The following is a 144,179-nucleotide window of genomic DNA, read 5'->3' as shown; positions in this document are numbered from 1 at the left end:
GTGTCAGAAGCTAACTTTATAGGCAAAAATATAGTGTGTGTAGGGGTCCCTTCAGCTTCTTGGCCTCATCAACAGCCTTAGTATACTGAGTGAATCAACAACTTTTCTGTCCAATATGTAGAAGCTATTGTATACTGTTGGTATATTAGGCAAGACCATCACCAGAAAGGAATGCAGTTATGATGCTTTAGCTTCGTCTTGTTGTCTTGATGGGTTGTTATTACCCATAGTATCTCAGCCCACCACAGTGATCAGTGCTAAGGCTCCCAAATAACTACTGATTCAGGATTACCATGGTGAGAATCACCAACAGAGATATTATTAGGTTTGGAGACTCTAGGAGCACATGATGAACTGTGACCACAAGAAATAAACTCACAAGTTATCAACTGTCCTTTTAACAACAATTTTATTATGCAGATGAACAATGTCACAACTATTGAAACATACACAGAGAGAGAGATAAACCATAAGGGGTCCAGCATCAGTGCTTTCATACTCACATCCCCTGGGGAAACATCAAGATGAGTAAGATGATTATCAGGTGGCTGTCCTGTTGGATGTTTCCCGATATGGTTCCTTGCTTAGACTAGGCAACAGCTTTAAACTGAGTTTCTTTTACACCCTCTGCGCTCATACGAAAGCATCGACCCCTTTTTCTTATTTGCACTTCCACACCCCATGAATTTTAGGGTGCCGCATTTCTCATAGGCTACTCCCTTCATTGCCCTTATTCTCATTAACATCTATGTCAATGAGTTCCCATAGCAACTTCAGGTTATTACAAAATTCCCCAAAATGTTACTATTAGGCATCTTGCAGTATTAACTGGCACAGTGCTGCATATTTTCCAGTATATTGCTGCATAATTTCCAGAACATCAGCGCTTAAATCTTTTACTGTAATCTTGTTATTTACTGGTACACAGTTATCCCTCGGTCAACTAGTCACATCAACCTGTTTCAGTCCTGAGGTCTTCTACGGCCATGCTAAATTGCTCACAGGCCTAAAGCCTGTACGCTTACATTGCAGCCTTACTTTACTTATCCTTAACCCACAACTTAAACCTATTAAGCACACATTGATTACACAAATGCATAATCCAATCACATAATTATATAATCACATCAAATGATTAATTACAGTCTTATGATTTATGCAACTTATCTTTATTAATGGTATGGCTACAATGTGTAACTCAGACTTTGAAAAAATTCATATTCTTTTTTGTTTACTCTGAGCCCATACCTTAGGCAGCTTCACAAATGACTTTTGAAGGTTCGTAGGTGCTCTTCCTCACTAGCTCAAGTGAGCACTAGATTGTCCAAGTAACAGTGTGAGGCATATCCTGTAATACCTTGGCCCTGGCTCATTGCCAAATAGCAGGTGTGGATGCTATTCAAAACACTTGCCATTTATATTGAAATAAGCCCTTCTGTGTGATAATTATGAGGTACTTCCTGTCTGTCATCAACCTCCATGTATATGTAGGCTTAAGATAGGTTACTCTTGGAGAAATGCGTACACCAGTGAATGAAGTAAGTATATCCTATATCTACATCCAAAACTTGGTTAATGGTAACCTTCAAGTCACCACAGCTATGGCCATTCTTTTTCATTACAGACTGTATAGGCATGTTCCCTGTGCTCCAGTTAAACTTGGATAAAATTCCAGAGTCCGGTAAGTGCTGAAATTCTGCCTCTGCCTTTGGCCATATCGCAAGAGGTACTGCACAAACTTGCAATATTTAGGAATTTATCCCTCTTAAATCACAGTCTTCGCTTTCACATGCTTTAAGGTTCCAATATCATCATGACATCAGCTGCCTTGTCCAAAAGTTCAGCTAATTTTTATGTTGGGGTTGATTCCTAGTTGTTTTTTAAACCTGCAGGCATTTTATACTTTGCTAATCCCCCCGAATCTCTCTCAGCCACTCTCTATCAAACAATGGCAGGTTTAGTATATGTCTTTACAGTTATAAGTTACCTTCACTATAATAATGCCCCAGAGAGCAACACTCTCCCCCAGTATGCTTTTAGTAATACTGAGGTTCTCTGCAACTTCACCCCTTTTAAATGATCTTGATAATCCTGCTGTGAAATTACAGGAACAGCAGACTCTGTATCAAGCTCCATTTTAAATCTTACTCCTTCTACTTGTAAAGTAACCAACAACATTTCATTTGTCTTCTAATTAAAAAACAGTTGTAGAATTTCTGTCACTTTCTCATGTTCCACATTCCAGGTTGTCATCTACAAGCTGATGACTCTGAAATCTTCTAATAATGAGGTGGTGATTGTGCTGATCTGCATGTCTACAGGGTTTGTCCTTGAGCCAACAATCCTTTGCATTGAGAGACCATTTTCCACAAGGAAAGCAGACAGTCATTGAAGTGTTGTCCATGTGTTACTTTCAAATGTTCATTAAAATGCAGTAAGTGCTAAGTCATTAAGCCTAACCCATTCAAACATTGTGCGGTCTTTTGCACAGGCCCTGAAGTTTAACCTTTTTGTAGGAAGCCTCGTCTCAGATATTTCAGTAAAAATATATTGATATCATGCTTTTACCATTTCTGCTACAATACTATAGAGAACACTCTTACAAGGGCAGGGGGGTGAACAAGAAAGCCTAATGTGTGCTTTCCATTTGTTATTTCTATAATTCTCCATCTCTATGAAATACAAGCTGAAAACTAATCACTCTCTAAAAATGCATCAGGAAACTCACTTTAAAATTAGCTTTTGTCAGGTCATTTTTTCCTTTAAGGAAAAAAATAAAACAAAACTGTAAAGGCCAACAGTTAAACTGGCTGCACAGTGCAGAACCTGCAATTCATTCTTCCCCTTTTTGGGAGAAGGATGTGGTGATAAGAAGAAGCAGAAGTTGAGAGTTTACACCTACAAGGAGCCTGAGTCTCCTGAGAGGAATCCCAATCCAAACCTCTCAGATCTTGGGACATCTGTGTAGTAGGTCTGTCTTCCACATGCAGTCCTGTTCCCCTCCCTCGCATTTCTAGAAGCATGACTGACACAGTAGTCAAGCTGATGTGGGCTCCCTAATCACATCTCTACCGTGCTCCCCTTTCAAAAAAGGAAGAGACTATAAAAGGGGCATTCATGCCGCAATGAACAGCATTAATTTATGTTGCAAACACAAGGATTGTTGCTATGGGAACATGGCATCCACTTTCTGGCTGGCCACTTCCTGCAACAACGTAAATTAATATTATGTTGCTACCTTGCAGGGCCGGCTCTGGCTTTTTTGCCGCCCCAGGCAAAAAAGCCTCCGGCCACCCCCCTCTCCCCCCCAGTGCAGCAGGGGAGGGCGCGAGGCGGGGGGGAGGGTGGCTGGAGCCCCGGGGGGAGGGCGGCAAGCCCCGACCGGGGCTCCGCTCTCCCGGGCGGCCGGGGGGAGGGCGGCCGGCCGGAGCCCTGGGAGGAGGGCAGAGTGCCGGCCGGGGCTCCGCTGTCCCTGGCGGCCGGGGGGAGGGCGGCCGGAGCCCTGGGAGGAGGGCAGAGTGCCCGGCCAGGGCTCCGCTCTCCCCGGCAGCCAGAGCTTGGTGGGCTGGAGCCTTGCCTGGAGCCGGCCCTGCTACCTTGGCAGGGCTGCTTGTGACTACGTGGCAGGGGGTAGCATGGCACATAGCTGTTGTTCCTTGGGACTGTATTGCTGGGAATAGTGTGTGTACTTGCCCCCCGTGCTGTGCAGAAAAGGTGAGCATATCATCCATTATTTTTAAGTTTCACATTAAGAAAAGTAAAGCCTACAGAAATAATTCAAGGCTCATGCTCACTACGGTTGCAGACACAGTGAAAGAATTAGTTTTTCCTAAATAGAAATATAGGTACAGTCTATTTTAAAATGGGCTTTGAGTGGTGACTTTCCAGCATGGCTCATAGGGGCAGGTATGTGGAACTATAGCTGTTGTGTCTCTAAGTCTTTGCACTGATCATTTACCCCCACAGCCTTTAATAGGAAATAAGGGTACACATAAGGATTCCCTTGACAGCAGGTGTATTGTGCCAACCCCTCCTTTGCTGGACACAGGGGCTAGTAGATGTCCTGTGGTGGAGACTGCACCTATTCCTCTTTTGGCTGGGCATTGGTCCCCTTTGCTTAAATGGATCTGGAAACCCCTGCCTCTAAGACCCTTTACACACAGAAGAGTTCTAAACCCATTTATATAAAAAAAAATAGTAGGCAAGGGAAGGGATACAGACCAAAAGGCTGAAATGGGGATAGGGAACAGCAACAGCGAAATAGTGAAACAATAGCACAATCCCTTTTTCCACCTCAAGAGGACCAAAACTTCTCCCTCCCCCAAGGACTCTAATCCTACAAGTGGCACACAGAGAGGTGAGATGCACTAGCAGGTGAGGTAGCTGCTCCATATGGGCCCCTGGCCTGTTGAGGCGCTGCTCCTCGGCCACCTGGCCTTCACCTGCCCTCAGGTCACCCACGAGTCTGAGTCCAAAGTGCTCACAAATCCTCAGTCTCAGGCCCGCTCCTCCCCTCAGAGAGCAACACTGTTCTCCTTCCTTCCACAGAGCCCCACCCATCTGCACACACTACAGCCAAGATGGCTGGACTCCTGCAACTTCTTGGCCATCTAGGCTGTTGATCCTCCAGGAATGGGCTGCTCACACTTATGCTCCATCTGCTGGTTTATTACAATATGCTTGTTGCAGAGAAGTAGCTAGGAGGTTTTTCAGATCCATCTTTAAGAAAGATTTTCAACTCCAAGCAGAGTTCTTTGGTAGGTAAAAATACAGCTGCAGCATTTAGCATGCATCTTGTATAAACTCTCAGTGATGAGAAAGTTTGGTATTGAATAGTGAATTCTGGCCAAGCCACAAACTCTCAGTCTTTTCCCTAAACATTGCTGATAAATACAGTACTAAACAAATAGACTTAGAAACTGACAGCTTCTCCTCACAGTGCTGACCTCATTTTTCAGATGCTAAGAATCACAAACTATCCATATATTCTTACTATTTTCATTAGGGACAAACATTGTTTTATGTCTCATTACTACTTATTGGCTTTTCAAGGACCTGCTTGGATTCTAACTCCAAATAAAACCATTTCCCCTAAGGTGCAGTGGTGATTTCTCACCTCAAGAAGGGATAAAAAAGTGGAGGAGAATATGGTATCAGTTAATTTATTTACAAGTTCCTGCCTCTAGTGATTAATATCTTTCTGAACCACAAGGAATCTGCTTTCAAGCTTTTTTTCCATTAAAAATGTGGCAACATTTCTTTCAACACAAACTCTTGACAGACATTCACAGTAATTCTCCAGTCTACAGAAAGTTTGAAAGCCAATTTTTCTCGGTCCCTAAAATTATATGGCTCTCTCATATCACATTGAAATTGGCTTTGGGCCAAAAACTTTGGTCTTGCTGTTCCAACCTTAAGATCCAATAGTGTGGTTTACTCCCTTAGTTTAACAGAGCAAAATCAGGGCCCAATGTCCCTAGTTCAGGCACAAGCAATTGTGCTCAATAGTGTTCATGTATATAGTAGGGAAGAATAATTTTCTCCACTTCAGAAATCACTGAGTGAAATTCTATGGCCTATGTCATGCAGAGGGTCAGACTAAAATGATCACAGTAGTCCTTTTTGTCATTAGAATCTATATGCCAGATCCTCGGGTGGTGCATAGCCCTGTTAGAGTCATGGGAATACACCAGTTTACACAAGCTGAGGCTTCCGCCCTATGGATTTATGTATTGTACAGGTTTTATGATGAGCAGTCAAGGCCTGACCTAAAAGACCACTGAAGCCAGTAGAAGGATTTCTAGTGACTCTGTTGGGCTCTTGATCAGGACCTAAATGAGAGATCTACCCACTGAACAGAAAGCTTAAAATGAATTACTGAAAAGAGTATCCTTATCCCCTTTTGACCCAATAGCCAAAGTTAAGGGTCCTGAGGGTTGTTTCCATTAGGAGGAGAAATTGATGATGGAGTCAGGTATTTTCTTTGATGCAATCTTGTTTATGTACAAAATATGCATAAAGTTTGTTTCCCTGAACATAGTAGGGATTGATCAGCAGCAGACGGTTTCTTTGTTCGTTGTTCCAAGCCTGCATTTCCAGCCAGCACTCTGTGCCCTAAAAAACCAAAACAAAAAACACACACCTTGTGGTCTTGCAGGACCACATTACCACTACTCCTGTTACTGTCTGCTTGGTTTTCTCACCTCTTCAGTCTCTGTCCAGCCACCCCTTTGCCCTCTCTCACCCCCTCCCTCACCCCCCCACACACACTGAGCCCCAGCCCACAGAGTTCAAATTCATGAGTGGTCCTGGTTGAGACCTTTGTTTTGACCAGAATCATGGGCTTGTGTTTGGGGTGGAGGCCTCTTAACTATTTCCACCACCTTATTACATTTGGGATAAATGTAAAAAGCCATTGTAAGTTGGTGGATACATCTGACACATTAGAAGGTTTAACTCAATCCATAACAGTATATTAAAACTTATATTTATGTTTTAGATATGTTTAAAAATAAGTTTATGATAAAATGAGTATACATAGACAAAAATTTCTTTAATCATTTTGGATAGGCAGCAAGTGTTTGTGGTTGGGGAAGGGTTCTTTTTTTGGCAGCCTTCCTATTGATTTCAGTTCCTTATTCATTACGTCCTGTACTACCTGCACACTGAATGGGGTGAAGGGTAATGTGGAAATAATAGTATGCGATGATATTATTAGAGATAGTGGCCCACATTCTGTGCTGTGTGCATAGAAGGGGTGTAGAAGACTGCATTACACATGCAATCTGGAGACTCTCATTGTGCTAAACTACTTAGAGATTCTGCAGTGATCCGGATAAGATGAAATTAAGTATGTACCCAGGATTCCAGGCAGGCTGGTACAGCCCATGCAGAAACTCACACCACCACCTCTTCACTTCTATTTTTAGGGAGCTAGCTAGATGAAAGCTAGCATGGGTATGCATACATGAACTGCAAGTCACATCTTCAATTGCAGTGAAGACATAACCATAGCTTCACGCCCTCCTTCTGGTTGCCTTGTCCCTCACACTAATGGTTGCCATAGCAGTGTGTGCGAATAGGCAGAGGAGCTGTGCACTGATGTTGATTTTGTGGTAAAGATGGTCCGCTAGAGACCATAAATGTGTATTAATTACATTTCCATTGTGACAGCAGCATCCAGCCATCAGTAATATGTTAAGGAGAGTGATTTGGAGGATAAATGCATAGAATGGCTTTTAGTGTCAGTAATGGTAGTAGCACATATCAGACATCTGTAAAACTTTCACACTTCTTAAGCTTTCTGATCTACATATGCATTTCTCACAGAAACCAACAAACATGACTGTGTTGATTAAGTAGGATAATATAAAGCACAACAACATTTAAAGAAGGACAAAATATGCAGAACTAGAGCTAAAAAATGTAAATGAAAACAAAAACGTTTTTGTCAGAAAGTGTCTCAAAAGGTTTTTGGGGTTTTGTTGAAAAATTGAACAATTAAACCCCCCAAATTTTCATTTTTCAGATCAAAAGCTGAAAATGGTGTCAAAAATGGCAATTCCTGCCGAAAGCCATTTTTTGACAAAAAAGTTCCAAAGAAAAATTTCAGCCAGCTCTAGCCCAAAGTGAAAATAATCTCCTTTTTTTGGTAAAGGGAAGCAGACTATAAATAATCAGTAACTGTCAGAATATGAACAGAGTATAGTGGATAAATACCTGTATCAAATTATTGCTGACCATGGACACTGAAAGATGTTAGTTATTGAACTGTAGAGCAAAATTATTAGTAGAAATCTCTTCCTGGTTAAGTCAACAATGCATTGTTACTCAGATGTATGCTGATCAACAATAATCAAATGAAAATGACTGTTCCTAATAACAATGTAAACAGTACTAAATATAGTACTCACGTTGCCTACATTACCATAATATTTAAGTGTCTTTAATGCATTTTCCCTTACAACACCTTTCTGAGGTAAGGAAATACTATTATCTCTATTTTTACTGGGGAACAGAGGCACAGAGAGACAAAGCAACTTACCAAAGTCACACAGGAAGTGTGTTGTCCCAGGAAGTCCCAGTTTCAGGCTAGCACGCTTATCACCATACTTTCCCCCTCATAATGAAACCACCTCCCTTAATTTATTAATAGTTCCTTAAATGTGACAGTATCTTAATATTTTGTGAAGTATTGATAAATACCTGTATATAGAATTTTATGTGTGAGCTGATGTCAGTGGCTTCATATCATTCATACCTACACGTAAACCATTGTGCATGCCCCCAGAACATTGTCGGCCACACACTTTGATCTGTATATGCAGAGGTGATAAAGCATACGTGTAGCTTCCATTAAATTTGTAGAATTGTTTTGTCAGAGTACCACTATCACAGGTATTGCCAGAAAACAATGAAGTAACAACCACAACCAATGCCTTTACCTTAACTAGTGACATAGCACCATATCCCAAAGATTATTGCCATGTATAGTATTTTTCAAGAACAGAATCCATGCAAGCTGCTTTCCCTGGTGCTTAACCCACAATACATACAAGAAAATATTTGTAATTATTTCATTTACATGGCACTGTAATAGGTTGTGCTTTGCTGCAGTAGTTACATCTTACAAGTGTATATATATCCAGGGTGTAAAATAGCTGTGTAGCTGTCTTCAAGCTATTGTGTTGTACAATCCTCAATGTCAAATGACTAACCTAACAGCTCAAGAAAATGATAGCAGGCCAATGCTATATATGTAACATCTATGTGCCCACACACACACTTGTCCTTTAAAGGTGAGGAGCATGTTTGCAAGAATGTATTCCATTGACATATGGGCTAAAGTTCCAAAAGAAATCCTTGCTGTGATATCATCCAGCAGCATTCAGAGAGAGACATCAGTTTTAGTTATCTAGAGGTGGGGGACAGTCTTTAAATCTGCTCATCCATTGTCAGGAACTCAGCTGGCTCTGGGTGTGGTTGCCTAGCAACCCAATGAACTTGGCTGGGCCCCAATAAGCCCTCACTAAGTGACTTGTGTTCCCTGATTGGGACAGAAGGGCCGACTGATCCCTATTTAAGCCTGGTAGCAACAGCAGCCCAGTGACTGCTCAATGTGGTCCATGCCACAGCTGCTCCAGACCTGCGTCTCATCCAGCCATTGCTCCACTCCAGCCCTAGTCCCTGCCTACTTTTGAACCCCCAATTCCTAACTCCTGGCATTGACCACTGACTTGTCTCCTGTCTCCACAACTCCAGCTCTGCCCTTTGGCCAGAATCAGGAGCCAGAACAGTACCATTGGCTTGCCTCCTGACTGCACCCCAGTTCTGCCCTCGGATTCTGCTCTGACCATTAGACCAGATTCCTGCTCCAACCACTAGGTCACCTCACCTTCATCTCAGTGTGTGACTGTCAGAGCAGCCCAGTAGAAGGTAAGAAGAGACTCTGCCCCATGGCATGGAGCTCCCCTCTGAAAAGACCCCAAGCAAGAGCCCAACCCACCTTCTCAGACATTGGGGATCTACAGGAACTGCAGGCTCATGTTGCCATGCTATGTGACCAGAAAGCAGCCCTTCAGACCCAGGTACAAGCTCAAGCAACTCTGGCATCCACTCTCTGCAAGCCTAAGCTGCCCATACCTGATAAGTTTGATGGGGATCATGCCAAGTTAAACAGTGTTGTCTCCAGTTCCTATTGTGGCCAGAGTCAGGACTGATCCATAGGGCATGAGTGAGATTAGTACCTATTCTGCTCAATGGAGAGACCTTGAAAGTGAGTGTTTCCTACCCCAGATGGGTCCTGTCCTGTCCATGAATAATTTAAGAACTTTGTACAGGCAATGGCAGGCATCTCTAATGTCCCCCTAACTGAGAACATACTGCAGAAGCTGCTCTCCTCAACCTTAGGCAGGGTGCCAGGTCCATTGCCAAATAAGTGGTGGCATTTCATTGTCTGGCTGCAGATGCTGCACAGCCTCAATCCAGTGGATGACACCACTTCAGGCAGAGACTCAGTGACCATATCAAAGATTAATTAGCACAGGTGGAACCTCTGCCTAGCCTGTGAGCCTTAGCCAATCATCAATCCTAATACAAAATCAACTAATGGAGAAAGCCCAAGAAAAAAATGACACCACCCAATCCCTGCTGGCCAGAATTCTTCCATCTCCTGAGGCCCCTAGTTGCCTTAGTGGGCCCCAAAGAAATGTAAGTTGACCAAGCCCAGCAAGGCCCCACCTGTCCACTGACAAAAAGAAAACTCTCATTGGGCATTGGGGTTGTGCCTGTATAGTAGCATGTTCAGGCACATTGCAGCAGGGTGCCCAGCCAAAGACTGGGCCACCTCCGGATCAAGAAATGCCAGAGCCTAGTAAGTGGGCTAAGGTTGGTTGGCACTCTACTCCTCATCACAGCATACCATGCTGCTGGCTATTTGCCAGAATCTTGGCAATCCCTATCCAGCACACTACCCTGTTCCAATGCTTCCAAGTGGAAGAGGGAGACAGAAGATTTGGGTGCCTCCAACAATTTCATCAACCAGGAGTTCATTAAGGGGCAAAGATTTCCCATCCTTTGCAAAGACCCCCCTGAATTTGTCAAGGCTATTGATTGGTCACTTCTGTCTTCAAGCCCCATCACACATCAGACAGTCCCCCTGGAGGTTGTTACTCTTGGCGGCCACCAAGAGATCTAGCAATTTGGAGTCATCCACACTCGCTGGTTATCATTGGTGTCCCCTGGCTCAGCATTCAGGACCCCCAAATCATCTGGCACTCACTATCTATACTCATTTCCCACAGTGCCAACAAGCATGCCTCCCCAGCCCCTGATGAATCCAGAGTCACAAACCGAAGATTCATCAGCAATGCCTTGAAGTCCTGCAAAGTACCTAGAACATGCCAAGATATTTGACAAACAGAAGGTGGATGCTCTACCTCCTCAAGTTAATATAGCCCAATTGACCTTCAACCAGAAATAGGAGGTCCCTTTTGGATGCATTTATGCCCTATCTGAAACCAAGCTGCAGGCCCTCTGATAGTACCTTGAGGGAAATCTGCAGAAGAGGTTCATATGCCCTTTAGCTGCCCCAGTGGGAATGTCTATCTTCTTTATGGCTTAGAAGGATGGCTCCTACCAACTTTATGTCAATTATCAAGCCCTAAACAAGATCACCCTCAGCAACTGATAGCTTCTACCTCTCATAAACAAACTCCTGGAAAGACTCCATTCAGCTTGGATCTTCACAAAACTAGATGTGAAACATACAACCTGGTCAAAATCCAACAGGGGGATGAATGGAAGACAGCATTTCAAACAAGATATAGCCATTTTGAATACTTGATCATGCCACTTAAACTATGTAATGCCCAGGGGTGGCTCCAGGCACCAGCGCAGTAAGCGCGTGCCTGGGGCGGCAAGCTGCAGGGGGCAGCGCGCCGGTCGCCGTGAGGGCGGCAGTCAGACAGCCTTCGGCGGCATGCCTGCGGGAGGTCCGCTGGTACCGCGGCTTTGGCGGCAATTCGGCGGCGGGTACCAGCAGATCACCCGCAGAAACGCCGCCGAATCCGCGTGACCAGCAGACTGCCCGCAGGCATGCCACTGCCATGCTTGGGGCAGCAAAAAACAGAGCCGTCCCTGGTAATGCCCCTTCTACTTTCCAGCATTTCATGAACAAAGTCTTCAGAGATATCCTCAATCAATTTCGAAATCTACTTAGAAAATATTCTTATTTGTTCAGAAAACCAAGAAGTCCATGACCACCATGTGCTCACCATTCTTGATCAGCTTTGCCAAAATTAACTTTGTGCAAATGCAGAGAAATGCAAATCTGACAAGAATACAATGGAGTTTCTGTGCTATGTCATCTCTCCGGCAAGACTTGCCATGGACCCCCACAAAATTACAGGCATCACTGAGTGGAAGGTACCCTCAAATATACATGGTGTGTAGTGGTTTCTCAGGTTTGCCAATTTTTACTGGTGATACATCTAAGGATTCTCTGACCTGGTACCTCCTATTGCGTCGCTCCTCAAGAAGGGGGCTAAGTTCACCTGGTCAATTGAAAAGCAGGTGGCTTTCAACCACCGGGGGGGAAATACATTTATTTCTGCTCCCATTTTGACCCATCTGGACCCCACAAAGGCCTTCATAGTCGAGACAGATGCCTCAGATTTCATGATAGTTGTGATCCTCTCACAATTTACAGGCCCCCCGCCAGTTGCTTCATCCCTCTGCTTTCTTCTCTCAGAAATTGACTCCTGCCAAGAGAAATTATGACATATGGGACAAGAAGCGCCTGACCATCAAGACTGTCTTTGAGGAGTGGTGTCACCTCCTTTAGGGGTCCACACCTAAAGTCTGGACAGATCAGAAGAATTTGGAGCATCTACAGAAAACAACTCAACCAACATCCAATTCTCTGGGCCCTTTTCCTCTTTTGATTTGACTTTAATGTCATGTACACCCTGGGACTAATAACAGAAAGGTGAACACCTTGTTCTGCAAGGACACGTACCATGAAGTGGAGCAGGAAGCCCTCACCACTGTCCTTAATTATTTCCACTTTGTCTGTGGGACCGTCACTTGTCGCCTGATGACCACTGTTCATTCTTTGCTTTCAACTGACCTGTTTGAGACCCCAATCTGCCAGTCACTAAGAACCACCCATGCTTCCCTGAATATAAGGTTTTATCTGCAACAAGACCTCCTTTATCACAGGGATCACCCCTACATTCTCAAGAGCAGCTTCTGGCTTCAGGTGCTAAGGCTGTGCCATGACTCGATCATGGCAGGACATTTCAGCCAATTTAAAATCTAGAACCTGATCACTAGATACTTCTAGTGGCTGACCCTATGAACTTATGTTAAAAACTATGTTTGGACCTGCAGCCTCTGAGCGCATAGAAAGAACCAGCGAGCTAAGCCTTTGGGCCTTCTTCATCCCCTCCCCACATCTCCGCATCCTTGGCCCACCCTCTTGATTGGCTTTATAGTGGAGTAACTGTGCTCCCAAACACAAGCTGTTATCCTGACTGTAGGGGACCTCCTGACCAAGATGGCCCATTATATTTCCACTCCCACTGCTGTGTTTGGCCAGGTTCTCATACAACAACTCAATCCGCACTTCAACCCAAAGAACCCCATTCTTTGCAAATTTTGGTTTTCACCCCTAATTCCATCCTGACAGGCACAGACGTGGTCCTCCACCTCCACAAAACACACCAGGAATTCAATGAGCATGTACTTGACAGACACTAGAGAAACTTATAAGCATTAGATGAACTGAAAGTGACAGGCTGTCTCATCTTGCAGTAGAGGATAAAGTTCAGCTCTTGACTCAGAACCTGAGAATGGACAATCCTTCAGCCAGGCTTGACCACCAAGCTTTGGTTCTTTTTATATCATTGAGCAAATAAACCCAGTGGCCTCCAAACTGCAGCTCCCAGAATCTCTCAAGTTTTACTCTGTTTTCCATGTTTCTTTCCTCCAAAATGTTCAACAACCCCTTCCCTGACTGGGTAGACCCTCCTCCACCCTAGTAATTGTTCACAGACAGGAGCAAAATAAAGTCCGTCAAGTCCTCAACTCCCAACAGGTCAGGGAAGTTCCAGTATCTGATTGACTAGAAGGGATACATTTAAAAGGAGTGATCCTGGGAACCAGAAGAAAATTTTCACATTCCTGATCTCCTGAGGAAATTTCACCAAAGATACCCTGACAAACCAGGGCTATTGGACCCCTAGGAAGATCCCTCAAGGGTGGTACTGTCAGAAACTCATCTGGCTCCGGGCATAGTAGCCTAGCAACCCAATGAGCTCAGCTGGGCCCAATAAATCCTCACTAAGTGGCTGTGCTCCCTGATTGAACAGAAGGGCCAGCAGATCCTTATTTAAGCCTGCTAGCAACAGCAGCTCAAAGCATTCCATACCCACAGCTGCACCTGACCTACTTCCTGTCCAGGCCTCGCTCCATCCCTTGCCTGATCTACTCCAGGCCTAGTCCCTATCTAACTCTGAAGCCCTTATTCCTAACTCCAGGATCTGATCACTGGTTTGTCTCCAGCTCTGCTCTTTGGTTCTGTTCTGACTCCTTGCTCCAACAATTGGCTTGCCTCATGATCATGCCTCCGGTTCTGCTCTGACCATTAGGTAGCACCACCTACACGTTGGTGTGTGATACCCATATAATAAAATGAATGATCATGTAATATTTCTGTAGTGGTTACTAAAAACAGCCACAGTGTGAACCTGCTGTAGATGTGGCCATGATGAGAGAAATAGTTCTTTCAGTAATGAAACACACAGCCATGCTACACTGCTGTGTGCACATGCACCATGTTATATAACCACCAAGGATAGCTGGGATAGAGTCAACAGCAATGTAGGTGTTATATGCCTCAGAAAACACTTTTGCTGTTTTCTGCATTTAGCATAAGAAAAACTGATGCTGTGAGGGACATTCCTGTGCATTGTGTCTTTGCCTTTTCGCTGTGTGATACTCTTGAGAGACAACTCACTGACTGAGACATAATCTATTCATGGGGGCATTTCTGGACAATTGCTTTTATAGGCTGATTTCCAACTCTACTTCAGCAGAGCCACTGAATAACTTAACCGGCATCCTGGAAAGCAACAGTGCTAATACATGGCCAGCTTGTAAGTAAGTGACCATATTAAGTAGGGTGACCAGACAGCAAGCGTGAAAAATCGGGACAGGTGGTGGGGGGTAATAGGAGCTTGTATAAGAAAAAGACCCAAAAATCAGGACTGTCCATATAAAATCGTGACATCTGGTCACCCTAATATTAAGGGACTCTGTGATGTTTAGTGCAACAACCTGTGAAGTAGTAGACAAAAAGTATAACCCTCATTGCTGCTGTCATGAATTTGCTGTCCTTTTAGGTGAATTTATTTTTTTCAGACAGGTGGTCCTTGCATAGGGTCAGAAGTCTCATGGGTATTCCAATTTCAGTCATGGGACTACTTATGCAAGTGCCAACCATTATTCAGTACACTCCTTACTATGGAATTTTAATGCAGGTGGAATGTATCACTGTGTTGCTACTTTGCAATGCTTTGCAGATCTATATGCACCATTTGCACAAAGGTTGAAATGTAAACAAATGTATACTGTACTCATCCTTTATTGTGGATTAGTGTTATTTAGTAATACCTTCCTCTGGCAAATTGACTCACTGCGCAAAATGCACAAGAGCATTTTAGAGCAGATCACATTATCACGCCTACTTCTGAAAAACAAAGTGCTATTCCTGCTTTTCATAAAGAATAACTGCCTGCAGCATTTTCCATTCTGCAGTGTGTCAAAAGTGGACTCCCACCATTAGGTTAGCAATTCAGAAGAGCTAATGAACGTTAATGCATGACTATCATATTACTCTATAATGAACACATTCAATCTAGTACATCAGTTTATGACCCTGAATTTTCAGGATATTGTTTCCTGGGACCTTTTCAATTGAATAGGCCATTGTACACATCCTGTACATTTTTGGTTGAAAATTTTAAATTCAGCATCACAAACATTTTGTGAATTCAGGTCAATTTTGCCAAATTATTTTGGTCAAAAATTCTGAAAAAAATCAATTTCTGTGACAGATATGGCAATTTCCTACAATATCCTTCAAGAACCTTAATGAATTAAGTTTAATTATCTTTGGTGTCCACTGTAATAAATGAATGGTTTATGTATTATTGTGGGCAGGGATTCCATGTAATCTCTCTGTAGAGGAGAGATGTGATGTGAACTCTGGGAAGTGTTGTGAACTTCATAAGACTATAAGGAACAATGTGCCAGACAAGAATGGACTTTCAGGACAAACGGTGTCAAGTCATTTGCCTGGGGAAACTCTATGGGGATATGAATACAAAATTTCCTACCTTTGGTTATGCACAAACCCTGGCTTTTGAAGTTACGTACTGAGGAGAGGACCATCGTCTGCTGATTACCTGTTCCCAGAATCTGAAGATCAAAGGCCCCACCTGAATAAAGGAAAGACTGAACTACTCATGGAGGTGTGAGTTCTGAGCATAGGTAGGGTTGCCAACTTTTTACTTGCACAAAACTAAACACCCTTGCCCCACCCCCTTCCTCACCCCTCCTGAGGCCCCACCCCCAACCAGCCCTTTCAGGCTGCCCGGGGCTCTCGTGTTGATTTAAGGGGCTCGGGGCTCCGGACGCTGCTGCTGCGCTCCTGCTGGGGGGGGGGGAAGAATGTTAAAGCGCTGCTACAGCAAAGGACTGTCTTTAAAGTGCTGCCACAGCAGTGCTTTAATGTCCCTGCCCCTTTTGCTCCCCTGTCATCGGCCCTGCTGATACGGACCCAACCAGCAGGGCCACTAACGGGGGAAAGGGGCAGCGATGTTAAAGTGCTGCCGTGGCCGTGGCAGCGCTTTAAGAATGGCCCTTTGCCGCAGCAGTGCTTTGAGGATCCTTAAAAGCGCTGCCGCAAAGGACTGTCCTTAAAGCGCTGCTGCGGGACCGCTATAACATTGCTGCCCATCTCCCCCTCACCCCGACGCTGGCAGCCCTGCCGGTATGAACCCTACCAGCAGGGCTGCCAACAGGGAAGACAAAAGGGGCAGGGACATTAATGTGGGCTAGGTGTGAGCCGGTGTGGGTTCTTACCGGTACGGAGTACTGGCCCGTAACCGGCTCACTTTCACCCCTGGATATACTTTACGCAATATGGCTCATGTAAGATATCATTGGAAAGGTTATGATTTACTGAATGTGATTATCCAATTTGTATGCATGTATCATTTCTGTATCTAAAGTTAGGAATATTGACTATGTAACAATTACAACTGTGCGTGTACTTGGGGGAATGCCCACCATACAGTAGGCAATCCTCCTGAATGACCACTTTAAGAAGGACAATAGAACTCTGAAGAGACATCCTGGAATGCAGCTGTGACACTACAAGGCCAGGTGATAATGTGACCTGATGCAAAATACCCCTTGGACACTGCTGGTACTTTTCCACTGTAGGGGGTTGGGGGCCAAACAAAGGATTCACACCTTAGGTAAATCCTTTTAAGGCTGGGGAGGGGGTTGATCTTGACTCTCCTCCATTGCCTACCCAAGAAGGACTGCTGAAAGAACCTGAAGGGACAAAGGAACTAACCTGAAGGGAAAGGCAGGGATGAGTCCAGACTAAGAAAAGGGTCCAGTCTGAAGGAAGAAATAACTAGAACTCTGAGCCACAGAAACTCTGCATCTGGCCTAATTCAACATTTAGGGTGAGAAATTACATTTTGCAACCTGTTTCTTTAGTGAATCAAGCTTAGTTTGTGTGTTTTGCTTTATTTGCTTAGTAATCTGCTTTGCTCCATTTACTATCACTTATAATCACTTAAAATCTGCCTTTTATAGTTAATAAATTTGTTTTTGTTTATTATTAAACCCAGTTTGTGCAATTTCTAACTGGGGGGGAGGGCAAGAAGTTGTGCATATCTCTCTTCACATTGAGGAAGAGGGCGAATTTTTATGAGCTTGCACTGTGCAGATTCTTCTATACAGCACAAGACAATGTACCTTTGGGCTTATCTCCCAAAAGGGGTGTGCATGTGAGTGCTGGGTGAGTCCTTGCACACAGAGCTGACTTCAGTCTGTGTCTGCAGCTGGGTGTGGTCCTACCTGTGTGGGTGTGCTGCAAGAGGCTGGAGAGCCTAATTCAGCAAAACAGGGAGAGGGAATCCAGGCTGGTGGAGCAAGAGAGGCTCAGTGAAATCCCAGTACATCGGGTGACATCCCGGTCGGGGGGCGGGGGCAGGGTCCAACCCTTCACAGGACCATTGGTCTGACCCAGTATGGCCATTCTTATGTTCTTATGATAGAGATGCAGGCCTCTACCCAAGGGCAGGGCTGGCTCCAGGCACCAGCCCACCAAGCATGTGCCTGGGGCGGCGCCTGGAGCGGGGCGGCGTGGCGGGGCACAGTGCTCTGGCCCGAGAGCGGGGCCACGACTGGGCTCGCCGCCCTCCCCGCGGTGCTCCGGCCAAAACAACTTAAGTTTGAAGTTTCTTTTAATTTTATTTTTTTTAATTAAATTTTCAAAATAAAAACAATGTTTAGTTTCAGTTTAACAAAAACATTTAATTCAACTGAAGCTTTTTGATTTGCCAAAACTTGCACATTTTTCCAAAAGTTTGACACCAACATTTTTCCAGAAATCCCAGGGAACTGAAAAATCCATTATTCACCCAGCTGTCCTCAGAACACCCTTTAGAGTCTCTCTAGAGCACTTCTGCTGGTCCCCTCTGCATTCCTAAGTGCATTAGCTGACTAGGGGTATGTCTACACTACCCGCCAGATAGGTGGGCAGCGATTGATCCAGTGGGGGTCTATTTATTGCATCTAGTCTAAATTGACCCCCCCAAGCGCTCTACTGTCAACTCCTGTACTCCACCGCCACAAGAGGCGCAGGCAGAGTCGACGGGGGAGTGGCAGCAGTCGACTCACCACAGTGAAGACACTGCGTGAGTAGGTCTAAGTACGTCGACTTCAGCTACGTTATTCACGTTGCTGAAGTTGCATAACTTAGATCGATCCCCCACCCCGCCCCCCAGGCCTAGAAGAACTGCCTCTCTCTGCCAGTCTCAGGATCAGCTACAAATTAAGAGATACTGCTAAGCACTGGCAGGGGTTTTCATTTGGTAACAATTTCTTTCTTTCTCTGAATGCTAGCTTTTCTACAAATTAGTGGAGGTGTATCAGAAAGCACAAAGGGACATTGGGTTCCCACCTCACAGCAACTTTCAGTAGTATTTAGGCACTTAGCTGCCCTTTGTGCCTTTGAAAATCTCCCTTTGATTGCTACATATAAACTCAATTTACTTCCACCCTTATTATTGTGTTTTAAAAGTGTGTGTTTTGTTTCTGTGTTCACTTCTTGCTCAATACCATTATATTTGAATTATGGCAAAATAAATGTGATTGTTTTCTTTAATTACAGATAAAATCTTTCCATTGCAGTGTGTTGTTCAAGATTTTTATTACTGCAACTGTGTAGAGATCATTATGAATTGCATTGTTCATTTGGTTCAGTGATGCAGCACCAAGGTTACTGGGTTTCTTTAAGCTAATGATGAGACCATAACTCTAGACAATGTGCATGGAAATCATAGGGTCACAGTGAGCATATTTTCATTGTCACAGAAGTTATTCTTCCAAAATCACTTAGGGGCATCCAATATAGATAAACCACAACTATGCAGGTAGAAGACCGTTTAAACAGTTAAATCAAGGCTTGTAAGTACAAAATCACCACTTATTATTGGCCATTGTTGGCTCTCCTTTCCTGCACAGCATTTCTAGCACGGTTTATCTAGCATCACTGGTGAGAACCTGTACATCACTAATGCTACAGAGATAACGGGAGCTCCTGTGAGCCTTCAGTTAGAAAGCAAGAAAGTGGGAGAAGTCAGCAGACCAGCAGTCATTTAGCATTAGAGTTATTTGAGATTATAGCTATTTGGAGTAGCAAACAGTTCTAGAATGTAGCAGTGTAACAAGGTTGCTACATACCGCTAATACATCTCCTTGTGTTTCAGGCTAGGAATGCAGCTAGCAGCTCACTCTGCAATTGTCTTTCTGGTAACTTAGCCCTCCAGCCAGGTTACCATGTAGTCCACCCCTTCTGTGATGGCAAAGGCCAACAGGACAACTACCCAAGTGCTGTTGCCAGACAGCATTCAGCCCCTCAGGCTGTGTGTTACTATACCAGTGCCTGGCAGGGGAACCCAGGCCTACCTGCTACACCAGGCATCAGCCCAGGGACCCTACAGCCAGCAATCCAGGTCCTCAGTCGCCATCCCTGTTGCTATTTCCCTGCGCTCCTTATTTCCATCCCTCCCTAGCTTCTCATTTCTGGCTCTAGGTTGACCATTGGAGCCTATGGTGCTCCCTGTGGCTACTTCATCTCTCCTAGTCTCTTGCCAGACTCCTTACTGCAGGGCAGGATCCCAGTGCTTACACTCCCCTGGGCTTGACAACCTCCCTCCTTCCAGGGACTCACTATAGCCTTCTTCCTCTATAGTCCTTTTCTACTGGAAGTTTCTTGGCTTTACAGTGCTGGCCCAGCTCTTCCCCCAGATGGGCAGCACTCTAAATTAACTCTAGCCCTTCTCTCAGGTGATGCTGGGTAACCTAATTGGCCTCTCATTACCCCTATCAGGGCTGGCCAGAGGGGTGCACAACCCATCACAGCTAAGCAAAGTATTTAACATATATTTAACACAGTATAGTAACTCCTCACTTAAAGTCATCCCGGTTAACATTGTTTCATTGTTATGTTGCTGATCAATTAGAAAACATGCTTGTTTAAAGTTGCACAATGCTCCCTTATAACATTGTTTGGCAGCCACCTGCCTTGTCCACTGCTTGCAGAAAGAGCAGCTCCTTGGAGCTGGCTGGTGGGGGCTTGGAACCAGGGTGGACCGGCAGCCCCCCTATCAGCTCCCTGCTCCCCTAAGTTCCCTGAGCGGCAGCTGCCCAGCAGGCTATCAATTGCCTGCAGTTCAGCTGTCCCTCCCCTCACTGCCATGTGCTGCTCCTGCCCTCAGCCTTGGAACTGCTCCAGGAATCCTCCTGCTTGCTGTGCAAGGGGGTGGGGAAAGGGGTGCTAATGTCAGGGTGTTCCCCCTCCTCCCCCTGCTCACCCCATATCCATAAGCAGAGGGGGACTCAGGAGGGAGCTTTCTGGCAGTAGCAGCTATCTCAACTTGCTAATCTACTTAAAAAGGCAATGAACTTAGAGTGGGATCAGCGTACTTAAAGGGGCAATGCACATCTCTCTCTGTCACACAGGCTGTGTCTCTCTGTCTGCCATGCTGTCTCCCCTCCCTCCATTTATGCTGCCTTGTAGAGTGTGAGGCTACATTAACAACAATATGTTAAGCCTTGAGGGCTCAGCCGAGTGCTAGTTCATCATTAGCCTGCAAGGCATTCCCTGGGAAATATCCCTCCCTCTTCCACCCTCTGACTTCACCACCTCAACCAAGCTTCACATTCATTACCATGTACAGTATTAAATGATTTGTTTAAAACTTATTGTGTGTATATATATGTCTTTTGTCTGGTGAAAAAATTTCCCTGGAACCTAACCCTCCCATTTACATTAATTCTTATGGGGAAATTGGATTTGCTTAAAGTCGCATTTTTCAGGAACATAACTACAACATTAAGCAAGGAGTTATTGTACAGTGGTGATCTGTGCTGGCTGCTTTCTGATGAGCATAAATGCTCTAGTTTTGCAATTACTTCAATAACAGATTAATATTTTTCATACATACTGCAAAGTTACACAGGCTGCTTGCTTTACAAACTCTATAATGAGAAAACAAATGCAGTTTTCTTGGAAGAGACAGGCAAGAGGTCAAATTAGCATGGAGTCAATGTGAAATTTGCAATGCACTTTGCCCTACTAGTTAATGTATGCTGATCCAGGACATTTAACAGGATACTTCATCCTTCGTAACCCTGATGCATGTAAGATGACTTGAGCGCCTGTATGTCGCACACGTATAGGGTGACCAGACAGCAAGTGTGAAAAATCGGGACGGGGGTGGGGGTAATAGGAGCCTATATAAGAAAAAGACTCAAAAATTGGGACTGTCCCTATAAAAATCAGGACATCTGGTAACCTTACATATTTATTACAATGACCATGGTACTACCACAGATTCCCACAGACCTGATTTCAGAGCATCATTCTTGCACCAACACTTCCTTTATGAGTGGCACAGCCACGTATGCCTAGCACAACACAATACAGTATTTCGGTCAGGATTGCTTTGAACAAGAGGGCAAAGCAAAGGGTGCCCACGCAAACTTAATTTTGGCATGTTTTGATTTTTGGGTTCTTAACTTTGCAACCTTAACATTTGCTTAATATAGTTTTTTTAATGTCTATTCAGGGCTTTTGCTAGCACCTTAAAACTTTTTTAAAGTGACCTTGGCTAGATAATTTGGCTAGGCAGCCCCCTGAAATCAAAATGGGAACTGGCTTTATTTGCCATCACATTGAAAATATTATCTGTCTTATGCTTGAAACTGACAGCAGTGCCAGGTTCCAATTACTTCATGTGCAAAACTTTGTGAGGGAAGCAAGGGCTCCTCCTTTAGAGAGTGTGCACCTAACTATACAGTGCAAGAGATAAAGGCCTGGATTTGCAAAGGTACTTATGCACCTAAGTCCCAGTTTTAGGTATCACTGACCTGCCAAACTCCCACTTGGCTGCCTCTTAAGATTGTAGGCACCTAAACTCACTCAGCACCTACATTTTTGCAGTAAAAGTTTCATTATCATCTTAGTTTCTTCCCCTGGGCACGTGCACTCTAGATATCCAGGCACCTATTTTCTGCCTAAGGCCCAGATCAATACACAAACCATGGGGAAGAGAGGTGTTCATCTGCATAACTCATGTGTGGGGCCCAACCCAGTAGGGGTTCTCAGAGGCCACCTAATTCCACACAAAATAGCCAGGGGCTGAAGCCCTCCCTTATAAACTTTAGTCAAGTGATTAGCACCCTCCCACAGGAGGTGGGAGACCCCTTAGTCCAATCCCTTCTACTCACTAGGAGGGGTCTCCCACCCTTCAGGCAAGTGTCCTAACCACTTGGCTATGGAATGCTCTGATATAGAGTTCCCCCAATCTCTCCTATTGAGGTTGTTCCATTGTAATAAAATAATCAAATAATTAAATCATAATTGGACCAGACAAAGACTGAGAATGACTTTATAGTCCTCTGGTTAGGGAGCTCACCTGAAAGGTAGCAGATTCCTGTTATAATCTCTTCTGATCATCAGGCAGAGGGAAGGCTTGGAAATTGGGGTCTCCCACATGCTGGGTAAGTGCCCTGACTGATGAGATAAAGATTGTAATTAAATCCTTGTCCTCCTCCAGCTGTTTTGCATGGAGTTAGATGGTCTTTAAGCACACCTACTGATTAGGCCTCAGGTCCTAGCACATGATATAGGTGGCAGAATGCCTATCTTCTCCCAGTTTGTGGGTTGCTAGCAAAGACAGGTGCCTCCCTGTAGCTTGGGCACAGGCACCTATATCTAGTGAGGGGGTGGAGCTTAGGACAAACCCCTCTCCTCTGCATCTCTCATTGGCTAGCGTGCTGACTTAAGATAATGGTTTAAGACTATACCTGGAGCCAAAGCACCTTACTCAGACTTTGTGGTTTGCAATGTTGTTCCTGTGGTTTTGCTAAGCACCTAAACATTAGGCACTGTAACACCTAAGCCCCTTTTGTGGATCTGGGCCAATGGCTACTGCAGAGCTCTTACCTCATTCATAGAGAGTGCACTTATTGTGTATTTAAAAGTCCTGGAAATATGTAATGAGTAGTATGGAGCAATCAGTGATCAACACCTGCACAGTAACCAAAAGTTGCACTTATCCAGATTTTTTTAATATGCAAAAAAGATTTGACATGCTCACTGCAACACTCTTCTGTTGGTATTGGCAGTTATTAAAAAGTGCTATTGTCTTTAATCTACTGCAGATGTGCCAGCTATGTTTTTCAAACCCTCCTAATTTGGCAAAGTCAAATGGGTTTTCATTACAAAATGAAAGGCATCTCTCTCCTTAAGGGTTATTATCTTCCACCTCATTTTAACCTTTCGTCCCCAACTGGTTCAAAGCTAGAAGTATTAAAAAGGTTGCAAAATTAGTTTTTGAGTGAGAAGAGTGTGCTTTTTTACTCTTGGTATGCTCCAAAAGAGCTGAACAGTTCTTCATCAAACTTGGAAAAAGTAAAATCATGCAACACCAAGGACCATTTTTTCCACTACCAGTCTGGTAGTATTTTACACTCACTTTTCTCTCATCACTTTACACAGGTGTAATTGACCACACAAGGTTCAAGCCAGTGGAGAAGCAGGCCCAAAACCTGGACAATTTCAGCACAATAGGTAAAGTTTCAGAAAATTATAAGCAACTGAAAAAGGGGTCTTAGAATGAAAATGCTTAGACAACCTTAGCTAAAGCTGCTGCTCCAACTGTTATTTTTATCTATCTATTTATACATTACACACACACCAATAAATAAACAGGTCAATAAGAAAGAAGGGCATGTTCTATTGGAGAAGCATTTAAAACACAGCAGCTTAGGACTTCAATTTAAGAGCTAATTACAGAGACGCAGTAAAACGTCTATATTATTTAAAAACTAATTATGCTATATGAGTTTGCAGAAGTTCAGGGAGAGTATGCAGACAAATTAACATTAACTATACAGTAAAATATTATGGGCCAGGTTTTGTGCTAGTATAAGCTGACAGATTCTTTGAAGTCAATGGTGTTTTCCCAATTTACAAAATCAGAAAATTTGACTCTATATACAGAGGCACTAGAAAACAATTCAGGTCACTATCAGCAGAGCTCGCTCTCTCTACTGTCAGCAAGTTGTCTGACTTTCATTAGCTTCTTGTTAATAAAACCGTAGTCACTGTGATCCTAAACAGGATGAGACAAACTTCTTCTTTCAGGGGCTTCCCTTATTCACCCTCTCAGAGCTGTTCTCTGGATTCTCTTTACACTCCATTCTGTTTTAGAGGAGTCTGACTCCTTTAGGGGAAAAGTAAAGCAACATGCACTTTTTGGAGCAGCAGGACACTCCAAAGCATTCTTGGGTAGCATCAGCTGTAACAAACCTTTCAGTTTCTGGCAACAGTATAATTCACTTAATAGTCTGGTTTGAAGCCTCACACTATGTGACAATTTCATCATACCTTCCACAGAATCTTCTGGAACCTTTCCTCCATATCCCTTTAATGTGACTGCCAATTTGCCTCTTGTACACAGTATGTGCCCTGTTGGAATCATTGTTTGAAATGAGAGAATAGAGGCTAAATAACCATGCTTTTTTGTGCAAGCAGTTTGTAAATATTCAAGGTTGAATTTTCACATTCATAGTGAGGGTAGCTCAGAAATCAGAAGATAGACCATAAAAATGATTTTTACTTCTTTTTAAAAGCTAATGCTTTTTAGGCTCATCTAATGATTGCCTGGGTTCTCACTCATGATTATTGAACTATTGGAGTTGGCAATGCTCAAAAAAACAGTTCAAAAGTTTTGTGTGTTTATGAGGAGAGGAGAAAACATGAATTAAAAATCACACAGTGATCAATTAGTATTTTATAATTCTCTCTTTAGCAAGTTGAAACTAAGGGCCTACCACACTTTTTAATCTTTTATGCAGGGATGTGGGAAAACGAAAAAGCATGGTACAAATAGTCCAGAGGGGGAAAAGCATAGTGTTGTTGGTTTGGTTTTGGGAGAAGCATGTCCAAAACAAAGCAATGTGATGGTGATATCCTGCCATCACACATGCATGTTTTGTAGTGATTTTATTTGAGGCCTGATCATTTTCAACCTATTGTCTCTTTACATTTCCATTCCACTGCTGTTATATATGGGAGAGTAGCACAGTGATGTTATTACTAACTAAAGGCCCTATAGAACACACCTTGGTAAAACTGACCAAAGAACCAAAAAAGATCAGAGAGACTAGAGGAATGCTGGCACCTTGGAATGCGTCTTTCAGGTGGAAAAGATCTGGGGTATCATGAGTAAATTAGGGGGGTGGTCACCAATTCATGTATTTCCAGTCCTAGCCTGTCTCAATCTGTAGGAACCACCAAATCCACGGACTAGTGGCAAAAAAGCTTTTGCAGGTTCAGAGGGAAGGGGAGGATTCTAGAGAGTCACTGCCCCTACAACACACATCCACTGGCTTCTGGTCACACTGCTAAAGAGGAATATAGACCTAAATCTGCAAAACTATGAAGCACACTGAGATGCGTAAGAATGACACACTGCGTTATAGGCACACTAACTCCTCTAACAACACACTCTACTTCATGTGCTTAGCCAACAGTGATAACAAACACAAGTGCAAGCAAATGCCAAGTTATTCTTTCCTCAGGTTCCCATTGTCATCTTCTGGACATTTTTCTTTTGGAATTAAGCTCTTTGGGGTATGTTTTGTCTTCATTTTGGCAAGTACGTGTTGGAGCTTAATAAGTAGAATCAAATAACAATAGTTGCATCACTTCATATCACACATTTTCTCTTCTCGTTTGCATTTGTTCTGTCAATGGCCCTTTGATGGCAAAGTTGCAAGGTGTCCATTATTTCCTTAAATTATACTTGTTGTTTATTAACACAAAAACATAATATAGAGGCCTTGATTCACTGCTGCCCTGTGCCTTCTGTAGTCATTTACCCTAATGCAGAGTGAGTGGAAAGTGGGTATAAAATGCTGCCAGATCAGAAGGGAAGCATTTTAAACCTGTTTTGCATTGGTGGAAATGGCTATACAATGTGCAGGACAACCTGTGAATCAGGCTTTGATTGTTTAATTTTTTTAAATTGAAAACATCTAAAACTCTCACAAAACATAAACGCAACCCTTAATTATTTATTTGAATTGTCTTCCTGTTGCTGTGTTATGGGAAGTAAGTGAAGCTCTGTATGTAGCTTTCCCTCTTGGTGAAGGTGGATGAATACAGAAAATATTTTTCCATAAATAATCAGTGGAGTTTTTAAAAGAATTTGGTCAGTTCATGCTTGTGCCCCTTTTGCGTTTGTTTCCTGCAACACTAGTGTGATCAAGTTGTGCTGAAGTTCAGCGAAATCAAATTTCAAAGTTGCCCTCACAAGTATTCACAACAATCAGCTATTAAATTTGCAAAGGCAAGTATATGCGCCATAAGTGCTTGTGGGGCTCCTTCAATAAGGAAGTAGAAACACATAGCATGTGGCTCATCTGAGCAATCACAACTAACCTGGGCCCTGATCCTGCAAAGACTTACAAAGGTTATTAGTTTTACACACTCTGAATAGTTTCATTGAGGTCAGTGGGACTACTCACACAGCACAGAGTTAAACATTTATATAACTTGTTGCAGGATCGGGGCCCTAGTCAGTTCAGATAGTGAATACTGAATACCTACACACAACTATTCACTATCAATCCACAGAGGTAAAATATTTAGCAGAAAATTCACTGAATAGTTTTGAATAATGAATACACTGGAGAAAATCAATGAATATTCTTCAAAGAGAAAAATGGGTAAAAACATTGATTACAATCTAGTTTATTATTATGTTTATTATTCAGTTCTGCCTTTACAGTGTTGTTTCTCAAGCCTTTTTATGACTACATTCTTCAGTTTCTTTCACTAATACAGGATTCTGCCTCTTAAAATGTTAAGCATACCTAGACATCTTTATTCCCGTCTGATGGCTTGATACTCCCAATAGTACTTTTTGAAATATTTTATGCATTCTGTGCTCCAGCGCTGTTACAAAAATGTTGGGTTGCTGTAATACTAACAACAGTGAAAAGATTTTTTTTTCTGTATACAAAATGGGTGAGATTTGTACTTTGCTTGCACAAATGCAGTTCTGCCTTTCAGGAGACATATTTAGTAGTTACCTTTGCTTTGTGCAGTGTTTTTTCTGCAGTGACAGCAGGCAGCGGTTTAGTGGCAATTTTAGACTCCAGCATTACTGTACATTATGTACAGTACAATGAGGCTTTGCAGAGCCACATTTCTTAAAAAAAACAAAACAGGATGACATTCCTAGTTTGCTTACTTTGTATTGTAACAACTTTGCTCTTGCTGTCCATCTTTGGCAATTCTTCAACATTATAAACAAAGGCCGTTCAACCTCTTTTTTTAAAAAAAAGGAAAGACTTCTTTTTAATATTCATGTAAAATGCCAAATTGAACATTACTTACATTAAAACAATTACTTTAAACTTTTCACTTGAGTTACTATGCCTATAAAATACTGCATTGTTATTGCCTTTCACTTACCCCTTCTGCAATAAATATTATCCCCATCAAAACGCTGCAAGTACACAACATCATTTTTTAAAATTGCATTTTATTTTGCATATTTCCTCCCTAAGATGTCTTATTTTTACTGAGCAAAATGTTTTTAAGGTTTGACACTTTTAGAATGTCATTATTAAAGTTATCGTCCTGTTTTTATTTCTTTATCCATCATCCATTAAGAAAATAAAAGGTAAAGCATAATCTATTTTTGTTAATGGAATTTAATATGAATCTAGAAAGACTAAAAGTAAAAACACCCACACAAATAGAATATAATCAGGCTGCTACAAAGTACATTTCAGAAAACAGTCAGAAGTGCAAAAAGTCCATAAAGTAGAGCACAGGGATAAGCCACGAGAAGCTGCTGTCCTTCCATGGCTAACGCAGAGATAAAAATTTTGGAAGCTGACAGACTGCACCATCCAATAATAATCAGAGCTAACAAAGTTCCAAGTATCCCCCTATAAAGGAAAAATAAAACAAAGAGAATCCACTGGTTAATATGTGCAGAATGAAGTCTTATCACAGTCTAGTTCATGTCTTCTAAGATCTTGTTGTTAATGAGGCAGTAGTCACTGGTAAAAACAAGGAATGACTTATGTAATGAAAGTCAAGGTTAAGCAGTGAATTAAAACAATAAAACATCAAACAAAATTGATTGCTTGATTGCTCCATTTCAGATGGAAACAACAACTCCATCAATGGTACTACTTGGAAGACTAGCAAGCTTCCAACTACTTTGTCCAGGGGTGTAAGCAAACCTGGGCTCTGAGCTTTTAAATTTCAAAGTGAACAGAAGTCCCCTAGCAGCTAAAATCAACATGCACAATATGTTATGATTTAAATGGAGCTATGCAGATTTGCTCTTTTTACCAAGGCAGCCTGATGGTCTAGAGGCCATGTCTGGTAAGGCATATGAGCTTGAGAAAAGACAATGTCTTGTATCACTCACTTGTGATCACTCACACTGGCTCTTACATCATTCCTTCTCTGCCCCATTGGCATAGAGCACACACTATAGGCGTGTCAGGAGAATCATAGAATATCAGGGTTGGAAGGGACCTCAGGAGGTCATCTAGTCCAATCCCCTACTCAAAGCAGGACCAATCCAACTAACTCATCCCAGCCAGGGCTTTGTCAAGCCTGACTTTAAAAACCTTTAAAGAAGGAGATTCCACCACCTCCCTAGGTAACCCATTCCAGTGCTTCACCACCCTCCAAGTGAAAAAGTTTTTCCTAATATCCAACCTAAACCTCCCCCACTGCAACCTGAGACCATTACTCCTTGTTCTGTCATCTGCTACCACTGAGAACAGTCTAGATCCATCCTCTTTGGAACCCCCTTTCAGGTAGTTGAAAGCAACTATCAAATCCCCCCTCACTCTTCTCTTCTGCAAACTAAATAATCCCAGTTCCCTCAGCCTCTCCTCATAAATCATGTGCTCCAGCCCCCTAATCATTTTTGTTGCCCTCCGCTGGACTCTTTCCAATTTTTTCACATCCTTCTTGTAGTGTGAGTCCCAAAACTGGACACAGTACTCCAGATGAGGCCTCACCAATGCCCAATAGAGGGGAATGATCACATCCCTTGATTTGCTGGCAATGCCCCTACTTATACAGCCCAAAATGCCGTTAGCCTTCTTGGCAACAGGGGCACAATGTTGACTTATATCCAGCTTCTCATCCACTGTAACCCCTAGGTCCTTTTCTATAGAACTGCTGCCTAGCCACTCAGTCCCTAGTCTGTAGCAGTGCATTGGATTCTTCCATCCTAAATGCAGGACTCTGTACTTGAACCTCATCATATTTCTTTTGGCCCAATCCTCTAATTTGTCTAGGTCCCTCTGAATCCTATCCCTAGCCTCCAGCGTATCTACCACTCCTCCCAGTTTAGTGTAATCTGCAAACTTGCTGAGGGTGCAGTCCAAACCATCCTCCAGATCATTAATGAAGATATTGAACAAAACTGGAAAGGATGTAGCAGTGCATACTGTGCAGTAGCAATTCCCATCTAGCATAATAGCACTTTGGAAGCATTGAGAAATTGGTGCAATTTAGAGTAGAACTGTGGCTGCTCTACTTTGCACTGGGGGCCAAATTGGCCACCCCAGGCTGGCTCCAGGATTGATAGTGTTGGAAAGATGGCATAAAGTCACCTTTGCCCCAGTCAGCCAAGAGCTGCTTAGGTGCACTTAGAGATTCAGCTCTCAGTCTAACAGCCAGTGGTGTCTTTGAAGGCCAATTCCTCAGGCACCTTCCAGGAGCACAAAAGTCTCAAAAGGCAAGAAAAATGCTGTGCTTATGACGCACTGAAGGACTGGACAAGAGAGCCTATTCAGGCAGGCTGCATTTGTGTGCCATGGAGTCAAGCTCCAAGGTACAATTTGCACAGGAACATGGAAGGGGATTTGTGGGACAGCTAGGTTAGTACCAGGTTTTCAGCTTTGGATCTGCACACAGCATGGACCTATTGACCAGAGCACAAAGTTGTCACATAGCCTGTAGATGTGCCCATATCTTTGCACCAGTTGCTGCAAACTGGGCCCCAGGATTCCATTCTTCAGCCCCATTCTCACTTGCCTAAGCATACAGCCCAAGTAAATGGGATATTCACTCTGTTTAAGGATTTTGTCTAAAGAAGGGTTTGGGGGGGTGGGGCGGGGAGATCAGCAAACTGCTTATTTAAATCTATTCTTATCAGACACTATTACCCCTAGAAAATGTAATCAGCTTGTGATTAGGCACAGTGCCATCTTAGATTGACATGAGTAGCCCTGTGAAAAATTGAATTTTGTTTCACACATTTTTCCTTGAAAATGTTGGCCATTTCTTTGGTGCCATTTTGCATCCTCCTTGTCCCAAATTTTGATTCATTCAAAGTTAAAATGAAATTGCTAATTTTGCATAAAAAAATGTGGAAAAAAAATATTTTTTTTCAATATGAAAAAATTCAAAAATTCATGACCTAACTGCTATCTTTGCTAAGAGAATGAGCTCAGTTTCAATTACAGAATTCTCTCTCTTTGTATCTTATCTGTCCATCATCTTAGGTAAATTTTCTGTGAAAAGAGACCAAACTTAAGCTATTTACAAAATTTAAAATAGGAAGTTGACAAAATGCTTCATCAAAATTTCAAACTTTGACCAAAGAACTCTGCTGATTTTGATCAGTTCTATTTAAAAAACAAATAAACGTTTCCTTGAAAACTGCCAGTTGCCTTTAATAGCTTGCAGTTAGATGACCTCAGTATTTGTAGTATTTAAGGCATTTCCTATTGTAGGTAAGGACGCACAAGGGAACATTGCAGATACGGATGTAATCTTAGCTATTTCTGATAAAATTGTCAAGTTTTAAGAGCTCCCACTGTAAATATTTTTGGATTTCTAAAGATAGACTCTTAGTAGGTTTACAGCATATTACAAATGTACTGTATGTACTTGGGGATTTTCTAAAGCAGACACCAGCACCCTGATCAACTGTAACAGCTGCTTTGGAGTTAGCCCCATCTGTCCTGTAAATAAATACACATGTGCACCTTTTATAAATCCAGATTACTAAACAGGTTACTCAAGTAAATATGCATATTATTGAGACAGCAGAGGGTTCCCTGAATGTCTATGTCAGGGAGAACAGAGAAACTCTTGAATACATGGATTATGGCCAGGATAGACCATAACAGCTCCATGGAAATGTGAGGCAAGGGCACTGTCAGTGTGCTAAAAATGCTTATGTCAACAAAACCGTTTGCTGAAAAACAATATTTATACTTAATTGCTGCTTTTCTAAATAAAGTAACTGAGGGCAGCTTTACATTTTCTAGCTACAGATTACTAACTATGCAAGACACATTCCATACCTTTTGGTGTTAAAAACAAAATAAAAAACAAAATAGACTGGCTTTAAGTTTAATAAGCAGGGAGATATTATTTATTATATATGCTGCTGGGGTGCCCAGAGGCTCCAATCAGGGCCCTGACCTCCTTGTTCTTGGCACTGTACAGAGGCAGATACAAACCCTGTCTCAAAGAGCTTACAGTCTAACAGGAAGACAGTCCGATATATACTATTTTTTTTTTTTAAAAAGACTTGCAATTACAGTTTAATTACAGTCACCTGCTCTATTGCACCTTAGGCTAGTCATTAAGGGTTGACTGATTCCTCATAGGTGTGACAATCTATCCTGAAGGACGATCTCTCACTCTCACAGACCTTGGGAGACAGGCCAGTCTTTGTTTACAGACAGCCCCCCAACCTGAAGCAAACACTCACCAGCAACTACACACCACATAACAAAAACAGCAACCCAGGAACCAAACCCTGCAACAAACCCCAGTGCCAAATCTGTCCACATATCTATTCAAGAGAAATCATCATAGGACCCAACTACATCAGCCACACCATCAGGGGCTCATTCACCTGCATATCTACCAATGTGATACTGTATATGCCATCATGTGCCACCAATCCCTCTCTGCCATGTACATTGGCCAAACCAGACAATCTCTACGCAAAAGAATAAATGGACAGTGTCTAAGGTGCCACAGGGACTCCTCGTTGTTTTTGCTGATACAGACTAACAAGCTACCACTTTGAAATCTTACCATGGAGTCACAGACAGTCCCCTGGGGCATTCCAATCTATCTTGCCACCCAGGAAAGATGGACTTAGTGATGGATGGTTGCTCTACACCAAAGATCACAAAATATCCAGGTTATTCCCAGTCCCAAATGACCAGTCACTTACCCCAGGTCAGGTTGTACCTTAGATCTCACACCAAAGACAACATTTGTTGCCAATCCTATAGTAAACTATCTAAGGATTTATTAACTAAGAAAAGAAATGAGAAGATTATTACAAGGTTAAAGCAGGCAAGCATAAATACACAAATGAGTTACAGTCTTATGGTTTTAAAAGGTGACAGAGTTATAGTAATCGGTCAGCTCTGAATGACTTTTAGGGCTAAGACTGACCCTAGGGATCTCTGCTTCAGTTTTGTAGCTCCATCCTTGTGAGAATCCAAACAGCAAAAAAGATGAAAAAAATTCTTGTCAGTTATTTTTATTTCCTTCTTCCAGAATTCAAGCTGATGGGATGAGCCCTTTTGATTGTAACCTCTTCATGGGTGTAAAGGGGCAATTAACGAAGTCTTTGTATTGTGATGGCCCATTTAGTTTTGATAGACCTCTTTGATGGGCAGGAGACAATCCCTCCTAACTGGGTTCACAGTTTCAGAGCAAACATTTTTTATAGTTACAAAGCAAAAACTTAAATATTACCTTATAGCAGGTGATAAAGAAGTTATAAGCGAGGTTAATGCATGCAGCAACTTAAAAGTATTAATAAAGTCTAAACATTAAACACATTGTTATAAGGCCAACAGCCATCTTAACCATACTAACACATGAATTTGTCAGTGCTTGGCTGAGGCCTATAGCCTTGGCAAGATTTGGCACCTGGTCTGCCAGCATCACAGAGGATAGTAGATTTATGCTACTGAAGGCAGCTGAAATTAGAGATGGGCCAGTACTAAAACCATTTATCCAAACCCACCCAAACACTGAGGGTTGGTACAAAAAAGTTGAAATCTGGATTTGAACTACTACTGCTGTGGTTTTACAAAACAAAAAACAGAGTAAAGGAGATCTGTCAAATCAAAGGCGACCTCAGTTTTGAGCACAACTTTATTTTAAATAAAGATACTGTAGTTCCAAACTAGAACTATTTATCCAAATTCACTAAACTTTGGGGCTTATATAGAGTGGGACAGATCTCTGAACCATTCTAGAACTAAAATTATACACAAACCCTCTCTCTCACACACACACTTTGTCCATTTCCACCTGAAAATACTAACATTCTTTTTAGTTCCTTCATGTACTGATATTTTCCTTCCAGTTTTTGGCAATATAAAGTGTCCTCTAGTCTTAGCATTAAAAATTTTGTATAACACTTATTACAGTAATCCTTATGGGTTCTGCCATAATACTCTGATACTTACTGTAGTGAGAAGAAGACTGCACAGCTGGACAGGACCACCATGGGTAGCAGGCAGTATCCCAGTACACTGGCAACACAGCCATATGAGACACCTGCTATGCTCATCAGATTCAGTAAAGCATGTATTCCTAGGCACCCAACAGCACTGATGCCATATACATAGCCAAAGTGAACTTTTCCTGCCTGAAATAAATATGAGTAAGTACAAAACAGCATACATGCACCATAAATCATGAAACACTGGGAGGAAACAGAATGAAAGCATGAGGTGTGATCCTCTTTCTGCTTATACAAGTTTTACACTGACTTCATTTATGCCATTTTATGTGTGATCAGAATCAAGGCCAGTATTTGGGGATTTTTTCTCCCCTCAAATAAAAATATCCCAAGATAAATGTTTCATTAATAATTTATATTTTAATTTGCATTGAATGGATAGAAATACAGGACCCAATTCTACATTTCCTTGTACTAATCAGGCTCCAAGGAAGGACAGGAACTGGTTAGGGAGACTCAGGAAGGTGTTTGGAGTCGTAAGATAAAAATAAGGAAATTAAACTTTAGGTTAAATATCAGGAAAATCTTTTGGACTAGGAGATGTGATGCTGTGGTTCTCCCAAGAAAAGTGGTGGGAGCCCCATCACTTGAGACATTTCATACTAGATTGGTTAGTGGGGATGCAGTACTATTTTTTTGTAATTATATATCATTGTTTTCTTAAAAATTACCAAGGCCACAATCTGTTTAGTAGATAGTAACACTTCTGTTTTCCTTTGTGCATTGGGGACATCATGTATCCTTTCGTTACAGCAGTTTAAATCTTTCATAACGAAACACCAAACCCGGCAAGACTTGGAGTCTCTTTCCGCTACAAACCCAAAACTCTGACCAGGCTTGATAAAAGTTTGTGAACCTTTGGGGAACGTATGTTGAATTTCAGGGTGAATTTATCCCTTCCTTCCCTTGGCTACCACGGGGAAGTCACAGTTTGTTCCTGAACTCAAACCTAGCATGTATAGCAAAAAGTATTATGACTCGCTGCTCCATGGTATATGTTCCCTGCCACATTAATCTTTCTAGTAACTATCAGCAAATCTTTTTTTTTTTGCTCCACTTAGTGAGTGATTCTCCAGCTCTTTTTCAGATTTTCTTTTTAGTGAATGTAATGCGTGTGAAAGGTACCCGGCCTGACAGCTCTGGAGACTTTTATCTTCTAATTTATCCACAAACCAAGTACAATATAGGCAGCAGCCACAGCACAAATTTACTCACGCCATTCCAACTCTAATTTAGATGAATCACCTCTAGATGTGAGAGAGTAGCTCAGTACCCATTCCCCATGAAATGTTTGGCCTCTCAGGCTGCTAACAAGTGGACTGAATGCTGACTGTTGGGGTAGTATTGAGATTTTGACAACTGTTTTTTTAGGAAATAATTAGAGTTCTGGGATGTAGCCTGAGGTCATCAACTTTGCGCCTCTGGTGCAATGGAACTTCTTACCATAAGGGTAAAGCTTGTCTATGCAGGAGACAGAACTTTCTCAGAGGCCAGCTCAAGATTGTAGAACTAACTCCTCAAGGAACTAAGTGCCATCACAAACCACACCACCTTCCACTTCAAGTGAAAGGCACATTTCTTTGACCTTGCTTTTTTTAACACAAACATACAGCAACATGAGTATACATTATATATAAAATACATTTGCATAGATAGTAAAAAAAATCACAAACAAGACATTCTATTGCACACACAATTCTCCCCTGGAGAGAGGATGGGAGAACAAACATATGAGAGATGTTAGTCATTTTGCTTAACACATTACTGGAATGTGCTCGGATACTATGGTGATGAGCATGGTATAAGTACCTATATGAATTAGACTAGAATAGAAATTGCACTGACCTCACCACCATCATTTCCAATAGGCCAATCTACAGTCTTTAGATTAGATAGCAACAAGCTGCAGGCACCACTGATCTGTGCCAGATTTGAAACAGTGACCAACAAGTAAAAGCTCTATATCTCATTACAGTTGGAGGTGACAGACAGCAGACTCAAACCCAGGGGCCTTGGGTTTCCACTGCTCTGCACCTTGCGTACTCACATTTGTGAAGAGTAGGTATAAAATGCCATCAAATCAAATTTTTGCATTCACTTACACAAGTGGTAGCATTTTCTACCCACTTTACACAGGTCTGAGAACACAGGATGAAAGGCAGTGGAGAATCCAGGCTCAATATTTTAATTTTATTTTAATTTTGTTCCTTCTGAAAGACTGAGTGCAGTAAATTTAACACATCCCAGTTCAAATTCTGCGAAACTAATAGGTCCTGATTCTGATCTCATGTACGCGGGGAGTATCCCCATTGAACTCAGTGGAGCTCCACTGGTGCAAAAATAGTCTGAGAAGAAAATCAGGGCCATCATCTTCAGTTATATCCTTTTTTCCCCCCTTCCTTTCTACTGCACCAGACATAAATTCTCTGTAAATCAAACATTGCTCGAAGTGGAATTTTCACGTAGCTGCTAACCTCCTTTCTTTTGTCTCTGTCACAGTAATTTGTTAATCTTAGATTAAACTTCTAAGTAGGGCTGTGTCAATTAAATACTCTGAAACAAACGATATAAAATATTAATTGATTATTGTTGTTGCATCTGTCTGCAATACAGCGTCTATCAGCTGATCTATAGAAACTATTGCCCCAAACGATTGAAAAAGTTAAACCTATTAAAAACCTGCAATGACTCCAGTGGTAGTTGTTAGTAATCTGATGTAGCAATTAGAGTTTTAAAAATATGCATATATTTTAGGTTAATATTAAAGGGCTCTAATAGAGGTTTGAGAAGAGGGAAGGTGCCCTAACCAATATCAGTATGATATCTATTAGGATGGAGAAAGACACAGTATTCTACACTGGAGCCAGAGGTGTAATTTCCAGCTGGTGTAGATGTCTCTGCGCTAATTCTGATCGAGCTATCACACTAAAAATAGCAGTGTAGCCACAGTGGTGAGTTGGGCTAGATCTTGGATAGGCTCATACTTTGGAAGGCTAGCTGTCTGTGACACTGCAGCTACACTTCTACTTTTAGTACAGTAGCTCGATGTGAGCTAGTATGGGTATGTCTAATTGATTTGGAAATAACAATAGTCACTATTTATATTGAAGTTTGCATGTTCAAGGCACTTATTCCTAGGATCTGTAAGATTCCTCGGATTCAGCAGTTTATCATAGAGATTAGAGTCCCCTCCCCCCCGAATTAGAGTGCTCCATTGCTAGGGAAGCACTCCATTCCTCAAAATGCATGTGTTTTCACTCCCTTTCAGATAAACAGTTGCCAACAACCAGTGCAATGCTTTAGTAACAATGGGGAGCCCCATTGTCTCTGATCAATAGTTGAACTAGGAGTCTTTGGAAGCTTCTGGTTCAGCTTTCCTGCTATCAAAAAGCTGTTAGTTAGTAGAGAGGGGTGAGGCAGGAGATGGGGGTGAGGGGGGGGGGAAAGAAGGAAGGGAAGAAGTTTAAATACAGCCCATTTTTTATGCTTGCAAGGAAATCTGAAAAAAAAAGTACTACCAACATTAATTGACAAGTATTGCAAGTTTTGAAAATGAAGATATTTTGAAGATTGTTCACATTTTCTTTTTGTACTGACTTCTAGTTGCACAAGGAGAGATTTTAAAGAATTATTTCCTTCCCTACAATAACATTGACAGAGGTCCAAAACTGAGGGTGTGTGTCATTCTGGAACATCTTCCTATTCCCATTCCAGTTTCAATATTGCCAACCCCTACAGATCAAAAATAATGAGTCAGATTCTCAAAAATCGTAAGACTAGCCCAAAAAGCATGCACTTTAAAAATAATAATCATAATCAAATCACATTTATTCATCTGTCTTTTGACTTTAACTCTCCTCTATTCCTCTGCCAATGTGTGTGTGATAATTGCAGGTTGAAAAGCCAACCTTTAATGCACACAAAATTGCATGCCTCTCTGGCTGCTCAGATATAGACTTCACTTACCCTCTCCTCACCCCTAAGATAAGGGAACTGCCATCCATTTCCTATTGCGGCCTCCTGCTGCCCCATGACTTCTCTACCTGGGACCCAGCAGCACCACTTCTCTGACTTCACCCTTCCCCTGCCCCCTGCTGCCTAAGAACCCTTTCTTTGCTATAAGCCCACATAGGAAGGCAGGACTCGGTGGCAGGACAGGTCTGTGTCCTTAGATCCAAGTCTTTTACACACAACTCTGCCCAGCTCTGAAAATCATGGGATCAGAGGAGCTTCTCACGTCATCGCTCCAAAATCCTGTGACTCACGAACAATTTACAAGAGTTGGCAATGCTGCCTTCCCCTGGCTGCTCAGAGGGGACTTCTCGTACCTACCACTGCTGCCTACTCTGGGGGAGCTACCATTCTATCCCCTCAGTCTCCCACTCCATCACTGTCCTCTGCACTTCCCCCAGCTCCCTCTTCCTCCCCAATCCCTGCTTTACCCCATTCCCTTGCAATTCCTAAACCTGCTTCCTGCATTCTGCAGTGCTCTGCTCCCCCTCACTGTCCCCATCCAACTTTCACAGTGTCTCTGCTGCTCCTCACAGTCCCTGTCTCTTATTTAGCCCCTTGAACCACAAAGTGGCAGCCATTTTGCTTGTGGGGATGGCTTCAATCTCACTAGAAACAGGGGGAGGTTGCAGCCAACCTTGTTAGGAGAAGTCTCACTTCCACATGCAGGAAGACTGTAGGGAAATGGTGGCCATATTGCTTTTTTCAGCACTTTGACAATAATAGGAAATTATGCCATTTTGAATAAGGGGGAAATTGTGACTTGGCACCTTTCATCATGTTTTCATGAGACAGGTAAAAACACCCCAATATGGCTAGAGTCACATTAAAATTGCTAGAGTTGGCAGTACTGTAACGTAGGTCTTGACCCTGCAAACTGCTCCATGTGGTGGACTCCTTGTGAGTGAGTGGAACCCCTTGACACATACATTGTATAAAATCTCTCTATATATAGGCATATATGCCCAGAAAATATGCCCTGCTCTTATACTTTTATTGAAAGCATTTTACCTGTGTTACATGAAGGTGTAATTTTATATTTAAATACTGTATGTATAAGCTGTACAGCAAAGAGATGTTCTTATATCCACTCTCAATAGACGCTGAAGCAAACATTTCATTTTGTACCTGCTCAGCATCTTCCAAAACTGCACACAGTTGTTATTTTACAGTTATGAACTTTACAATCTCATGACTTCTGCCTTACTGTACCAGTAGCAGTGTAGCTCCAAGGGCCAAACAGAAAACCATAGGCCCAGTCAGGTCTGTCTCATTCATAATGCTGCCATCCGCTGGTTTTATTGGGTTTAGAACTGTTAATGTTTTCTGCCATATGTGATCAAAATTAATTCCAAGTTCTGCAAAAGGAAAGTTCCATGATTATCCATGATTTTTAGAAGCCTTTATATACAAATCCACTAGATACCACAAGTCCAAAGTAACAAAATGAGCTGCTTTTTTTTTTCCCCCCACAAGGAAATAAGAATGCAGTAGAATGTACAGTAGCTGCTCATACAGTGTCTTTAGGATTGAATTCTGACTTCAAGCTGGGATGATTAATTTATTAAATTGAATCTTATGTGATGAACCAAAAATACTGACAATATTGTCCACATAATGTTTGGTTTTCCTATTTTTACAATATATATGTTTCTAAAATCTTATTAATTGAGACCTCAAATAATAAGCTGATCTGCAGTAACTGCAGAATTCAAGGCTTTTTAGAACATCGAGGACAGCAGAGATACATGCTTTAATTGTGAAAATCTGACAAGAGAAGTGTCTGAATGCTGTACTGCTAGAGGCATTTAAAAACATGACACACTTCCCTTCGAGGAAAAGCAAAAATAACGTACGTAGGATTTTATGGGCTTTTTGCACTTGCACGATTATTCCTGTGGATCACTCGATATTGGATGAAATCCTTCCCCATTGAAGTCGATGGGAGTTTTGTCATTGACTTCAGTGGGGCCAGGATTTCATCCTTAATCTCTGCAGAAATATTCAAACTCTCAGGAGTAACTTTTCCTGTGATGCTCCAGTACGGGTTAGGGCAATATTGGAATTGGATAGCCAGCATTTGTGGGACCAACACCCAATTCAAAAAGCAGATGTCCATGTTTTGCACTCTGCCAGGCCATTTTTTTGAGAGAGAACATTGAAGCCAGATATTTTGCATGCACTGTCTATACTATAATTTTGTTACTGTAAATACACATTTTAACTGGAAATGGGCCTGACCCACACCCCAGCTCTGAACACCTCTGGAACTTTGTGGATCAAAACAGCCTTGTTGTAGGGTGAACTGCGTGTGGTGCTTGCTGATTTGGGACTTCTACATTCTATTTACAATAGGCACACCAATATGGCTCTTATGGAAGTCAATGGTAAAAATCCCAGTGACCTCAATGGTGCAAGCTGAATGTGCCTAGAATTTACTTTGCTTCATTATGTTGAATCAGTGACAAATAAGTCCAATTTTACCCTTATCTATTTGTTATTTATAAAGCAGCAATATTTCTGTAAATAGACAGAAATCTTCACCTGTTTATTAGCTACAAGTATTAAGGCTTGAGCATACCTTGCTTATATTAAACAGTACCTTTTTTACAGTTTAATGGTCAACTAGGTGAAGATATGCAGGGTGCACAAACTTTCTCCAGTTTTCCACTGAAATAAGCTGCCTTAAATCTTTTTAACTAGTAAATTTATTACTAGGTATGCAAACTTTATTATAATACATGTTTATTAATTATAGGTACCCTCACATGATGTCTTATTGTGCGATATAAATACAGAAGGAAAAATTGCTATGAAGCCTGAATACAAAATTTATTGTTATGCTGTCACCTAGTGGTAGTAAAGTATATGATCTATGTGCCATAAAAATGAATTAATACTTTTATTTTCTATGCAAATTGTGGCACTGCCCTTCCAATCATAAACATGTGCCTATGTTAGAAATACAAGATAACAAATCAACAGTCATTTTTTCTGATTTGACAGTCTAGGATTGATGATTATTTCTTAAAATGCACAAATAAGGATTTTGATTGTGTGTTGTCAACTAACCAAGAGTTACAGTTCTTATACAAAAGCTTACCAAGTGAATTTTAAAAAAGTCTGGTTTTGAGACAAGGTATGTCAAAGCAAATGTAAATGAGGTGAAGTTTGGTTGTTTGTATTTATTTTGAAGAGGCTAGGCAATTTAATATTACTTCCAGTTTAGGACAATACCTAATACCTGTTAATATGTGACTTGGATCTGGGCACTGGTACAAAGATCTGCCTGCATATATGCAATGCAGGAACTTGGACACAGTCTCCTTTTTTTCTTCTCTAAACCTGATCCTGAAATCCCCACTAAAGGGTATTTGGAGTGTGCAAGAACTGCAGGATCCAGCTGCTGGCAGATATCCATCCTGGAGGATTCAGGGATCTTGATTGAAGTGATGGAGAGGTACAGGCCAATATCAAGTCTAACTATTGGGGGTGGTGGCTCTACTGGATATTAATGTTTCTCTAGTGACTTTCATGAGTTAGCAAAAAGAACCATATATACAGCTGGTAACCACACAAAGTTAATATTTTAATTCTTTACCTTCTAGCAAAGGAGGTTCTTCATCAAAACTGTCAGCATAACTAGACTGCGATAAAAACTCTGGATTGTATGTTGGCTGCAAAATCTGGCCTATGTAACTTTGAGAAGACGAAAGCATTTCTAGAGGAACAAAAGCACCAGGTTGAGGCGACTCCTGTGCCTGACACCTACAACAATAAGTACAGTTAGACAGCTGGGTAAGTAGTCAGTCAAACAGGCAACTTGTGACAATCAACCTCACAATAACCCAAAGCTGTCCACTGGTGTATTTCTTCTGTGATCAGACTACCAGCTCCCTCCCTACCTAAATACACTGCACTCCTTCCCCTTTCATTGTGTCCTTCACCCAGCACACTGAATAAGGAAGGGGTCCCCAGGATAAAATTATCTTTAATTTCATGATTACAAATGATCATAATACAGGCACACACTAGCATTTAAGGTTGCAAGGCCAACCTGAGTTTTTTTTACTTTGCAGCCTCAATGACACCCTCAAGTTATTAATCTATATTCTATATATATAATTATATTTGAATGTATGTTTTTCTTAAACACCTGTAAAAAGTTCTAGCAATGTGTGATTAAAAAATCTGTATTAATAACATGAGGCTCAATTATTTCCTAATTATTATTATATAGTGTATTTGTATTCCTGTAATGCCTAGAGGCCCCAGCCAAGACTAAGCCCTCATTGGACTTAGCACTGCACATATATATAGTAAAACAGCCCCAGAGACTTTATACACTAGATAGTGAAGACAGACAAAAGGTGGAGAAAAGCCATGTTGCTGATGTGGCATGAGGTACAGAAAGAATAAAGTGATTAGCTCAAGGTCACCCAAAGTTGGGAGCTGATTACAGATCCCCTGATCTCCGGTCTTAACCCACAAACCATTCTTATTCCCTGTGATTTTCAACATGGAGGGGGCCTGATTCTTGGATCACTTGTGCAGACTGGGAGAATTAATTGTTTCCCTGGCATCATTCCATTTAGCTGCAATGGTGTTGGGGATATGCAGCTGGGAAAATGATTGGCTGAAGGCAGCAGGGAAAGGGATTGTGGGGTGTGTGTCCCATAGGCAGTGGTGGCTAGGGGAATCCAAAGGAGTTGTGCTGTAAGGGAGCCCAAAGGGAATGGGGGAGAGTGATTAACCTGGCTTTTCATAGATCACCTTGCCTCTACAAACTCTCTGATTAAGGGCGGGGAGGCATGGGCAAAATCCCATCTGCTATGACAACATAGCCTCTGTCTTCACGAACAAGGTCAGCTTCCAGACTGCTGCACTGGGCAGCACAGCATGGGAGGAGGTGACCAGCCCTCTGTGGAGAAAGAAGTGGTTCGGGACTATTTAGAAAAGCTGGATGAGCACAAATCCAAGGGGCCGGATGTGCTGCATCCGAGGGTGCTAAAGGAATCGGCGGATGTGATTGCAGAGCCATTGGCCATTATCTTTGAAAACTCATGGCGATCGGGGGAGGTCCCGGATGACTGGAAAAAGGCTAATGTAGTGCCCATCTTTAAAAAAGGGAAGAAGGAGGATCCGGGGAACTACAGGCCAGTCAGCCTCACCTCAGTCCCTGGAAAAATCATGGAGCAGGTCCTCAAGGAATCAATTCTGAAGCACTTAGGGGAGAGGAAAGTGATCAGGAACAGTCAGCATGGATTCACCAAGGGCAAGTCATGCTTGACTAACCTAATTGCCTTCCATGAGGAGATAACTGGGTCTGTGGATGAGGGGAAAGCAGTGGATGTGTTATTCCTTGACTTTAGTAAAGCTTTTGATACTGTCTCCCACAGTTTTCTTGCTGGAAAATTAAAGAAGTATGGGCTGGATGAATGGACTATATGGTGATAGAAAGCTGGCTAGATCATTGGGCTCAACGGGTAGTGATCAATGTCTAGTTGGCAGCCGGTATCAAGCGGAGTGCCCCAAAGGTCGGTCCTGGGGCAGGTTTTGTTCAATATCTTCATTAATGATCTGGAGGATGGCGTGGACTGCACTGTCAGCAAGTTTGCAGATGACACTAAACTGGGAGGAGTGGTAGATACGCTGGAAGGTAGGGATAGGATACAGAGGGACCTAGACAAATTAGAGGATTGGGCCAAAAGAAACCTGATGAGGTTCAACAAGGACAAGTGCAGAGCCCTGCACTTAGGACGGAAGAATCCCATGCACTGCTACAGACTGGGGACCGAATGGCTAGGCAGCAGTTCTGCAGAAAAGGACCTAGGGGTTACAGTGGACGAGAAGCTGGATATGAGTCAACAGTGTGCCCCTGTTGCCAAGAAGGCTAATGGCATTTTGGGCTGTATAAGTAGGGGCATTGCCAGCAGATCGAGGGACGTGATCATTTCCCTCTATTCGACATTAGTGAGGCCTCATCTGGAGTACTGTGTCCAGTTTTGGGCCCCACACTACAAGAAGGATGTGGAAAAATTAGAGAGTCCAGCAGAGGGCAACAAAAATGATTAGGGGGCTGGAGCACATGACTTATGAGGATAGGCTGAGGGAACTGGGATTATTTAGTCTGCAGAAGAGAAGAATGAGGGGGGAATTTGCTAGCTGCTTTCAACTACCTGAAAGGGGGATCCAAAGAGGATGGATCTAGACTGTTCTCAGTGGTAGCAGATGACAGAACAAGGAGTAATGGTCTCAAGTTGCAGTGGGGGAGGTTTAGGTTGGATATTAGCAAAAAACTTCTTCACTAGAAGGGTGGTGAAGCACTGGAATGGCTTACCTAGGGAGGTGGTGGAATCTCCTTCCTTTGCGGTTTTTAAGGTCAGGCTTGACAAAGCCCTGGCTGATATGATTTAGTTGGGAATTGGTCCTTCTTTGAGCAGGGGGTTGGACTAGGTGACCTCCTGAGGTCCCTTCCAACCCTGATATTCTATAATTGTATGAACATCATTTTTGGAAAACTCGATGATGGGAACCTCTCAGAGTCTTCCTTCTATCAGAGCCTCTCTCTGTGTTTCTATTGCTACTGCATCCATTTAGCTAGCCACATAAAACCTTAAATGCCATTGAACATTTTGACATCATTTCTGGCAATTAGACATTGTACTTTGTTGCTGAATGAAAACCCCTTTTTTAAAAATAAATCAATATTTTCTTCTTACATGGGGTACTTACTTTTGGCTTCCATAAAGATTTTCATAGGCCCCTGAATCGCTATAACCTTGATCTTGAATATCAGTGGCATAGTTAGACTGGTAAAAGTCTGATTCAGATTGCTCAAAGTTTGACATTCTGGGGAAAAAAAGATTTATAATATTGATGAAATAATGTTCATTAAAGTAAATCTCTATTTTTTTTTAGAAGTACTAAATACAAATAATGAATGGTAAATTCTAGTGCCTCAAACTTAGAGGTGTAGTTTCTCTGGGTGAACTAACATTAATTTGAAGTGACAGAAATAAATTGAATTTGAGCTCATTTTTGGTATCACTGCAGAAATAATTTCTTACCTGCCAGCTCTCATGTGTGCTAGTGTGTATTACTTCAAAAACTTAAGGAGATGAAAAAAATTACTAACTCTGAAGAAATCTCACATGACTGCCTGCCTGGCAGTATTATCAAAAGTAACTCAGTAATTAGTCATCTTCATAGGCAACATCTCAGTCAACATTGGTTTAGAAAGATTCATTTTCCTATTTTAAAACAAAATGATGGCCATGTCTGAGACTTAGTGAGATGAGCTATTATCTGTGGCATAGTTAGACTGGTAAAAGTTTTTTAAAAACAAGTGGTTTGGGAATTGAAGACAATAACTCATTGACTTTAAGGCCAGAAGGGATCATCATGATAATCTAGTCTGACCTCTTGTATATCTCAGGCCATAGAACCTGACCCCCATACGCATTCCTGTAGTAGGCCCAGAACCTGTGGCTGAATTAGTGAAGTCCTCAAATCTTGATTTAAAGACTTCAAGTTACAGAGAATCCACCATTTACTCTAGTTCAAACCAGCAAGTGACCCACACCCCTTGCTGCTGAGGAAGGCAAAAACCCCCAGTGTCTTTTACAATCTGATCTGAGGGAGAATTCCTTCCTGTTCCCAAATATGGTGATCATTTAGACCCTGAGCATGTGGGCAAGACAGCTGGGAAAGAATTCTCTGTAATAACTCAGAGCCCTCCCCATCTACTGTCACATCTCCAGTCATTGGAGATATTTGCTAATAGTTCATGGATGGGCCATATGCCATTATAGACAATCTCATCATACCACCCCTTCCATAAACTTATCAAGCTCAGTCTTAAAACAAATTAGTTTTTTACCCCCACTGCTCCCTTTGGAAGGCCTTCGTCTAATTTCTAGCCTTAACTTATTGATGTTCAGTTTGTATAGTTATATATAACTATTTTCTAAGTATTGCTTGTTTTAATATACTGCATGAGTATCATAAAATAATGGTCTGCTTAAAACTAGGAAATGGAAATTTTACAGAACTTGGTTATATGATTTCTATATATCAATACTCCAATTGGAGTATTGAAATTGGAGGACATGTATTTATTTTAAGTGGTGATCTAAAAAGGGATGAAATATTGTATAATTTGGGTAATAAACTAGATATACAAAACCAATTCTCATTTACACTGGTTTTACACTAGTTCCCCTACCAGCCACTGCAGTTGTGGCACAGGCCAAGCAGAGGACAGCAGACTGCCTGGGATAGTTTGTCTGAGAAAGATTTTTTACATCACCCCAGGAAGGGAAATACGTGGGGTGACCCACCCGCAGGGCTGAGTCATGGAGGAGGCTGAAGTTCCTGGAGTGAGAGGGGCAGCAGGATGAGAGGATGATGAGAGAGACACTGCCAGAGGAGGATGCAGCAGCTGGAAGAGCTAATCCCAAGGATCGTCAGGAGGAGGCACAACTAGCAGTGAGCTGATCCCATGATAGGGGCCATGTTTTATTTGTTCTGTAAAGTGTCATGCATGTTTATGGCACTATAGAAATTAATAAAATATTCTACACACTGTATACATCTTGCATTAGTAAGTCAGTTGCACTCTCAAATTTGACTGAGGTGCCTCTCCCACTCTAATTACAAGTAACTATGGTCCAATATACTGGTTCCAAACCTGCACTCTTACTCACATATGTAATCCCGTTTTCTTGAATGGGCCCACTACAAGATTAAAGACTGAGTCTCTGATGTACAATTAGTACAAATATGCTGATATCCCATGACTGACAAAGATGTTGACCCTTGTACAGCCTCCCAAAATCGTGCAGTTCCTGCTCAGAAGAACTGCATTAGTTCATGTGCATGCAGGCAATGCAGAACCAATGGGTGAGCAGAGTTTGCCCCAAATGTGTAAATGAATGTACTCATTTGGCAAGCAGGCTAGAAAATGCCAGCATTTAAAAGGTTAAACTCTTAAAAATATTTATAGAAGTTAAGCAGCCTGACTCATAACCATGACCGTGTCCGATTTGTTTGACTTCTTACTGGATTTTAATATTTGATTTAGGATGTGTATTATTCCTGCGTTCCTCACCTTGCCCTGCTTTCTGCTGTCTCCCACATTCCTGATTCAAAATATGCTTTTCACCTAGATTACTGTACAATTGCTGCCTAGCCTGTCCATTTATCAAGCACATCCTGCTCACAGAAAAGCTCTTTGCCTAAACAACTTATTAAAGTAAAAGTTAAAAATATCAGTAATTCCTTGGGGTACATGTGAACTGTGTATTCAAAAGTTTCATATTGCATCCCATAATCAGACTAATCTGCTAGAACCTAATCCCTTCACTTATCAGAAACATTTAAAGTAACAATCACATCATCTATCAGTGTTTTCTTAACAATAAACAAATCATATAGGTTTCCCTAATTTAGGAAAAACTGATTTATGTTTGCTAAATTGAGTAACACGTTTTTTTTATTAGAAATCTGACACTAATTCTGAGTTATGTACAATCAAAATTAGGAACTCAAGTGTAATAAATCTTAGAATACAATCTAAATCTTTATAAATTTAATTTCTAGCACATCTTATGCAGAGTTGCTTTTCACATTGCTCTAAAGTACGAAATAACTTCACAAGTCATTATTTTTCAAAGTATACTAAAATCCATGTATTACAGAAGGTGTAAATTCAATTTCTTAAACAGTTTGGAACTAAATGTAGGTAACATACCTCTCAATATATTAAGTAAAAAATCCTCCTGTACATTGAACTTACATGTTGGAAAAACAACTATGATATCCTGTTGCATTAACAGAGATGAGCTTGTGCTATTTATAATGTTCTAAATTTGTCCTTTGAACAGATGCAAATGATTGAAAAGAACCTGTCAGTATCATGGACAACATTTAATACCATATGTAAGAGTTCACTAACAACAATACTAAGCAATCATCGGAAAAAAAAGTTCTAGGATTTTAAAACCCAATTTTAACTTAGATTATAAAATCTACATGATTATATAAAACACAGTAAAATGAAGTCCTCAGCTAAGCCTCTAGGTGCTACTATAATAGTAATAATATATAGCATGCATATAACTTTCATAAATGCTGCATAAATGAATATACATATGGATGTGTGTTCTATAATCTGGGTTGCTACAAAACTTCTAGTATGGTAAGGATTTACAAATAGGGTACTTTAGCAATCCCCAAAGATAACTCTCGATTGGCATGCATTTTAGCACCAGATATTTAGCCAATCATAACAATCTTTGCCTTTCTTGAACCATTTACCTGATTGTGTCTTGATGAGCACTCGGGCTGATTAAGGAACAGGACATTAAATGGGATGTATTACTGGGTCATTAATCTATGCCTCAGGTGCATTTTAAACTATTCAAGGTTAAAGGCCAGATTACTTCAATTTCACAAGAGGTGTATTAATGGTCCATTAATACATGCCCTACAGTACTTTAAAACTAGCATAAAATAGGTGCCATTTCATTTTTTAAAAAAAAGAAAAGAAAAATACTGACCTATTACACTTTCACTGCATATATGCCTCCCGAAAAATAGTTGAGAGGTGAAGGATAGGAGAAAGTAGAAGAAAAAAAATATAATGTCAGTTTCAGCTAATTAAAAGGGTTTTCAAAAGTAATTTAAACTGTAATATTTATTAGGGCTGCTATTCAGGGCTTGTCTACATTGCCCCACAGTTCTGATCACGGGAGTGTGGATAGCAGTGCACACCAAAGTCCAGTGCTGTAACTCCATTGTGTGGATGCTGCAGGTGTGATCTAAAAGGTTCCTAGTTTGCATTTTGTAATCTCTTCAAACAGAATTACTGTGAGTGAACTCGGAACCTTTTATCAGAGTAGCAGCCGTGTTAGTCTGTATCCGCAAAAAGAACAGGAGTACTTGTGGCACCTTAGAGACTAACAAATTTATTAGAGCATAAGCTTTCGTGGACTACAGCCCACTTCTTCGGATGCATATAGAATGGAACATATATTGAGGAGATATATATACACACATACAGAGAGCATGAACAGGTGGGAGTTGTCTTACCAACTCTGAGAGGCCAATTAAGTAAGAGAAAAAAAACTTCTGAAGTGATAATCAAGCTACCCCAGTACAGACAGGTTGATAAGAAGTTTGAGAATACTTACAAGGGGAAAACATTGAATCTATCTCCCCTTGTAAGTATTCTCACACTTCTTATCAACCTATCTGTACTGGTTTCAGAGTAGCAGCCGTGTTAGTCTGTATCCGCAAAAAGAACAGGAGTGGGCTGTAGTCCACGAAAGCTTATGCTCTAATAAATTTGTTAGTCTCTAAGGTGCCACAAAAATTCCAGAATGGTATCAGCAGATTAGAGCAGGGCTCTTATGGACTTACACCAAATTGCCTGATGTTGACACTCTAGAAGTCAGTTTATGCTGAAAAGTTAAAAAATAATTTGTGTCAATCATAGGGTGACCAGATAGCAAATGTGAAAAATCGGGATGGAGGTGGGGGTAATAGGAGCCTATATAAGAAAAAGACCCAAAATTGGGACTGTCCCTATAAAATCGGGACATCTGGTCACCCTAGTCAATCAAAATAGGACATTCCCCCCTCCCCATCTCCCACCTCCCCCCCAAATAACCCCAACTTTCCAGCTAGGGGTAAGGATTGATTTTAATATAGTGCTGAGAGACTTTGCCACATTGAGAAGTAACTTACGACCTAATACTGAGAAGTTCTGAGCACCCATAACTTCCATTGAAATCCACTGGAGAGGCAGGTGCTTGGCACCACTCAGGATCTCTAACTGTGAGAACTGGGCCTCAGCTATGGAGGATTAATGGGGGGACAGGATGCAATCAAACAATATGCATTTTAACACACTCACCTCTGAAATCAAACTTCTAGGAACAAACATTGCAGGCCATATTTACAGAATGAGAAACTCTATCCTGGGAAACAGTGACTCTGAAAAAAAAATTAGGGGTCATGCTGGATGATCAGCTGAACATGAGCTCCCAGTGAGACACTGCAGATAAAGAGGCTAAAGCAATCCTTGGATATATAAACAATATAAATTAGGAATAGGGAGGTTATACTTGTTATTTAGCACCAGTGCGCTCACCAATAGAATACTGTATCCAATTCTGGTGCCCGCTCTTTGAGAAGGATGTTGAAAAATTGGAGAGGGTTCAGCGTAGACCAATGAGGATGATTAAAGGATTAAAACCATGCCTTAAAGTGATAAACTAAATAGATTGAGCTCCTTGAGTCTATCAAAGGCTACGTCTACAGTATGGTGGGGGGATCGATTTCAGATACGCAAATTCAGCTACAGGAATAGCGTAGCTGAATTCGATGTATCTGATCTGACTCACCCCACTGTGAGGATGGCGGCAAATCGACCGCTGCGGCTACCCCGGCGATGGCGCTTACTCCTAACTGGGCTGGTGGAGTACGCGCGTTGATTCGAGGATCGATTATCACGTCCTGATAAGACGCGATAAATCGATCCCCGAGAGATTGATTTCTACCCTCCAATCCGGGCGGGTAGTGAAGACAAGCCCAAAGAGAAGGTTAAGAGATGACTTGGTCACAGTCTATACATATGTAGATGGGCAACGGAAATTTGGTAATAGAGGGCTCTTCGGTCTAGCAGAGAAAAGTATGACACGATCTTGACTAGAAATAAAGTGCAAATTTTTAACAGTGAAGGCAATTAATCATGGGAACAATTTACCAAGGCTTATGGTGGATTCTCCATCGCTAGACATTATAAATCAAGATATGCTCTACAACCACGGCTACTGGATATGAAGCAGGAATTAAATCAGGGAAATCCTATGGCCTGTATTATGCAGGAGGTCAGATTAGATGATCCCAGTGGTCCCTTCTGGCTTTAAAATCTAAGAAAAATAAATTAGAATACTCAAAGAGAGGTTAGAAGATATGGAGAACCATTCTTGAAAGAATAATCTTAGACTAAGATGGGATCAGAGAGAAGTATTAAACAGAAGATGGAAGGGAATCTGAGGTAAAATGAACACAATATGTTATCTTCTTAAAAATAGCTCCAAGGCAATGAGTCTGAGTGATGGGACTACTGTACCCAGCAGTTATAAAAATATTAGTTGAATCACCACTGACTTGCCACAACAAAGGAGGCCATGATACACTTGGATGTATTTTTAAACAGAAGTAATTACCTGTGCAGCCCTCATCACATAATACCTATCTAATCTAGAGACGACTTCTATTCACAAGTATGGAAAATGTTAATAACTTGGGAACAGACTGTCATATATAAGTATGAACATTTTATTGTCTGTTCCAAGGGAAGGTGAAAACTGGAGCCACTAGAAAATGATAAGCATGTTTTGTGAGGGGAAAAAAATGAGTTTTTTCTAAGAGAAAATCAAAATGGTATTGGTTTTCAAAATCAAAATTTGTTTTGTTTTCTACCATCTCTCATCCCCCCAACCCTTTCTTCAGTGACAAAATTAAAAAGAGAAAGGGGAACAAAGTATTTCAGTTTTCAAAAACAGACATTTTAAATTTTCATTTTTTTCAGTGAGCAAAGGGCAAAACAGGGAAATTTTCAAAAAGGAAATGTTTGGTAAAAAAATCTGTTTTTGAAAAATTGTAATTAAACATTTCTATTCGCTCTTGTGAGAACAAGAGAGAATGATGACTGAAATGGATTGTTTGGGTTATAAAGCTGCTATCTTATACTATATTCAATATTATAAGTTTCTTTGTTAGCACGGAGAATCAGTTATGATTATCAGATCAGTTATTCGATAGGTTTTTCAAATGATTCAATTAATCACATTAAGGAATAATTCAATAGTGAAAAGTAAGGTTAATTACTTACATTTACAGGCAATAAATATATTATATTTATAAATGGAACATTATTAAACTTTGCCACTAAAGAACATAGGGTAATTTAAGTATTTAATAGTTATGTAGTTTAATACTGCTATTAAATAATTATTTTCTGAATTATTTATTTAGCATTTAAAAGTGCATACTAAATTATTATTATTTTTTCCCAGTATATGCCTGCTAACTGAGTATATGCTACGGGTCAAAAAATTATTACAGAAATACCCAGACTAGTAACTTCACACTTATGAATATCTACAGAGCACAAACAGTTTGATAGACTTTGAATATACAGGTAGAAGATATGGGTTCCTGCTCTAAAGAACTTATAAAGCAAGGCAGATGTATACACAAAGGATACAGGAAATTAGATGATTGACTAGCGATGCTTAGCAAGCCTTTTAAGGTACGTCTACACTGTGATAAAAGGCCCACAGCATGGCTGCAGTTGGCGTTTCTCAGCTGTCTCGGGCTGGCGGGGCTTGGGCTGGGGGGCTAAAAATTGCAGAGGAACCACCTGTTGTTAGTGCTGCTGTGCGCCTGTGCATTGCTCCTCTGCTGTTCATGGTGCTCCTGCGTTAGCTGTACCACCATAGCTTGCAGCTTGTTGATTCAGCAGACCTTGATGTTACTCCTAGAGAAAGACCTCAGGCTCAGTTCAGTGGCAAAGGTGCTCGACCAGGTTTATTGTCAACAAAGCATTGTCCTAGCGCACCATAGAAGCTACAGGTACGCTAACACATATATGCCCATGACAATCAACATAACATGATGTTATCCCCTAGGCCAATACAAAAATGACTTTTTATACATTGATATGAACAAGTTACATATTACACTCCAGATGTTGTTACCATCTTGTACCTCATAGTTCGCAAAAAATAGCCTCATCCCTTATCCCATCATCCTATCCTTATCTTTGTGAGGGGTTGTGTTCTTGTACCATCCTCTCCTATCAGGAATGTGCTTACTTGGTTAGCTGATACCTAGATGTTACTATTCTGACAAGGCCTATTTTGGTTCACTCAAGGAATGCAGAGGAATAAAAATTTGGCCACTTTTGGAGGGCACTTTCTGTGTCCTTGAAGCGGAGAAGCTGACTTCTCCCCCACCCCTTCCCCAGCAGCCAGAGGAGCTGGTTCTCACCTCGCGGCCCCATGGTCAGAGGAGCTGTCAGCTCCTGCTTTGGTCTGGGGCCAGAGGAGTTCGCTCTTCCCGCCCCAGCCCCAGAGGAGTTCTGTGCCCCCTCTGATTGGGGGGCCTGTGCCCCTGCTTCCCTCCCCCTGCCCCCAGTGTACACCTCTGGTTCACTGCCTTTGGTTCAGAGTGTTAACCATACCTGGGAGAGGATACGGGAGGGCTCCAGCAAGGCCTACGCAACCATTAATAACTTCAATTAAATTGGTGATGAAGACTTTTCTGCTGGATCCTTTCCTTTGTGCTGCCCCCTTAGAGTCTATCCCTTTTGGCTCCCTGAGAATGTATTTGTTTCTGTGTTTTGCAGATGTGTGATCTATACCAGCCTCTACATTTGAGGAAATTAAATGACAAAATGACCACATACATCAGTTTATAAGCATATAAAGGAGAAAATTAATATAAACCCCAGACGAACTTTAATGTTTCAAGACTTCAGCCGGCTACCTGCAGGAGTTGGGAGGAGATTCTCCCCCTCCTACAAAAATTTATTCTGTTTTGGGGTTTTATTGGTGGGGGGCAGGGAGCTTGCTTTCCTATGAAGCACCAGGGATGGCCACAGCTGGAGATGGGACACTGGGTGGGGTAGATCGGGTTCTGAGGTGGCACTGAGCATTCTCTGTCTCAGGTGATTACCTGGCTGGTTCCTGCTCACATGTTCAGGGTCTAACTGATTGCCTTATGAGGGGTTGGAGTGACAGAGACCTTTGGGGAGGGGGTCTTGCTCTCTAATGTGTGGGCGCAGGTTGCTGGCCGGTAATATCTGGCTATATCTCACTTTATCATTTCCCTGCCATTGCAGAGGCCTCAAGCATTGGTGCACCTTAGTCCCTCCTATTCTTTGTCTGTGGCACATAATAGTTTCATCTCCTATGTGCTGTAATACTTTGGTCTACTTTTGGTTGTTGGGTTTAGTGTGCAGGTGCTGGGTGCTGTTGGTGGCCTGTAATACACAGGAGATCAGAATAGATGATCCCTTCTGGCCCTAAGTTCTATGACACTCTATGAATGTAAAACAGAGATTTATATTTAGGGAAGAAAAGAACAGCATGGTTAATATTTGAAGTGTATTTGTTTCCATTGTAATTGTTTTCTCTTTATGTTGTATTTACATGTATATTAAAGTAATCAGTAATAAAAGTAATATTTCAAATAGATTCATAATAGAAGTAATAAGTGCTTTTCATCCATAGATCTCAAAGTGCTTTACAAAGGAAGGAAGTATCCTCTTTGTTTTACAGATGGAAGAACTGAGGCACAGAGAGGTGAAGTGAATTGCCCAAGGTCACTCACCAAGCTAGTGGAAGAGTGGGAACAGAACCCATGTCTTTTGAGTCCCAGTGCAGTGCTCTATCCACTATTAATAGAGGTATGGTGTTTTACCAAATAATCTGTGACTGTTTCTAGAAGAAACCTTGAACAAACTCCTGGGACTGTTTGCAGGAAAAGCTGTAACATTTTGAAAAACCCCTATTAAGATACTCAAGTTAAAGGCCGCATAGTATTTTTGCTTTTCACAACATTCTTAGTGGATCCACAACTGCTCAAATAACACGTCCTACATAATCATAATGATCCCACTGAAGTTGTATTGGGATCAAGAGACTTGGTAGCATTTTAATGGAAGTTTCTTATACCCTTCCACTGAGGTTATGAGACTTCTAAGGTAGCACTGTAATGATTTCTTTACAATAGCATGCGCAAACACTACATTAGCTAGAAAAGAGCAGCTACAGGGTTCTGTGTTAATAATCAATGGATTAAGAGTTGCCAAAAGGGAGTGTAAACTACAGAAGGTTTGTTCTAATTTATGGAAAAAATACATACACAGGCCTCATACTCCTAAGGGGAGGCACAGCAGCATGGGAATTTTGGAGTAAAATCTCAGCTTCCTACCTGAACTTAAGTAGGGCAGATGAGCATAGTTGGGCTCAGAGCCTTATAAAGGACTGGACTGCTTTCAAGGGGAAAAATAACTTGGTTGTTTGTAAACGAGGACAGGGAACTCTGGAGACACAAGATGCTTTGTATATATTGCTTTGTGTTTATATTGCTTGCTTAGAATTTAAACAATGTTACACTTTGTGAACCAAATATGGCTAGAGACTGTTGGTTAGTGTTATTTTGGTTCCACCTGGTGGGGGAAGTGGGGAACCCAAACTTTGTGAATAAGCCTAAAACACCAGAGACAGTTTTCACCGATTAGTCTGGGACTCCTGGTGAACTTCTGTTTAGCTGAGTGGATCCTGACCTTGTCAAAAACTGGAATGCACAGATACAATGCAGGTTACAGTGGAAGGAAAACAGTCAGTCAAAACTGAATCACTGGTAGGAGAAATATGAACCAAGGATGGCCCATGAGCTGCACATATGTAGTTCATGACTACTTTGTCAGGTAGTCACTAGAAAGACTATGTCAGGTGGGGTGAAAGCTTCAAGCAAACAAAAACATATGCTGTGTTTCCCCCTTCCAACCAGAGGAGTAAGAGAGGGTTAATAGCACTGTGTACGGAGTTACATGGACAAGCAATATGGACATGAAAAGAAATGGAACATACCAATCAAGAACCAAGTCTTTAACTATTGTTGCACAGTAGAGTTCCAAAACAGACACCAGAGAGAGCAGAGAATGCAGGAATCTGACCCTCCAGGATCATGATGCAAAGGGCACAGCCTTATTAGAAGTGACATAAGTCACAGAGTGCATACTGTGACAGACCCAGTGCGGTACAGGAGTCTGGTAGAGGGCAAATATACTGGTCACTGGATGAGTAGTTTTCTGTTCCCTGAGTGACCAGAACAAAGGTTGCACTAGAGTAATCAGGAACCTGCTAGAACCAGTTAAGGTAGGCAGGCTAATTAGGATAGCTGGAGCCAATTAAGAAGAAGCTGCTAGAATCAATTAAGACAGGGCACCTGGGTTTTAAAAGGAGCTCACTTCAGTTTGTGGTGTAAGTATGAGGAGCTGGGAGCAAGAGATGCAAGGAGTTGAGAGGGTATGCTGCTGCTGGAGGACTGAGGAGCACAAGTGTTATCAGACACCAGGAGGAAGGTCCTGTGGTGAGAATAAGGAAGGTGTTTGGAGGAGGCCAGGGGGAAGTAGTCCAGGGAGTTGTATTCCTCATGTAGGTGTTACAGGAGACACTATAGACAGCTGCAGTCCACTGGGTCCTGGGCTGAAACCCAGAGTAGAGGCTGGGCCCAGGTTTCCCCCCAAACCTCCCAATTGACCTGGACTGTGGGTTCTTCCAGAGGGGAAGGTCTCTGGGCTGTTCCCCAACCCACATGGTGAATCTCTGAGACAAGAAAATCTGCCAATAAGTGCAGGACCCACCAAGATAATGGAGGAACTTTGTCAGAATACTCAATCATATTCCAAATAACAGATTGGCATTACAGTAGGACACACTGTCAGCAAAGGCATAAATTGGTAGCACCATCTATAGTTAAGGTTGACCAACACTCTCCATTGTAAGAACTGGTTTTCTGGTATTTTAAACTTTGCCAAATCTTAAATGCTCAGGCTGAAAATTTCCATACCAGGTATCTGACTCAAGCTGAATATTTTTTTTTTTTTTTTTAAGCTTCAGCAAGAATAATTCACCCTTTACTGAAATTGAGTTTAGGGGGGAAATATGTTGTGGAAAAAATGGTATGTGATCTTGCAATTACAGACTATATTATAATGTGTACTCATGATTATTGTTATTTATCACTTGTATTTGTTTGCATTACTTGTTCAAATTAAGGTTTCATGGACAAACTTAATTGACATTTCCTAACTTTTGAATGCTTAACACACAATCTTAACATTTTTAATGTAGTTTTTGTGTGTATTATTTATATTATATTAGCACATGTAATTTGTTAGCTGATATCCATACCATTAGGATCACACCAGCTGGCCAAAAGTCAATAGCAAAAGTTTGACAGACAATTATGTGTGCTCTAGGTGCTCTAACATAGCGCAGACAAAGTTATTTGCAGCAAAGGACAAATAACATGCTGGTTGTGTGAATATCCAGAGGCAAAACTGGCAGTGGGGAAAAATGCACTTAGGAGTGTTTATTGAACAATGATCATTTTAAATGTAAACTTTGCTAGAGTTGGTTCCAAATGAGAGAGAAATCGGTCTGAGTTTAAACTTTGGTAATTAAAAGAAGAGGAAGAGAGCTCAGTTTATGGTTCAGTTTGTATCAATTTACCACTTTCAAAACAGGCTTATCTGATAAAACTCTTTTATTTTAAGAAAACATGTCATGCTCTATTATGTTAAACAGTTCCTGATTATTATCATTTAGGGCTGCAGCAATGCCCCAGAAATGTGCTGTTTCCCAAAACAGTGGCAGACAGAGTACCTGCCCTGAAGATCATGCAATCTAACCAAAATAGATATTGTCTGCTTGTAGGAAAGTCACCGATCATAGGCCAACCATCGTAAGCTTAAGAGATTGAGTGTGGGAAATCTTTGCTTAAACTTTCTCTGGAAAAAAACAACAACTTTGTGTTGCAATAATCATCCACAAAATGGTAGGATTTTAAGAATCAAACCACTCTGGACAGACATGGTCCTTCAAGCCGTCCCTTTGGGCTATCATTAATAATTATCTCTTAGAAACAATCCTTCCTCTTCAGAATGTTCAAAAGCATTTGGTTTACTTGTGACTCATATCTGGGATTACCAGCAATATGAGACTATAATTGACTGCCTCTGTCCATTGGATAAATCTAGCTGTGTAACACAGACAATTTACTTTGAGAGAAAAGCAATTAAAATAGGGATTAATGACCTTGACCTGATCTGTGTCTGGAGGGAATTAAATGGAAATAGCAGGGAACATGGATTTTATTCCTTCAGACATGGATCATATGCACTCATAGATTACTGATTTGATCTTCCGAAATGCCCCACATAATGTGACCTCATGTACAAGCAACAAAATGAAAACCTCTGACCATGTCATAATTTGTCATTTGTTTCCATTTCAGCATGGAAGACCTAAAGAAAAGAAGGTGAGAAAATACTTTCCTCTTCCAATAACTTTGGCTGGTGAATTACTTTAAAGATCTATTTAATCAATAGAAGCACAGTGACTGTAATATAGGAACCAAACTGTTACCCCATGGTTGGGGGACTGTTGCACTAAAGGACATTCTCCCAGTATGGCAAACTTCCTATGTAGATGAGCCTTTGGGCACAGTAATTAAATCCCAAGGCCATGGTTTTTCATGCTTGAATATTTAAATTTCATTGCCTAAATCCATATTTAGGTACCCAAATAATTAGCCTGCTTTTTCAGAGACACTGGAGCTCCCACTGATTTCAGTATGTCCTGACACTAATGCATGTTATGTTCATGGTTGTAACATTTATTTTGCTGTCTCTTGACAAGCCCTGTGTACTTGGAAGATGGTAGAGGAGAAGGCTGGATTCCTTTGTGGGCTTGAAACTTGCATCTGTACTGCACAAAATCAACACCTATATTCTGTATGGTCCACCATAATGCCCAGTGTCATGCACAGGCATAGGAATGTGATTGACTTCTGCACTCTCCTCATTCAAATACTTCTCATAGACCCACTTCCTCTGTGAGGTTCACATATTTTTATATATAGAGTGTGTGTGTGTGTGTGTGTGTGTGTTCTATGAAACCTTGTGGCCCTTCAGCACATTTTTTCTATGTCTTTGTCTCAAATAGTGGTATCTCTTGGGCTGTAAACTGGGACACAACTTCCGTACAAGAGTCAAAGCCCTTGAGTCTCAGTGATGTCATAAAACATGGCATGCTTGCTGTATGTGCCAAAGGGTCAACGTACCACATCAGGAACACTGATCAAAGGACTACTCTCTACTGCCACCAAAATATTCTGTGCAAAGTGACAGAAAATCAGGACATTACTAAGACCACAAGCTTTGCAGAATGACAGGTGGGTGTGACATCACTGCTGTGGGACTGCATGCCTTTATTCATACCTTACATTACACAAGCCTTCAGTTGTCATGATTGTCAGACACTGGTTAGTTAGCTTGCTGTTTTTCCAAGACAGATATAGGAGGGTCTCTCTCACACACAGGCACAATATAGATTGGGGAGAAATGCTCCTGGACCAACAAGCAAAAATGCTGTGAACAATTTTCTGCACCACAGGTGTAGAGTAGGTAGGGTGCTGATAAGTGTAAGAGTATGCAGTCACCAAGCATGGCTATCTCTGAACTAACTACCATCAACCACCACAGCAATCATAGACTTCCATGTCAAAAATGTCTGACCTCTTGCCATTGGTTACTCTACATGAACATCTCAGTTCCTTTGTCCTTTCTTGTCACTGCTACCAACTAAACTAAGGTAGCTGTTTGCAGTGGATCAGGAGCAACTGCTGCCATAGGCTGCCACCTGTGGCATGTACAGCTTTGTAGTAGTTCCCAGTCACCTTCTTTATGGCATCATTTATGTTGTATCTCACTGACTGAAGTCCTTCCTGTAGCATTCACAGCGAGCGAGCCAGCTCTCCAAGTGGCTATCTTCAGATATTGTGAGACACTGCTCAAACCTGTGCAGAAGAGAGTACTTGTTTTGTTTATCACCTTCCCCATGAAGATGTTGCACGCATGACTAAAATTGAGGTTTCTACACTTCTTCTCTGCATCCTCTCGGTTTGGTGGAACACAACTGGTAGAGAACCATTCCAGATTGTGTTTAGAATTTTTACACTTCCAACAAGGGATTATTTGAAAGGCCAAGTGCCTATAGAGCCATGGATGCCTGTTCCATAGGCTCTTCCACTTACTATGGCCTGACAATGAGGTGATGCAAAACTGTGGGGTATAAACAGAGTTTGCAACAGCAGCAAGTAATGATTTTATATCTTTCACTAGGAAATTGCAGCACTTTTTCTCAGATAAGGACCTAAACATTGTCATACAAACTTTCATGTACATCTTAGACCACTGGCTCTCAACCTTTCCAGACTACTGTATTTCTTTCAGGAGTCTGGTTTGTCTTGCATACCCCAAGTTTCACCTCACTTAAAAACTACTTGCTTACAAAATCAGACATAAAAATACAAGTGTCACAGGTCACTATTACTGAAAAATTGCTTACTTTCTCATTTTTACCATACAATTATAGAATAAATCAATTTGAATATAAATATTGCACTTACATTTCAGTGTATAGTGTATATAAAGCACCACAAACAAGCCACTGTCTGTATGAAATTTTAGTTTGTACTGATTTTGGTAGTGCTTTTTATGTAGCCTGTTGTAAAACTAGGCAAATATCTAAATGAGTACCTCCTGGAAAACCTCTGCATACCCCCGGGGACATGTACTCCTGGTTGAGAACCACTGGCTTAGACTACTGCAATTATCTCTATGTGATGTTGAACAACAAGAAAAAAAAAAAAAAAGCTGAAGTTGGAATAGCATATAGTAGCATACTTCATATGAAACAAAGGCAGGTGCCAACACATTACACTTGTGCTTCACAACCTCCCATGGTTCTCCTTTCTCTTCAGAGCAGATTTCGAAGTCCTGGCCTTAATAAAGATCTTAAATGGATTATGATTGACTACCTCTGGGCCCTTCTCACCCTGCAAGACAAATGTAGTTCACAAGGACAATTCAGATTGAAAGTCCAAGCTCAGACTATTGGGATCTGTGGGCATGGTTGGATAATGCACATTATGAGGTGTGATTTCTAAAGCACACTAACATGTGCACTAATTGGTCTGTGTAGAACCTGCTGGTGTGCATTAAAGGCTCCCTAATGTACTTTAATGTAGTTCTGTTTCAAACAGCACTATGTTAAAGGGCACCAGTAGGTATGTTAAAATATTTGGGCACTTTAGAGATCACACCCCGTAGAGCTCATTATTCCATGTAGACAAGCCCTAAGGGGCAGGACAATGACTATGGAACTTCTTGACAGTAGATGTTAAGTTGAGCTCAGGTCTGACTGTGTTTATGTCTACACCTTTTAAAGAAAGAATAGCACCTTTAATAGTGCCCAAAGAATAGTGCCTATACACAACGTTGTCAAAAAACCCACCACCAACAAAATATAAAACCTTACAATTTAAAATCACACACTCCTGTTCATGGGAAAGGGGGAGAGAACATCATTTTCTCTATAGACTCTGACACTTCTTAATCTTGGATATTGGGACTATGGTGACAGGCATTTTAGAAATACCTAAAGTAGATAGATCTGTAGATTAAATTAAAACAGGATGCATCACTGAGCAGACCTCTAGCATCTTCATGATACAGCTCCAGGCCTTGCATACTGGTGATAGCAATGATGCTCAAAAGAACAATGGCCCTTTGGAAATGTTTGTTATAATTACCTGTCCTTCAGCAAAAGCAATCAGTATGTACACTGACAGAGGCATCACTTCTAAGGTTTAATACTAAATGGAAATCTGAAATAGCAACATCCATATTGCACAGTGAAATGAGACTCAGAATGTAGAAGAGGTTTTCATTTTGTTGGTGCAGATTCTGTGCAGCAAACCAGAGATATCCTTACTAAAATATTTTTAACTGGTTGGTCCTCACTCTCTTCAGCTGCTGGGCAGTCTATGGTGCTGCCACTTCATTAATTAATGCACTCTGCAGCTGGATGTGGTAGAATTGTTAACTTTTAAAAAATTATTTATTGAGATTCCCTCTAGCCACACTTTTATTCCATTCCTCCTTTGCCCCTTTCTATTAACTTCTGGAACATCAGCTTTCCAATTGTACAGTCAGTAACTGGGATGACATAGATGTACAATAACATTAATTACATCTGATCTGGAAAACATGCTTTTAAAAATCAAAGAGACTATTTTTTTTTCTTCAGAGACATAATTCCCATTGACATCACTGGAGACTGTTTACCTGTATGTAAAGGTAGAATTTGGTTCTATAGCTTAGATTAACGCTAGCCAGTTTAAAGATATCCTCATCAACACTTTGTTGTACATCTTTTTCTTATCCTATTGCTTGAGAGGATAAGGAAAGGTAAGTGCAGTGCCAAGGTTTTGTGTAGTAAGGCCCCAAATAGATTAAAAGTTTGACATGTATTTATTAAGTGACTAAAAGAATTGGGATGTGATAGAGAGAGTTCTGTGGTCTAGAAGCCAGGAACACACGCATTCTAATTCAGGCTCTGAAAATGAATTTCCTATCGCGTTGAGCAAATAAATTGACTTGTCTACCTCAGTTTCCCCATACGTAATAACAGTACTTCCCACAGCCTTCTTACTGTAATGCTAACACACAACTGGTAATCACCAAACTGTTACGAGGGCAGCACCTCACTTAAAGCAGACAAGTTTTAACAAAGGGAAAGGACAAAGGAAAAGCAAAAATGATTTCTATTTTAATTAAATTGCAATATAGTTTTGGGTGTCTAAGTTCATACTGAAATAGAAGTAAAATGTTAACAGTAGCATTCCACTCCTTAAATGCTCAAATGCCTGGTTAAGGAGCTCCAAAAAAACCCCGCGAAAACTTAATTCTATATCTTCCCTGTCCCTAAGATTATTCATAATCCTGCTAGGCTTTTTTATTTGTTTTTTTTCCCACCATTCTCTAGCAGTAATAGAGTATCAGAACTGCCCTATATATTACTTCTATCAATGACTCTAAAAACCAGAAGTAGACTAAAGGCAAGAAATTGTTTTTATAGTTTATGATTTTTAACAGGCCCATGGAAGAGACTGCATTCTTTTGTCTCCCCCATCTTTATTTGTAACAGTAAAGAAATATACACAAGATATTCAGACTGAACCTCCAATAAGTTAGTTTTAGAGGTTTAATTTTTTTCTGGGGGGGGTGTGTGAGGGGGCAGTGGCAAGGATAGCCATTAAATCGAAATAAAACAATAAAGAACTAAAATTTTTACACTTAAACGACTAAATGTTTTTTTTTTAAATAATAGCTATAAACAAGAGTATAACTCATATGGACCTAATCCACAAAGTTCTGATTTGAGTTTTTTCAAAGATTGGAAGTGTTCAGATCCTGGATTTTGGTTCACTGCCACGTCTAATATAAGAAAATTTACTTTGTTAAACTTCTGATTTATCTATGTACCACACCATAATACATCAGTTACAGATATTTTGCAAGTTTAGAACCTTCCTGAAAAATTAATCCAATAACACAAGGGTGAAAACCCACTTTAAAATGTCACATTACTATGCAAAAGAGGATTCATTAGCAATAAAACTTTTCTAATCAATAATGTTTACTGGTCAAATATTCTCTTCAATATGCAGTTTGTTAAAATGATGCAGCCTATAAATTTGTTTGAGCTATTTTGAAATCACAAATCCAGAAGAATATGCCAATGCTCTTCAGGCACACCCAAGGAATTCTAACCAATGCTAAGCCAAACTGGTTAGCTCATGTAAAGCCACTAATTACACTTTACATCCTAAGAACTTAATTTGGGATGTGGGGAAGAAATAGCCTTCTGTATGGCTGACTAGGATGTGCTGGAATTATGAATGCTAGAAAGTAAATTAGAAAATAACTCTGATGTTCCACCAAATGGACTGTAGAGGATGAATGCCACATATGAGAGACCTTCCTGACTTCCCCTTTGCTTATCAAATATCTGATTTTCTTAATTTTCTCTGGTGCAGCTAAGAGGAATTTTGATGCCTAAAGGGTAAAGCTTCTGCATTTAGGGATATTACAGTATCTATTGATGGTCTCCCATGTGGGAAGTTGGTAAGATCTTGTATTTTATAAGTACTAAGTGACAATCTCATTTTGATACCCAAAACGTTGTGCCCCTCTTCCCTTTTCACATGTTCACTATTCCCATAGACTTTCTTTAATTCAAGGGGGCATATTCATGCTGATCACCAAGATAAGACATCATAGCCTTGTCTTGCAAATTTCCACTCATTTACCTTTCACATTGTCAATAGGGTTCTAACAATTAGGGCAGCATTAAGGTACTCTGTTGTCTTAGCATACCATGACATGGCTTCCCATGGCTCTGTCCCTGTGATCCTATCCTCCCTCTTAGAGTGGCAAAGGGGCCCCTTCCTAGAGAGGCAGGGGGAGAGGTGCAGGCCCCTACTCCTTCTGAGAATGGCAGCAACCCTCCCCCCCCCCACTTGAGTAGGTGAGGAAGAAACATTGGTTTTTTCTTCCCTACTCTGGAGACAGAAGAGACGGAACAAGAGATCCCCCCTTAGAACTTACCCAACAGCCAAGGTGTTTCTGATGGGGTAGGTGGGTCAGGCACATTGCATTCTTCTCCTCCTGACACACAGTGCTCTGTTGGGAGGGCATTGGCATCTGCCTCCAACCCCTTTTGGGCGTGGTTAATGTTCTATTAGGATGCTCGGGGCAGTTCACATTTCCCAGAATGATTGTTTCAGGCTGGCTACACTCACATTTTCAAGCATTTCTTCACAACCACAAGGGCTAGAGAATTTACATGTTTTTTAAAAAAATGAAAGCTAAGATTCTTGACATCATCACAGATTCCAGAATCTGGGGCCCTTGGCACAGGCCTATATTATCTATGCCTTATTCTGGGCCTGCTGAGAAATGCAACTTTTACATTGATCAAGAGGCATTCCTCCCTTCATCCGTAACCTAAAATGTGACAAGAAAGCGATCCTGCATGCATTCAGTGTGGTGAGCCTTAAATTTTAACTGGAAAGAACAGTAATATTTAGACTTACTGATTGGCATTTAGTGTGTTTTGGAGCAACACAAAATTGGAAAGCAGCTTCCATAGCACTGATTTCCCAATGGATTAACGGAGCTCTTCTTCAAGCATGCTTTATTGAAAGCGTCCTTTGTTCCCTATTAGTCAAAGCCCATCAGACCAGGGGTCTTGATCCAAAGGGGCCTGCCTCTGTAAAAGATTTGCAAAGTGGTCTTTTGGCATTCCACCTACTCATATATTAAATATTAGAGGATATATGTTAGTATCTTGTCTCACATACCTCGTGGCCAGGGTGTTCTAAGGGCTGAAATTCAGTAGTTTTTTCTTTCTCTCTTTCAAGAGTCAAAAGGTATATGTTCCCCTCCTTAATCCAGCTCCTTGGCAAAGCTGGTTAAAGCCTATGAATATGGATTTTGGAGCTATCCCCAGCTGAAAATGCTTAATAGATACTATCAATTACTGATCTGTTTGTTGTTGTGTATACACCTATATCATGCTAAACAATTTTGGCTGCATTTAATAAGCTTGTATATTTCCATCAGAGGAAAAACGTGTTTACCTTTTATGTTATGTATCACATTACTGTATGCTATTTTATCTCATATACTCTTTGACTAGTTGCACGTAGGAGCATTTTGTTGATGAATAAGATTACTGGTTTGTATAAATGCTTACTCTTGCAATTTGGCCAACTTATAGAAAAACAAAACATAACTTCCTGTCAAACCTGAGGTAATTCAGGGTATGACAGCATTTCAATTAGGAGCCATATTTGCTTCTATTGCTTTGGATTGCCAATACCTCATGGTGTACATATCTATCTGGTCTTCACTGGGGGCAGAGGTTGATCTAAGTTACGCAACTTCAGCTACATTATTCACGTAGCTGAAGTAGACGTACTTTAGATCTACTCACTGCGGTGTCTTCACTGCAGTGAGTCAACTGCTGCCACTCCCCTGTTGACTCTGCCTGGGCCTCTCACGGCGGTGGAGTACAGGAGTCGACAGTAAGGCGCTAAACACGATAAATCGACCCCCCCCCGGATTGATCGCTGCCTGCTGATCCGGCGGGTAGTATAGACATACACTTGAGAATGAAATTGCACTGATGAGCACAAAATCGAATATTAATTGATTTTAAACCCTGCGATAACATTTTATTAACCCTTTGATTCCAATAATTGACAGTCCTTTCAACATTTCATCAGTGTGTAGCTACATGAAACATTTACCTTGCGAATTACCCAGGAAATTAAATCAATATATATTTGCATTACATGGTATGGACCTAGCTAATTTATCCTAAATATTGTGGATTTTACATTTTAAATCCTGAATATCAATAAGTACCAGAATTTTTCATAACATGTAGCTGATTTCATGTTATGCAACATAACTAAAACAATTTACATAGACAACTTTTATTTACAGTACCTTCATATCCCCAATAACGGCTAGTGTGGTACAGAATATGTTAATTGAAGTGGTATTCACATCAAACATAACAGGATCATAAAGACCCAAAATTCCAGCCAGGTACTACTCGTAAATTTATATGTAGGGAAGCATCTTGCTCTAATACTTTAGCATGTGTTTTGTTTTGTTTTTTTGACTGGGACATATTTTTATGACCTTACTCATGGATTGTTTGATTGTGTATTGCTCTGTATTGTGATTGTGTATTAACTGCCTAACAATCTCAGCATTGCCTACATACTGTATATTTATGTGCCCTAGCAATAGTAGGTGAAGATGGATGACATGACAATGACTTTCTACCATCTTACCATGCTTCTGCCTGACTCAGTGATTTGCTACTCACTTACCATGCTTATGTGTTTAAAATACTGCACCTTGTAATATTATTTTGTGCAGATTGTTGTGTAGACATACAATGCTGTATACTGTATCATCTCCTCACAGACTTCCTTCCATGATCCTTGATATACATCTTGTAGTATTTACTTGCACATGTAATGACTGTGTGTTAGTCTGCTGAATGCAATATTTAGCTTCATCTGTGGGAGCTGTTTTTCTGGGCTCCTCTCAGATCTCATATACATGCTATGTTGTGTACACAGCGTTGTGGTGCTTCACCCCATTGGCCTACGTAAATGCATGAACACATCCCTTTAACACACTCAGAAACACTGAGTCTGGTGATTTTGTACCTTCTTCTGCTTGAACAGTCTTATGATGTATCAAGACAATATCCATTATATGTACTTTGGGAACAGATACTGCTGTATACTAAGTGAGTTCTCAGTTGAATGGAAGGTGGGTGGTTGTTCTCATGTTACATTTGGTGTAGGGTACCAGCTATTACTGGATGGCTCTTGCAATGAAAGTGTGTATATATGTTCTGCAACACTACACTCAGTTAAACCAACATTTGCAAGTCATCTAACTTATCCACGTGCTGCAGAAAAATGACTGATATACTCCTCATTTGTACCCTACGGATCATGCTTTTCTGGATTCACGGCCCTTGTCATACCCATTCTCCATTTCCAGAACACCTTTCTTTTCCCCTATATCATATCATGGCTCTGTGGGGGTCTGCTTATCCAATTACTAGCGGAGTTTGGTGTGATCTGCACACTGTACTGAGCTACACTAGTGAAAGCTCTGAGCAACTGCATGCCCCCTGTGCTACTATGCAAAGCACAAGTGCACCCTCTGCACTAGCACTCAGCAAGCCACAAAATTCAGGCAATACTGTCTGTTTACAATATTTTGTATTATTCAAGTAACAAATATCATGCAATAAAAACAGGAATTTCTTATTCAGCTTTGCAGATATCTGCTTTATAGTTATTTGGGAAAAGATTATGGGAATGAGATGAGTCATGCTGTAGGGCCTGAAGATGGTGACAGTAGGATTTAAAGGGAAGGTATTCTATAGCCCTATACTTACTTCTGGCTACCCTGAGTTTATGCTTGGGCTCAGTATCATAGAAACTTCAAATATCCCATCAATGGTTTTCCAGAAGTAAACACAGCTAGCAAATTTTAGTAGTAATTAACAAGGGTAAACATACAGGGCAGACAGAACTGTTAAAAACAAACATCTCAAGAGTCTTTACTTTGTGATAGATATTAAAGGCAACAGTGAGGCTTTTGCTTCTATTTATCATATAGTTTTATACTATTATGATCTTTGTTAGGCCAAATAATGAAGTTAAAATGAAAGTCTACCACAATTTTATTTTTAAATCATTATCTTCCTCCTATTAAGTTGTCTCTAAAATGGCATTACTCTCAAAACATACTGTATGTCTTGCTTTATTTGGCATGTCTTTAGACAAAGAATCTGATACAAATCTTTGCAATTGTCTTAGTTGAGTAGCATGCTGGTATTACCTAAACATTTTATGCAATTACAGCTGAAATCCTGATTAGACTGGACAAGTGAGAATAGAAAATCAAATATACCTAAACTGAGAAATTAGGCTCATAGATGTTCACGCCTCTCTGAGAAACATTTATACAATATTTCCATATAAGAAAAAAACATGGACACTAAAAAATATATGATAAGGGTTAAACTGGGGGAGGGGAGGATTTGAAGGATTCTTATAAGATTCAAGGTTAAACCAATCATCAAATTATACTAAAATGATATGAGACAGAGAGAAAAAGATCACCACAAGCTAGTCTGAAATATGTGAAAGATTTGATAAGATCAATTTGCAATATTTAACATAAGAAAAAACAGATAGGAGTGACAGTTTTCTTTAAGTACTCTTCTTGTAAAAAATTATTATTAAAGCAGAATGGACAAGCTTAAATAGCTATGCTTTAGGTTAGGTGTAGACAGATAACACATCAGATAAAAATATAAAAAATATTAAATGCTTTCAACGTAACAAACTATTATTTATACTGTAATAGCATTTAGGAGTTTTAATCAGGAATCAAGGTTCTATTGTGCAACACACTTTAAAAAAATACAAACAAGGCAGTTCCTGTCCTGAAGAGCTTACAAGTATAAGATGAAAGACAACAGGTGGATGTAACAAACAGATGGGGGGAAAACAAGACAACAGTGAGACAATTATGAACAGTATGTAACTATCTGATAACACAAGAGATTTGGCAAATAGTGAGACGAAAATACTCGACCAGGATTTCCTGTCTCACAGAAGGAATTTCAGTGAAAGTCTATTACCAAGTAATTTCAAACTATACATAACATAGTATAGTATAAAACCAGTGTAAAGTTCTCAGAAACACTGAAGGAAATGTAATCAGAAATGATCACAAGAACATATCTGTGGACAGTTCCATATGCTAAGAGAATCCTGGTAATAAAGAAAAGTATATTACTTTAATACATAGGAGCAGAGAAAGTGCTTTCCTAGTTTTTTTATACTAGGAATTTTTATTTTTTGAAACTGAAAACAAAAACTATTTAGAAGGTTGACTCACATTTCCTTTACGCTGCCTATATTTTCTTTGTGGTTAACAGATAAAAGAAATTTTAAAAATTAATTAAATGTAATACTTCAAATGGATTTCTACCAAAAAAAGACGGTCCATTATGTACCTTGTTTTGGAAGAATATGATGTCAGAGTAAGGAATTAACAGTTGGGCCAAGTTATCTTATTTCTCCATTCATATGTAGGAAAGTTTTCTATAGCAGAGACTTTCTTGTATATAATTCTTATATATTATTAATAAACCTTATATTTCTTCATTACCTTTCATCTGAAAAGCTTTATAAAAATAGGCCCAAATCCTGAAAGGGGATCCACTTAATGGATCCTTATTCATATATGTACCATTTGTGGATTAAGGCCAAAATAAGTTCTTTCTTGTATAGAAAAATTTCATTCTCATTGCTGCACTAAAAATTTTACTGATGAATTTATAATTTAAAGTATGATTTAACAGAAGTCAAGGCATCCAGTAACATTACAGCTAAAGATAGCCTTTAAACAAATTTTGCTTCTTCTATACAAATTTATTTAATCAGTTATTTAGATTAACATACATTTATTCAGATTCTCCATTTTTATATTATTATTATTTTAGTAATGGTGAAGGATGCATTTACTTAATAGGTGATTAATTTTGTACTTGTGATTTGTGTCAAGCTGCATTTGGATGGAAATTGGGATTCAATTAAAAATGCACAAAAATTGCATTTTTAAATTGTTTTTCATTAGTTAAACAAAACCACCTTAAGTATGCTAAATACAAAGAAAACAAGTATATTTATCAAAACATGTTTTGCATTTAAAAACAACAGATTTATTAAAAAAGGAATAATGACCTCTACTCAGGGAACTGGGTGGGATCCACTAATGGACTGAGGTGCCTAACTCTCATTTTTAGGTACCACTACGGTCCACAAAACTCCCACTCAGCTGCCACCTAACCCTGTAGGGGCCTATGATTTTGCCTCTGGACTGGTACATGGTAGCCTCACTCTAGCAGACCATCTTAGCATACACACTACTGCCTCATGATAGTTATCTGGATGCCTATCTCCCTCTTAAGACCCAAACTGATTCCCAAACTGGGAAAGATAGGTGTTTGGCTACCTAAATTGCATGTGGGGGCCCAATCCAATGGGAAGCTTTGCCTCCCTCTGAGGGACTTGCTGTGTCACCCAGATGGGAGGGGGGCAGTAGGGACTAGCGAACAGGGCTATGATGTGCACAACTCCATGGGTGCACCAAGGGGTGCACAGACAGAGCAGTTATCACTCAGCTGTGGTCTACACTGCAGTTAGGTCAATGTAAGTTAGCTTATGTTGACCTATATCAGTGAACACAGTACAGCCTTGGTCCTGCCGAGGTAAGTGCCCTCCTTACACTGACATAACTCCACCTCCATGAGAGGCATAGGGCTTATGTCAGTGCACTTATGCGATGCAGTGTCCATGCAGACACTGTTACTTACACCGGCTGTTGGCTGTTATTCTTTCCTGTCCAATTCCATGGAGCCCTAAAATTGACAAGACAGTCCCTGCTCTCAGCCCAGCTATTGACGGGGCTTCCCATTTGGAAGTGGGCTGCTCCCGCATCTCTGCTCCCTGCTGCCCAGGCTCCCCCCCCCCCGGAGTTGGGCCGCTCCCGAGAGCGAGGGGGTGCCAGGAGCCCAGCAGGGAATGGGGGGGGGGGGGGCAACCAGCGTGGAGTCAGGAGCCCCGGGAGCAGCCAGGGGCTGAGGGGGTGGGGGAGGAGCTGCTATGGGCTTGCGAGCCCAGGCTCTCAGCCCCCCACACTGTGCCGCTTAGGTCAGTGAAAACAACCCTGCTGAGGACACGCACCCCCCCGCCCGGAGGCGGCTGCCGCAGGCATGAGCTGTAAGTGGCCTTAACGTGGGCTGTGTGAAGGCCGCAGGGTAGAGGTGCCCGAGGCCCAGGACCAGGAGAAAAAACTGTTGCTTGCGTCGCCAACCGGCCCTAAATCCGACTTCGCGCATGCGCAGTGCAACAGAGGCCGCAGTCCCTCCTGCCACCGTCCCGCCCTTGTGCTTCCGGGTCAGGCGCGCGCCGGGGTCGGCTTGGGACTGGAGCCTTGGCCCTGGGCAGCGACTGGCTCGTGCAGCTTGGCGGTGAGAGCCGCCCGGCTCCTGGTCCTGCGGGCGCAGCCCCCGGCGGAGCTCTGCGGATCGCGCCGCTGCCGTTGGGTTAGCAGGGAGCGGCCGGGCCCCCGGAGCAGGGACGGGGGGTAACGCGCTAACAAGCCGGTGCGGCTGGCGCGGGAGAGGGCTCGCTCTCCTTGGCCCGCTGTCCGTGGGCGGGGCAGGTCCCGCTGAAGTGTCCCTGGATGGATCCCGAAGCTCCTCTGGTCCGGAGGCGACTCTGCGGAGCCCGCGGCTGAGCCCCGCGTGGCCGCTGCCTCAGTGCGGGCTGCGTGTGATTCCTGCCTTTGGGAGCATGTTGTCGCTTGTGACCAGGACAGCGGGGGTCTGGGTCAGGCTGCGGCGCGCCTGTAGCACTGCTGCTTTGTTATGCTCTCAGCCGTGCATGGAAAAATGCCCTGCGGATCATGTTGTGTTCTCCAGATCCTATAGTTCCCAAAAGAAGGTGATGAACTTTTTTGTTTGAAATAGATACAATATTTGAAAACTAGTACTATTGTCGGGTAGGGGATGGAAATCCCTTTAACCCAAGTGGATGTCTCTTGGCCCTTTAACTTTTATTTCTACTCTTAGTAAGAAGGCTTAACTCACGTTGTTTAAGAAGATTAAAACCCTGTATGCATTTAAACGGGGTGAGGTAGGCCTTCTTGTTAAGCAAGTATTACTTGTTCTCAAGTATTTCTATGTTGTGACCCCTTTTCCTAGTTAGCAGTATAGGATAGGAAGGATGGTTGCGACTTGCTGACCTGTTCTTGACACACGCCTCCCCTAGCATGAGAAGACCGGTCATAAAATAGTTACAGGGACAGCAGATCTAGGTCACTTAAGGGTACTCACTGACAATAGCAGGGATCTCTGTGCATATTCAGTGGCCAGCATCTGCTTTCTTTTCTCCTCCCTGACCCCTCGTTCTGTATAAGGCCTGGTCTACATCAAAACTTAGGTTGACCTAGTTATGTTGTCCAGGGCTATCAAAATTTTAAGCCCTGTGAAATATAATTAGGTCAGCCCCCACTGTGTACACAGTTAGTCAATGATCTAGCTGCAGCTTCTGAGAGAAGTATATTAGCTATATTGGCAGAAAAAAACAAACAACCTTTTACATGGACCTAAGAAGAGTCTATAGCAGCACAGCTGCAGCATAGTAGCTGCAGTGTAGATACAGAATGTTTTAGTGAGGAGTTATTTGTGGTTCCTGGTTCAATTTCCAGTGTCCTTCTTAAAAAAAGTTTGTCTTTAGTAAGAGAACAAGCAGGAACATCAAAGAAATTTGAGTCTTTTCCATACATGGAAGCTGGGATGGTTCATGCTACCTCTCTTCTCCTCCAGCTCAGAAAAACAAAACAAAACAACCCCCCCCCCCCCCCCACACACACACAACTCAAACTTTTACTTTAATGAGTAAGAGAATGGGGAGTCTTCATGGTTGGGCTGGCACTGCTACGTATAGCTGTGTTCTGTATTTTCACCCTTACCTTAAATTACATCAGTTCTAGTAAAAGGTGGTTTATGCTACGCTCTTAAAACTCTCAGCTCTCTCAACTGATCTTGCAATACTTCCATAAACTGCCACAAGTACTCCTTGTTCTTTTTGCTGATACAGACTAACACGGCTACCACTCTGCATCCTGAATAGTTGATTATCTTGACGATGATAGGTAATTGTATTTGAAGAAATTTAAATAAACGTAAATTGTACAAAATATGTAATTGTCACCCCACAGGAAAAGTATCAAGTTTTGTATTTTTCATAAAATTACAGTATGTCCAACATTTACAGCAAGCTTAATGACTGATCTAGCACCTTTTAAATATTAAGAAGACTTACAAGAATGTAACAAACAAACCTAATTTGACTGGAATACAGAACAACAGTATTGAGCTGGCATGTTTGTAAGCATAACTATTGTCAGTTCACTGCTTCCAAAGATAATATATCCATATCAGTCATTTCCCAAAAATGTTGTTTTGGTGCTTGCCAATTTTCCGTCAGTTGGATTTTAATATTGTTTGCTCTGGTTCGAAATAAAGTTTGAAACTCAACTATGTCTAATGGTCTGAGCTCAAATTGGGAGCCTAGGTACTTGAGTCCTAATTGTGGCTCTGCCACTCACTTGCTAGGTGGGCAGGTCAGTGTAACCTCATCTATGTTTCCCCATCTGTAAAATGGGAAGTCTTACTGAACTTGTGGGTATTTGAGGTGTGATTAGTCAGTATTTGCATACTTTTAAAACAAAGCAGAGTGCTAGTATTACCATAGCTTAAAAGACTCCAAAATGTTTGGCAATAGACATGGAAGGGTAGCTTATCTATTTACTGTTCTGAGGTTTTTTTATGCACTTCTTCCCTTGTAAAGAAGAAACAAAAACAGGTCCCATTGTTTCTGCTGAACATAATGTGATAGCATATTCCAGCAGCAATATTGCTTTTTGCTTCTAATGGTACTCTAATTCAGTGCAGTTGGAGACTAAGCAGTCCCTAAACCAGGGATCGGCAACCTTTGGCCCACCGTCCACCAGGGTAAGTCCCCTGGCGGGCTGGGCCAGTTTGTTTATCTGCCACGTTCGCATGTTCAGCCAATCGTGGCTCCCACTGGCCGCAGTTCACCGCACCAGGCCAATGGGGGCGGTGGGAAGCGGTGGCCAGCCCATCCCTTGGCCCGCGCTGCTTCCCGCCGCCCCCATTGGCCTGAAGCAGCGAACCGAGGCCAGTGGGAGCCGTGATTGGCCAAACCTGCGGTCGCGGCAGGTAAACAAACCTGCCTGGCCCGCCAGGGGACTTACCCTGATGGGCCGCGGGCCAAAGGTTGCCGATCCCTGCCCTAAACAGTGCATGGTTTTGTTTTTTTGGGGGGAAATGAGTTACAGCATGCATAATATAGTACCTGTTACATGGCCCACAAAATGCCATATATAGGAGACTTTGGGTCTGATCCTGCAGTCCTTATACAGATAGCACCCATGGAAGTCAGTGGAAGACTTTTTTGCCTAAAAATTTACATAATTCGGTCCTGAGAAACAGTTGCACAATCTTTGTAGCTAAGAAAGGCTAAAAGTCAGCCACAGAGCAAGGTTTGCTTCAGAAATTTATAACATCCCACCAAAAAGGACTTGATTGATCACTTGATGTACTTACATTGCCTGCTGACAAAGTCATATTCTGCAGAATTTAAACTTTTATTAAGGTTAAAATAAATTTCTTGTTGTCATAGTTGTTAATGTATTTTCAAATGTAAACATTTATACATTGTTGTTTTTCCTGAGTCTGCAGACAATTTGAAATAGTAGCTGTTAGGTGTTAACACCCCACAACTTCAGTTAAACTTATTGGGATGTTAATACCAAAGACTGTCACTTTATAAGGCATCATTATTTTATTTTGCATGTATTAGCAGATAGGATGGGGAAAGGGTTGGGTTGGGGTAAATTGCTGCAGGAAAAGAGATATAGATGGGAGAAAGAAGCAGAGGAGGTAGTGAACCAAAGGAGTATGAGGAAGGAAGAGACAGAAATAGGAGGGATCATGAAGCTGAGCATATTTTCTTGCTGAATGGGTCAATAAAATATTGAATAATTAACTAAAATCTTAATACGTAGAGGCAGAGTCTTCCCTGAGTCTTTGCACACTACCTGCTGATAACAGTGGGCGTTTCACTTCGGATTGTTCATAGTATGCTGGCCTCAATTTATACCCTGGTTCTCACTACAGCTAAAAATGGAATTCAGTCTGCTCCAGAATAAGTTTGACACTCCTTGACTAATATATGCAGAGGGTCATAAGCAAGGACCATGTCCAGATTTATTTTATTTTGGTTTAGGTGACTTGGTCCTCTTCCATCTGTCCCCTCTTTCTAACTTTCTCCCTCCAGTGCCTGAACTGGCAAGTTGGTGACCAATCTGTCTTTGAAAAGTATTTGTGTGTCTTTTCTTTACCCTCTAACACTCCTTCCTCTTGGTAGTTTCGAATAGAATTGATACTTAGTAATTATTGGGGGAACTGTTCCCAAAAGACTAATTGTGTAGAGGAATTAATTTCTCAGGTTACAGGTCTGTCTTATCTTACGCGGGGGTTCCGTTCCGCGGTTAGCACGTAAAGCGAAAACCGCATATAGCCAAAATTCCATTGAGATCAATGGCGGGCAAAATCACCCGTGCTACAGGTATAGTATTAAAATTGTTGTTTTTCTTTTTTTTTGTTTTTGCTGACAGCGTAAAGTTGAAATCGCGCATGTTAAATGCGCGTAAGATGTGACAGACCTGTACACTTTTGTAGCTGGAAATGAAACTTGACAGAATGAATAGGTGAGCCATAGCCTAATCTCAGCTACCTAGTGTCTGAAACACTTGCACTAGTTACCCTTTTCCCTAGCTGGTCCCCAGAATTATTTTAGAATGCTAGAACACTTGCAAAGCTGTTTCAAAATACTCTAATGAATGTTCTATCAGGGGACAAAAATGTAAATAGATTTAATGGTAGCTGTTCATGTACTAATTTCACAAATGTTTGTACAAGTTACGGAAACAGACTTCAGTGGCAATGCAAACCCTGTGGGGGAAACAGAGAGGAAGAGGAGATGGGGGAGAAATAAGGATGAAACTATTTTTCAAGTTCCAAAAAACCCAAAGAAATGAGGAGTTACTAGTTTCATGTATACAAGTATCATTTTACATCCTGATTTGTGAAATTACACCCTAATCTCTTTGTGAATAGGAATCTCTACATTTTATGTTTTTCAGGAAAAACTGGATATGTCTATATTTCCTGTTGAAAATATTAGAAATTTCAGTATCATAGCTCATGTAGACCATGGCAAAAGCACTCTAGCAGACAGGCTATTGGAAATTACAGGTAAGCATTGTGATTTTAGATGTGTTTTTAGTTACCTTTACTTCTCATGTGGGCAGGCATTGTGCAGACTTCCTAGTTCAGTTCTACCACAGCATCTCTAATATCCATGCTGTTCTAGTCCTGGGCTTCTCATGCACATACACCATCAGTTGTACAGCAATATAGATTTTGGTGTATTGCAAACAAATCTCAACTAGACAAACAAAACGCAACAAAAGAGGAGGGTGGGAAAAGAACCAGGGAGGGGATGTGTTGGGGAGTGGGATGTGTTGGGGAGTGGGATGAATCAATTATATTTAGAAATTTAGTGTTCTCTGTGCAACTCCTGACAAATGATAAGTAGGTCAGTACCTACAATATTTATTGTACTTATAGTCGGAGTTTGAAGGGCATAGAAAATTTTGGGCAGTCAGACGGGGACTGTTGAAACCTGGAAACTTAAGACAATGGTTTTGGGGGGTAAAACTTAACACAGGTACTTCATGGTTATCCCTCCCATTTTGATGATCGGAGATAGAGCTGACTGACTTTGGAGCAAAAAAATCTTTTGTATGTTCTTGTGAAAATGGAGTGGTCAGGGGAATGTATGCGTTATACACTTTATAGCTTGGTGTACTGGGCTGGGATGTGGGAGGTCCAGGTTCATCTTTCTGCTCTGTCTGATTTAGAGCAGAGTTCTTCTCTCTATGTGCCCCAGGCTCAAAAACCTTCCTGGAAAAATTTTGTGGAAATGCTACATCTCTACAAAACGTTTAGGCATTAACAATACAGCACATTACACAGAAATTTCATTTAGTTAAAGTGTTTCAACCTGCTCTAGTTCACATCACTCTTACAAGCAAATAGTGGACTTTGTTTCATGACTATGGAGGTGTAGCTTGTAGTGAAATCAGTATGGTTATATTATATTCTGGGTGAGTCTATGCTGGGAATGCACCCCCATTTGTTGACCCGGCTCTGCAGTGTGCACATTAAGAATTCAGTGCAGATCCTGTGAAGTCTCTGTTGTTATGCAGATCTGCTGACTGTTTCGCCCCAAGTAGAAAGAGTGCAAGTGGCAGAGATGCTGCTTCATTTGTGAGGTTGGATTTCTAGTAGACATGGAGGAACTGTGCGGCTATTGAGTGACCCAAGGGGGAAGGATTCCTTCAACCCCAACCCCAAAGGAACTCCCAGGCTATGGTCTGGAGTATGATTTATAAGTCTTAAGCCTCCCTCAGGGTGTCTGTAGATTCAGAAAGAATCATTTCACGTTACAAGAAGTTATTTTTGTAATTACAAGATTGTGAAACAATTTTATTTTAATTGAAAGCTTAGATTCTGCATAAACTGATATATCAGCCCCACTCATGAAGGAAAGTGTCCTGGGTGCCTTTGGAAAGTGGATTTGTCAAGCTTTGCTCTTATGTAAATAGTCACCATTTAGATCTATATTTAAATTTGGGGGGAAGGAATCCTTTCCCCTTGGATCACTCAATAGTTTGCAATGGTCTTTATTAGAAACTAAATAGAAGCTACCATACTCCTTTCGGACAGTGCAAAATTATACTTGTGTAAAATTCAATTTTTAAAACATGTGTTTTTAGGAACAATTGCTAAAACTGACCAAAATAAACAAGTGCTGGATAAACTGCAAGTGGAACGGGAAAGAGGGATCACAGTTAAGGCACAGACTGCATCTCTCTTTTACAGTTATGAAGGAATGAACTACCTCTTAAATCTCATTGACACACCAGTAAGTTAAGTATAAATATTGCTAAAAATCACAGGAACCTAAATGTCCTTACTTTAAAATACTTTCTTGAAATGTTAGGTTTGCCCATTAGTCTGTGGTATTAAATTTATAAATTAATCCTGAATATTTTTCCTCCACAGAGGCTGGAGCTGATGTGTTAATATCATACAGATGAAATCAACCAGAGACTTACTGCAAATGACTCTAGTTAAAGTTGTTCTTGGAGTTCTAAATATCAATTTTTCTTCACAGGGTCATGTAGATTTTAGCTATGAAGTATCACGGTCACTGTCTGCCTGTCAAGGTGTCATTCTTGTAGTGGATGCAAATGAGGTAGAGTTCCAAATTCTCCTGTTCTACATAGTAAAAAGTATTACCTTATGAGGTTTCCTAAGTCGCTTAAACTTCCACTTTTGTTACCCTTTTACCCTTTGGAAAAAGTGCTATTGCCACCCCAGACAACGAATGAGAAAGCGACTTAGGAAGTACCAATTAGATATGTGCCTGTGGATACGCTCGTCCTATGAAATGAACATGGAATAAGCTTAACCAGTAATATTGCAAGATTAGTGCCCTGCTTCCTACAAAGTGCTGAACTCATCCTCTGGGCTGAGTAGTGCCTTCAACTCCAGTAAAGTCTGTGGAGTTGAAGGCACTCAGCTTCTTCCAGGAAGTGCTCAGCAGCTCACAGGATAAAGCCCCCGAGCCAAGTTGATTCTGGAATTCTAATGCAGTAACAATGCAAAATCAGACCAGTGTAAGACGAGTCTACTCATTTTGTTTAGTTTTGTGATACAGTCAGCAGCACTTCAAACTGTTAGAGATTTTGAATTTAAAATTTTGCTTTGGGGAGACATTCCTAACTCTAGCTATACTATAGTATTGCTAAAAACATAACTTCGATGACATTTGTGCTTGTGCCTCTTTAGAGGGCCAGAATAGATATCTAGTAAACAGTTATTTACAGGAAAATTCATCTTGTTAAAGCAACAGGATATCAGAGAACATTAGATCTTGCTATATTTCTGAAAGTGCACCTAAGTCAGTAGTTGTGGGCAGGTAAATAGTGTTAAACTGTTTTTAATTAAACTTTAATTTCAAATAGGATGTGCAGTTGAAATCTGAAGTGCTTCCCAATAATGGAGCTATAGAACATTGAAATGAGATTGATTTGTACAATTATCTGTCACACTTTATATTAAGGTTTCATTTATAAATAATTTATAAAGGGTTAATAAATGATTATTAGCTGTTAGAACCATGTTTCAAACACTAATATCATTTAAGTGTATTCTCTGTGCTATGATCCAAATCATTTATGAATATATTGAGTACATATTGATAGAAAATATCATAATTCACTGCCTTATTATCTATCCTTTTTCTAATGGTTCCTACCATTCGGTTAGCTTTTTTGACTGCAACTGCACGTTCAGTGGATGTTTTCAGAGAACTATCCATGATGATTCCAAGATCTTTCTTGAGTGGTTACGGATAATTTACACTGCATCACTTTGTACGTATAATTGGGATTATTTTTTCCCCATGAGCATTAATTTATACTTACTACTGAATTTCATCTGCCATTTTGTTGCCCAGTCACCTAGCTTAGTGAGATCTCTTCTTAAGTCTTTGCAGTCAGATTTGGTCTTAACTATTTTGAGTAATTTTGTATTGTTTGATAACTTTGCCACCTCACCGTTCATCCCGTTTTCCAGATCATTTTTCAATATGTTGACCAACACAGGTCCCAGTACAGATCCTTGGAGGACCCGGTTACTTACCTCCCTTCATTGTGAAAGCTGACCATTTATTCCTATTCTTTGTTTCCTATCTTTTAGGCAGATGCTGATCCATGAAAGGACCTTCCCCCTTATCCCAGAACTGCTTACTTTCCTTAAGAGCCTTTGGTGAGGGACCTTGTCAAAAGCTTTCTGAAAGTCCCAAGTATGCTAGATCTGCTGGATCACTTTTAGCCACGTTTGTGGATCCCCCTCAAAGAATTATACTAGATTGGTGAGGCATGATTTCCCTTTATAAAAGCCATGTAGACCCTTTCCCACCTCTACCTCGATATAACACTGTCCTCGGGAGTCAAAAAAAAATCTTACCGCATTATAGGTGAAACCGCATTATATTAACTTGCTTTGATCCACCGAAGTGCGCAGCCCCGCCCCCCTGGAGCACTGCTTTACTGCGTTATATCCGAATTCGTGTTATATCGGGTCGCGGTATATCGGTATAGCGGTGTTTGTTCATCTAAGTGTCTGATAATTCTGTTTTTTACTATAGTTACAACCAATTTGCCTGATGCTGAAGTTAAGCTTACCAGCCTGTAATTGCCAGGATCCCCTCTGGAGCTTTTTTAAAAAAATCAGTGTGACTTAGCTACTGGGTCACTCACCACACTGGCGCCGCCTACTGGGCATCTCCGGAATAAGCTCAGTCCCAGTTGGTGCACCCTCAGGTGGTGGTGGTGGTGGCTCTCCCATCCTTGCCTCCGCACCCGTTACAGCTCCTTTCTCTCGTCATCTGCTTCATGGCACAGCCCTCCAGCCATGTCAACGTCTGGTCCCCCCGGGGGGACTCCTCCAACAAGAGCCCAGCCACTTCTCACAGCAGCTTGGCAGTCCACAGCCGAGCTGCTCCTTCCCTGCTAGCACCTGCCCATCCCCCAGTACTCCCTAGGGCTCCCTGTAGTAGACTAACTCACTCTGATCTGCAGCTTCCTTTTATATTGGCCGGCTGGGCCCTGACTGGATGGTCCAGTCACCACCTTAATTGTCTTCAGCCACCGCCCTAATTGTCTGTTTTGCCTGCAGCCACTCCTTTGGCTGGCAGCTGCTCAGTCTGGGTATCTGGCTGGTCACAGGAGCTGATTTAAGCGATAGACTATGTAACACAGTTAGTAGTTCTGCAATATCCTATTATCGTTCCTTCAGAGCTCTTAGGTGAATATCATCTGGTGCTGATGACTTATTATTGTTTAAGTTATCAGTTTGTTCCCACACCTCCTGTATTGACACCTCAATCTGTGACTGTTCCTCAGATTTGTCACCCAAGACATCAAGTGGCTCGGCTGTGGGGATCTCCCCCACGTCCTCTCAGTGAAGACCGATGCAAAGAAATCATTTAGCTTCTTTGCAATGGCCTTGTCTTCCTTGAGTGCTCCTTTAGCACCTCCATCATCTGGTGACCCCACTGATTTTTGGGCAGGCTTCCTGCTTCTGGTGTACTTAAAAAAATTCTGCTCTTCATTTTTCTGTCCTGAGCCAGTTGCCTCTTCAAATTCTTTCTTGACTTGCCTGAGTTTATGCGCCTTTCTATTTTCCTGAGTAAAATTTGATTTCCAATTTTGAAATAATGCCTTTTTGCCTCAGACTGCCTCTTTTACTTTGCTGTTCAACCATGGTGGCCTTTTTTTGGTTATCTTACTGTTTTTTTGTTTGGGGTATACATGTAGTTTGCGCCTCTCTTACAGTGTTTTTAAATAGTCTCTGCGCAGTTTGCTGGCATTTCACCCTTATGACTTTTCCTTTTAATTTCTGTCTATGTAGCTTCCTCATTTTTGTGTAATCCCCCTTTTTGAAGTTAAATGCTACTGTGGTGAGGGTTTTTCATCTCCTTCCCCCCCTCAAGGATGTTTAAATTTAATTACATTATAGATGCTATTACTGAGCGGTTCAGCTATATTCACCTTTTGGAGCAGATTCTCTGCTCCATTTAGGATTAAATCAAGAATTGCTCCTCCTGTTGTGGGTTGCAGGATAAGCTGCTCCAGGAAGCAGTCATTTATGGTGTCAGCATCCCTTTCTTAGGTGACATGTACAAAGTCGAGATGAAGATAGTTGAAATCCGTTACTGTGGGGTTTTCTGTTTTTGTAGCCCCTCTAATCTCCCTGAGCATTTTACTGTCAGTTATCATCCTGGTCAGGTGGTAGGTAATATATTCCTATTGCTATACTGTTAGTGTTCAAGCATGGAATTTCTATCCTTAGAGTTTGAGTCATTTAAGATTTTTAGTTTGACTCTGAGCTTTCTTTCACATACAGTGCCACTCCTCCCCCACTCTGTCATTCGTGTGTATTTGGTTTCTTGGGATTACCGTGTACCACTGATTATCTTCATTCCACCAAGTGTCTGGGATTCCTATTACATCAATATTTTCATTTAATGCTAGGCACTCCAATTCACGCATCTTAGTACTTAGACTTCTAGCGTTTGTATATAGGCACTTGTACATTTTGTCAATATTCAATTGCTTGCCTTCATGTGTGATGTTTAAATGGAACTGTGTTTCATTTGACTGTTCCACACTAGCTCCTATCTGTACTTTATTAACATCTTTCCTATCCTCTTTACTTGGATATAGAGTTCCCCCTTTAATAAATTCATTCTTAGAGGATGTCTTTGCCCAAATAGTGTGTACCTCCGCACTTGTTGGCTTTCCCCCTGCCCTTACTTTAAAAAATCCTCTACAATCTTTTAATTTTACATGCCAGCAGTTTTGTTCCTCTTTGGTTTAGGTGGAGTCCATCGTTTCTGCATAGGCTCCTCTTTTCACGAAAGGTTGCCCAGTTACTAATAAACCTAAAACTCTCCTCCCTATACTATCATCTCATCCATTTGTTGAAACCTTGCAGTTCTGGATCTGTGTATGTGTAACTGGAAGCATTTTGGAGAATTGTACCATGGAGGTCCTGGACTTAATCTCTTACCTAGCAGTCTAAATTAAATTTAACAGTGCCCAAAACCAAAATGTTTTGTTGCAGGTTGGATTGGATGTTTTGTTTGACCTGAAATTTTTTCCAAATTTTCGGAAATTCTAAAAAAAATTCAGTTTTGGTTGACCAGAAATGACTTTTTTTACAGAACTGCCAACCAACTAACAAATCAGTTATTTGTACAGCTCTAATTATAAATACATCAGTAGAAGGTGTTATAGGTGATTATTAGCAACCTATTGCCCTACTGGATTCTATAACAATTGCTTTATTCAAATATCTATTACTTTTTAACCTTTTTTAAACAGAACCTTAATATTAAGTGTCATCCAATTATCTTTTGAACAGGACTAGGTTCATACAGTATTGTAGAAGGGAATTATTTTTCAGCTTTAATACATTTACTATTACATTATTTCCATGTTTTTTATATTACCATTATCTAAAAGTGTATTATTGAAAACCAATAAAATAATACCTCTCCAAAAGAAGGGATGTGTGTAATAGGAAAATAGGCTGCTTATCTGTTAACACCCTAAACACAGAACATAGTAGTATTGGGTAATAAAATGTTGTTTATGAATACTTTCCAGGGTATTCAAGCACAAACAATGGCAAACTTCTATCTTGCTTTTGAAGCACAACTGGCAATAATTCCTGTTATAAACAAGGTAATAATCTTTTAGACTTGTATATAAAATAGCAATTTTTACATAACCATGACAAAATTATGAAATACAAGAAATGTATCACCAAATTGAAGGATGCAACAAAAAAGATGGAGTGAAGTTTACTTGTGTTTTAAGCTGCCAATCTTTAATAAATATGGTATATTAGTATTTTAAGTTATTTGCAGTGAATTTTAGTTGCTGTGAAAGGTGTCATTTTACACAGTATGATAGATAGAAACTTTACTTGGGTGACAGCAATGAAAGATTAAGTTAATACAGCCTTGTATGCTAGATTTTTAGGACACGTCAGAGTTCTAGCTAATGTGTTTTAACAATACACCTTAAATCCTAGTCAAGGCAAAACCAAACTGGAGGGTGTAAGTTAAACTGTCCCCATACCTCGTTTACTGTGCATCTTTAGCCCATTGGGGTGTAAGTTATGTTAACGTAGGGTACTTAGGAACATGTAACTTGCATCACTTCTGAGCTTGACTCACTCCGAATCTTAATCTGGAGAAACAAAAAAAAGCATTGTGGGTGAGATGGTGTTCCCTTACTCTATTCAGTTCTTTACCTCTGCTGAAACTATGAAGAAAGGTAAAATTAATGTTAAATGTGATACATTTGCTTAATAACATTGCAGCCCATCGTGATGAAAATGCACTCATTTAAAACACTGTACGTCAGTCTGTTACGAAATTCTCTATCTTTATTTTAATTTCTGGCAAATCACACAGCCAGCTTTCTACAAAGATCACTTAACTTCCTCCCTGGTGTTCATTGTATTCCAGCATGCTTTTTCAGTCACACCCCCTTCTGTTTTCAAAGGTGATACATGCGTGAGAGTATTTGGCTTATCACCTAATCAGTATTCAAGAAATATACTTTAATGAGCTTTTACAAAAAACACTCCACAAATGACAAGATCTACCTGTACGGTTGTGTGGGTGGAAAAGCAGGAGAGAGGTTATTGATTATCTAGTTAAGTGAAATGAAATATGTGGATGTAAAATTTTCTCAATATCTGCGCTGGAAATAAGGCTGAGTAGTGTTTTACCCTTGTGCTAGATGCAGACTTGCAACATCACATGAATTTTTCCAACTGAGGTACAAAATCTACTTGCCTTCTTTTTATTAATCATTTTTTGTTATAGTAAAGCATCCCCTTCAAAGGCACCAAAGGGGGAAAAAAAAAGTCTTGCCAGAGGTGAATAAGCAAATAGAACTTTACAGTGCTGGGCTATAGCATAGTTTATAAAGCGATTTTGAAACTTGTGCCCTGTCTATACCTTACTAGCAGTCTTGTTAGCACTATTCTACAAGAATTGTTGTGATATGCAGGTCTCTAAAAGATGGGAGGACTATTTTAAGACTCATTTTAGGGTGTGCTTTAATATGGATCCTTCTGATAAAGACAGCCGTTTATTTACTTGCAGTATTCATGATCCCTCCCCCTTTTTTTTTTAATTTTTATTTTGATGAACTAGAATTCTGACATGCAAGAAGGTGTGTGTGTGTGTGTGTGTGTGTGTGTGTGTGTGTGTGTGTGTGTGAGAGAGAGAGACTTGTATTTCAAATGTGTAACAAGAATATTGTTTTGTAGATTGACTTGAAGAATGCAGACCCTGAAAGGGTTGAGAAACAAATTGAAAAGCTATTTGATATCTCTAAAGATAAATGTATTAGGGTAAGATCTTTTAAAAATTTTTTAAAAAATCTGGATGTTTAGCAACTGGTTGATTATTAGACTTCTTAAAATTCTGTTTGGAGTGCAAATGAAAAATGTGCACTCTTTAAAAAAGTAACAGACTAACACAGCTACCTCACTGATATTTAAAAAAGTTAATCGATTCCTGAATTGGTTTTTTGTTTGTTTGTTTTTTGTTTTGTTTTTTACATGCACTGTATATTTCTTCTTACTGTGTTAAGGAGAGGGAAATCTCCTTTTTGAGATTAACGTCCATCTAGAAAACAGAAGAGTAATGAAAACACTTTGAAATAAAGTATCAGATATTTGGGACTAATGGATAGAGGCTTCAATGAAAATTTTGAAATTATTTCCTGTACTGTGTGTATACCAGATTCTATCATGTTCTCTTTCTCTGACATCTCTTCTTCTGCATGAGATGTGTCTGTTTCTGTACTATAGAATGTTTGTGACATATCAGGTTCCTTTAATAGAGCTTAACAAAGGCTTGAGTTAACATGCCCAGAAGCTTGCCCATTGAGTCTGTAGCTAAGCATCATACTTTTAACATGTCAAAATTAAGATGGCATTCATTTTCAATTTAATAGATAATACATATCAGCAGACTTATTCCCAATAAAACTTTTCTCTGAACTTGTTCTAGATTTCTGCTAAACTAGGAACAAATGTGGAAAAGGTTCTTCAGGAAGTTATTGAAAAGGTTCCACCGTAAGTTTTGGTGTTTTATGAGTTTTATGGAGCCAGTGGTAGACTTTGCTCATTTATGATGGTAACTAGCTTTTGGTAACTAGACAGATTTTTGAGCTGCCCTTTTAAATTTCTTATACCAAATCTGTTCTGCATGAAATTTCTCACTTGTAGTTTGCTGTTACTGGATTGGGAGGGTGGGATTCCTGTTTTTGAGGTGACTAGGACAAGATTTCATTTCATTTTGAGGAATGAAATTTGGAGAAAAGAGATTTTTCATTGCTTGGTAAATCCTTTCAACCGTGTGTGTATTTCCCCTCTACCCCCGTATATATGGGAATTATTAAAGATGAATATAACACAAAAACCATTAACATAGGTGACATTATATGAAGTGGAGAGAGAGAGAGAAAATCCATTACATTCTAACACTACTGCTGTAAGCCCACAAACAAGGGAGCAGAGAGAAAGCAAGACCATTTTTGTGATTGGTTATTTAAATTTCCTTTTTAGAAATGATGTACTTCCCCCAGATATTATTTTGTAAGTAACTGGAGATCAATCCAGGGAAGCACAGATTTCTGAAATATTTATATTTAATCAGATGTTTTAGATTTTCACTCTCTTCTGAGCATTACATTGTTTAGTTACATTACATTACGTTACATAATTGTTCCAGGACCCCGAGTTACCAATACGCATTTTCAGCTTTTACAGCCTGAACTGCAGTTTAATCGAGACTTTTATTTGGGAATTTGACCATTGTCAGCATGACAAGAAAGGCTGCTAAATCCCAGTTCAAATTTAAATCAGCCTTTTGCTTTTAATTCTATTTGTTTCTTATTGGGTAATATCTACAGTGATAAATGCCAAACAGAACCTAAACGATAATGAAGTCAGTGGGGGATGGAAGAACTGTATCAGTGTGATATTCTTGATGATCAGAACTTTAGTGGGGAAAAAACACTTTAATGGTTTAAAATTAATTTCTGCCATCATGAAATAAAGCTCAGCAACAAGAACAAAATACACTTAATTTGGAACATTAATATTATTAAGAGATCAGTCTGCTGGCATAGGTTTATGATCAGACATGGAAATATGGAATGGCTTAAAAATCTTCTCATAATATTCTGTATGCCATAAATAGCAAATCTCCAATTTCACACAGCTTCAAAATTTTTGTTTTCTGCACTTTAGATTAGCATCTATTTTTGTCTGAACATTTTGTTTGATGTTTTGAAACAGATGAATTTACATTTGACTTTCAATGAAAAAGTCTACAGTTCATGTTCTTATTTAATACATATTAAATGTATTTTTTACATTTTTCTTAATAGACCCAGTGTTAACATTAGAGACCCATTGAAAGCCTTGGTATTTGACTCCACCTTCGACCACTACAGGGGTGTCATAGCTAACATTGCGCTCTTTGGTGGAGAGGTTCAGAAAGGACATAAGATTGTGTCTGCTCACACAAGGAAGACCTATGAAGTTAACGAAGTAGGAATTCTGACGCCAAATGATCAGCCAACTCATAAATTGTAAGTAAGAAGTTCTTTGGGGGAAAAAAACATAATAAATGAGTATTAGAATAATCTGATATAATGTCTTGAATCTCTAGATCATCTGTTCAGCCTTGGATGGTTGAGACGGGGTGGATTTTTGAAAGCACTCAGCATTGTTTCTCACTGTTCCATTTAAATTTAGGCCAATGCTGAGCATTTTGAAAATCCCACTCTGAAATTCTTTGTCTAGGAGCTTCATGGCTTGAGTTGCTATTCTCAGTCAATTCTAGTAAGCAAGTGTCCACAACACATACATGCAAACCACCAGCTTCACTGTTGGGACCCTTCTTTGCAGTGTGAGCAGAGAGAAATCAAGGACTGAATGGATTTGGTGACAGAACTACCCTTTCATCTATAGAGCTACCAATATGACTTAGGCACAAGTTTAGGTTAGGAGCTTACTGCATAGCTGTTGCTCATTGTATATCGGTTCTTCAATTAAAAAGATGATTTAAAAATGCCTAAGTGTCTTAGGAGTGAAAAACATCATGGACTTTCAATGGGACTTATGATCAGAAGTCACTTAGACACTTTTGGAAAAACACCTTCAGCTTCCTGAGTTATCAATCCTGAATCTTTAATGATCAGTCAATTCACACATATGTTTAGTGTGTAATAGATGATAAAAGTTTTACTTTCAATGACGCACTATGCCTCCCATTTGACAACACAATGCATTGCCATCAAACCAACACGATTGACAATGTGATATCACATTAATGTAATGAAACTGGAAGAACAAAATGAAATGAGCCACCCTCTAAAAATCCTGAAGTCTGATTTTATATTTTAAAATCATAAATATGGTTTTAAAAGGTTTTCAGAATGCATAACTACTCCTGTGGTGGTGAATCACAACCCCTTGAAATAAAATAATAATAAAAGAATAAAGGCCATTTGGTCTGGGAGCATCCTGCTAGCTTCTTTAACAATCATGGCCATCTACTTGGTGTTACTCTCTCTTCCCCTAGTAGAGAGAGTCTAAGGGGAATGGGCATTTTAGGTGTAAAAATAGGTAGAGGTTTTATTTATTTAAAGTAGGGAAACATGATTTCTTTTTAAAGGGTGTCTACAGCTAAATGGGCAGCCTAAGTACTGATGGTATTTTAATTATTGTGAAAGCACTCATAACTCTGGTGCTCACACTTGTTATGGAGCAAAAGTAAATTGTGTACTGGGTTTTTCTATTTTCCGGTCCTTTCCCACCTAAATTTCCTGGGGGCACTGATCTGATATCTCGGACGCAAAAGCCATCAGAGCAGTGCTTGAATAGCATGCTGAACATGTAGACTGAGCCTCCAATTCATTCATAGAGGCTATCTTGGGTAAGAATGGAAGGTGGGGGGATCATCTTATAGTTGCTGCTGGGACACCCATTGAAGTTCTGTGCATAACTGCAATGCAGAACAGCATGGAGAGTGGTCTGTGATTGATGGTCAAAGCAAGTGAGGCAGGAAGCCGTTTATCTAACTAAACAGGGAAGGCCTTTAGTGTAAGTCTACAGGTGCAACTGCTGCTGAAAAGTAGTTCATCTCCCCTGCAGTGTGAGGGAAAGCAGGTAGCCAAAGAGTGAAGGTAAGTTCTGACAAAATTTGCAGCTGAATGCTGATTAAAGGCCCTTCTCAGAGGTTTTCAGTGAAGCTGGGGAAGTCTGAACTACCTGCTTTGCTGACTGCACAACTCTACATTTAACCATCTACCTTGGATTCCCATACCACCACCAGCAGCATACGATGGTGATCCACCTGCTTCCACAACCCAGGCAGTTACTGGGGTTTGAGGGCAAATAGAGGGGTGACATTGCTTCTTGCCCAAGCAATCCTTTCCTTGTATCTGAAACTGACTTTGTAGTGTGTGGATACTACTTTGGTTTCTGTGTCCTACATGTCAGAAAAGTACCTCCCAGCCCCTGCCTTGAAACAGCGTAGGGCTGGAAATCCAAAAACTCAGCCTCAAATAGACATTTAACCTCGAATAGTAACTAGGTCCTAGATCCATCTGTAAAGAGAGTCTCTAGGGGTATGTAAACAAGGGAGGAACAATTTGGGTTGAGTATGTGCACTTTGGGGGAGAACATGTGCTTATATTCCTGAGGGGGCTAACTGCGGAGGGAGAAACTTGAAATATTGTTAAACAAGATAAATATTTCCATATAATGCCAATTTTATTTAGATATGCTGGACAGGTGGGCTATCTGATTGCTGGGATGAAAGAGGTTACGGAAGCCCAAATAGGAGACACGCTGTATTTACATAAGCAGCCAGTGGAGCCTTTGCCTGGCTTTAAATCAGCGAAACCAATGGTCTTTGCAGGTGAGGAGTATATTGATTCAAAAACTGGAAGCAGTTTTATGTTCCATACAAGTGTAGGAGAGCTACTCAAGCAACTGAAATCTAAGAACATGCATCCACATTAAGGGGATTTGAAGAAAGCACACTAGCAGAGTTACTCTAGAGTGGTATGTGATGCCTATATAACCTTGTAAAACTTTCCTGTGTTTGACCTAGACAAGACTAAGAGAGCTTGCAGATTGCTTTTAAATAAGAGGCTAACACTTATTTTCACTATGGAAGGATCATCTTAGCTCACATAGGCCTGTCATGGCTGAAAATAAACTTGTACATCTTCAAGAATCGTGTCACTAATTTGGACTTGTTCCTCCTGATAAGCAATTTCTGCTGTCTATTGTGAACCATTTTCTATGGGAAAAGCCTCATTTTATCATTAGCAGCCCTTGTTCCACACCTTTAATAAAAAAAAAAAAAAAAAAAAGTGATGAGTGACCAAAACTGGTTGTTAAAATGATCCTTTAAGTGTGTGCTTAACTTCAAGCATGTCAGTAGTGACATTGACTTTCTGTCACTGCTTGCTCTAGTAGGTTCACAGGAGGCAATATTTCTGTCTACAGAAGATGGGGAAATAATTGTAAGGAAAAGCAGCAGAAGAAAAGAGCCACATTAATTATCTTCTGAACCTGTGTTGAGAGAATGGAAAAAGTTCACTTACTTCCTCAGATGCATGAGCATACTGGAGGCTATAAAAGAAGCTAATTATCTTGGGCTAATTTGCAGTGTGTTTCTGCAGTCCAGTTCTTGTTTGCCAAGATATGAAGCTAAAATATATCTTTATGAAATAACTGTGGATCTAATGTAAAAGTAATAAAACCAAAACCAAACAAAAAATAAAACCCAGAATTTCAGGGATAGGGGAGTTCACATACAAGTCTTCCTTTCTTTAAAATCTTCAGATCAATCTTACCTTTGTGACAATTGCTTTCCTTTGAAGTTGGAAAAAATCTGAGTGTCTTCTATTCTCCTCACAGGCCCTTAGGCTTTTGCTAGGCTGCTGCTTGACCATTTGCATCTTTAACTATGTTTGAGGGGAAGGAGTGGCTTACCCATCTGAAACGCAAAGGAATGGAGCAGGAACTCATTGATACATATTTAGTTGCTTTTCAACAACAATTTGCCTGGCACCATGGAACCGCTGCTGTTTTGTTGAGCATTCTGCTCCTTCAAATCATGAGTTATGCTGAACTCCACTACAGTCTGGTTCTGTGTGCTCTTGATATGTGGGCCATGTTAAGCACAAACATTAAAACAGTTAATTCTGGCTTAAACTTTTGAGGGTTTAACTTTGAAACCTTAATAATGTCCTTCTAACATTTTTTAATGGAATAATGTAGAGAGTCCTAGTTTAATGCCAAAAGGGATCACTAGATCATCTAGTCCAGGGGTTCTCAAACTTCATTGCACCGTGACCCCCTTCTGACAAAAAAAATTACTTCGCGCCCCCAGGAGGGGGGAACTGAAGCCTGAGCCTGCCCGAGCCCTACTGCCCCGGGTGGGGGGGCCAAAGCCCGAGCCTCATCGCTTTGGGCAGGGGGGCCAAAGCTGAATCAAGGGCTTCAGCCCCAGGCAGGGGGCCTGCAACCTGAGCCACACCACACAGGGCTGAAGCCCTCAGGCTTTGGCTTCGGCCCTGGGCAGTGGGGCTCAGGCTTCAGCCCTGGCCCCAGCAAGTCTAAGCCAGCCCTGGCAACCCCATTTGGGGTCCCGACCCACAGTTTGAAAATTGATGATCTCCTGCATGATAGTCTGATCTCCTGCATATCATAGGCCACCACCATCACCCAGGACCCACACACTAAATCTAACAGTGGAAATAAATGAGACCCACAGGAAACTAGACTATTAAGTGCCAGAGGCAAGCGAATAGGACAGACCAAGGTGCACCAGTGCATGAGGCCCCTGCAGTGGCAGGGAAACGATTGAATGAGATATACCCAAATAATCCTGGTAAGGGATCCACACCCCCATGCTTCCGAGGAAGGCAAAAAAAACCCAAAGTCACTGCCAGTCTGACCTGGGGAGGGGGATTCCTTCCCGACCCCACTTATGGTGATCAGTTAGACTGAGTATATGAGCAAGAACCAGCTAGCCAAGCACCCCCGAGAGAGAGAGAGCGAGAGAGAATGCTTGGTGCCACCTCAGAGCCCTGGCCCACCCTGCCAAGTATCCTGTCTCCAGCTGTGGCCATCCCTGATGCTTCAGAGGAAGAAGATTAAAAAGCCTCCCAGAATATATGGGCACATAGGGGTGGGGGGGAAAGGTTTCACTTCCTGACCCCTGCAAGTGGCCGGCTGAACCCTGAAGCTTTCGTAACATAAACTGGAAGTGAGCCGCAGGGCTGCTGTTCTCTGTCCGCCACCATCACAGGCAAACCTGTTATACAATTGCACTCCTAAATGTGTCCTGCTTTCTCAAAACTAAGGTGTTTGCCCCCACAGCTACTACTGGGAGGCTGTTCCAGAATCTCACCCTTCTGGTGGTTAGAAACCTTCTAATTTCCAGTCTGAATTTGTTCATGGCCATTTTATATCATTTGTTCTTGTGCCAACATTGTCCTTTAGCTTAAATAGCTCTTCATTGTCCATGGTACTTACCCCCTTAATGTATTTATGGAGAACAATCATATAGACTCTCAGCCTTCTTTTTGTGATACTGAACAAGCCAAGCTCATTTAGTCCCATCTCATAAAATAGGCCTTCCATTTCTCTGTTCATCCTAGTAGCTCTTGTCTACACCTGTTTCAGTTTGAATTAATCTTTCTTGAGCATGGTTGACCAGAATTGTACACAGTATTCCAGATGAAGTCTGACCAATGCCTTGTACAATGGCATTAATACTTTTCTATCTCCACTGGAAACGTCTCACCTAATATGTCCTAGGATTGCATTTACCTTTTTCACAGATGCATCATGTTTGTTGCTCATCCTCTGATCGACCTACACACCCAGGTCTCTCTCCTCTGTCATTTCCAACTGATTAGCCACCAGGTTGTAGCGTAAATTCTGACCTTGCATTTTATACTAGTGAATTCCATCCCATTTCTGTCACTCCAGTCTTCAAGATCATTCAGATAATCTTGTGTAATAATCTGATCCTCCTCTTTATGACGATGCCTCCAAACTTGTATCAATAGCAAATTTTATTAGCACACACCTAATTTTTGTGCCAAGATTATTAATAAAAATATTGAGTAAGATTGGTCCCTAGACTGATCCCTGAGGAACTCCACTAGTATCCTCTCTCCAGTCCAATAATTCACCTTTCAGCACAACCCAGTGCTGTTTCCCCTTCGGCCAATTTCTTATTCGCCTTACAATGCTTGTACCGATCCCCATCTTCCCTAATTTAACTAATAATTTTATGTGTGGTCAAATGCTTTACTGAAGTTCAATTTTATTCCATCTTTTAGATAAGCAAAGTGCAGTAAACGTTATTTTCTCAAAAGATGAAATTAGGTTAGTCCAGCATGATCTACCATTGGTAAACCCTTTACCATTTACCTGTATGAATTTAATTATTCTTTCCTTCAAGATTTGTTCTTAACCCTTGCATACTACTGAGGTCAGTCTAGCAGGTTTGTAATTGCTGGATCACTTTTTTTCCCCCTTTCTTAAAAATAAGTACAACATTAGCTGTTCTCAAGTCATATGGTTCTACCCCTGAGTAGATAGATTTATTTCCTTAAATCCTTGCTACTGGACTCGCAATCTCACGTGCCAGTTCTTTCAGTATTCTGGGAGGGAATTTACCTGTTTTTCCCCACTCCCGTTTCACCCAACTTGAATGCATCAAGCTCTTTAAGTTTTTCTTCCACCTCAATTGTGGTAATTTCCATTTCTGGACATTCATTTTCATCAGTCATGGTGCCTTCATGCACATGTTCCATATGATCATAATAATTGAAAACTGAGGCAAAGTATTCATTTAGTTTTTGGGCCATACCTAGATTATCTTTAGTCTTCTTCCTATCTACACTGCATAGCTGCCAACATCATCCTTCCTTTTTCTTTTTTTTATTTATATAACTAAAAACCCTCTTATTTTAATTTCTTTGGCAAGAGCTAATTCAGCTTGATTTTTAGAAATTCTCACTTTATTCCTGCATTTTCTAACCTCCATGATGTATCTTTCTTTGCTGGTAATTCCCTTTCCCATCCCTATAGGCCTCCCCTTAATCTTAATAACCTTTTTGAGGTGGTTATTCCTCCAGCTGGACCTGGAGCCTTTCCCTACAAGTTTTTCCTTGGGATGCAGATTTCTTAGATAGTTTTTGTATAGTTCATTTGAAGAAATTCCAAGCCTCCACATTTAAGTCATTGAGCTCTTCAGTCCAGTTGACTTCTTTGGGAAATTAAGGTTATTAGTTAAAATCTGCCCTTTTAAAATAAAAAAAAACATAGTTGACAACCTGGTTTTGATTATCCTTCTATTTAATATATTAATTTGTGATCACTTGATCCAAAGCTATTTCCTACAACCAGCTCTTCTACTTACTAAAACTAAGTCTAAAATTGCATCACCTCTTGTTGGTCCAGTGACAATTTGAAGAAGAAAATTGTAATCTATCACATCCAGGAATAACTGGTCCCTAAGAGTGTTAGTAATATTTATTCTCCAATCTATATCAGGGAAGTTAGTCTCCCATTATGATATAATTTCCAAAACTATTTATCGCTGATACTAAAGAGCTTGCTATCCATATCCGAGTCTGACCCTTGGGGGAGAAGAGACTATAACAGACCCCTAACGCTATCCCAACACACCTCTTTTACAATCCTTCCTCAAAGTGATTGTGACCCAAATAAATTCTGCATGTTATCCTCCATTTTCCTTAGGCTCGGGTCCATCATCTCTTCCTCTTTTCTGCAGGAACTGGCTTCCTTTCTTTTCTTTCTTGCCACCACATCTTCTGCCTGTTTTTAATTCTCATTCTTCAGTGCAGCAAAACTGTTACTCGACTCAATTTCACCACCACTAGGTGGTCTCTTCCTCTGCTTTGTCTTTATGGTTACATTTTTCCCATGGATCTGGCAGTCCTCCCTTTAGCTCCTTTTGTTTGGCAGGTGTCCGCAGATCTTTAGTTGCTGTACCACCTTCTCTGTCCTCTTGTGCATTATACCTTCAAATCCCCTTTTAAATTCCATCATCATCTCCAGCTTCATCTCTAATCCTTGGATCCGCTCTGCCAAGTGACGTTTCACGCATAAGTAGCTTCCACCAGATACTCCCTCAAGGATGATGTACGTCCCCCAGCTTCTGCATCTAACCATCTTCTTTCCTCAGTAGGAGCCTCAGTAACAATCATTGTTTTCTCTTCCTAGATACTGTTCACTGCTCCAATGTTTGTTAGTAACTGGCTTTTAAATCTGGCCAGACTAAGTCAGCTCCACCCCCTCATTAAGGAATATTAGCAAGCACATTTAACGTAAACATTCTTTAGAAGACGTGATTGTGCTTTATGAAATCTAATTATGAATACTTCCTATAAAGCTCTTATTGGAAAATACAGTAAACACTTATGGCCCAGATTGTGCCAAGCCCTTACATGGGCATGTGCAGGTAAATGGAGAAGTAGTACAGTGGTATTTCTGCCATGTTCAATGTGCACCAGAGAGGGTGGGCTATGTTGTTTTCACTCCTCTGCACTTCCTTCAGACTTGTACCAGCACCAATACCATTGAGGATAGCAATGCTAAGATACCCCCTACATTGAGGGAACTCCAGGAGGTACCCTGTGTCCAGAAGGGGAGCTTCTTGGTGCAGAGCAATCTACACTGGTCCCAAGACATGGCTGTGCCATAGAGGCACAACAGATCCTGTAACTAGCACTGTTCCTCACTCTGACAGTTTCACTATTTAAATGTTTTCACTTTTAATGATTTGATGTGGCACATTACTTCCTTGCCTTTTGCTGCACATGTATTTGGAAGGAGCGTTTCATCAAAAGGCATTAATTCTGTTTGTGTGGTGTAAATTATATGTGTAGGGCAAGTTACAGCAGGAGTTATGTAAAATTACAGATGTTGTTTTATTGCTTGGGAAGCATTTGAGTATTAATCCCTTACAATTGATAGATGCCCTCCAGTAATGCTGCAAATGTGTTACACCCACACATTTTTGGCCTATTATCTTTCAGGGCCATTCAGTTTCCCATAGAGTTAATCTTATTTGTCGGGTTTGAACTGTAACAATTTTTCATGATATTTCTATCTCAGGTTCTCAAACTGGGGTCGGGACCCCTCAGGGAGTTGCAAGATTATTACATGGGGGGTTGCGAGCTGTCAGCCTCCACCCCAAACACCGCTTTGCCTCCAGCATTTATAATGGTGTTAAATATATTAAAATGTGTTTTAATTTATAAGGGGGGTTGCACTCAGAGGCTTGCTATGTGAAAGGGGTCACCAGTACAAAAGTTTGAGAACCACTGTTCTATCTGAAGTAATTCTAAAATTTTAAAGTTGCAATTGAAATGTATTCACCTCGTCCTGGTGAATTTCTAAGAATATGAACATCTCTGGGCATTCAATTCTTTTGAACTCTTTCATATGAGATGCATATTTCTGTAGGACAGGTGAATTGGAATGGAAGAAAGGTATTCCCTATTCATTACATTACTTATATTTAGGGATTTAAATGAAAGATAAACTGTCAAGATGTAGCTAAATGGCTCAAACGGGTTAACTGGTTCAGCTAGATCAGGTTCTTTATCATGTCAAATTTGATTGAATGTGAACAGCGTAATGTGTTTCTACAGGCATGTACCCAGTAGACCAGTCGGAATATAACAACCTGAAAAGTGCTATAGAAAAACTGACACTAAATGATTCCAGTGTAACTATTCATCGGGATAGCAGCCTTGCCTTAGGAGCTGGATGGAGGTGAGAAACAATTACTACACTTTAATTTTAGGAAGTGTCTTATAATATACATGGGAACTTGTTGATGGTATAGATCTTTTACTTGTGGGGATTTTAACTCTAATTAATATTAGGCCTAAAGTGAGTACTTGATCTTAATTCTAGTCCATATTCGTATACAGCACACAATTTGTCTTGATTGGCAGTCTTCCTTCAAGAGAAGCCCTGGAGTAGAGTTGGGAGAAATTTCTCAGATGAATAGTGGATTTACAAAAAAGTTCAGTTTTTGGGGTGTGTCTCTTTGCATGTCTGTCTCACTAACCACTGGGCTAAGGGTTATAACATAATTGGGCATAGAGGAGATTTGAATCCACATCTCTGACCTATCTTAGCTACCACCCAGGTGAGTGCCGTAATTGCCAGGCTATAGAGCCGTTTTCACTCTCTGGCGCAATGAGTATTTATACAAAATGGAACAGGAGAAATTGAGGGCAACCCATTCTAGAATTGCCTATAGCCTGGTGGTTAGCATACTCATGAGGGTGGGTGGAGATGCCCTGCTCCAGAGTGGGGATTGAAACACCCCCTCCCCCCACTCACCCCCATTTGCTGGCCAAACAACACCAAAAAAAAAAAAAAAACCCCAAAAATTATTTGCTCAGCTCTATCCCGGATTCAAAGGGCACAGATGTCATTAGTCAGGATTAAGGATTGCCTTTACTGTGCTTGACATTGCTAAATCATTTAGTCTCCTAGTACTGTATTAATGATGTAAAATAATACCGTAGGAATACGGTGCACATTTTGAATAACAAAGGTTTTTTTTTTTTTTTTTTTCAGGTTGGGGTTTCTTGGTCTTCTGCATCTGGAAGTTTTTAATCAGCGCTTGGAGCAAGAATACAATGCATCTGTCATTTTGACTGCACCCACTGTTCCATATAAGGCTGTTCTTTCCTCAGCAAAATTTATAAAGGTATTTTAATTTATTTACAGGAGCTTGAAATGAACATCAGCCTAAAACATTTTCTAAGCCAGTAAAATAAATTGTAGATCAGTATCTTCTTATAGGTGAAGCAGCAGCATCGTCTCCCTTGTTTAGGTTCCTTAGCACTATACGTTAGAAAAAATCTTCAGGCTGTAGCTTCTTTCTTTCTCCTCCTCTTCGCCCCCTCCCTGTTTCCCTTCTCTCCCCCCCCCCCCCCCCCCCGAAAAAAAAGAGTTCCAGTGTCTCTGTAGCTTGCATTGAAATTGGGCAGGGGATAGTCCTGGGAACCAGGAGGCTCTTTTTGCTGGCTCCATGTGCACATATACGAAATTTGCTGAGTTATGAGCTCTTGAAAATTGCCATTTATGCCCTGCGTTTGTCCTGCTGTGAAAAACCCTGCATGCTCTATATGTGTCTGGTAGGGCTGTCAAGCCAATAAAAAGATTAATAGCAATTAATCGTGCTGTTAAACAATAATAGAATATAATTTATTTAAATACTTTTGAATGTTTTCTACATTTTCAACTATATTGATTTTAATTACAACACAGTGTACAGTGCTCACTTTATATTTTCATTACAGATATTTGCACTGTAAAAAGACAAAAGAAATAGTATTTTTCAATTCATCTAATGCAAGTACTGTAGTGCAATCTCTTTACCATGACAGTTGAACTTGCATGTAAAATTTTAGAGCCTAGAAGTCCACTCAATCCTACTTCTTGTTCAGCCAATCGCACAGACAAACAAGTTTGTTTACATTTGAAGGAGATAATGCTTCTTGTTTACAATGTCACCTGTTTTGGATTGTTACAAGTAGGACCCGTCATCAGCATGGGCGCATGTCCTCTGGAACGGTGGTTGAAGCATGAAGGGGCATATGAATTTTTAGTGCATCTGGCACATAAATACTTTGCAATGCTGGCTACAAACATGCCATGCGAATGCCTGTTCTCACTTTCAGGTGACATTGTAAATAAGAAGCGGGCAGCAGTATCTCCCATAAATGTAAACAAACTTGTTTGTCTTAGCAATTGGCTGAACAAGAACTAGGACTGGGTGGACTTGTAGCTAAAGTTTTACATTGTTTTGTTTTTGAATGCAGTTATGTAACAAAAAAAAATCTACATTTATAAGTTACAGTTTCATGATAAAGAGATTGGCACTACAGTACTTGCATGAGGTGAATTGAATTGCTTCCTGGCTCTCTGAGCTCTGGTCAAGTGAAAAAATTTCTTTTGCTTATCATTCTTACAGTACAAATATTTGTAATAAAAAATAATAATGTAAAGTGACCACTGTACACTTTGTATTCTGTGTTGTAATTGAAATCAGCGTATTTGAAAATGTAGAAAAACACATGAGTTAACGGCAATTAATCGACAGCCCTAGTGCCTCATCATAACTCCATAATCATGCATTATCCATGGGGATGGATGCATGCAAACCTGATTGATGAGGAAAAACCTTCTCCACATGGAGACATGCTCTTCTGTTAGATTTTGTACTGCAACAGAGAAGCGTTCATTTGGAGCTGCTGACAGATAAAGGATTCTCTCCCCTGCACTTTTGCCCTCCCCCCATGTCTGCCCCCTCATCCAGTGTCAACTTCCAACTGAGCTTAACAAAACAAGGCAGGTAATATACAAACTTTGTTTGGAAGCAGTTAGGGTTGCTACACACCTAACATGCCTAGTGTACAAACCCATAGAAGCAAGGAAACAAAAAGTTAAGCTGCCTAACAGTACATATCATCTATCCTTGCACCCACAGGTACATTATTCCAATTACAATTACAGACCACACATCACAAATGTAACTGTTCCTCTACAGATGCCAACCTTCCAGACTCCCTTTATCCACCCTTCAGCATACACCGCTCCTTGCTAAACTACCCTCTAAAGCATACCCAAACATCCACAATTGCTAGTATTGGAGAAAATATCTGGAAAAGGGATGTGTGCAGAAGGGGGCAAACGGGGCAGAATTAAGGCTGCAACGTGTGGCATGTGGTATTACACTAGTTGTGGTAATGGTAAGTTGTGTGCCTGTGAGTGGAGGGACAAGCTGTTCATATTAGGTCAAAAGTAAAGGTGTTTGAGCTATTTCTCCTAGTCTGGGGCTGTACTTAGCATTTTCTTGCTTTTTGTGGGTAACAACCTTAACTCCTTCACAGACAAAAAAAAAAAAAAAAAATTATATTCTGTGGGCATGGCACATGTGCTCATGTGCCACACACAGAACACTACTGGGACACTGATAATATAGATTCTGCACCAAAGAGACGTGAGCTCAAGTCTCACTTGTTCTACTGACTTGTGCCCTTCAAAACCCTTATTATTGAACAAGGCCTCCTATCCATTGAGAGTTTACATAAACTGGAGTTAGAATCTAGGTCTCTGGTATGGCAGGACCCTAGTATCAGGCTGGCCATTCAGTCACACTGTCTATAAAATTTTTCCAAATCTATCTACTCAGCTAAGATGTCTGTAAAATGGGACTACTGCATATTTAACCCTCTGTTTGGAAAACATAATTTGTGGTCATGTAACTCAAGACCCATATCATAATGCATCTGCACAAGAGGACAGAATTAATGTTGCACAGGCAGGCAACTTTAATTCTGGCACTTCCTAACTTCAGGCTATGAAATCCAGCACTCAAAATAACATTATTTTATTTTTAGGTAATTAAGTTTACATTGTGCTGTCTGTGAGAGATCCTGTCTCTAAGTGACTTCGGATCTTAGTGCTGAGTGACTGATATTATACGGACACCATTTCCTCTCAGTGACAATATTTCCCACATTTTTCTCTCCCCAAAAGCTGTAACAAGATTTGAATTGAATTATGAAAAGACTTTTGTGATTCATCTGTATAATTTTTGTTTTGGCAGGAGACACTGAGTGGAATTACTTTAATTGGAATACAGTCAAGAATAAAATGGCAAATTTTTCAGTTGTTCATGAGTTTAGTGCTATCTTATGTAAAGTGAAGGATTTCTTGAGCAGCACGCTCCAGAACTCATAAATTTCCCATTGACTTTAATTTAAAATTAGTGTGTACCTGTTCCATGGGAGCAATTTACTTTCCAATACACCTCATCATGGGTTCCACAAATAATGGTTCTAGCAATACAATTATGCAAAATATAGAAATTGCATTTTCTTCTGAGCTGTAGCCTTTCAGTTACAGTTCAGCACAAACATAGCGTGCAATGGGATTCCATCTCTTCTCACTTTCCTGAAGGTGACTAAAATTGGCATTCACTGGAGTTCAAAGATGAGGGAAGAAATACAGTCCTGCCATGAAGCAATTTCTTATCATAGTCCATGTGGTTCTGTGCATCCCTTTAGATAACACATAACCCCTCTATTAAAGGGTGACTGTTTCAGAAAAGTGTGGGTCACAAGGATTAAAAGTTGTGTTGGCCTGAAGTCCACAACTTGTAAGACCAATGATAAAATAACACTCCTGGAGTGATGGGACTATTGACTGATGTCAGGTTCATTGTCTTGCAAACCATTAGGGCGATAAAAATGAATGCTATACAGCGCTGGACAGCTTGAAAATGTACCATTAATTTCTTAGCTTACTAGGTCAAGATATCTAACTTCAGAATAACATGTTCTGAGTATTATCTTGCCTTTTCCCAGCAACTTCAATTTTGAACTGATTTTGGTGGCTGCTATCTCAAATTGTTTAAAACCAGAACCAAATCTTTATATCATCTAAAAGTCTGGAATCCCATCAGTCAAATGGTGTAAAGCATTAATCTGTAACTCAGCGTTTGAGACTCTTGCCTTCTACTTGTTGCAGAATTTAGTCAATATGTAGTGAATAATGAAAGTGCCCTTCTTCAGTGTGGGGATTGGATGTTATGCAGTGAAGACAAGGGGACCTCATATTGAACAATGAGGATAAAAAATAAATATTGAGCAAATGCTTTATTCACTGATCATCTTTCAGCCTTAATGATCTTTTAATGTAGTTTTTGTGTGAAATTCTTCTTCACTGATATTCATAATAATCTTTCTACATTCTGCCTGGACGGTGCATGAATTTTCATAGTGAAAACAAGAAAGGCTTTTAAAACTATCTTTTGCAGAGGTACAGTGCTTACATTTCAGCTGCTCCTTTAATCTAACGTTCATATTATGATAACCACTGATGGTAAACAAGACTGTATGGTATTTAGGAGATTTTAATTACATTGTATTTTATTCCTATACTTCTGAATTGATGATAAATCAGTTTTTCAGTTCAGTATCTAAACATACTAATTTAGATGGCTGACATTTAAAAATATGCCGTTCAAGTACTTTTATGTCTTGACTGACTGTCTGTGCTTTAAAATCATATTTGCCACGAATTTGGGATAATCACATTACCCACAAGTGTTTCTCCAAACAATTGCAATAAAATTTATTTTATTTGGAATGGAGTTTTGTGATGCTTTCCCCCCTTTTTCATGTATTTTAAATGGGAAAAGTCTTATAGAAATACTGCCATGGACACATAGGATGGGAGCTAGTGATATTCGTAAGTGCAGTATAAAAAGTCATATATATATATATAGGTCAGAGTAGATGATAATGATAGTCTCTTCTGATCTTAAAGTCTGTGAGTCTATATGTTTTTTGTGACAATTTTTCATCCATTGTAACATCCCTGTAGATTTTTTACAATTAAAACTAACTCAATTTAATAAATAGAAAAATTGAGCACTTATTACCTTTCCCCTTTACTTTCAGTGCATTTTAAATTAACCAGAATGAACAAAAATGATACATTAGTCCTATTGTAAGCCACCACAACATTCTGAAGAGAGGTTATAGATGCTCTACAGCAATGCTTTATTGATTCAAAATAAACATTGATTTAACTTTCTGTTGATTCTGGGAGTTTTGTGTGAGAAATGCTTGCAGAATTTGAATCACAGTCATGATGCCTATTTTTTAAAAAGTAAACACTCTATTTTGGTCCACTACTTTTGGCACAATAGTAAGATAGAGGTAAAATTTTGTGTTTTTTAATCTACTTGATATTGGATATAATTACCTGCCATACTGTACCAGACAATCATTAATACCTGATGCTTCAAAGATAGCTTAACATTCTAATGTTGCTGCTTCCTTGTACTTAATGAACATCAAAAACTTATGAAATAAGGAATGATAATGTAAATGTTCTTATTTTCATAAATACATTTACAGAAATGTCTTTCCTCTAATCAGTGGTCAGAGAATAAAGTTCACTAGAAGTACTTGTAAAGGGACTCTTGTGGAAGCAAGTTCTTGATTCGGTTGACGTCCTTCCTTTTGTAGGAACACGGAAAAGAGATTACTGTTATCAACCCTGCTGAGTTTCCTGATAAATCTTCAGTATCAGAATATTTGGAACCAACCGTTTTGGGGACTATCATAACACCCGATGAATATATTGGAAAAATCATAACTCTGTGTCAGGTTTGTATAGAATTTTAGTTTTGTGATTGCAGTGTTAAATCACATGTGGTGTCTAGATACCACAGTGATGGGCACCATAGGAATGTTTAGTAATAATACTCTCAATAAAATCAAGATTTAAAATGGTTAGGTATGAATGACATCACTTTTCTGAATTATAAGGTCATCTAGAGAGGTAATATCTTTAATTGGACCAACTTCTGAAGAAGAGCTCTGTGTAGCTCGAAACTTTGTCTCTCTCACCATCAGAAGTTGGTCCAAAAAAGATACTACCTCACCCACTTTGCCTCTCTAATGTCCTGTGACCAACACGGCTACAACACTGCATACAAGATCATCCAGTGAAAGATAGCTGCTCAAGCTCAACCCCGGAGAGTCTTTTTGAACAATTGCTCCAGCTCCCAATAAAAGAGAGGGGGTTTTGCTAGTTTGTTTCACTACTAAGGAGGGGAATCACCAATGGGAGATGCTGGTGGTATTAGGTACAGCATATGTAGGAGTAATTTAATGAAACATAATTTCTATCCATGGACCTGAAAAACAGTAGTTTCTCTTGCTTAACTTAGGGAGTTTTGCAGTTTCTTGTCTCTCTGACAAGTGTAGATATGGTATGCTTTACCTGACTCTGCCATGTACAGATGTGGAACAAAGCAAGATGATGTAAAGTCTAGCCATTGATTCAAATAATCCCATTCTGGTAGAAAACAGATTGTTTTAATTGATTACATCTGCAGTACACATTTTAAAAGCTTAATTCTTTACCCAAACACCTCCCCCTATGCATTTGCAATATTTTACTTGATTTTTTTTAAAAAAAAATGGGTACATTAAAAATAAATAAATGCAGTATTTTATATGGTTTTGTATATACAAACTTTGTCACAAAATGCTCTGTAGTATACAAAATTACAGTATACATAATTCAGGACAATATACTACTATGTTTGTTACATTAGTGCCCAAAGTATATATGGGATGAAGACATTGTATAGTAAAATAAATACATAAAAATAAAAGACTATTGAAAGGAGTTGGGCCCTGATCCTACAAGCCGCCCCTCCTTCTCCCCGCCCCTCCCCCCCGCATGGGTAGCTCTCCTGTGTCTAACAACCTTGACTTTATTGGGGCTGCCTGTAGGTGTAAAGCCCACCCACGAAGAACTGCTTGCAAGATTAGGACATTGGGGAGCAGCAGCAGAAGCTCTTAAGATTTTCAGTGAGGAGGCAAGAGGCATTAGGAAATATATGCATGGGAAGGATCCCTAGACCATTAGTCCAAAAATGGCCACTTCTTGAATTATGATGCTGTAATTCTCCATGAATTCTGGGAATCTAAACAAAACTAATTTTTTTGAAAAAAAGTACTGGAACTGTCTGATGGCTTGTTGCCAGAACCTCTCTGTGTAATAATAGCTCCATATTTGCCTGTTTGTTCTGTATTTGTGTTGTGAGATTTTTCTACTGAGGAGAGTTCATTCTTTTAAAGTGTCAAATTTATTAGACTCGCAGGGCTGTTCAGAAGGACATGATGTACATTGATGAGCACAGGGTTATGCTGAAATATATCTTCCCACTGAATGAAATTGTGGTGGATTTTTATGATGCTCTGAAATCACTCTCTTCTGGATATGCTAGGTAATTTTTTCTTTTTCAAAATACAGTTTAAGAATTTTGGGTGAGATATTCAAAGGCACAAATGGGAAGTAACACTGTTCTACAGCCAAAATGCTTCTGAAATAAATGTAGTCAAACTTTACTAATTCTGGGTCACTGAGAACGGAAATGATGCTTAAAATTGTTGATTGGCTCTAGTTTTCAAGATATGCTATTGGGTCAGTATATACGACCCTTGACTGGGGAATGGCGGAGGATAAGTGAGTTATAAAGGGAAGGGATCTCAATTTAAACCAGAAATGACTAAAATACATCTTTGACTGGATCTATGAATAAATCTATGACTGGGTTTGGACAGTACTTGCTTTTTAGGCAAAACAATGAAGGATGCAATCTGAAGCTGGTATTGCGTCATACATGATATGAATTGCATCATGTTATTCCTAGAAGTCATGGATGGTGCAATCATAACGAAGCTTACATCACTCTGCTGAACAAATTGCCCTATATCAGCTCTAGAAATCATACAGTGTCGTGCTCTTATTTGTCAGTGTTTGATTTTGCAAAGGGACACATTTCTGTTTAGCCAAAGTGAGCAGAGATGCCTCATACTTGTGTGAACAGTGCAGATAACTTCTGCTATGTTTGTGGTGAAGTGACTTTTGCATCACAAAAGTGCAGTATAACCACTATGGTTAAGAAAGCCTATCACCTTTATTTTGGCTGCAAAATTGGAGATCAGGACAAGAGGTGGGCCCCACACACATGCTGCAACACTTGTGCAACAAATCTTCGCCAGTGGTTGAAAAGGAAAAGGAAATCTATGCCTTTTGCAGTGCCAATGATTTGGAGAGAGCCAACAGATCATACCAGCAATTATTACTTCTGCATGGTGCCTCCAGTTGGGAAAGGTGTGTCAAAGAAGAAAAAGTGGACTGTGCATTATCCAAACATTCCATCAGCTATACGCCCAGTACCCCACGGAGAAGGACTGCCGGTTCCTGATGCACCAAAATCATTCTCACTTGAGTCAGAGGAGGAAGAGGATGAAACTTCTGGTCCTGAACCATCAATGTCACAGGACCCACATTTTCTCCCATCCTCCTCCTCTGAACCACACCTCATAATACAAGGTGAACTGAATGACCTTGTCAGGGATTTGGAACTACTCAAGAGTAAGGCAGAGCTGTTGGGCTCCAGACTACAGCAGTGGAATTTCCTGGCAGGTGATGTTAGGGTTTCCATGTTCCGTGACCGTCAAAAGGATCTTGTTCCATTCTTCTTCATGGAAGGTGATCTTGTAGCCTGCTACAACATCGATGGTGTGATGGCAGCCCTCAACATTGTTCACGATCCAGATGAGTGGAGACTGTTCATTGATTCATCGAAGACGAGTCTTAAAGCTGTTTTACTGCATAATGGCAATGTTTTGCCATCAATTCCAGTTGGTCATGCAGTCCATCTGAAGGAAACCTAGGACAACATGAAACAACTTTTGAGGTGCATAAACTATGACCAACATCAGTGGCAGCTTTGTGGCGATTTGAAGGTTGTTGCTCTCTTGCTTGGTCTGCAGACTGGATACACAAAGTACTGCTGTTTTCTCTGCGAATGGCATAGTCGTGCAAGAGATTCCCACTACATCGAGAAAGATTGGCCACTCCGACAGTCATTGGAGCCTGGGAGGAAAAGTGTTCCTTGATTCAACAAGTGGTGGATGCTGAAGATTTTGTTACCACCCTTACACATCAAGCTGGGTCTGATGAAGAACTTTGTCAAGGCCATTGACAAAACACGAGCAGCTTTCAAGTACCTCTATGGAAAATTTCCAAGGTTAAGTGAAGCTAAGATAAAGGAAGGTGTCTTTGTTGGTCCTCAGATTCATGAACTTCTTCGAGATGATGCATTTGACCATGTACAGCGTGGCAAGGAAAAGACGGCATGGAAAGCCTTCCAGTTAGTGGCAATAAATTTTCTCGGAAACAACAAGGCAGACAACTACAGGTTGTTGGTGGAAAACCTCCTCAAGGCATACAAAAGCCTTGGTTGCAACATGTCACTAAAGATACATATTTTGCACTCTCATCTAGATTTTTTCCCACCAAACTGCGGAGCAGTGAGCGACGAGCACGGCAAGCGATTTCACCAGGACATTGCAACAATGGAGAAACGTTATCAGGGCAAATGGAGCCCATCAATGCTTGCAGACTATTGCTGGACAGTGACAAGAGATGCTCCATTTAATGAATACAAGAGACAAGCCAAGAAGTGCCGAGTAGACACTGAATAGGACTAAACTATGTACATAATAGTTTTTTGCCTTTTGTTTCATAATAAATTTTAATTATATAACCCTTTTGCTGATTCTTAAAGTGTTACATAAACAGGACAGGTGAAATATTATCATGTAAAGCAACCATAAACACATGAAAAGACCTAGGTTTACAATTTATGATTAAAACTCTACTATCTACACAATTTACATAGACATAAAATGTAAAAACTTAAATATCTTAGAAACAGTAGCCAATCAGTTGTTTTAATTGTCATATTTGAATTCAGCACATCAAAATACATAATAAATAGTACATTTTATCTCTGAAGCAGACGACTTCTCAAAAATTGTAGACCAGTGTAAGTGCTCAACTCTCATTATCTTTAAACGCTGTATTCAGGGAAGCATATCCATGTGTAATAGCATTTCCTCAAGGAGTTTACCATGTAGATTAAACATAACAGAGAAAGGGATGACAGATGGTGGGGATGAGGATATGGCAAGGACAAGGGATATAACACTGAAGGATTGGATAAACTTACTGTTATGTTCATGTTTGATTAAAACAAATACATCTTTGCTCAGACTGCTACCAGAAAGCTTAAAAAAAGGGGGGATGGGAGAGGGGTGGGTGGGAAGAAGGTTACCAGTAGATGTTGAATGTTTCACCAAAAATAAGATTTTGTGAAATGTAAGAGAGCTTGCCTTGTCTGTCTGTTTATAATATTATATATGGGTGTGTGTGCTATGAATATTGTGCATACTTAGTGAGGGCAATGTATAACAATTTTGGAAATAAAATTATTAAAATCTAATGTTAATAAAATTCTACTAAAACAGCTTATTTCATAGAAGCTGTAGAACATTCCTGTGGAATAGGAAGATATTAAATCCATTTTGCAGATGAGCAAACTGAGGCATAGAGGCAAGGCAAGGCCATACTGAATATCATTGTCAGAAATGGGAATAGAACAGAAGAAACCTGACTTGTAGACTCTTGACATTCACAGTTCTGAAATAGCAATGACTAAATGACACACACATTGTAGAGAGAAACCTTGTATAAGGTGGAAGCGCAGTAGCTTGCACCCATTTTGGGTACTGTGATCATTATTGGGAATGGAATTTCCTATTATCAGTTCTTCATTAAGTTAGACTCAGACCTGCAGGCAGGGATTTGAAAATTCCTGCCTAATAAATCAGGTTATGTTATGAAAATCAGTGGCAGTCAGCTTAGAAATTAGTTAATTTACTGTGATATATAACTATCCTCTTGCCAGCTGTACATTGTGCAAGTGTCCAGTGTACTGTAATGTGAGAACTAGCATTATCTACTTGTCAAAGGGACCCTTGACAATGTACTTTTATCCATTAGTTCTTCTTTCCAGTGTGAGAAGGAAACCTTTCAAAATGTTAATTCGTTAATACAAGTCTGAAACCCAGATGAAAGCGTATATTCTCAACTTTGTTCTGGGAATTAAGCAAATAATTTTCTGCACATTGAGATGAAATTTTGTTCCTTCAGGTAAAATAATCTTTACATCTGGTAGCTATAAAAATATGCAGATACTTATCAGTAGCCTTTGGGAGTGTAGCTGAAAGGAATATGTTGCTAGATAGATGGGATGTAAGCCAACAAACACTGCATGCCTCTTTTTATTGAAATATGATCTCAGGAGATTTGGTAGTAAGATGCATTATAATAATATATAGAGATATACTTATCTCATAGAACTGGAAGGGACCCTGAAAGGTCATCAAATCCAGCCCCATGCCTTCACTAGCAGGACCAAGTACTGATTTTTGCCCCAGATCCCTAAGTGGCCCCCTCAAGGATTGAACTCAAGCCTGGGTTTAGCAGGCCAATTCCCAAACCACTGAGCTATCCCTCCTTCCCAAAACTCTGGAAGGAACAGGTGGCTTTGATACTGGTCTCATGATTTACTTTTTAATATCCACAATTGTGTTAGACACTTTACTGGCATAAGAATAATAGTTCCCCGCCTAAAAAGATTGCAGTTTAATCAAAGTTCATATAATTCAATGGGTAGCAAGAGAGAACTCTTTGATTTACAGTGACAGCATTGCAAGATTGGTGGTTCTGCATGTTGTTGTGGGGTTTTTGGTTTTGTTCTTAAATATGTTTTATGAATATAGGATTATGACTGGGGTGTTGGGGTTTTGTGTGTGTTGTGTGGCTGAACTGGTAGGGAGAAGGAAAACAGGGAGTGGGAGAGGGTGGATAGAAAGAAAAATGAAGGGGAAGGAGAGCCAGAGGAGGATGGAGGGAGGTGATTAAAAAGGGGTGTGGTGGGAGGGGGTGGAAGTGAAGGCGAGAGATGGGGAGAAAGAAGGAAAGAGAGAGGGGAGGTCTGGCAGCAAATTGAGCATTGGAACCAGACAGGAATAGGAGGAGAGCAACTGATTAGTCAAATGGAGTGCATATAAAAACCATTTCAGAGTTTGTTTTGAGGTTTAGGATTCTCATGACATCAGAATGTATAAAGACTGTTGCAGTGACTTGGAGGGGAAGCTTCAAGAGCTGAGGTTTTAAGGTTGGTCTAAAGAAGCTCCTCACACTGCTGCCCTCATGTTGTCTTGGTGGGAAGGAATCTGGTATCCCTGAGTGGCTCCTAGAGAATCCAGTGGGGATGGTGGGTCCTGACTAACCCCTGCTGAGTAGCTAGAAGAAAGGGTGCTGTCTGCCTGTGTTTTAGAGCAAGCTTTTTCCCCACAGTGTACTTATAATTCAGTTTTGGAGAGAGAACAGATTTACTAAAATACATTCAAAAATGGCAGTACCCCTCCTGTAATGAAAATCCAAGTGTTTTATTAAAATGTGTATATAAAACAAATGCTAAAAGCCTAAAGGATTCCTGGAGTAGAGAATATAGTATAGTGTTTTGGTTGTGTTCCTCATGTTGAGTCTCTGTCCTGTTTTTAAGATAGTCTCTCTCACATTTGACCTTTTGTTGGTTTTGAGCTGTGAGGGGAGTAAATTGACCAATGAGACTTGGAAAATCAATAAGTTTGAAGGCCTCAAAGGTGAGAAGAGAGGTCACAGAATATTGGGAAAATAGGAGATCACATATAGGGTAAACATTTAGAAAATGGAAGCCAAAGCATCCCCATTATCTCAGAAAATAACATTTACTGTACTAAGCTCTATATTAATGAACCAGGTTTCTTAAATGTAGTTATGACAAGTTTCCAGATTTCTGCATTCCTTGGTGGAATCCTACCTTTCTATTTGCTGCTTTCATTTCTGATGGAGTCTTTATAACTTTCCACTTGTTCTTCCAACTACCATCTTTAGTAGTGTCCTTAATTTTCCTCTTCTTTTTTTCCCCCCTCTTCCTTCCAGGATGTCTGAACTTTAATCTGCAGTTGCTGAAATTCATATTTACACTTTAGTTATTTTCTGTTATGACAAACTACCATCTTTCCTAAATTCTTTGATTTCTTAACTTCAGAGGGTCAGAATAACAAAGCCAAACTGTCTTGCTCCAAGAAGGTTGTTTCATTCATCCTTGCAATCAAGTCTGATTTAATCTTCTGGCTTTCAGAATTTTCCATGGGTTCCCTAGTCTCTCACATTAAACATATTCCTATTCATTTTCCCGCTTGTTCACAATGTTCCTAAAAAATTGGCATTTTATTTCTCTTCTGCAACTCTTTATAGTTGATTATTGCTTTTCAACACGCACTTCTCTGTTTATTTGGGAACTCACTCCTGAACTACTTCGTTTCATCAGAACTAACCTTGAAATCATTGTTTCTGTTAGCCTGAAATTGACACTTAAATCCCACTCAGTATCATTTCCCCTTATCGCTGCATCTTTTCAATCTCTCTCCGCACGCTGTAACTAGATTGCATATATTATAATGGAAATGTTAGGTAACCTAAATACGGGGATTGCTACTAGCATCTCCTATCATAAATATACACACCCATCCACATCTTAAATATATATATTTATAGCGTTAAACTGCAGCTATCTATTGTACAGATAAAGGGAAGCCCAAATTTACAGTATCAAACTCTAAAGCATATATTTTCAGCTACTGCTTGCTATAAAATGTTTTGATACAGGACAATATAAAATTATTTTTCTTTGTTTTCAGACCATAACAAAACTGTCAACACGTACCTTTGTTTTCTAGCCTTTTTGGAGCTTTTCAGTGTAAATTTGCTATCTCTGTCATTTCATGCCTTCAAAATCTGAAATATGTGCTAATACAGAATGCCTTTAGATAATGTCTACTAATAAATTAAGAGAAACATTTAAAAATGTTTCTGAATGTAACTGTTTTGTGAGTAAATGTTTGAGAGAACTGTACTGACCTATTCAACCTCTAATAGATAAAAATCCCCCTACCCTTATAAAAATCTAAGAAATAACTGCTGAAATTATAATATTCTTATAGCTATGTCTGGATTATGCCTCAATCCATAGAGGCAGCCCCTTTATTTCAATTTATTAAGCTCCTAGCCAAAGTTTGAGCTATACATTTAAAAAAAAAGATGTACAAGCATGCCAATTGAAGTTTTCCACCTTGCCCAAAAAATGAGTTCCCCTTCAACACACTATCACCCACACTTCTTATCTTCCACAAATAAAATCCTCCCATCTCAAACCACTGAGACAAGTTAAATTTCTTCCAAACATACCCCCAGGATAGCCAGATACATTTTCTTTGCTATAACGGCATTATTAACTTTTAATATCGAGTTCAGGGATTTGAGGAAGTCAAAAAAGGACCAGAATTCTCAATTTGTATACGTTGCATCACAATGCTCTGAACTATACTAAACTTATTTGGGTTAAGTATTCAGTATGATACATGTTTTATAACAGTCTACAAATTTAATTATTGAAGATTATTTGAAAAGCGCTTTGTTAATGTAATCAAATTTAGGGTTACCATACATCCGGTTTTTCCCGGACATGTCCAGCTTTTCGGCAATCAAACCCCCGTCCGGGGGGAATTGCCAAAAAGCCGAACATGTCCGGGAAAATGCCGGCCGGGCACTTCCCCTCCCGCGGCGGCTCTGCTCCTCCCCTGACTCTTCGGCTCTGTTTAAGAGCCGAGCTGCCCGAGCGCTATGGGCTTCAGGCAGCCCCCTTGCCTCTGGACCCCAGCCGCCGGCCAGGCACTTCCCCTCCTGGGCTCCGGCGGCACAGGGTCCGGAGGCATGGGGGCTGCCGGGGCTCTGCTCCTCCCCGACTCCTCGGCTCTGTTTAAGAGCCGAGCACTACGGGCTTTGGGCAGCCCCCATGCCTCCGGAGCCCAGGAGGGGAAGTGCCTGGCTGGCGGCACAGGGTCCGGAGGCATAGGGGCTGCCCGAAGCCCAAGCGCTACTGGCTTCATGGTTTGCAGGGCAGCCTCCAGACCCTGCGCCCCCAGCTGGGTGCTTCCCCTCCCGGGCTCCAGCTGAGCTGGGGAAGCGCCGGCCGGGGGCACAGGGTCTGGGGGCTGCCTGGCAAACCGTGAAGCCGGTAGCGCTCGGGCAGCCCTTTTCGCGTGGCTGGGAGTGGGGGGGGGGAGGGGGCGGAGTTAGGGTGGGGAAAGGGGGGGGGCCAGGGGGTCCTCTTTTTTTTTTTTTAACTATGGTAACCCTAATCAAATTATTAGTTATCTTGTATGAACTAGTAGATTGTAGGTGCAATAGTCTTTCACCTCACCTTGGATAAAGTATTATGCTATGATCAGAATATCTTCGATTTTAATAGGGAAATAGACCCTTTTTAGAAACAATACTTACTGTCTAGAAAACTGTTAATGATAATTCTCGTAAGTTTATTCTGTCAGAAAACCATAGTAAATTTCCCTTTCAGAGACAAAGCATATGCTGTTGGCAAAGCCATGTGTGAACGTTTAAAAGATGCTATTCCTAGACAGTTGTTTGAAATAGCCATCCAGGCTGCTCTTGGCAGCAAAGTCATTGCAAGAGAAACGTAAGTTACATCTTTTTTTTCTGGGTTTAGCTATTTTTTTAAGATATGATGAGGAAATGTTTCTTATTTACCTAAATATTTTTAAAATTTGTCCCCGCAGCCATAAACAAACAGATTTTGTTGTAAAATCTAGCCTGTTTAGGGGGAAACAGCAGGAGATACTGCCCCTCATTTGCAGCCAGTGGGAAAATTACTTGTGGTGGCCTACATTTTTCTCTCATTTATATAGTACTAGTCTCCCAAAATAAAACAAATATTTGCTCTTCAAATTTCCATCTAATATTCTTTTGATGTCAATAAAGTTGAAGAAATAATTGACATATTGTAATTTTATTTTGTATAAAACCAGATAAGAAAATGTTTCTTAATGGATCAAGCACAGAAAATCACAAGAGTGTGATTTCTGGGACAGGTAGAATAGTCTCCCACCAACAAAATTGGGTCACCATGCTGAGTACGTGGTGAACACTAGGACCCTGGGGACTGAGCCAAGGCAATTGTTTCCACATATTCACTCCAAAGGAAGTCTAATGCAGGCTTTGCAAGCTAGCTGTTCCTGCCAGCACCTACAGTACTCCCACTCCAAACCAACCATGGTTTCTTGGTGTGACCCCAGTGCAGTCAGCTTTTGTTGCTGCAAAGGACTGTGGGATTTGGGTAGTAGTAAGTAACCCTGGGTGGCTTTTGGGTCCCAAGTGGAAATAGATTGAGAACCACTACTGTAATATATGCTAAAATGTATGAATAGTAAGAATTATAGCACATACTTAATAAGCTAATCATACAGATGGTAGGGCATTGTCATCCATTCATTTGCAATAACACACTGCCACTGGCTCCATTAGGTTCTATTTTTTGCTTAGTTACAGTATTTTGAGTGTTAAAGTCAATTTGAAATAAGTCACAGGTAAGATCGTTAACTAGAAAAGGGATTGTACTGTGCTAGCCTTTAATGGATGCTTCCAGAATTCAAAAATATCAGTTTGAGGCTTAGCCTCCTAGCTGACTTGGATTGGAGGATTTTAAAAGAAACACTGGTGATCTGTATAACAATATCCAAGCATCCTAGAAAAACTACCTCAAAACATTTTTCCACCCATAGATTTGGGTTAGTACCGGCTAATTCTTGGAATATATTAGGGCTCGTGTGTTGGAAATGTACTGACATATTGATGTATACAGATAGTATATGGTATCTTCTCTCTTACAGAGTGAAAGCTTACAGAAAGAATGTTCTGGCAAAATGTGTAGGTATTTTTCAATTTGGGGAGGGGGGGATTTCTGATATTTGAATATAGACACTTTCAGTGGCCCAGCTAGGGGGTATGGTCCATCTCCTTACTCTCCCATGTCCCTCTCCGCACCAGTTTCATTTTTGTACTTTGCTCTTCTCTGGCTCACTTGTCTCTCTCACGTTCAAGCTCCTGTTACAAGGTCCTCTTATTTATACAATTATATTGTTTAGATTTTCATTCTAAAATACAATTTTCCCTTTGTATTCTATTGTGTCTGCTTGCACTATATTTACACTGTGGTTTAGAGAAACTGACAGCTTTTTCAAAGCTGCACATCTATTATATACCTAAGAGTCTAAGATTCACTATCCCCCAGTCTTTCCCAAATGACTTGGGTGAGTGAGTTTCTCTGTAGAGACTGGTTGTGACTAGGCTTGACTTTGGCTCTTTCATTGCTCAACCAAGATAATACAAACTAAAGAATGTAGTGCTTAACTGTTCACAGAACTAGAGAGAATTACAGAAAAATTGGATTATGCTTGTCAGAGGTCTAAGGACACGATGAGTTACAGAAAAACACTTTACTTTCCTTAGTCATGGTAGATATCAAACCAATATAGCCTCTCTTGACAGGCTCATGTGACAAATGAGATAATGGAAGAAACAAGCTCCTGCCTGTGTTAATGCCTAAATTACAGGTTGTTCACTGGCTCCTCTTCTCCCTCTTAAATATTGGTAATTTAGGATGAGTGGTGGGAGTTAGATTGAGCTTAGGTTACATCTAATATAATTTAGTCTTTTTAAAAACTGATGGCTAAATAGCTACTGATACAGGAACTCCTCACTTAACATTGTAGTTATGTTCCTGAAAAATGTGACTTTAAGCGAAACGATGTTAAGCGAATCCAATTTCCCCATAAGAATTAATGTAAATGGGGGGGGGGGGGGGGGTTAGGTTCCAGGGAATTTTTTTCACCAGACAAAAGACTGTATATACATACACACACACTCTCTCTCTCTCTCTGTTTTAAACAATTTAATACTGGTACACAGTGATGATGATTGTGAAGCTTGGTTGAGGTGGAGGAGATAGAGGGTGGGATATTTTCCAGGGAATACCTCACTGCTAAATGAACTAGTAATTGACTGAGCCCTTAAGGGTTAACTCTCACACTCTAGGAGGCAGCAGGAAAGGAGGGAGGGCAGACAGAGAGACACCCTGTGTGTGTGTGTGTGAGAAAAAATGCGCATTTCCCCTTTAAGTAGCTGACCCCAGGCTTAAGTACACTGCCCTGTTAATTAAATCAGCTCCCTGAGACCTCCTGACACCTCAGCTACTGCCTCGAAGCTCCCTGGGTAGTGTGTTCCCCTCCACCCCCACCCCACTCTATGGAAGATTGGGTAAGCGGGGTGCAGGAGCAGTGGGGAGGGAGGGATACCCTGACACTAGCCCTCCACTTCCTCCCCCCCACCCCCCCCCTCACAGCAAGCAGGAGTCTCTGGGAGCAGCTCCGAGGCAGGGGGCAGGAGCAGCACATGGCAGTGTGGGGAGGGACACAGCTGAACTCCAGGCAGCTGCTGCACAGGGAACTTAAGGGAGTGGGGAGCTGATAGGGAGGGCTGCTGGTCCACCCAGGTTCCAACCACCCACCAGCTAGCTGCAAAAGACTGCTCTTTCTGCAAGCAGTGGACAAAATAGGTGTCTGCCAAAGGACTTAGAAGGGAGCATTTCACAACTTTAAACAAGCATGTTCCTTAATTGATAAGATAAGATAATAATGGAGATATCCCATCTCCTAGAACTGGAAGGGACCTTGAAAGGTCATCGAGTCCAGCCCCCTGCCTTCATTAGCAGGACCAAGTACTTATTTTGCCCCAGATCCCCAAGTGGGCCCCTCAAGGATTGAACTCACAACCCTGGGTTTAGCAGGCCAATGCTCAAACCACTGAGCTATCCCTCCCCCGGATCAGCAATTTAACATCGAAACAACGTTAACTGGGATTTTAAGTGAGGAGTTACTGTACTGTATAGCATAGCTCTTAATGTTTTTACACTGTACGATCTATACAATATCCCAAGTTAACACATCTTTCCTTTTTAATAGTATGGTGGAGATATTACACGGAAAATGAAGCTTTTGAAGAGGCAAGCAGAAGGAAAGAAAAAGATGAGGAAAATTGGCAACGTGGAAGTGCCCAAAGATGCCTTTATAAGTGTTCTAAAGAGACAATCTGAAAAATAGTTAGAGACCAAAACTCTGCAACTGTGATGCTGCTATCTAACTTTTGCTGGGCAAATGGCCGGATGAGGTTAATGTATAACTTCTTGCTGGGGGTATGTTTGCGTGACTTGTCATATTTAATTTTGTACAGCTGGCTACAGGTATGAGGAATGAATTTTAATTGGAAGAATGTACTTGAATTCTACATTTCAGATTTTATTACCATACTCTATTTTGTAATGTGTACAATTAAATTCAACTAGAATGATTGTGGGTGTCATAAAATCCAATCCCAGGAGGAGCGTGCTTCAAGGCACTGCAGGCATGGCCAACCCCCAACTTGCTTTTCTAACTCTCAGCACAAGAAATAATAGATGGTGCATGTTGGATCTCAAATTTCTGGAAGTACATTCTTTGAAGTTCAGGGCAATATAATTGATTATGTAAGTACAAGGACAAACCAGCTCCATATTAGTGAAACAGAAGCTAGACTGTTACTCCATCAGCAAGTGTAAAATACAGTTATTTAGGAACTGACAATTAGGAGAGAAATCGTATACCCCAATACAGCTCCTTTCTCTGAAACAGATAGGTGGCCCAATATTAGGAGACCTCAAGGCTTCTGAAAACAGCACCACAGAAGACTAGATACGGGGCATTACTGATCCCATTTAACTCTCTTTCCTATCACCTACTTCATGGATACAAGTAAGTGGTAGCTCCCAGGGCATACCCCTTGTCTAGGTCAGAGTGAAGACATACACTTAGTTGTCTTTCACATTCTTACCATAAATTATGAGATGCTTCTGAAGTATCTGATGTCTGTTTAAAAAAAAAAATGTATGTAGGGCAAGGAATTGTTGCATAATTAGTCTTTAATTTGTTTCTAGTCCAGTCTGTAGAGGAAACTCACATTCAGCAAATGGTATGACATGCCTCATCTTTGTAACATAAGGTTAGGAACAACTTCTAAAACAGAGTTTAGAAAACTGTCAGGCTTATAGCAATTAATTCCAGCTTGTTGAAGGGGACAGACTTGCTTTGTAGATGTGTTATAGCACATCACTTGAGCAAAGAGGGTTTTTTGGTTTACAGGTGAGAAGCTAAGTACTCTGTACTAGTACCAGAGGGGTAGCCTGGATCTGTAAAAAGCAACAAAGAGTCCTGTGGCTCCTTAAAGACTAACAGATGTATTGGAGCATAAGCTTCTGTAGGTGAATACCCACTTTGTCAGATGTACTAGGCTCCAGCTAAACTTGATGCAGTCCAGACAAATTGAAGGACAAGTGTCCTTTGAAAAGATTCTAAGCAAATTCATTCAATTAGAAAACTTGCTTCATGCAGTGTTTTAAAGTGAACAGATTAGGAGGTTCCACATGACCACCTGCTTTAATCCAAACAATACCAAAGGAGGTATAGTGTCAATGTTTAATTATAGCTATAAAACAATCATGTTACTATTACTGTGAGAAAGTATTCTCAGCTGGAGGATTGAAATTAATCCTTTTCACAACCTTATACAACTCGTCTTCACTGGCTGCTATTTTAGAAAAACTGTATGCTTAAACAAGCAGCTGTTTGGCCAGTTTTAGTAGATCAGTGGTTCTCAAACATTTGTAGTGGTGATTCTTCCACCCCCCAATAAATTAGACACTTTATATTTAACACTATTATAAATGGAGATGAAGCAGTTTGGGGATGGAGACTGACAGCTCTTGCCACCCCCCTCCCCCCATGTAATAACTTGGTGAGCCCCTTAAGGAGTCATGACCCCCACATTTGAGAACCCTTCTAGTAGATGAATAGCAAAAAAACAAATCTGAAACATGTAAAATACTCGGCTCTCACACACACAGGGCAGTGTAGTAGGGTGGATCACACTTAAGTCTTTCTGGAAGTGTTGAAGTAGGATTCTTCAGCCAGTCCAACAAAAGAGGTTATTTTTGCATTTATTTTCTATATAACTATAGTTAACAAGAGGCTAGTAGACTTGATTTGTGTTTTTGATACTTGAGTAAAATTTTGCTATTAAAGTATGTGTTTTAAAGGAGAGGCAGAAAAAAGCAGCTTACTGCTCAGAGCCTAGTCACCTATAAATCCACATTTATGGCTAAGGAATGGATTTCAGTTTTTCCACTGTAGAAAATTACTAGTTTGAAAACTAAGACTTCTATTTAAATATTACAATAGATGAAGAGGAACATACCATCAGATCCAGCCCATCTCTTTCAGTGGATATTTTAAAAGGGAATTTACTACTGGTATAAAGGAGCTGGTCTGGCACAATAAGTTAGCTTTGTCCATACCTAGAGAAAGGCACACTACTACCCTGTCACTAAACCTGTTTTTGAAACCTGAAATGTTTATTTTCAAAACCACAGTTCACATCAAAAACAAAACAAACATGGTAAGGTTTTTGTGAATTTAAGCTTTACTTGGAGTAACAGTAGAAAAGAGTGGCACTCTTAGTAACAGTTGGTTTATAGCAATCTCCGATGCAAAGTAATTATTGTACTGTAAAGTAGTTCTGTTTACAGTCAGACTTGTTTCAATACTAGCCATTTGGATTTTTAGCCATTCTTACTGCAATTAACCTGCCTTTACAATTATTGGCTCACAGTCATTAATGTAACTAGGCTAGTCATCTCCAAAAAGGAACACATTGAATGTATTCATTATCTATAGAGTTCCTAATTACCAAAATATAAAATTCCTAAATAAACTTGAAACGTAACAAAAGTGCTATGGCGGAAGTATAATGTGCACATAATTGAAGAATAAGTTATTGTTACTGTTTGAAAGGGTCCTCTACATTTTTAGGCAGTTTTCATACTTTTATTTGCCTGAGTATTGTACAGTAGGACTTAAACGCCCAGAAGCTATTGGCATAAGATTAATTTAAGGCAGCCAAAGTGCAATGTGTATTAGATATAAACAGAGCATTTCATAACCAAAGTTGTGCATCTGTTCAAGTCCGTAATGTTTGACATGTGAAAGCCCCAAAGCATTTTGTCTATATGGAGACAAAAAAAATGAGAAGTGTATTTTGCACTGGTGGAGCCACGGAATTTTGCTTAAGCTAAAGTATAATTTTCTCATACACAGTCAAACAGTACAGTGCTGTGCTAAGAATACACTTCTGTTTGTTATTTCTCATAGTATGTAACTGCCATTTACATTTGCTCTGTTCTTGTTTACTTACTGTGGCAGCCAATGAGTCACATCTACAAAATATTAAAACAAAATGTACAATACAACAATATATAGAGATGGAATGTAAATGTATAGATACTGGATTTTTTAAAAAATACAGTACTTAAGATTTCCCATTGTAACCGGTTTCAGCATATTGCATAGCAGTAACTTTGTCTGCTACCTAAAAATGTTGCTGTTTACCCACATGGAGTTCCTCAATTCCTCCTTCAGTTTTCTTCTTTCATACTGTACAGCGGGTCCACAAGTTTATTGTGAACATGCATTAAACCTTGGGGGGGAAAAAGCAACAGTGCCAGTTTTACATTAGTTATCAGCACACATTTTCTATCTACATTGTGTATTTGCTGTTTTTAACTTCACATAGGTATATACATTAACATTATGCATTGAAGTAGAGAAAAACAGAACGGGCACTCAAAAAAAATTAAGAAAAATCAACTCTATTGGCACCTAGCTATTAATTCAGTTCGGCAGAAGGAGCAATATATTGTTCTGTGCTATTCATGGACATTATACCAGTACTACATATGAATGGGGAATGTAAATTCTGTAATCAATCAATCATCAGATTTGCATTCAGGACCATTATTTAAGACTTGTTTCAATTGAATTTCAAGTACACACTGATAAAGACTAACAAAAGCAGCTATGTATTTGTGACCAAGTTAGAGAGTGCACAATATTGTTGCATGAGTCTCTTAATTTCTGGTGATGAAAAATTATGGATTAAGATTATACAATACTTTGATACGCTCATAACACTGTTTTAACATTATTGGCTGAAGAAGTTTATTACTACACCTTATGGTACCAAACTCTCAGAACAAAGACCAATTATCAAGAAAGATCAAGAATACACAAATAGAACATACTACATGCATATGAAGTGGTCAATTAACTGTTGCTACAGAAACAGTAGCTTGTATTTCCTTTAATGTTCAAGTATGCAACCTTATATCATGGATTACTTTGAAAAGGAACCATATCGCAGAATTTACTTATGCACCATCTGCTCATTTAATGTCATTCAGGGTCATCAATTCATTTAATGTCAAAGTGCAGTTTTTACTAATAATTTTCACTCATGTTAACACTTTGGCACGGACACAATTAGGAAATCAAGCTAAAGATACAGTTCCATTTTGTGCCTGATCAAGAGAATTGTTTACTAAACTTCAGCCAGTTCTTTCTGTGCAAACCTAATGAAGGCAATATATGATTGTACGCATTATCTGAGGACAGTGAACTTGCTCAGGTTTAGCTAAGCATATTACTTATTCTGAAGAACTTTTATTACTAGTGCTGATGTGAGAGGTGGAAAAAGCAAAGCCTAGAGCTGAGGCTGTATTTCTAGGGCTAGCAGTTTAAAAAAAATGTAAGTAGGAATATGTTACTAAATATGTTTGATACAATTGATGAGAAATCCACAGTGACACTTACAGCCACTCTTAGAACATAAGAACAGTCACACTGAGTCAGACTAATGGTCTATCTAGACCCATATCCTGTCTTCCCACAGTGATCAATGCCAGGTGTTTCAGAGGGAATGAATAGAACAGGCAATCATTGAGTGATCCATCCCCTGTCATCCACTCCCAGCTTCTGGCAAAGAGGTTAGGGACACTCATAGCCTGGCATTGCATCCTTGACCATCCTGGCTAATAGTTATTGATGGACCTATCCTCCATGAACTTATCTAATTCTTTGAATGTGGTTATAAGTTTTATCCTTCACAATATCTCCTGGCAACAAATTCCCTGTGTGTTCTTCAGAGTGGAGCCATATTTTAAAGATGCATCTACACTTTTTGCATTTGGTTTTCTGTTTGAAAAAAAGGAGGAAAGCGGAGGAGGGGGATCATATGCCCTAATTTGTGTTTCCTGAAGGCACAAATAGTATTTTTTGATAAGGACTGCACTGCTGCTTTTATGAAGTATATTTAATTTTCCCAGTAGTAGATGTGCTCTTCTTGAAATGCACATTTAGAGGCACAAGTCTGATATTTACAAGCTCCACCTATTAGATGAGAGCAGAGTGAAGATCTATTCTCCACAGAGGCAGCAGAGTTTAGCATCAGGATCACCCCCCCAAGAGGTATCAACTGGGGACCCACTTCCTGGTTACAGACTTCAGGTTTCCTAATTTTACAAGACCCAGTTCATTCTGGGCACAAAATCCAAGGTACTTGAAACAGATGATCCAAATGATTATGCATTTAAAACATTACCTGGAGGAGGAGAAGAGGCTTAAGAAATTGGATGGGTTGGATAAGGGCCAAGTGAACAGAGAGCAACTGGATTGTCTACTTTCCTGTTAACCTCTGATGGAAAGTATGTACTTCCTGAGTTGTTCAGGCAACCACAGTCCCTCTTTCCTAAAAGCGTAGCCTACAGATTCAGAAGTTTTCTGTGTTTATACATAGTACACATTTTAAATGTGCTCTTAAAAGTTTAAGAACTTAAAGCATTCACTCCACTCCTATGAGGATTATTTATATGCCAGTGTTCACAGTTCAACTGTTTTTGCTGTAACCGGATTAAGAGTCCAGTAATTTATTTTGGGCATATATAATTTTTTTTGCATTCTACAGCAAAGGCAGATGAAAAGTTCCCCTTCCCCCCACCCATGTACTTTCAAAAAACCATTAGACATCAAGTATGGAAGATTGTGGCCCAAAAGGTGAGGTTTTTGGAAAGTTATGAATGAGTGAAAAGAGGATGAGGGGCTACCATTAGAACTAGCTGCTCCAGTTGTAAACAATAATGCAGATGTTGCTGTGCTATAATTTTATGTATAGTACCAAATTTTACAAAAATGACTCAGTGTTGGAGATGGTGAAAGAATGGTAGGTAAGCGAAACAAATAGGATAGTCATTTTTGAAACATATCTATTGAAGCCCCGAAAAGAGTTAATAATCAGAAGACCAGGATTCAGGAACTCCTAATGACTAATCCTGGAAGACATTGCCTTTCCTCTGTGGCCTGAAGTGAGACTTCTGTCTCCCCATGTATAAGTTGAGGTTGTAAGTTTAACACGATTAAGAATATTTCAAAAAATTACATACACAAAGAAGCAGTAAATTATAGTGTAACTGATCAGAGTAATTAAGAAAAAGTATGAACACATTCATATACACAATGTTTATATGTTTGTAAGTGACAAGATTATTAATCAAGAGCTACGCTAACTAGTGCATTGAGTCAAAGGAAGCAGTTTTAGTATTCAGTATGTTCAGGCAATCTTGACTAGAATTCTAGATTACAAAGACTAATGATAAAAACTACATTCAAAGAAGTTCAATGCTGATATGGACTAAATTTACTTTTTCAACAAATAGCCAAAATATACACATAACAGAGCAGTGAGATACTCATAATTTAAGTCAAGAAGTAATCTACCAATGACATTGAGGTAAAAAGAAAACCCAGTGGCTTTTGGAAATCCCAAAGTGTGGCCTTTCTTAAGTTGACAATGTCCATGGAATTGTGTGTTTGGAAGAACAAAACACTTCCAATTAAAGTTAAAAAGCCAGCAACCCAGATCTCATGGACACCTCAAAATAGTAAGTGTTCATGCCCTGGAGAGAAAGAGGTTCAAAAAAATAAACTTCAATTTCTATCTACCATAACATTAACACTGGGAAAATGACTACAGTAATTTCTTATCCTCAACATCCATAGCCTAATCAGTAAGAGAACAATACAACAAACCTGATTGCTGTGAAACAGCCTTTGTTATAAGCAGCAATTAACATCATAAGTATAATTTTAAAAAGGCACTCATTGAAAGTGCATTAAGGATCAAACATAAACAAGGTAGTGTAATTAGTGCTAAGAAAACACCTTTAAACTAAATATACTCGATCTAATTATTGACATACAAAACCAACATAGGAATCTCACTAGATTACGTAGTAGGCAAAATGTCTTCACAAATGATTGCAAAGGCTTGAATAATACATTTGGGCCTTAGCAACTTTAAAATTCTGGTTTACTGAACAATGCATGACAAATAAGTCAAATGGAAAAATACAGCAAACCATAGCAGAAGCAGTAGCTTGAAATGATTTGGAATTAACCATCAAATTTTCTATAACCTGAATTTCATTTTCCAGTGTTTCTGAAATCAATGAGTTACAGCAACAACCTATGTCCTGTAAAGCAGAGCTGGCTCCAGCTTTTCTGCTGCCCCAAGCAGTGAAGCAGGAAAAAAGATAAAGCCGATCGGCTGCAGCTCAATCGTCAGCGGTAATTCGGCGGCGGGTCCTTCGTTCCCTCTCTTCCACTTCGGCGGCAGCTCTAAGAGGAAGAGAGGGACTGAGGGACCCGCCGCCAAATTGCCGCAGAAGACCCAGACGTGCCGCCCCTTTCCATTGGCCGCCCCAAGCACCTGCTTCCTGGATCTGGCCTTGCTGTAAAGTCATGTTTCCAAGATGCTGCTGTTGAAGAACACATGGCTAATAGATTACATGCAAAGAAAGTTTACACGAGAGACATAATAATGAAGGATTCTGTACTTTGCTTCTTGCATGAAAGGAATGCAGCTAAGCCTCTTAGCCACAGTATTATATTATATTCAAATACAGAGTTCAGCATTTCATATTTGAATATGGCAACTATTTTCAATTGTACATGGTGCACTTGGAGACTAGGATTTAACCTATAACCCCAGTCATTTTTAACCTATTCTGTTTCAATTCAGTGCTCACCTTTGAAGTATTTCACAGTTTTAACTCTTAGTTCTAAAGTAGCATCTTCATCACATACAAAGATAGTGCGGGGGTGCTGCTGGAAAGCAGAAACTGTCCACATATGATTGACCCCTTCTTCAATTGCCTTGTACAAAGCAAAAGCTTTATGGGCACCTGTTATGAGAATCATAACCTGGAAGATGAACCAAAAAAAACCAACACACAAAAAAGAGTGAGTTTTCTATTTACCTTAAATTCTCAAATCAGTTTTTAAATTACTAGTTAGATAATGGAAGCCTACAATATTTAAACATCTTAAGATGAACAGTTCTTTAACTTACACTCTACCGAAAACCTACAACTTTTCAGAGAAAAATATACCAGCATGTTTTAACATGCCCATCATCATATCCAATATCCAAGCACTAACATGTTCCCACTTGACTCCACATTATGAGATGTCAGCCGAAAAAGGTGATACCTAATAGTCAAGAACTGCCAGAAGTTCCGCATTCAAGATGACACATCTACACATGTAGATATCATACAATGTAACATTGAATTATCCAGAGTATTCATTATTATTATTACTGTAGTGCTTAGTGAAAGTCAGAAAGTATGCCAGAAAACTCCTTTGGTTTATACTTTCATGCAATAGATCCTAACTATAGAGTTACTAAAGGTGACCTGTAAAAGCTAAAATATCAAGTTCTAGTAACTTTACCAGTAATGTACTTATTGTCTCAGTAAGTCAGTCCAAGAAGACATTCAGAACATAACCTGACAACACTTACTTTACATTCCATAGATGGTTGTACAAATCTTCCTTATAATAAAAATCTTACAGTATTTTTATATAAAATAAAACCAGAGGGGGCTTTTAAAAAAATACAGAAGCTATACACGGGATTAGTTTAGTCATCACTGAAATAGCCACCTCTGGGAAGAAACAGTAACAGCAGCACAGGAAACCTAAGCAACAGTTTCAGAGTGGTTAATTCTGTAACTCCCTATTAAAATTACAGGATGAATTTAGGTGGACAATATGAATAAATATGGCTAAGACATTTCGATTTTTTTTAAATGAAGAATTCTACAGGTTCTATAGTCACTATAAGTGATCAGGATCTCTCTTTTAAATCTCATCTGAAAGAGGTCTCCAAAAGTACAGTGGTCTGTACAGGTAAATTTGACAAGTTATAAATTTGATACACTTATTCTGCTGTAATTGTGGTACTTTTTGTGTAGTACAAGCCTGTTCTAAAGCAACATAAGCTAAACTGAAAAAATCCCAGAATACCATAATGTGTCATGGGGTGATGCCAATATAATTCTATTGGTTTAAATTCACCCTGAGATAACACAGAAAACACTTTCCCCACATATGCAAATCAATGATGGGTAACTGGTTCAGAAATGGTTTGGAAGAGCAGAGTATTATTGGTATTAACATTTAAGAAGTCTGAAAAATCAGGCACTATTAAAACGGATCCTTTACTCCGTATGGGCCTTCTCAACGGACCATCTAAATGCTTAGACTGATATTTTTGCCATGTTTACGCAGTAAGGAATGAACACTACATGTCACCATTAAGAAATGTATCCATTCGTAGCATTCTAAAGAAGCCACAAAAACTTGTAATAATTGCTTACTACCAGATGCCCAGTTTAAGTAAATCTCTAATTAATAAAAAAAAAAAAAGTATTGAAATTTAGTTGCAGATTCAGTAATATACTGTTAACTGGTGATTTATTCATTTCAAGATCCTTCACATTATCTCTATGATAATCAAATGACAAAAAGTAACGTTGCGTGTAATTATACTGATGAAGCTTTGCCGTAGCATCCTGAATACAGACACATGCAAATTAAATTAACGAGTTCTTACTTCTCTAGCATCCATCACTGTTCCGACACCAACAGTTAGTGCCATAGTTGGCACTTTAGATAAGTCTCCATCAAAGTATTTAGCATTTGCCAAAATGGTATCCATTGCTAAAGTCTTTAACCTTGTTCTTGAAGCCAAACTTGATCCTGGTTCATTGAAAGCAATGTGGCCATCTGGACCAATGCCTTAACAAGACAAAGAGTCAATTTGATAAGGCTACAAATATTGTAAGCAAAGATTCATGGTAGAGTTTCCTTACTTATTAATTAAAAAAATAAGGCAAGAGTGAGAACTAGTATACTATTAAATTAGTTATTAAAATTTGGACACTAACAATTCTATAATTTCAGGTTCAAACTGATTCTCCATGTTAGTAGTAGGAACCTCCCTTTCTTAAACTGTCTGCTTCAAAATGAAATACATTTTTAGATATGTTTTGGATGTGCTGACATAAAGGGATTCAATACATGTATTAACACCATGACAAGCAATCATTGCTAGAGTGTTTTCTCATACCTCCGACAAACAGATCAATCCCCCCAGCTTCTTCAATTTTTTTTTCAAATGCATCACACTCTGCCTGTAGGTCTGGAGCATTCCCATCAAGGATGTGAGCATTATTAGGATCTATGTCAATATGCTTAAAGAAATTATTCCACATATAAGAATGGTAACTCTCTGGATGATTTCTTGGAAGCCCTGGAAACAACATTTAAAGCGAAATGTAAATGGATTTTACTAAAGTTAAGCTTCCAGATTGACATGAAAACATATGGTGGACAAGAAATATGCAGTGAATTTCTTAAATTCTGTCTCACCGGATCAAATAAACCGAAGCATTTTATAGACTGGATATGATTCTCTATTTCCATGCACCTTATGTATACAACAGTGCCAAGTGGATAGTGTTTTACACTCACTTTGCACAGGCATACATGATGATACAAAATATAAGACGGGAAAATTTGGCCCAATAATCTGTTCCTAAGTACCTTTCATAAGAAAGTTTCAAAACACTTCAAACATTGAATTTAGGCTCAACATCCACTTAAATTGGGTAAGTATTATTTTGATTTTGCAGATGAAGATCTTGAGACAGGGAGGTTAAAGAGACTTATCTAGCATTACACAAAACTTGCAGCAGAGGCGTGAATGTCATAACTCAGTCCTGTGCTTTATTCAAAAACAAGACGCTGATTTATAGTTTTAATGCAGAAAAAATGGAAACAGGTCGTATTTCTTAAAATTTGAAACATAACTTACCTACATATTCATCCATATTGAAAGTTTTTACATATTTAAAAGAAAGGTCTCCATTCTTGTGATATTCTATCAGTTTTTTGTAGCATCCTAAAGGTGTGCTCCCTGTATAAAATAAGCTTATTATTCTGATGTTTTATATGCCAGTAAGACATTTTTAGATGCATTTGCAAAGTTATAAAGCATAAACTCTTCATAAGTCAAATTACGCTACCATGTTAGTTTGTAAACCCAGTGTCAATTATATATTTAAAGTTGTGTTAAACCTCATCCTTCTCCCCGGGGGGGGGGGGAACTCAGGTTTTTTTCCACTTTTCTAAACTATGGCACACACAAATATTTACAAGAACATAACATTTAAAGTTTGACTTAGGCATGTCTGAACTTTTATGCAATTATGTACCTAATTTCTAAGACAGCTATCGCTGTGGTTAAATAGGAACCAAACATTTTCTGTAGTTACTGAATTACATGAGTTTACAACACCTTATTACCTGTTGGTAAGCCAAGCGTAAAATATCTTCCCTGACTTGGTTTGAATTGGATAATACGATTACAAATGTACTTTGCTGCCCATTCACTTGCCAAATCATAGTCATCAAGGATTACCAGTCTCATTGTGATGGTGAACAGCTTACAGGAAAAAAGTGAGGTTAAACCTATGAAAAACATTGAAACAGTTTTATTAGTCTCATAACATGAAAAGTAGAACAAAAATTTAGGTAGGGTTAGTTTACCCTTAGATGTTACTTTAAAAGACTGTGCAGATCTAAAAATCCAGCTTCACATTTCTAGAATATAATGCATGTTTTTATGTATTTATGCATTCAGTCAATGACTTAAGCGGGGATTTCAAGTCATCTGTCTTCCCTCAGGTTCCAGTTGGGCAACAAATTGCAACATTTAGGGTCACTGAAAAGGCTACAGAAGACCAGGAAACAAAACTTGATCAGTAAACATAACCTATTGGTCCATTAATTAAAAAAAAAACCCTACTCCAAAGGGCAAAATTGTGAAAGAGAATAAAAGGATAGACACTTTCCTTTTGAAAGATAGTACTCTAGATTCCAACGTTTTAAAGACTTACACCTTGATCTTGCAAACACTTAGTTTTATGAATTAATACTTCCAATTAACTCAAATGAGTTCAAGGGGACAACTCACACATAAATGCTTGCAGGATTAGAGACTTAATCTGTCCCACAATGGAAAATGGGGGCATGGCCAGTAGCTTCTTTTATGATTATCTGAGAAAGCAAAAAAATCAAGAGTTGCATAGCGTTGTCAGTACAAGGTGAGCTCTTACCTTTAAGTAATTTTTACAAAGAATTTTTTTTGAGAACTTCTTGTTCTTCCATAACTGGTTGAACTTGAGTGCCTGAAGTTAACTAAGAAGTGATATCAATGACAGGAAGTGGAAACAAAAGACTGGCAGGTTTAATCATAATTATATCATTAAGGTATATGGTTCGGGACTATTTAGAAAAGCTGGATGAGCACAAGTCCATGGGGCTAGATGCGCTGCATCCGAGGGTGCTAAAGGAATTGGCGGATGTGATTCCAGAGCCATTAGCCATTATCTTTGAAAACTCATGGTGATCAGGGGAGGTCCCGCATGACTGGAAAAAGGCTAATGTAGTGCCCATCGTTAAAAAAGGGAAGGAGGAGGATCCGGGGAACTACAGGCCAGTCAGTCTCCCCTCAGTCCCTGAAAAAATCATGGAGCATGTCCTCAAGGAATCAATTCTGAAGCACTTAGAGGAAAGTGATCAGGAACAGTCAGCATGGATTCACCAAGGGCAAGACTATCCTAATTGCCTTCTATGACGAGATAACTGGCTCTGTGGATGAGGGGAAAGCAGTGGATGTGTTATTCCTTGACTTTAGCAAAGCTTTTGATACAGTCTCCCACAGTATTCTTGCCGGCAAGTTAAAGAAGTACAGATTGGATCAATGGACTATAAGGTGGATAGAAAGCTGGCTAAATCACTGGGCTCAACAGGTAGTGATCAATGGCTCCATGTCTAGTTGGCAGCTGGTATCAAGCGGAGTGCCCCAAAGGACAGTCCTGGGGCTGGTTTTGTTCAATATCTTCATTAATGATCTGGAGGATGGCATGGACTGCACCCTCAGCAAGTTTGCAGATGACACTAAACTGGGAGAAGTGTTAGATACGTTGGAGGGTAGGGATAAGATACAGAGGGACCTAGACAAATTAGAGGATTGAGCCAAAAGAAGTCTGATGAGGTTCAACAAGGACAAGTGCAGAGTCCTGCACTTAGGATGGAAGAATCCCATGCACTACTACAGACTAGGGACCGAATGGCTAGGCAGCAGTTCTGCAGAAAAGGACCTAGGGGTTACAGTGGACGAGAAGCTGGATATGAGTCAACCCTTGTTTCCAAGAAGGCTAACGGCACTTTGGGCTGTATAAGTAGGGGAATTGCCAGCAGACTGAGGGATGTGATCATTCCCCTCTATTTGACATTGGTGAGGCCTCATCTGGAGTACTGTATCCAGTTTTGGGCCCCACACTACAAGAAGGATGTGGAAAAATTGGGAAGAGTCCAGCGGAGGGCAAAACAAATGATTAGGGGGCTGGAGCACATGACTTATGAGGGGAGGCTGAGGGAACTGGGATTGTTTAGTCTGCAGAAGAGAAGAATGAGGGGGGATTGGATAGCTGCTTTCAATTACCTGAAAGGGGGTTCCAAAGAGGATGGATCTAGACTGTTCTCAGTGGTAGCAGATGACAGAACAAGGAGTAATGGTCTCAAGTTGCAGTGGGGGAGGTTTAAGGTTGGATATTAGGAAAAACTTTTGCACTAGGAGGGTGGTGAAGCACTGGAATGGGTTACCTAGGGAGGTGGTAGAACCTTCCTTAGAGGTTTTTAAGGTCAGGCTTGACAAAGCTCTGGCTGGGATGATTTAGTGGGGGATTGGTCCTGCTTTGAGCAGGGGGTTGGACTAGGTGACCTCCTGAAGTCCCTCCCAACCTTGATATTCTATTCAGGTCCAATAGCACATGATCTGCTAAAGAGAGAAAATCTTTATCCCACTGGAAAGATAAGAAGTGAAGGTGTGTCACAAGATACTAGACTTCAAAAGTATATCACTTTTTTCTCTGTAGCAGTGTTTTCTGGCATTGGTCCAGGACTGAATATAGTAAGTTCTGGATTTCGAACAAATGTAAGTTTTAATCCATAACTAACATACACAGGTATTCTTGTCTGATTTGAGGAAGAGGTCATGCCTGGAAGAAGACAACATGATGTAATTACACCTCTAACACTTCTGAGTAAGCGACTGTTCCTTATACCAGGTAAGGACAAACGCCCTACCAGGCATAGTGGCTGAGTGGTTATGCTGCTGAAAGTTGTGGGTTTGAGTCTTGCTCACCCTCACACTGAAAGGCCACCTCCAGCTCACCCTACTGTAAAATGGGTACCTGACCCCAGGTTAGGGCAGTCAAAGATGGTCAGACATGATACTAGCTACATCACTCCCCGTGTACAGTTGGTTACAAAACTGGTGTGCCTCAATTGTGTCAGGCTACTGAGCCATGTACTCTGGGGAATTCTGATTATCGCCAAACCCACGAACTATAGACTACTTGCATTCACTTAACAGTCAGGCTCTGAGATGTCAGAGGTAGTACAGAATGTACTGAAGAGCTTGTATATTAATTTCTCCTAAAAAAAAATCATATGGAAGAGCTTCTACAGATGCACTACCTGGAAGTTCTATATAGCTTTAGCAAACCATTCTGGTCACCCAAATTCAAGACAGATTAATTCAAACTGACACAGGTGCAGAGAAAGGCTACTAAGGAAGATCAGGGGAATGGAAAACGTATCTTCTGAAGATGACCAAAAGAGCTTGGGCTTTTTAGCAAAAAACGAAGGCTGAGAGGAGGCATGATTATGGTCTATAAACACATCATTGAGGGAGAAGAGATATTTAACAGCAATGTTGGCACAAGAATACATATGAACTGTGAGGTTCTGGAAAAGCACTCTAATGAAGGGGGCACAAACAACTTAGCTAGTTGTAAAATGGAGCTTGATATATTTATGAATGGGATTATATAACAGGATTGCCTATGAGAGCAAGAGACTGGACTCAAAGACCAAAGAGGCCCCTTCCAATCACATATCCCTAAACCAGGAACTACCTATACTGATCTCTATATATGTATCACACTAGAAATGGTGAACAGAAAATGAGATTGTTCAAGTAACGTAGGTAGGCAGTGATGTAGAATTTTCTATGCGTGCAACAATATAGGTCACCTACAGAAAATACCAAAATGTTTACTTTTTCTTTTTAAGTTTTATAATATCAATAAATACCACCGATAGATTAGTGACCAGATAGGAAGAAATTTTTATGCTCACACCATCAGTTCCCGCCAGCCACTCATTAGTACTCATGAAAACATACATTGCTTGTGACAATGAGGTACCAAAACTTCTTAGTAAATTCACTTAGTCAATTAGTCAGTCCTGTTTGTACCAAATCAAGAGATGGCTGAAGTAACACATACACAGAAAGTTAACCCCTCCTTCAATATAAAACTCAAGAAAGTTCAAGACCTTTGTGGAGCAGGAACCACGGTTGGCAAACCACAGCGTAATACAGAAACACACCTGGCAGACTGGAATCCTTCAGGGTGGATTGATTTAAATCAGCACTTTAAATCAAGCGGAAAGCCTCCATTTAAAAAAAAAAAATCTTTTCCATTTGTATGTCAATTATTTTCTAATGAAAGGTGCATTCGCACTGGTTGATATAATTATGTTCAATATAATCAAAATATGTTGATTTAAAACTAAATAAAACCTTTATACTAATTTCATATATCTTTTCGTTACCTCAGGAGGATATACTATAACTATGTACATTTAAGCAATTATATAGCTTAATATTTTCAGATTCTTAACCGTACATTTTTAGAGTTAGAAAATGGTGAATGATATATTGCTTTTTTACTTGATAATTAACTTTATGCTCGTAACGTGTGTCAAGCTGCATTAGGATGGTAACTGGAATGTAATTAAACCCACATCATATAAAATTTATTTTTATTAAACAAAACCAACTTATATTCTGGATACATAAACTTCTCTTATCAAAACACATTTAACAACTAAATAATTTATTAAAGGAACAGAGGGATTAACAATAGACATGACTAGAGAAAATGGCACCTGGGCAAACTTGTATTTTGGTACCTATGGCACTTGCATTCACTTAACAGTCAGGCTGTGAGCTGTCAGAGATAGTACAGCATGTACCCATCAGCCCTGCTGCTTCACCGGGCTTACCCCCCTGGTTCCCAAGCCCCACCGCCTCCCCCAACATTGCTCCGAGCTCCATTCCACAGCCTCAAACCCCATGCACTCCAGCTCTTTGTCTCTTGACCACGGCACCTGGGCAGTCGCTCACCCACAAGGCCAGTCCTGGCTGTAGACTGTATATTATACGGATTTCACATCAGCCCAAGAAAATGTTCAAATATGCCTAAGTCAGTGATTTTCAACCTTTTTTCATTTGCGAACCCCTAAGAATTTTTGAATGGAGATGCAGAATCATTTGGAAATCTTAGACATAGTCTGCAGACCCCAGGGGGTCCACGGACCACAGTTTGAAAACCACTGTCCTAATTGAAAGTTACGTGAGCTTAAGTTCCTAGATGCCTAAGTCTCTTGAAAATGAAAGTATCAGAGGGGTAGCCGTGTTAGTCTGAATCTTTAAAAAGCAACAGAGGGTTCTGTGGCACCTTTAAGACTAACAGAAGTATTGGAGCATAAGCTTTCGTGGGTGAATGCCCACTTCATCAGACACAAGACATTCACCCATGAAAGCTTATGCTCCAATACTTCTGTCATAACTATAAAGGGAAGGGTAACATCCCTCCTGTCTACAGTACTATAAAATCCCTCCTGGCCAGAGACTCCAAAATCCTTTTACCTGTAAAGGGTTAAGAAACTCAGGTAACCTGGCTGACACCTGACCCAAAGGACCAATAAGGGGACAAGATACTTTCAAATCTTGGTGGGGGGGGGAGACTTTTGTTTGTGCTCTTTGTTTGGGGTTTTTTTGCTCTTGGGACTGAGAGGGACCAGACATCAATCCAGATTCTCCAAATCTTTCTGAACAAGTCTCTCATATTTCAAACTTGTAAGTAAATAGCCAGGCAAGGCATGTTAGTTTTTAATCTTTGTTTTCTCAACTTGTAAATGTACCTTTTCGCTAGAGTGTTTATCTCTGTTTGCTGTAACTTTGAACCTAAGACTAGAGGGGATTCCTCTGGGCTCTTTAAGTTTGATTACCCTGTAAAGTTATTTTCCATCCTGATTTTACAGAGATGATTTTTACCTTTTTCTTTAATTAAAAGCCTTCTTTTTAAGAACCTGATTGATTTTTCCTTGTTTTAAGATCCAAGGGATTTGGATCTTGATCCACCAGGGAATTGGTGAAAAGTCTCTCAAGGCTACCCAGGGAAGGGAATTAGCACTTTGGGAGTGGTGGCAGCGGACCAGATCTAAGCTAGTAGTTAAGCTTAGAAGTTTTCATGCAGGCCCCCACATTTGTATCCTAAAGTTCAGAGTGAGGAAGCAGCCTTGACAACTTCTGTTAATCTTAAAGGTGCCACAGGACCCTCTGTTGCCTTGAAAAATGAAACAGTATCCTAAATTACTTAGGCTGTCCTTCAAACTTTTAAAACTAATAGTTCTCGTCCCCTCCCTCCTTGTTTTTATTCAGAGACTGGAAGAGAAAGACATGTCTCCCTGCTTAGAATATTTGCTTCATTTGGACTAATTAATTCATTCTGTGCCTGGAGAAGAGGCTACTTCTGTCAAAAGCTGGTTTAGCACTTCCACAAATTCTGCTTTTGCACTGCAATATTTTATTTGTTTATAGACAGAGAGAGGTGGTTGAGAAATTAGTGAATTTCTGTTTGTATCGCTGTGTATGTATGCAAGGAGACAGAGGAAGGCCATTTACTTGAATACCCAGAACCACCCAAAAGCAAGGGCTGGCAGTTACCAGGAAAATCAGTGTTTTTCCATGAGCTGGAAACTTTCCACAATGGGTGGAATTATAAATATTCATAACTTGATAATTGAGTCAATCAGAGCTCAGGTAGTGAGAAGCTATAAAATGGGAGTATGAAACCGCCAAGGTGAGTTCAATGAATGACCCTGATGAGATACAAGATGGTCTCTGGAGAGACAGACCAGGTTCCAATGCCTGTTATGCCTTTGCAGGTCTCTTGCACCCAGTAGTACAGTTCCCGGGTCCCCTACAAGATGAAGCCCTTCATACAGTACGTGGCCTATTGTGCCATATTTATGAAGTTTGACCTCAAAATAAATGTTTTCCTCCCTCACTCTTCTTTTATACAGACAGGAAGCCTTTAACTAAGTTTTTGATAGAAACCCGTGGATTCAACATAGTTTTTTTATTTATTTAAGTGTTTTAAGAGATCATGATTAGTTTAGGCCTTAACATACTTTTACATTAAATTCAGATTTCATTTTAAACAGATTTTTAACAAGAAAAGCTTATTTAAATAAAAAACCTGATTTAAATTTTAAAAGTCTATTCCCTCCCCCCAAAAAATCAGTTTGTATCCAAACTGGAATCTTTAGCCTCAAAGAAGGAACGCTGTCTTATTCAGCAACGTAAGCTGGGTACCTAGGCCTGTACTCCAACGGCACCATAGCCTCACACCCCAACTACAGCCCTCCTCCCCCGACCAATATCCTCCCATTACCCAACTACACCCACACTTCCCTCGGTCCCAGACCAACACCCCCATACCCCCTGCGACCCACCACAGCCCCCTGCGACCAAAGTTACCGCCCTCACCGCCCCCCAATAACTCCTTTCATTACCCACCCCAGCACCGCTCGATCTTAGACCGATCCTTCCTCCTTCTCTCCCCCCACAGCCCCAGCCACCTACCGCTTCCCCTCTGACCCCATCACCCCTCGCAGCGCCGGCCCGGTCCGGCCCACGGCCCAGCCGCGGGGGCTGCACTCACGGAGAACAGGAACCCGCTACTAGACAAGAACGTGCACCCAGCGGGCGAGCAGGGCCCCCGGGAACAGAACTAACCGAGCTGAGAGTGAAACTGAACCGACTTCAATTCAAGCTGAAGCAGGAGTGTGACCCGGAAACATATGGGAAGGCCCGGAAGTGACTGAGAGAGCAGCGACGCGCATGCGCTGAAGTGACTATATCAAGGGGCGACCCGCGCCTGCGCAGGCATCTCAGTTTAGTAGAGCAGGGAGGGGACATGCTGCAGAGCGTGTGCGGGCGGGCGGGCGGATGGATGGATGGATGGATGGATATTGGCCGGCCAGGTCCTTGTAGCCGCAGTGCAGGGGGCGGGAGCCCCGGACTGAATTCTTGCGAGCTCTGGAGCGGGCCGGGCGGCTTCCTCAGGGCGCGGCTGGCAGTGGGGAGGAGGTTGGGTCCTTATATCCGAGATCGGGAGGGACAACGGCCGTGTTCTGGGGGAAGGCCTGAGCCGTAGGAAAAAGCTTCCCAAATAAGCCACTGCTATAGGTCCGCGCGCGGCCTGGGGGAGCAATGGGCTGAGGAAGGAAACCAGCCTAGGGCGGGGTGTGTGTGTCAGTCTCTGATCACAGCCAGCCGTTCTGTAGGACGCTGGGCAGGGAAACAGGTTTAGATATCTGCAGTATTGTAGTAGGCCTATTGGCCCCAGGATATTAGACGAATATCTTGTATTAGACCAATTTGTTGGTGAGTAAAACGAGCTTTTGAGGTAGATAGAACTTTTCAGTCAATCACTGATAAAAGACACAAGCACCATGTCCCCCTTGGGTGAAGCGTTTTCACAGAATGATCATTCTATGTGTGATTATTCTGTCCTCATCCTCAAATGAAACCTGCACAGCACCTTCAAAAGATGATCTTGGGAGCATAAATTCAGTGTTGGACAATAAAAATCATGAACTTTAATAAAGTGAATGAGTTTATGGCTCATTACAACAATCTGAAACACACTAACCTTCCTTTGCCTTTTGACTGCAGATGTGTTAACTGCCCACTTCACCTTGCATGATCTTTTAAAACCGGTTAATGCTTTATGCCAAACAGTCTTTTCCACCTAGCCTTTAGGGGTGAGGGTCTGAATACCTTTCCCGGACCTGAAGAACTGTGTTAGCTCAAAAGCTTGTCTCTTTCACCACAAGTTGGTCCAATATAAGATATTGCCTCACCCACCTTATTTCATTCATTTAGAAGATACATGTCAAACATCTTTTTGAAAATATAAAATGTAATTTATAATACTTTACAACATGAGTATAATTTTGCAGTTCTGATCTCAAAAAGGATAGCAAAATACTTCTACATATTAAACCAGACTAGGGATATCAGCAAGCAATTTGTTACCTTTGGTTAGAATTTTAGATACATTACCAGCACAACTGACAAGTGTAGTTTCATATCTGTGTATGCAATTTGTTGTGCACTCCTGACTTCTGCAACATACTTCTGCAATGTACTTCCTGCTAGGTGCACATTAACAGGATGCAGCTTTGTGCCATCCATACACATAGTCTGCAGGGGCCAATAGATCTTTCTTCTGTCTGGGGAGTTTAAATATTTTCTATATTGGGGAGGTTCTAGAAAGTGTGTTTCTCCCTCTGAGGATGGCAGCATGAGCTAAGAGGTGGTGATTCAGAGCTGTCAAAAGAAGTTGAATTTGCTGGTGCAGCTCAGTGGAAGAGAAGAAAATAGTTGATGGGTGCCACCAGTTTGCACAATGGCTATTGTGGATCTGGAGCCTTCATTTGGGCTGTATACATGGAAAATCCCCATGTTGCTGAACATATCAGATGGTTGGTTTATAATGTGCAGATACCTCAAAATACTATCATGTCTCTTCTTTTAAGAGAGGGCTGTTGGGGTGTCAGGAGATTTTAGACACTTTGTGACCCTAGAACCTCTGGATGTCAATTCTCAGAAGGACCTGGAATATATAAGGGTACAGGGCTCTCCTGGTTTCACCAAAATAATACCATACAAGATCTCATGAAAGCGTGTGTCATACGGGTCCACCCTCTTAATCTCTACAAGATGTATGGATGATATTTAAGGAGTTATGTATCTGTACATAAATTGTTTTTTAAAACATGTAAAGTGACATGCCTCAGAATGGTTTCACTAAACAGGAAGTACATGTGAATGACGTATTCTAAGATTTACAATGCAGGCACATTTAAATACTGAATTAAATGCTAATAGAAGGATATGAAATCAACTTGAAGGAAGCACATAAGCAGAAACAAGCTGCTGGAGGTTTATCCTGTTTCCAAACTAAAACGAGGATTTGGGGATTATTAGTAGGGGGTGCAGATTGAACTCCCAATTATTTCTTCGATCTGTGAGGACATGCTTCTGGCAGACTTGTAATTATGAAAGGGGTAGCAACCAAACTAGGACTGTCGATTAATGGCAGTTAACTCACACGATTAACTCAGAAAAATTAATTGTGATTAATCACAGTTTTAATTGCACTGTAAACAGAATAAAATTGAAATTTATTAAATATTTTGGATGTTTTTCTACGTTTTCATATATATTGTATTTTATGTTGTATTTGTGTGTGTGTGTGTGTATATATATATATATATTTGATTATAAATATTTGCACTGTAAAAATGATAAAAGAAATAGCATTTTTCAATTCACCTCATGCAAGTACTGTAGTGCAATCTCTTTGTCATGAAAGTGCAACATACAAATGTAGATTTTTTTTGGTTACATAACTGCACTCAAAAACAAAATCATGTAAAATTTTAGCGCCTACAAGTCCATTTAGTCTTACTTCTTGTTCAGCCAATCACTAAGACAAATAAGTTTGTTTACATTTACAGGAGATAATGCTGCCCTCTTCTCATTTATGATGTCATCAGAAAGTGAGAACATGGCACTTTTGTAGGCAGCATTGCAAGGGATTTACATGCCAGATATGCTAAACATTCATATGCCCCTTCATGCTTTGGCTACCATTCCAGAGTACATGTTCCATGCTGATGAAACTTGTTAAAAAAATAATGCATTAATTAAATTTGTGACTGAACTTGGGGGAGAATTGTATGTCCCCTGCTCTGTTTTACCCGCATTCTGCCATATATTTAATGTTATAGAAGTCTCAGGTGATGACCCAGCACACGTTGGTCATTTTAAGAACACTTTCACTGCAGATTTAATAAAATGCAAAGAAAGTACTGATGTGAGATTTCTAAAGAGAGTTACAGCACGTGACCCAAGGTTTAAGATTCTGAAGTGCCTTCCAAAATCTGAGAGGGATGAGGGTGTGAAGCATGTTTTCAGAAGTTTTAAAAGAGCAACAGTCCGATGCAAAAACTACAGAACCCGAACCACCAAAAAAGAAAATCAACCTTCTGCTGGTGGCATCTGACTCAGATAATGAAAATGAACATGCATCAGTCCACACTGCTTTGGATGGTTATCGAGCAGAACCCATCATCAGCTTCGACATATGTCCCCTGGAATGGTGGTTGAAGCATGAAGGGACATAGGAATCTTTAGCACATCTGGCATGTAAATATCTTTCAAAGTTGGATACAACAGTACCATGCGAACACCTGTTTTCACTTTCAGGTGACATTGTAAACAAGAAGCGGACAGCATTATCTCCTGCAAACGTAAACAAACTTGTTTATCTGAGCAATTGGCTGAACAAGATGTAGGACTGAGTGAACTTGCAGGCTCTAAAATTTTACATTGTTTTATTTTTGAATGCAGTTTTTTTGTACATAATTCTACATTTGTGAGTTCAAATTTCATGATAAAGATATTGCATTACAGTACTTGTATTAGGTGAATTGATTACTTTTGTTTTTTTACAGTGCAAATATTTGTAATAAAAAAAGTGAGCACTGTACACTTTGAATTTTGTGTTGTAATTGAAATCAATATTTGAAAATGTAGAAAACATCCACAAATATTTAAATAAATGGTATTCTATTATTGTTTAATAGCACAATTAATTTTTTTAATTGCTTGGCAGCCCTAAACCAGACTGTTTGAAAATGCAGAGGAAAGAACTTGGGGTAAGCTATCTTGGAGGAGATGGGGAATGCCAAGCTAGTTAACATTAGTCTAGAGAAAATGTGTTATGATTGTGTACTATTCTTTTTAGAATAGTGGATCTAAGAGCTGAGCACTCCAGAGGGCACACCCAGAGGACTCGTGGCTCGGTGTGTGCCTGCCAGTAACCTATACAGAGAAAGTGATGCTTGCAGAAACCTAGAAGGCAGCTTGTGTTGCCAGAGGCTGATAGTTTCAGGGAGCTGATCTGTAGAAGGCACAGGCAAGAGTTCCTCACATTAAGAGCAGGTATTGGTGAGGTGCTTCACAACCCTGGGTACCTAGGGAAGGAAGTGCCACACTTGCCAAAGTCTGTCCTTTTCACAGTGCAGTTGGCACTGAAATCTCCTCTTGTGGAAATCACATATGCTTCCATCAGCTCTCTGAGGTCAATGGGAGCAGGGTTGAATCTCAAGCTGTTTTAATACTACAGATGGATATATTTTATAACAATTTCTTCTGGTCTCAGTAAAAGGAACCATAGAAACTGAATCTTCTGAAGGCCATTGCAGAAACAATTTTTAAAAGATTTATTGTGAAAGTATCTGACAAATGAGAAACAGGAGTAGTAAAATACAGTGACAATGTATTTCCTGTCATTGAAAGTGAACAGGCCTGTTCCAACCTTTTCCCAGGGTTGGGTTGGGATTTTATAAGGCTGTAGAGTCTCCTATTGATCACAATACCCTTTGCACACAGAAGAAGCTCTCCCTTGGTGCTACCTCAAAATTCAGACCAAAGGCACCCCACAATGGCCTTTCTACTCTAATGACCCAATTGGGAGGACATGGATTCAGTCTTCCTCTCAAAGGTTTAACACTCAGTCAGTAATTTCTTCAAAAACAAAATAACCTTTATTTAACACAATATTCCCTAATACAATAAGTCTAATGCATATACTGAAAGAATAAACTAAACATAACAGCATGAATTAGAATACCAACAAACTCTATCAACATATACATATTCAAATATTCAATATAATATTCAAATACCCAATATTATGATACTATACAATTGACAAAGTTTTGATTGGTTAAATTCTGCATGCAATGGACAGTCACATGCAGAATTCTGATAGCAAGGTATTAAACATATACACACTGACATCTAGCTTTATTAAATCAGGCATATGCATACAAATACATGCTTCAATTGAAGGCTAAAAATCATTAAGCTTACTTCTTCTGATGTCTTGACTCCCTCTGAAAGGGTCTTTCTGATCTGTCAAAACCTGGTGTTGCTGCTACTTCTGCCTTCTTTTTTCTCTGATTTTTAGCTCTTTTAGTGACTTTTCTTCTGATCTGTTTCTTCCTTTCACTCCAGTGCACCTTCCTCTCATTCCAATGAGTGGTTGCCAAGTCTCACAAGATAATAAAAGCTGTATTGCCTTTCAAAACAAGCCAATCCCTGTACCAACAAACAATATTGGACATTGTTACAGTAGATAGAAATAAAAGTATTTTTTCAGTACTACAACCCCCCTGTACCAGACCAATCAACCACCCTGTACTTACTAGTCCAGGTGGCCAAGGCAGCCAGCCACATGGAGTAGTCAGGGGGGCATGCAGCACGCACTGAGTAGCAAGCAAGCACATGCAACTGCTATCCATACCCCCCGTACCCAAACAAATCACAAACAGGGCTGGCTTTGGCTTTTTGGCTGCCCCAAGCAAAATAAAAAAAAAAAACAAAAAAAAAACGGGGTGGTCAGAACGGCAAAGCAAAAAAAAAAATCCTGCGGTGCAGCCGGAGTGCGGGTGCAGGGGGACTGTGTGGGGGGGGGGAGTGGGTGGGAGAGAGAGAAGGCGACGGCCAGGGCTACAGCAGGGGCGCTGCCATGCAGCCCTTCCGCTGCGCCACCTCCTGCCACGCCACCTCCTGCCTCCTGCTGCGAGGGCTCCGGTCGGTGGGGAGGGAAGGAAGAGGACTGCCCTGGTTCTCCGTGCCGCCGCCCCTTACAGGGCGGCCGGAGCAGAACAAGAACAAAAAAAAGCGGCCATGCTGCCCTAGGATTGGGCGGAATGCCGACTCCAACAATCTGCCGCTCCAAGCACCAGCTTGCTCAGCTGGTGCCTGGAGCCGGCCCTGATCACAAACCCCCCTGTACCAAACCAGCCAACCCCCCTTTACATAGTAGTCGAGGCAGGAGGTCAGTGGAGAGAGAGTAGGCACTGCAGGGTATGCAAGAAGCAAGCACATGCAGCAATCCGACACTCAGGAGGAACAAGTTCCAAACTGCCCGAAAGTGAAAGGAAAAAAAACCCAGAAGCTCACAGCTCTTAAAGCGTTTTTTTTGTTTGTTTGTTTTTTAAGCAGATTGTAACCTGGATAATCACCATTAAAGCTTTGTTTCTTTGTTTCTTTTTTTTTTTTTAAGCTAATGGGCCGGGAGTCAATCACGCTCTACTGCAGGAAATTAAAAAAAAAAAAAAAAGGCAGCAGCCACCTCCTGTAAAATCCCCAAAAACAAGCAACAAGCTACTTAAAGAAATGATAAGCCAATTAATTCCAGAAACAAGCCAATTTCCGCTTGCTTTAGGCTGACTTAGAAAGCTGTCAGCACTCTGGCTTATATACAGTTGACCCACTAATCAGCACTGAGAGCACCCTTTAGAATATGGACCTGATTGAAAACCTGCACCTTTAGAACTGGACCTGTTTGAAGACTTGTGTTTTACCTGACTGATCTTTGTTTCACCCCAGTCTGCCTGCCTGTCATTGGCTGAACATTCTAAGGTCACTATTTTGGTTTTCACCACTGATTCCTTGTGGTTACCATTTTGTTTCCCCCACTGTGACTGCTTAAAACTATCTTTATTAATTATTTAAATTCTTATAATTACCAAACAGATTACATACTTATATACACCTTATTGTTTCACTGTCACCACTCCCATTTTGCTAATTTACATAAGCCCAAATCTCGTTCTTTTCTCTGCTTCAGTTGATGGTGACAGATCAGCACCATTGATGTTGGACAGCACCTAGTGCTGAACAGCCTTTTCAACATACAGAAAGCAGCTGAAAAATCCTCCGTATAATTGGCTTCCTCACAGAGACATGCTCACCACTGTTTCTCTCTCTGTCGGCTGGTTTTCTTTTAGCTGTCTGGTTGCCCTCTGTCTCACACACAGCTGTAACCAATCAATGCCCCAGCCCTGGTGTTTACAATCAGTTCCCAGCTAAACCCCTCAGCCCACATGGCTTAGCTTCTGTTCAGGCCTTGCTATTCCAGGTAGCACATTGGGCAGGGGCTTGTATAGTTTCAACTGTCACTAGACAAAGGGACATTTAATTGCTCCTTCCATTTAGCCTGGTTAAAGAGTGCTCAGTACACCCATCAGCTTTAACAGGTCTGTGATTGATGACAGCCATTAATACCTTCCAACATCATAATACACTTACTGGCTCATCTCAAGCCTGGTGTGAAGTGTGTATCTGTCTCATGTTGGGTCTTAAATCTGATGGGATTGTTACCCTTTAAACAAAATTCTGTATTGCACCCACAGTTTGTCTTGCCTGATAGTATAGGGTAACTTCCTGTGGCACTTGCTCTTTGTGTTATGGCCAACCCTGGAGTTTGTCATTTTGCTGCCTGTAGCACTTCATCCTGGTTGGTCCTTTGTTGGATTGCCTGGAGCCTCCCATCAAAGATGTGAAGGTATGGTAGCATGTTGATAGACTCTTGTCTCCTGTTTCACAGAGCTATCTGTGTTATACTCTGGCAGGTTATATGCCACCAGTACTTTATCCTCCAATCATAGCACTAGAGTCTCAATAACATGCATTGCAGTCAGTTGGCTGTACTCAGAAGTATCTTCTTTATGATGATGTCTCAGAGTTTGATCAGACTGCACCCAAGATCCCCAAAGATGAACTGATAGAATCAGTCTGCTGCAAAGAGCCCAGCGAGTAAGTGGCTTCTTTTCTTTATGAGCATATCCACTTTGTGTTTGTCAGGGCTCTGTTTCCAAAGGCTGTGGGCTACAGGCTTTGCATCAGTGCTGCTCCTATTCTTCCTCCTGAGGCATCACACTGTAGCTTTAGCAGCTCTGCAGAGTTATAGTACTTTAGGACCGGTGCCTCATTAATGATTTTCTTTACTCTTTCAAATGCCTATTCTTGGGTCTCTGGCCATTCCCATGCTGCATCATTGTATATTAAAAGTCTCAAAAGTTCACAGGTTTCTGATATATGTGAGCAGAATCTGGAAAGATAGACATCCCTACACATTGCTGGACTTCCTTCACATCCTTTGCTTTGCCTAGTGGCTCTATTTTTCAGGATCAGACTGGAATCCCTTGGAGGTCAACAGATGTATGATTTAGGGGACAGGGTTTGAAGAGCTCAGTTCTCTTCAGCTTATCTGCATTCATCCTAATATCCCGCTTCTGGCACCTGTTTAGGCATTGTTGCAGCTTGGTATATAGCCTTGGATTGTCTCTTCCTTGATATCTCCTTCACCTACAATAAGAATGTCATTAGCCTCAGTCTTAATGCCTGGAAGTCCTTTAGTACCTGGTTCAGTTTACACCGAAACACCTCTGGGGTCAGGCTGTTTGTATCCAGAAGTACCTGCCAAAAGGTGTAGCAAAGATTGTCAAGTGGCTGGATGGCGTATCTGGCTCAATCTATCAGAAGTTAGATCCCATTCTTGACATCACAAACAGTGAACACTTCTGCCCTGGAAAATCGGGCTATATGTCCCCAG

The 144,179-nt window shown here is 40.4% G+C and overlaps 4 protein-coding genes across 9 annotated transcripts; 2 read left to right on the top strand and 2 right to left on the bottom strand.

Moving 5' to 3' along the window:
* Positions 1-28,142: 28,142 nt before the first annotated feature.
* Positions 28,143-44,797, bottom strand: YIPF7 (Yip1 domain family member 7). Of its 2 annotated transcripts, XM_034772392.1 has the most exons (6): positions 44,711-44,797; positions 43,572-43,598; positions 41,548-41,707; positions 39,159-39,304; positions 33,880-34,061; positions 28,143-28,341 (listed from the first exon to the last, which is right to left on the bottom strand). In XM_034772392.1, the coding sequence occupies exons 1-6, from the start codon at positions 44,795-44,797 to the stop codon at positions 28,179-28,181; spliced, it is 765 nt and encodes a 254-aa protein (XP_034628283.1). In that variant the 3' UTR covers positions 28,143-28,178. The 2 variants fall into 2 exon arrangements, with proteins under 2 accessions (XP_034628283.1, XP_034628282.1); XM_034772391.1 differs by lacking the exon at positions 43,572-43,598 and having other exon boundaries at positions 41,548-41,714; positions 44,682-44,797.
* A 26,447-nt stretch (positions 44,798-71,244) lies between these two features.
* On the top strand, positions 71,245-109,715 carry GUF1 (GUF1 homolog, GTPase). The gene is made up of 14 exons (XM_034770662.1): positions 71,245-71,789; positions 76,081-76,192; positions 77,779-77,927; positions 78,180-78,260; positions 83,245-83,322; positions 84,926-85,009; positions 85,674-85,738; positions 87,058-87,261; positions 89,458-89,597; positions 96,391-96,514; positions 97,334-97,466; positions 102,805-102,945; positions 104,446-104,579; positions 107,674-109,715. The coding sequence occupies exons 1-14, from the start codon at positions 71,640-71,642 to the stop codon at positions 107,738-107,740; spliced, it is 1,662 nt and encodes a 553-aa protein (XP_034626553.1). The 5' UTR covers positions 71,245-71,639; the 3' UTR covers positions 107,741-109,715.
* Positions 109,716-109,750: 35 nt separating this feature from the next.
* On the bottom strand, positions 109,751-135,512 carry GNPDA2 (glucosamine-6-phosphate deaminase 2). 5 transcript variants are annotated; one of them, XR_004645755.1, is made up of 8 exons: positions 135,434-135,512; positions 127,801-127,965; positions 127,310-127,411; positions 126,563-126,745; positions 126,047-126,231; positions 124,176-124,350; positions 110,076-110,223; positions 109,751-109,816 (listed from the first exon to the last, which is right to left on the bottom strand). XR_004645755.1 is itself a non-coding variant. In XM_034770666.1 (7 exons), exons 2-7 carry the CDS (start codon positions 127,922-127,924, stop codon positions 110,210-110,212), a joined length of 783 nt encoding a protein of 260 aa, XP_034626557.1. In that variant the 5' UTR covers positions 127,925-127,965; positions 135,434-135,512; the 3' UTR covers positions 109,979-110,209. The 5 variants fall into 5 exon arrangements, 4 of the variants coding, with proteins under 4 accessions (XP_034626557.1, XP_034626554.1, XP_034626555.1 ...); XM_034770666.1 differs by lacking the exon at positions 109,751-109,816 and having other exon boundaries at positions 109,979-110,223; XM_034770663.1 differs by lacking the exons at positions 109,751-109,816; positions 110,076-110,223 and adding an exon at positions 118,100-119,734.
* LOC117877557 (translation factor GUF1, mitochondrial-like) lies at positions 112,512-117,078 on the top strand. Its single transcript, XM_034770667.1, has 3 exons — positions 112,512-112,793; positions 114,004-114,040; positions 116,134-117,078. Exons 1-3 carry the CDS (start codon positions 112,618-112,620, stop codon positions 116,269-116,271), a joined length of 351 nt encoding a protein of 116 aa, XP_034626558.1. The 5' UTR covers positions 112,512-112,617; the 3' UTR covers positions 116,272-117,078.
* Positions 135,513-144,179: the final 8,667 nt, after the last annotated feature.

Source organism: Trachemys scripta, chromosome 5 (assembly GCF_013100865.1).
Source record: "Trachemys scripta elegans isolate TJP31775 chromosome 5, CAS_Tse_1.0, whole genome shotgun sequence".
Lineage (NCBI taxonomy): Eukaryota > Metazoa > Chordata > Testudines > Emydidae > Trachemys > Trachemys scripta.
The sequence above is the reverse complement of the archived record's forward strand: the minus strand, read 5'-3'. Positions and strand labels throughout refer to the sequence as shown.

Coding starts and splice junctions, on each gene's coding strand:
- GUF1 (XM_034770662.1), top strand. CDS start 71,640: ATGTTGTCGCTTGTGACCAGGACAGCGGGGGTCTGGGTCAGGCTGCGG. Junction 78,261..83,244: donor TTGTAGTGGATGCAAATGAG/GTAGAGTTCCAA, acceptor AATACTTTCCAG/GGTATTCAAGCACAAACAAT. Junction 104,580..107,673: donor CTCTCTTCTGGATATGCTAG/GTAATTTTTTCT, acceptor CTACTAAAACAG/CTTATTTCATAGAAGCTGTA.
- GNPDA2 (XM_034770663.1), bottom strand. CDS start 127,924: ATGAGACTGGTAATCCTTGATGACTATGATTTGGCAAGTGAATGGGCA. Junction 127,412..127,800: donor TACGCTTGGCTTACCAACAG/GTAATAAGGTGT, acceptor TATTTTATACAG/GGAGCACACCTTTAGGATGC. Junction 124,351..126,046: donor CAGTGATGGATGCTAGAGAA/GTAAGAACTCGT, acceptor TTCATCTTCCAG/GTTATGATTCTCATAACAGG.
- LOC117877557 (XM_034770667.1), top strand. CDS start 112,618: ATGATAATTCTCGTAAGTTTATTCTGTCAGAAAACCATAGTAAATTTC. Junction 112,794..114,003: donor AAAGTCATTGCAAGAGAAAC/GTAAGTTACATC, acceptor TCTCTCTTACAG/AGTGAAAGCTTACAGAAAGA. Junction 114,041..116,133: donor AGAATGTTCTGGCAAAATGT/GTAGGTATTTTT, acceptor CCTTTTTAATAG/TATGGTGGAGATATTACACG.
- YIPF7 (XM_034772391.1), bottom strand. CDS start 44,797: ATGTCAAACTTTGAGCAATCTGAATCAGACTTTTACCAGTCTAACTAT. Junction 41,715..44,681: donor AATCTTTATGGAAGCCAAAA/GTAAGTACCCCA, acceptor TTATTGTTGTAG/GTGTCAGGCACAGGAGTCGC. Junction 28,342..33,879: donor GCAGTCTTCTTCTCACTACA/GTAAGTATCAGA, acceptor TTTCCTTTATAG/GGGGATACTTGGAACTTTGT.